This window comes from Leuciscus leuciscus (genome assembly GCF_965113295.1).
Source record: "Leuciscus leuciscus genome assembly, chromosome: 1".
In the NCBI taxonomy this organism is placed as follows: domain Eukaryota; kingdom Metazoa; phylum Chordata; class Actinopteri; order Cypriniformes; family Leuciscidae; genus Leuciscus; species Leuciscus leuciscus.
The window spans coordinates 61,529,912-61,651,807 of record NC_138725.1 but is presented as its reverse complement, the minus strand read 5'-3'; the positions used below and the strand labels follow the sequence as shown (position 1 = coordinate 61,651,807).

Below are 121,896 nucleotides of genomic sequence, written 5' to 3'. Positions count from 1 at the left end.
TGATCACCTTCACCTGTCATCGCCACCTGTCTGCAATCTGCATTCTCATCACCAGCACCATAAAGACACCACAGTTCCCTCAGTTCCCTTTCTGGTCTCATTGCGATTACCTAGACAACCTGACTCTCCTTCGGGAACTCTCCAGCCTGTTATTCAGACTTACCTGCATCGTGTTTACTCACCTGGCGTCCATGAGACATCCGTCAGCAACTCTAATCCTTCAGTCTTCTGTCTGTCGTCCGTCTTCTTCTTAGCTCAACATCACCAAACCTGTACCAGATGAGAGACTCAGTCAATTCAAACGTCTTCATCCATTATCTAAATCGTTCTTCAATTCATCTACTCACCTGCCGTGTCTGTTCCTGAGTGCTTTAAATAAACCATTGTATACTTTACCTGTGTGTGTCGTTCTGTTTTATGACAGAAGACCAGACCAACATGCACGAACCAACAGATCACGGCGAAGAGGACGATTCATCCTTGGTCACAGTCGCTGAAGTGTTGCAAGAAATTCAGCGCACTATTCATTCACCCATCATCAGTTCTTCCTCGTCTGCCTCTGTCAGTCCCATGGCCCGACCAATGACCTACTCTGGTGAGGAGGGGGAGTGCAGTGGTTTTCTTCTTCAGTGCAAACTCTTTATGGAAATGCAAGCTTCACAGTTTGCCTCTGAAAGAGCGAAAATAGCATTTATCATATCCCTTCTCACCGGACGAGCACTTCTCTGGGCTCGGGCGCTTTGGGATGCGAATGGAGTCGTTACTCAATCCCTGGATAACTTCATTGGCCACTTCCGTGAAGTTTTTTCACAAGCATCTAACTCCCTTTCAGTCCATGCTCAATTATATCGTTTACGGCAAGGAAAAACCTCAGTGCAGATTATGCAGTGCTGATTGCAAATTATGCTCTGCAATTCCGCACTCTAGCAGCAACCAGTGAATGGAATGAGACGGCTTTAATCACTTCATCATGGTCTTAACCAAGATATTCGCTTACAATTGGCTATCTACGATGATATCATTGGCCTGGAAAGCCTCATCCAACGCTCTATTCGAGTGTCTCAATGACGCACTGCCTGCCAGCTAGATAACCCTGTACTGCCTCCTCCGAGCCCTTTGACCACTGCCAGCCCTCCAGCATCAGAATTCATGCAAATTGACTCTGCCCATCTAACATCAACCGAACGTCAATGCGTAAATGCCGCATCCTCAACAATCTCTGTGGGACAGCAGGTCATCTTCTTGTCACCTGTCCAGTCCGTCCCCCACACCATGGAAGACGGCGTTCATCACCCCTGCTGGCCATTATGAGTATAGAGTCATGCCCTATGGGCTTTCCAATGCTCCCGCCATCTTCCAAGGGTTCATGAATGAGATCTTCAGAGATTTTCTTCAACGGTTCGTCATTGTGTATATTGATGACATTCTCATCTATTCTGCCAGTCTATCTGAGCACCACCACCACGTGAAACAAGTACTTCAACGTCTACGCGAGCATCAGCTATTTCTTGAAATGGAAAAATGTGAGTTCCACCAAGAGACGGCCCAGTTCCTGGGTTACGTGATTAACCAACACGGAATTTCTATGGACCAGAGGAAGGTGGAGGCTGTTTCCAACTGGCCGTTACCGTCAACCATCAAAGAGCTTCAATGTTTCTTAGGATTTGCCAACTTCTATCGGCGATTCATTCTAGGCTTCAGTAAAATCAGCGCACCCATCACTTCTCTGCTTAGAAAAGGGGCCCAGTCTCTGTCCTGGACCACCGAAGCCACCAATGCCTTCGAGAAGCTCAAAGCCTCCTTCAGTTCCGCTCCTACCCTCGTTCATCCGAACCCTAATCTTCAATTCCTCGTCGAAGTTGACGCTTCAACCACTGGGGTAGGAGCGGTCCTTTCCCAGCGGCAGGGGAAACCTCCCAGACTCCATCCATGTGCCTTCTCTTAAAAAAAAAACTGTCCCCGGCGGAGCAGAATTACGACATCGGCAACCGGGAACTGTTGGCTATAAAACTGGCTTTGGAAGAATGGAGACACTGGCTGGAGGGAGCGAAATACCCCTTTGAAGTCATCACAGATCACCGTAACCTAGAATACCTTCGAGATGCAAAAAGACTCAACACCCGTCAAGCCCGCTGGTCACTCTTCTTCACCCGGCTTAACTTCAAAGTAACCTATCGACCTGGAGAAAGAATGTAAAAGCTGATTCCCTCTCTCGTCTGTACCAACCTGAATCCATCTCCACAAATCCTGAACCTATCCTCCCTCAAGCCATGACTGTCAGCCCAATCCAGTGGAGTCTGGATGACCATATCGCTGAAGCCACTCTATCTGAGCCTGCTCCGCCGGGAGGTCCTGAGGGACGGACCTTTGTACCATCCTGTCTATGTCTGTCCCTCATGGACTCAGTCCATACATCTCCGGGCTCTGGACACCCAGGCAGCCAACAAACCCTCTCGCTCCTCCAACAATGCTACTGGTGGCCCAATATGACCCAGGATAACTCCCGGTACGTAAAGAGTTGCTCAGTCTGTGCCATGGCTAAAGTCCCCAGACGGCTTCCTGAAGGCAAACTTGTACCTCTACCTGTACCCACAAGACATTGGTCTCATATCAGGGTGGACTTCATTACGGACCTTCCTTCATCAAATTCCTACACCTGTGTGATGGTCGTGGTAGACCGTTTCTCAAAAGCCTGCAAATTGATCCCTCTGCCTGGTTTACCCACAGCCTTCGAGACTGCAGAGACTCTCTTCAACCAAATCTTCAGACATTTTGGCATACCCGAAGACATTGTATCAGACCGTGGTCCACAATTCATATCCAGGGTATGGAAATCCTTCTTCAACCTCCTGGGAGTATCTGTAAGTTTAACTTCTGGATATCATCCGCAGTTGAATGGCCAGACTGAGAGAAAGATACAGGAGATCGGGAGGTACCTGCGGTCATATTGCCACGACCATCAGGACTGCTGGAGCCGCTACCTACCCTGGGCCGAGTATGCACAGAACTCCCTACAGCAATTCCAACGTTCCAGCAGTCCACCATTGGTTTCAAGAGAACGAGAGGGTCTGGGAATCAGGACACGTCCATCTGCAGAGGGCTGTTCGGAGATGCAAGAGCCAGGCCGACGCAAGAAGATCAGTGACCCCCTTATACCAACCAGGGCAAATGGTCACGCTCTCCACCAGGGACATCCATCTCCGACAGCCCTGCCGCAAGCTGAGTCCCAGGTACATCGGGCCGTTCGCAATTCAGAGGCAGATCAACGAGGTCACCTACCGGTTAACACTCCCTTCACACTACCGCATCTCACCTTCATTCCATGTCTCACTCCTGAAACCATACACTAACCCTCTGATTCCTTCCTCCCCAGGGTCTGGTGCTGGAGACGTACCTCCTCCTCCTCCTCCTGTGGATCCTTCTGAAGAAAACATCTACCAAGTCCAAGACATCCTCGACTCCCGGCGACGGGGCGGCCACTTAGAATATCTTGTAGACTGGGAGGGTTTTGGCCTAGAGGAAAGATGTTGGGTTCACTGTGATGACATCTTAGATCCAACACTTCTACAAGACTTTCATGCTGCTCATCCCAGTCGTCCAGCGCCGAGAGGTCGTGGTCGTCCCCGTCGCCGGTCATTTCCGCCCTCAGGAGCTGGCCGTGGAGGAGGGGGTACTGTCACGGAAACACCATCGACAGCACCAGACCTCCACACTCCGCCCACTCGTTCCATGTCTCCTGAGTACTGATCACCTTCAGCTGTCATCGCCACCTGTCTGCAATCTGCATTCTCATCACCAGCACCATAAAGACACCACAGTTCCCTCAATTCACTGTCTGGTCTCGTCGCGATTACCTCGACAACCTGACTCTCCTTCGGGAACTCTCCAGTCTGTTATTCAGACTTGCCTGCATCGTGTTTACTCACCTGGCGTCCATGAGACATCCGTCAGCAACTCTTGATCCTTCAGTCTTCTGCCTGTCGTCCGTCTTCCCAGCTCAACATCACCAAACCTGTACCAGATAAGAGACTCAGTCAATTCAAACATCTTCATCCATTATCTAAATCGTTCTTCAGTTCATCTACTCACCTGCCGTGTCTGTTCCTGAGTGCTTTAAATAAACCATTGTATACTTTACCTGTGTGTGTCGTTCTGTTTTATGACATATTTTGACAAAAGAGAATATGTTTTTGACTAAAATATATTAGGGTTTGACGTAGAAGTTTGAGGTTTGTACAAACTGGTGTGTAGTTATGAGAATGTTTAGCTGTGAGAAAATGGTGAATTGTTTTATGAATTGTGTTAGCCATCAAGAAAAACTGTCTATCTATCTATCTATCTATCTATCTATCTATCTATCTATCTATCTATCTATCTATCTATCTATCTATCTATCTATCTATCTATCTATCTATCTATCTATCTATCTATCTATGGCCTATAAACCTTAAAAGATCAAATATACTTTTTCACAACTTAAAACAAGAATTTGTCAAGCCAGCATTCAAGTTTGTCCACAAATTTTGCTCTTCTAATTAAAACAATTACTAGAAAGTTATATATGATTTAATGCACCGGTATAATGATGTACAATGACTGAATTCTTTTTTACTTTCAATATTCAAATGTAATACTTTTCAATATGTTTATTCTACTTTATAGTATTCAATTCTGCATCCTGTTTGCTACCTCAAATTATGAAATTTAACTGGAATTAAAAATCATACTCAATTAAAAAATGTTTTACTCATGCTTGACTATAAAGAAAGGTTGACCTTGCTGATTAAGCTAGTTAAAAAGCCCAGTGAGGACAAAAGCATCCGATGCGGATTGACTCATGCAATCCAAAGTCCTCATGATCTAGCTTTAAAGTGGTGTGACTTAAACCAAACATGTCCAATAATGCACTGGCACTAAAACAAATAACAGCAAGCACTCAGGCACTAAAACAAATAAAAGGAGCCCAATCAGAAAGATCAGATCCAGAGGAGAAACACACAGCGTGACAAGTAAAAATGAAATAAAAGCTGTATTTTGGAAGCAATGTTATTTATATTATAATGAGCAGGAGAGAAAGAGAGAGACTGTCTAATTGCACAATAACAGAAGCTGAAACAGTAAATCTTTGGGGACGTTACCATGACTGTCAGTCTCTTTGCCGCTTTTCAACCATAATTAATTCAAGCTTCTGTTACTAATTAATTTGGCTCAGCTAATTAAACAAAAGAGGCACCTTGGGTTCCTATCTTTCTTTCCCTCTTTCCCTTTCTCCTCTGTCCTCTGTCGTTGCTTTTTTCCTTGGATTTTCTGTGTCAGTGGGACAATTCAAGCAACAAAGCCTTAAAATTTGCTCTCTTCGTCATACTGATGTTATCATTTCTTGTATTATGCCTGTTTGCCTTTATATGTTATTTAAGGTCTAAGTATAATATAAATAAAATATAAAGTGTAAGTATAAGAAATATTTTATCATCATAAAAATAATCATAGATTGTATTTATGTATAAATGGTGAGCTATATACAGTTGTAATCTAAATTATTCAACCCCTATTGCAAAATTTGGCAAAATGTACAGACTTTCAGCTGTTTGCAATTAACAAATCAAACAAAAGTAATTAAAATAGCTCAACACAACAATTGTTTCAAGTGGTTTCTACAAATTCAACAGAAAATGCAACTTTAAATGACTTCTGCAGTCTCAAAATTACTCAACCCCTTCATGGCAAGCATTTAGTAGCCTACTTAGTAAAACACCCTTTTGCTGTTATGACCTGCTGCAAACGAGATGTATAACCAGACACCAGCTTCTGGCAGTGTTTCTGAGGAATCTTAGCCTATTCCTCATGAGCAATGGCCTCCAGTTCAGTAATATTCCTGGGTTTGCGTGCCCATACCGTGGTAAATATCCAAACCGTCTTCTTCAAATCCCACCAGAGATTTTCTATGGAGTTCAAGCTAGGTGACTCTGATAGCCACTGTAGAATCTTCCAGGACTTCTTCTGCAACCAAGCCTTGGTGGAATTTGAGGTATGCTTGGGATCATTGTCTTGTTGGAAGGTCCAATGTCGTCCGAGGTTCAGCTTCCTCACTGACTGCATTAAGTTTTCTCCTAGGACTTCCTGATACTTCAATGAATCCATCTTGCCTTCCACACGCTGCAGGTTTCCAGTGCCAGATGATGCAAAGCAGCCCCAGAGCATCACCGAACCACCACCATGCTTAACTGTAGGCAGAGTCAGTTCAGATATTTCATGTGTTCTAGCTCAAGCACACCTGGTGCAACTAATGAAGCCCTTGATTAGTTGCATTGATTAGTTGTGCTTGAGACAATACATGTTTTGGATGTTTGTGCTGTCATGAGGGATTCTAATCAGGTGGTTGAATAATTTTGAGATTGCAGAAGTCATTCAAAGTTACATTTTCAGTTAAATTTGGGGAATGTAGTGGAATATTTTAATAAGGAGTTAAATGTACCTCCAAATACATTCAGATATACGCACACACAAGAAGCACAATGGAAGGACACACCATAAAAAGATAAGTGACACAAGAGGACTTATCTGCAACTATGCAGGATGGCATGGTGCAAGCTAAGCATAAAAGTCACAAGACTGTGTTTTCCTCAGTTTCTCTGGAAAAACCCAAAGTGGCCTAAAACAGGAAATATGTATGTGGTTTAGGGTATATATACCTCAGAAAAAGAATGTTCAAGTGTGTTAATTTTTTTTATGTTCATCTCTAGAGAGAGTGAATTCTCTCTAGATTCTTATTTTTGCCTGCTACTATTTTATAACCTGAGAAGCTCAAGACTAGAACAGGTTATTTTTTATCAGATTGCTTGCGTGAACTGCTTAGAAGTAAGTTACTCTTTGTACATCCATTTTCCGGGACTGCCCCGGGAATGGATTAGCTGAAGAATCATAATCTGAAACCTTTTGATTATTTGCTAACAATTTTTTTGATTATTATGTAGCCAAGTATATTTCTCTTTTGTTTAAATAAACTTTTATTTTATAAAGACAAGTATTTTTTCGGCATATTTCAGCTGTACAAAGAAAGTTCAATAGCAATAGAGTAGGCACTTGTACATCTTCACTTGACCAGGACAAAAAAGATCCAGGAAGCTTTTACTGGAGGGTAAGCATGAAATATCTTTTGAGTCAATGATTGTTGTATATGGTGTTAAGGGACATACCTTAGATTTAACTGGTATAACAAATTATCCAGTATAGTAAACCTGACCTGACAGCAAAAGACTATATAGGGGTTAATCAGGCAATGAGGTAAATACCAGATCTCACCACAGGAAACAACTTGAGACATTTGTTGTGTTGAGCTATTTCAATTACTTTTGTTTGATTTGTTCATTGCTAACACCTGAAAGTCTGTAAATGTTGCCTGATTTGCAATGGGGGTTGAATACTTTCGATTATAACTGTATGTAAATTCAGTATCATCTTTGGTAATTACACACAAAAAAAAAAAAATGCTGTGAATGGTGCATCACGATAGAGAACACACAGAACTCAGCTTCAATTATCAGTGGATGATACAAAAGGAGGTTGGCATCCCAATAAGGTGAGTGATGACTCCGGTGACACTAACATGTCTCTCCAGTTGTAACAGGAAGCAAACGAACAGCATCGCCCAACCTCCTTCTGCTTGTTAACAGAGAAAGAAGGACTTTTCTGCTCTGAAGCACCACCTAGACAAGCACCAGATCACCCACACTTAGTATGCACATTTAGTATGCACTAAAAAAACCCTCTAGGTTTAATATTCATGTACTTTATCTGTTATATTTTTCTTGCTGCAGTAATGTAGAATGAGGTTTTGTATGTGTCACCAACATACTTTTTGCCAGAAGCATGTCACGAAATAACAACAGGTACAGGAAGGGATAGCAGGATAATGTGGAAGACTTCCTTTATACACACTGAGGTCATCGCCTGGTGCAGGGGTTTTAAAACTGGGGACCAGGGACCCTTGGGGGCAGCAAGGGAGTGCTAAATAATGTAAAAAATGTAAAGTTAATAAAATAAAATACATTTGATTAAAATAAGTAAGAAAATAAATAATTCAAAATAAAATAATATAAATTTGATTTGAAAAAAATAAGTTTTCATTAGTTAACATTAGCTAACTACGTTAAGATGAACTAAGAATGAACAATACCTCTAAAGTATTTATTAATCTTAGTTCATTTTAATTTCAACATTGATTACTACATCATTAAAATCAAAAGTTGTATTTGTTAACATTAGTTAATGCACTAGGAACTAACAAACAATGAATGACTGTATTTGTATTAACTAACATTAACAAAAGACGAATAAATACTGTAACACATGTAATGCTCATTGTTAGTTCATGTAGTTAATACATTAACTAATGTTAGCGAATGAAACCTTATTGTAAAGTCTCACCAAATAAATAAATAATAACAGTACAGTACTATTAGTGAGAAGAAAAAATATAATAATGTAAGATAATAGAAATGCACTTTATTCAAACATATTCTCCAATCCCACCTTGGTATGCAGTCAACTATAAAACATAATTTGGTTTCATTTTATTTTGATGGTCCCTTTGACACATTCTGTTGTTGACTATAAGTAACGTTGCAGCTACATGTCTACAAACTCTCATTAGAGTGTTAGTAGAGTATCAGTAGACTGGTAGGGTTAGGGTTAGAATAAGTTGACATGTACTTGCAAAGTTACTTATAGTCAGTAGAATGTCTGTTGGGGGACCAACACAATAAAGAGTTAACAGACAGTCTACTAATACTCTAATGAGAGTTAGTTGACATGTAGTTGCAAAGTTACTTATAGTCAACAGAATATTTTAAAAGGGACCATCAAAATAAAGTGTCACCGAAAAAATTCGAATAAAAAAAGAAAAATGTATACTCGCTTGCATTTTATACAATATGCTATTCTTTATTTCTTCATAAGTGTATTTTAATAAATGTTTCTTCCATAGTGCAAAAAGGCACAAATGTTTCAGGAGTACCAAGTCTATGTCAACTAATCTACTGAACATACATAGTACATAAATATTCAAAGTACACAATGACGCATCAAATAGATGTTTTTTATCAATAGTTAATGTCCATAGTATGCCAACAATAAGCATGGCAATGTCAGGTGCAAAAAATGACATTGGGATTGTAAAGGAATTGGCTTCCTGTAAGACTGGTCCGGCTTGACTGGTCTACTAGAAAGCACCAACATTTTGACAGCTACCATATTCCAAATCAAGGTTCATTTCTACTCTGGATCTCACACTGGGATACTGGCAAGGTCACTTCTCGCTCACAGTGAAGGAAAGACCTTATGGCCTATATGGGCCATCTGCCACATTCCAGAGATTTATGCATAAGTTGAAGCCTCACTAATGCTAAGCATACCTAGATGACGTCGTTGTTCACCTTGACAGCTGTGGTGCTGAACATCTACTGCGACTCTGAGGACCTGTGCAGGGCTAGAGAGAAGTGCTGGCAATAAACTGAGTCTTGGAGCTGTTTTATAACCTTCTGGGCAGCACTTTTTCCTCTTCACAAACCAATGCAGCTAGTAACTCATGGCGCTCTGACGGCGGATCATGTGGATTCTGTCCGACAGAAGCGTCGCACGCTAATCGCTCCGGATATTAACCTGTCGCTGGACAAAAGTGAAGGTTCAGTTAGATGGCTAAGGAAACTAACATCGAGTAGCCTCGTAGGCTACAATAGCTAAAATAGTTACAAAAATAAATAAAAATTCGACAATAATATTACATTTAGTCGACATTGATTACAGTTACTGTGACTTAAGTTTCTGTGCATAAATAAATATGTGTTATCTTTAGATAATACCCGGTAAGGGGACCTTAGGTCTTCACAGCGCGCGCCGGTGTTTACCGCAAGCAGCAGTTATGAAGTCAGTGCAAAACTCCAAATAGTGATTCGCGAAATAATGACTCTATGAATATGCCCTTTTTAACAGTGATTCTGTGAATAATTTTTAGATTATGTACAATTACAAAAAAAACGATCGTTTTCAGTAATTGAAATAAAGTAATATAAAATAGCCTATTACATGGAAAATTTTAACTTAAGGAAATTAAACGACAATTATAAATGCTAACGTTACCTCGGTTGAAGTAGGCTATTAAATAACTGAAACTGAAATAAAAAAAATATATGAATATTTAAAAACAATGTAGTATGTAGCATTATTGACATCATAATTTATTAATAATTTGAATGAGCTTTAGTAAAAATAAAAAAATAAAAAAATTATATATATAAATAAATAAATTATATATATATATATATATATATATATATATATATATATATATATTGTATTTTACTAAAGCTCATTCAAATTATTAATAAATTATTAATTATTAATAAATTATTATGTAAATAATGCTACAATAACACTGTGTGGGCGACATGGTGGAACTGTCAGGACAACTCTCGGAGTGTTATCCATGGAAATGGATATGACAATGTTGATTTGTTTGGTATTGGCGGAATAGATCTGACATGCTGCTGCTGCGGCAGAGCAAGTACAGGACTTGCTACTGCCAATGCATTCACAGACACACTGTTGTGAGCATGTAAGACATGCTGCTGTACATAGTGTCCATGAATTACCCGTGACAGATCTATACAGGTGGAAATGGGGAAGGTGAAGAGTTTCTGAAAGTGCACTGCAACTGCTACAGCAAATGCTGACAAGTATTTGAAGGTCGAGCAGTGATCTCATTGGCTACTGATACAGCTGGAACCAATCAACTGTGCCCTATAGAGAATGATGTGATTGCAAGCAGATTGAGTTGAGCAGCCTGCACCATCTAGAGTTTCATGACAGAACTTTGTATTTTAGCTTTTTTTTTTTTTTTTTTACAGGAGGAAATATAAACAATATAGAGTGATAATTATATGACAAAAATACAGAATGTAATGGGAACTAAACCATTACTTAACAATCATCTTTATCGAGCAATTCTGTAATTTGTCAACAACAAATTTTATTAGTCTCTTAAATGTTTAATCTCTCTGGCATACATATTCTGCTATAGTATATATTTTAGTTTGTTTTTGCATTTTTAAACTGACATTTACATTCTCAAACTAATTTTTGTAAACAGTGTGAATCACAATAGCTGACGCACTGTCCCAGAAAAATTGACAGCAGCAAACATATCCATGATCCTCACAGTTATATTACTGCTGTCACAATGACAGATGTTTAAGAGCTCTGCGATTGATTTAGCCACAAAGTGGGTTCAATGATTTCTATAGTTTGTTTAGAGATTTTGTTACTCTATGGTTGAACATCACAAAGGGGGATCAAGCAAGGTTGTTCTGGCCCCTGGGGCCTCTGGTATCTATGGTGATGTACTTAATTGATCAATTGATTGCCTTGATTAATGGGGAGCAAGAGCAAAGGCAGATGCTCAATGCTGTTGAGCAAACCGACGGCCTCGCACGCCGGTCGGAATCATGTGGGATGAGCACCTTCATGAATGTAAAGTGATGTATGCCTGCTTCATAGCACTCTTGTTGTGTCAACTTGTGTTAACTTCGCAATTCATTTTAAAGACAAATAGCTGATTGCATTTCAGGTTCTGTTTTCAATTTCTGTGCAGTCATAGTATGATTTAATAGCTGTTTCTTTCTCACTGCAAAAATGATGGTATTATTATTTTTCAACAATTGCACAGTAACACTTTACAATAAGGTCTCAGTTGTTAACATTAACTGCATAACTTAACATGAACTGACAATGAACAATACTTCTACAGCATTTATTAATCTCAGTTAATGTTAATGTTACCATTTACTAATATATTTTAAAATCAAAATGCTAATGATTAATGTTAGTATGTAATGTTAGATGATGCACTATGAAGTAACAAACAATGAACAATTTTATTTTTTATTAACTACAATAAGAGTGATTTATAAAATCCTGAAAAAATAATTGCTCATTGTTAGTTCATGTTAGCCAATGCATTAACTAAATGATAACAGATGATACATTATTGTGAAGTCTTAGTAGTTACACTTAAAAGGGTGAGTTTTTTTTTTACAATGCCACAAACCAAAATCAAATTTATATTAGTATTCGACAAGCAACAGTTTGGTTGTGGTAGTAATGGACCCTAATTTACAATTTAAGCATGGAATTAAAGGTACACTGTAACATATTTTTTTTCTAAAATTAACTCAATTGAAATAATGAGTCTGTTGTAAGTGTTTATATTTTAGACTGAGTGGAATGGTTTTCGTGGGAAATTGTGTACATACAACTACATATAACATTTGAACTCTCTCTTGTGAAACTAGCACCATCATTCGAGACGCAAGTCTCACCTAAGCAATCCTAATCTACATCTTTTTCCCTTGACCCCCATTCCCCCGTTCCCTCTTTCTATCATGCTGAGATCACCTGAAATTCACCCACAAATCTATATGGTTTAATGTGAATAATTATCATACAGTATTACACATCATTTGAAATGTCTCAGTGCGACTGGTACAAATTTCTCATTCCCAAAGAAGTCAACCATAAGGTAATAAGGTGTTTAAGAGTTTAGAGATGAATCTTCCAGGCAAATGGCCTCCTGCTCTCGAAAGGTGTTAACTCCGAATGCAAATTGTCTTTGTTAGCAAATGTTTCCATGTGAAAAGAAGCTTCTGTCTTTATAATGAAATGCAACAAGAGACTCAGCGCGATTTGTAGCTCGAATTGACCCGTGATGCTGAGAGTGACCGAGACTCTCAGCATCATGTATTTCCTAATGTAGGGTTCGCATCTTCTCTCTTTATTCCAGAGCATTTTATGTTTTGTATCTATTATCTTTGAACTGATTATGAAATTGGCATGATACATTTACTTGACATAATTAATTGTAAGCATTTGATTTTATTCTAACAGACTCTGACATTATTTTCAGTAAAGAGTTAGTCAGTAAAGAATAGTCAGACATTCGCTCACATTTAATGATGCACAGATATCATTAAAACCTTTTCATTTATGGAGTCAGATTAAAATAAAGAGGTAATGCATATTACATTTTTTATTTCATTTAATCAAATTACTTTGTCACGAGGAGAGATAGTAACACGCAAAAACCTTCACCTGCTGACCGGATGCCTCCATTGGGCCGATCGAGTCGGGCTTACAGTGCTATTCACAATGTGCATTGTTTCAGAGCAGCTTCACAGGAAAAGATTGCTGTAATATGATATCCATTTATTTTCAGTGCTTTAAAAAAATAAATAAAAAAATTATGTCAAATAATGCATATAGTTCAGCTTCCTTGTTCATTTGCATCATTGGAGGGCATTTACTCTGTGCAGCTGCGTTCCAGATGTGCATCATTATGTCTGCAGCAGCTGTTGACACCCAAATTACTGCAGAAAGAAGGTGCTACAAAATTATTCAGTTTTTTTTAAGCGTGTAAATATGACTTAATCAGTCGCCCTCCACATGTTCTCCTCCTTTCTCTCTTTCCTGCTGTCTCCCTGTTCTCCAGGTAATCTAGGCACAAAAATAGAGCTCATAATTTCAGAATAAGACAGACTTAAACAGCCTCTGACAGCCATTTTCTGCATCTTTTCCCAAGATGCTTTGCTTCACAAGTAAATGGCCTCTATCTGACATTTACTGCCATTTACTCGCCTGTATGAAATGCGAATGAGTCGATCTCTCTTTGTAAACCAGTGACAACCGCAGCAAGAAGTAAACCTTGTTTTGGAAACCAAAGACAGGAAATAGGTCTCTCTCAGATCCCGACAGACAGTCCGTATATTCAACCTAGTTTAACGAGGCTGCAAAATATATTTTCTTTGCAGATATTTTGACAAATATTACAGTGCTACATGGGAAATGTGGCGTCTTCGTACGTAAATGTGATCAAATAAATGTGTTTTTGTCTGTGTATTTGTTTGTAGGCAGTACAAAATTATTATATCTTGTAATTCAAGAGCATTGCCGTCTTTATGACCAAGCTACAGCGCCGTAAGATGTTTTTCTTCTTGTCTTCTTGTTTCTAGGTCACTGTCTCATTGGTTGCTGCTATTCCAGCTAGGAGGTAGGAATATCATAAAGGGTTTGTTACTTCCTGCTGACATGGAAATCTCTCTCTCCATGAGTTAAGTTCTCCTTTTCCCCTTCTTCTCTATCTCTTCCACCTCGGTGACGTCTGAAACGTGTGCTGTAATTTCATCCGTGAGTGTGAGCAGATCTCAAGGATGAGGAGAACCTCCTGTGGCTTTTTCTGTTTTTCTTTTTCTTTTCTTTTTTCCCCCAGTGAGTTGAATCATATACCATCCAAAGGTTTGGGGTCAGTAAGATTAATTAATTCATTGTTAATTAAAACTTTTTAAAAATACTTTTCTAAATCAATAATTTTATTTAGCAAGGATGCATTAAATTGCTCAAAAGTGACAGTAAATTATACTGTCACAAAAGATTTCTACTTCAGATAAATCAGTTCTATTCATCAAAGAGTCCTGAAATTGATCAATGTTTCCATTGAAATATTAAGCAGCTGAAATGTTTTCAACAATGATGATAATAAGAAATGTTTCTTGGACAAATCATCCTTAGAATGATTTCTGAAGGATCATGTGACACTGAAGACTGGAGAAATTAATCAGCTTTGCCATCACATGAATAAATAACTTCTTCTAAACAGAAAACATTATTATTTGAAATAATATTTTACAATATTACTGTTTTTACAGTATTTCAAATAAATGCAGCATGAGATGTTATATTTTCCCAAAAACATTGTAAAAAAAAAAATCTCACCAACCAAACACACGCACGCACGCATGCACGCACGCGCACGCACGCACGCACGCACACCAGTGATGCGCGGGTTGATCCGAAATGAGCGGGTGCCTGCGGTCACCCGCGGTTACCCGCAGTTACGAGTCATCCAAAAATATTTTTAATGATATTCGGGTCGCGGTCGGTCGGGTCGTTTGAAATAAAGATGCCAATTAAACCTTTGTAATTTATATAGTAGTATAGAGCAGGGCCGGCCCTGACCAATTTGCTGCCCTAGGCAAGATTTTACCTGGCGCCCCATGCATCACAGCCCATTTCACCCCGTCATTGTGTTCATGATTTAGCATATATATATATAGGCCTATATACACACACACACACACACACACACACACACACACACACACACACACACACACACACATTACAGCCTAAACACAAATACCAAGAGCATTACATAGCATTCAAGTCAAGTCCCCATTATCTTTTATAGCACGATTTACAATAAAGATTTAATGTGAACTTTGCTATTTTGAATAAACCTGTAAATAAATATCATTACTATGCCATAAAATGTACAGGCCAAACGTTTGGAAACATTACTATTTTTAATGTTTTTGAAAGAAATTTCTTCTGCTCATCAAGCCTGCATTTATTTGATCAAAAATACAGAAATTTTTTTTATATTGTGATATATTATTACAATTTAAAATAATTGGTTTTCAATTTATTATACTTTAAATTATAATTTATTTCTGTGATGCAAAGCTGAATTTTCAGCATCATTACTCCAGTCTTCAGTGTCACATGTGACATCCGGTCTATCACATGATCCTTTAGAAATCATTCTAATATTCTGATTTATTATCAAAGTTGGAAACAGTTCTGCTGCTTAATATTTTTTCATAACCTGTGATACTTTTTTAGGATACTTTGATAAATAAATAGTAAAATAGTTTTTTTAAATGTTTTAAAAATAGAAATCTTTTGTAACAACAATATACACTACTGGTCAGTAATTTGGGGTCTTTTTTTTTGTTTTTTTTGTTGAAATAAATCAATACTTTTATTCAGCAAGGATGTGTTAAATTGATAAAAAGTGATCGTAAAGATGATTTATATAATTAGAAAATATTTTTATTTTATTTTAAATAAATGCAGTTCTTTTTAACCTTTTATTCATCAAATATATTAGGCAGCAGAACTGTTTCCAACACTCATAATAAATCAGAATATTAGAATGATTTCTAAAGGATCATGTGATAGACTGGATGTCACATGTGACACTGAAGACTGGAGTAATGATGCTGAAAATTCAGCTTTGCATCACAGAAATAAATGATAATTTAAAGTATAATAAATTGAAAACCAATTATTTTAAATTGTAATAATATATCACAATATTTATTATTTTTTCTGTATTTTTTATCAAATAAATGCAGGCTTGATGAGCAGAAGAAACTTTTTTCAAAAACATTAAAAATAGTAATGTTTCCAAACTTTTGGCCTGTACTGTATCCCCACAACTGCACAACTGTAGAGTAAAACATTAATAAAAAAGTGATAATAAAAAATGCGTCTTAAAACTGACATGATTGTTACAAAACCACACAGTCTGGGGACTCTGGAGAACTCAGAACAACTGCTAACATTAAGTTTAAGGTAAAAATAACTGCCATGAAATTATAGTATCTTACTCCTATGCCATAAATTGTTCATTCACTACATCACTTTACCTCTGTCTTTATCCCCTTTTATCCTCTTCTCTTCTTTTTGACACTGTATCTATCGCAGACTATGCTCATTTATAATGTGTCATGTAAATTCGGCCTTCCGTCACAATCAGGAAACTTTCACCGCGTCTAGAACTGGCGCGAGCTGCCAGGCCCATTTCTACGAGCTGTGTGTTAACAAAAGCAGTGCTGTCTACATTGGATGCGGAGTCGCGCACGCTACACAACAAATTACCAACAACTGATCGCGCGCGCGCTCTGTTTCTGACGCACTTCAAGCACTCGATGGGCGGGGGACGATTGGTGAGCCGGACTTTTTTTTTTTTTTTTTTTTTGTAGTATTTCGAATTAATGGTTTTAAAATGGTATTATATATATATAAAAAAAAAAAATGTAAAAAAATAAATAAAATAAAAAATCACTCGTTCACTCATTCTGGCGCCCCTATGGATGAGTGGCGCCCCTAGCATTTGCCTATACCGCCTATGCCGCGGGCCGGCCCTGGTATAGAGAGCATAAGCGGAGTGGAGCGGTGAGAATCTTCGCTCATCGCTCACGGAACTGTCCACCCCTCCGCTCCCCCGCTCAAAGCTACATCAGGCCGCTCCGCTCATTATCGCTCGATCAGCGCTCAACGCAGTTTGATCCGCGCTCCACTCAAATCGCCCCCCGCTCGCTCCAAAAAGGGGAAAAAAAATCTACATGTAGCCTATATCACTGTAGCTTAGACCACAGCCTTACCTCCTAAAGAACTAATGAGCAACAACAACATTTTTCAAATAGAAATGTTTTATTTCAAATGACAAATTAGGCCTATGTAAGAAGGAATATAGCCTACACCAAGTCCTGTAAAATTAAACGAATGAATGGGCCTAATAATATGAATAACAATTATATAAACAAAAATATAGCCTACATAAAAATTTTAAAAGTAAATTTACTATTAGGCCAGAATTTTGATAAGTTAACTTTTGTGCAACGCGCACGATTAAAATTTAAATGCGCTTATATCCATTGTACACACAAACTGCTGTAAAATAAAACGAATAAATGGGCCTAATAATATAAATAAAATTTATATAAACAAAAATATAAAATAAATATACATAAACGTTTTAAAAGTAGGCCTAGGCTAAATTAACTATTAGGACAACATTCTTATAACTGAACTTGTGCGCAGCGCGCAGGATTAAAATTTAAATGGGCTTGTATCAATTGTTTGCATTTTACGCTGTATTTAATTTAGGCTACACTTTAAGTTACCGTATTCAATTTGCTAACCTTTTGCTTTCTTCCCAGCGTGTTCACATATCACACTGCATGTTTTCGAGAGATGTGTCTTTTTAGATTCCAAAATTAATCTTTAGGCCTACTGACTGAAACGATGTCGTTTTCTTCTACCACATAATAGTTAGTTTTACACCTGTATGACTTCTTATTTTCCTTTTTGAAGTAGCCTACTTTTTGAACTCCATTATTGAGCCGAGTTTTGACTGAAAATAGAATCCATCTTGCAGTCATCAACAGTAGACTGAGTCAGGCTTGACTGAGCATGCTTCAGAATCTTGGTGTGCGCGGAGCGGGAAATAGGGCGACGCTCCATCCTTTTAAAAATGCCGCTCTGCGTTCTGTCCAAGATCCGCCCGCTTGCTCCCGCTCCACTCCGCTCACATGCAATTTTCTATGAAATACATAGGCCTACACTTTATTGGCTGAATAACTGGCGCGAAGATGACGCACGAGCTCAGTCTGCAGGTAGAGATGGAGGCGGCAAGAGAAAAGGTGAAGACTGGGGAGTGGAAGCTCCGCAAATACACAAACAGAAAGAGCAAAGTTGCCGAAATAATGAAAGATAATGACCAAAGTGCTGGCTTTGTCATGTGTATTTCTTGCTATGCATTTACTAGCCTACTTTTAAAAAATGCGGGTCAGGAAGCGGGTCGGGTAGGCTACAATATTTTCTTTCTTTTTTTTTTCGGTCCGAGTTGCGGGCGGGTTAGTTGAAAACGTCGGTCGGGTCCGGGTTGTTTATACATTGACCCGCGCATCACTGACGCACACACACACACAGATAGATAGATAGATAGATAGATAGATAGATAGATAAATAGGTAGATGTAAACACCCTCTTTACATGCAAAATGAGTAATAGAGCCTGCTTGTGCTCATTAAAAAAGTAAATAAAGTACATTTTTAATTATAAAAATAACTTAGTAAAAAGGGGTTAGTTCAAAGTTGACTTTTAGGACAGAGCTTCAGCCATGTGATGCTGCCCTGGAAACATTCAAGAGTAAAATACCTCACAACCGTGAGCTTCCTTCTCCTTCAAAGGGCAAAAATTCAGTCTACAATCTCAGAAAATTTTACCTTTAGGGGTACAACAGCTTGTCACTAGGTCAGAACCTTTAAAAGGACAAATCTGTACCTTATCTAAAAGAGTAGAACTGTAAGACTGGAACAACTGTAAGAGAGGGCAACTCTCTGAGAAAACAAAGGTAATTAACATTTAAACTCTCTCTTGTGAAGTTAGGATCATCCTAATTTACATCTCTTCCCCTCTTCCCCCATTCAATACAAACTGAAGTTATGCTCATTGGTTCCCGTCACCAAACTTCCAAAGCTGGTTCTTCGTCTTTGACTCTTGATGGCTCTGTCTTGGGTATCCAGAGTAAAATGAGGAACCTTGGAGTTATTTTTGATGCTAATCTTTCATTTGACTGTTAAAACATCTTTCTTCCATCTTAGAAACATTGCTAGATTGCGGCGGATGTTAACTTTTCCTGTAGCCAAAAAGCTGATCAATTCCTTCGTCGTCTCTTGGATAGACTATTGTAACGCCCTTTTAGTTTGGAGTTTCTAAATCTACACTACACAAGCTTCAACATGTACAAAATTCTGCCGCCAGGATCTTAACTGGATCCAGAATATGCAACCATATCACTCCTGTTTTGGAATCTTTGCATTGGCTCCCAGTCAGGTTACGAGTTGATTTCAAGATTATGATTGCTCACGTACAAATCTTTGCACGGCCTGGCTCCAAATTATCTAGAAGAACTGTTGTACCCCTACACTCCTAATCGCAGGTTGCGCTCCTCACAATCGAGCATGTTGGTTGTTCCTAAAACTCGCTTAAAGTCTATGGGTGACAGGGCGTTCTCTTTCTATGCACCTGTCCTTTGGAATTCTCTACCTCTTGAACTCAGGGACATATGCCATTTTTAAAGGTCAACTTAAGACATCTTTTTTTAAACTTGCATTTTCCTGTTGATGTGTTTCTTGTTGCTTTTAACAATTGTTTATGTGTACAGCGCTTTGAGAAGCTGCTTCCTTCTTTCTCTCATGCTGAGATCACCAAAATTCACCCAAAAAATCTATATGGTTTAATGTGAATAATTATCATACAGTATTATACATGTTTGGTATAATTTGAAATGTCTCAGTGCGACTGGTACAAGTGTCTTATTCCCAAAGAAGTAAACCAAAAGGTAAAAAAGTTCTTAAGAGTTTAGAGATAACTTGCACACAGAGGAGGGTGTGTCTTCCAGACAAATGGCATCCTCCTCCCAAAAGGTGATAACTCCATGCAAATTCCCATTGTTAGCAAATGTTTCCATGTGAAAGAAGTTTCTGTCTATATAAAGAAATGCAACAAGAGGCTCAGCGTGATTTGTAGCTCAAATTAGCCTGTGATGCGGAGTGTGGGCAAGACACTCAGCATCATGTATTTTCTAATGTCAGGTTCGCATCTTTTCTCTTTATTCCAGAGCATTCGATGTTTATTAATTATCTTTGAATTGATTATGAAATAGGCATGATACATAATAAATTGTATACATTTGATTGACTGAAATTGTTTTCCCAAGTATATTAAACAGATTTGTATGTTACCGCAAGTTTTGCGTCAGATTAGTGACGACTAATATTTGGCACTAATTCAAGTGTACTTGGTTTGCAAAGACAAGAAGTGAATTTCCATTTAGAACAGCAAAAATGCTGCTTGACCAACCTAAATGTGGGTGTGTCTTTGATTGTGTAAGCGTGAATGCGACCATCTCAGGTAGTACATAGCCAATTACCTCTGTTTAGTGAGCGAAGGCGAGCTTGTGATTGTGAGACCCGCGTTAAACAGAAGGCATGAGGACCTCTGAGCGACATAGTTTCCTAATATGGTACGGGTAAAAAATAAGTAAAGAGTTAGAACAACCAACTGTATCGCTGAACTAATATATAATTGACCAATAACCAATTGGCAATCTAACCTAACTTCGAGGTCTTTATAAAATGGAGTCGGATAAAAGCTTAAATGGAATTAAATTACTTTGCCACGCGGAAAGACAGTAACGTGCAGAGACCTTCACCCCTTCTATCGGATGCCGGCATTGGAGTAGGCTACCTTATTACAGTACCTTAAAGTATTATATCTACCCTAAAAGTACTATGAACTTTTACAGGTAAACATTTTACAGTCAAACAGGGTGAGAATAGCTGAAAATGTATTGAGGACTGGTTTTTTTGGCTGTTGCTTCTTTACCTCAAACTTTGAAAGTTGCTTAGTAGCCTACCTCGTGGAGTTGCTGAACATTGATGAAAACAAAAACTATCAGCTTCGTGTACATCAGCAACGATAAAACACCTGAATGCATGTTTTTTGTTTTGTTTCAAAAGGTTTATCATAGCTGTCAAACTAACAGCTTCATGTCTCTCTTTAAACCCTTTATTCAGGCTACATCATCTTCTACCATGAAAACACAATACCAAAACATTCTAATTGAAGAATTACACACATTTCTAGCTGCTTTACTGGCTTTTAAAACGCTAAATTTGCTATTTTAATAATGAATAAATCTGTCTTAGATAAATATTTTAATGATCTTAATAAAATATCAGGCTGATCAAAGGGCCAAGGAATGCTCAAGTTTCCCAAAATGTCTGTTCGTCTCATGTTTCTCAGATGATGAAGGTGAGGAGAGAGAGTAGAAGTAAGTGAGAGAAAAATAGCAAGAGTACATCAAGCTAGAAAGAAAGAGTGATGATAGAGGTATAAAGTAATTGGGGAGTTGAGCTGATGGAGATGGAGGGATCAGGAGGGAGAGATGAGCTCGTTTGGCAGAGAAAGAGAGAGAGAGAGAGAGAGAGAAGGAGGAGTTTGATTACAGAGACATTTTCCACCCTCTCTCTCTCTCTCTCTCTCCATCCATCCATCTCACACACTCACTCTCTGCCAGGGGAGCTGAACAGACGTATCTGGGAAAAACAAACATGAGGGATTATATGTCACAGAAACACACACGCACAAACACAAATCAAAACAAACAAACCAAAAAGAGTTCTCCTGATGGAGAAGAAACAGGAAATGGATGGAGAAATTATGCATGATGGGGAAAGACTGAAATATAGATGCAAAGCTGCCAAGGACAACAGGTGGACAGACACATTTACAGCACCCGTGGTGCAGATTTAAAGAGTTAGAAAGTTTCAGATGATCAGTATCACACTTCATTGTGATCAGCTTTTCTCTCTCTTTGCACCATTTTCCATTTCTTCTTTTAGTCTAGTAAAACAACACCAACATCCCCTCCCCCTTTTCGCCTTCTTTCCTTCTGGACCTGGAGTCAAAAGTAATTTACACTGACTGACAGCTCCTGACAAACAGAGTGAGAGAGAGAAAAATAGAGAGAAAAACAAAAGAGGGGTGAGAGAGGAAGAGGGGAGGCTTGGTGGAGGCGAGAAGATGAAGTATCGGTGTTGTGTGGTCACAATAAGAGATAAGGAAATATATTAGAGAGAGCTGACTAAATTCTGATTGGATGAGTCATGTTTAAAGCAGTGTTGCTATTGGCAACTAAAAATGTATTGAAATAAAGCTGAAATAAAATAGATATATTAGATTATCTTTAATGAAAAACATAAATGTCGCCTTGGAAACAAAATGAAGTCTGTCATTTACTTAATCTGCCCTTATTTTGTTATAAACATGGAATACATTTTCCTGCTGAAAACTAAAAGAGAAGTTTTGAATAACTTCTTTAGCATAATAATACAATTTTTGTAAGTGATATGACTTCAGAAGGTTTAATGAGGTAAATGAGTAAAGTAAATGAGGACTATTTCTATGATAATAATAATAATAATAATAATAATTGCTTGTTTGGATTATCATGTTTCAAAAAGAAAAGAAAAAAAGAATTGCTTTATAAAAGTTGTGCATTACAGTGATTTTCATCACAGTTAACCTCCACATCATGCCTAATAACACTTCTAAATTGTGGTAAAATCACTATAGAGAATGTGAAGCTGTGTCACACTAAGTTGCATGCTGGGAAGGCGCCAGGGCCGGCCCGCGGCATAGGCGGTATAGGCAAATGCTAGGGGCGCCACTCATCCATAGGGGCGCCAGAATGAGTGAACGAGTGATTTTTTATTTTATTTATTTTTTTACATTTTTTTTTTTTATATATATATAATACCATTTTAAAACCATTAATTCGAAATACTACAAAAAAAAAAAAAAAAAAAAAGTCCGGCTCACCAATCGTCCCCCGCCCATCGAGTGCTTGAAGTGCGTCAGAAACAGAGCGCGCGCGCGATCAGTTGTTGGTAATTTGTTGTGTAGCGTGCGCGACTCCGCATCCAATGTAGACAGCACTGCTTTTGTTAACACACAGCTCGTAGAAATGGGCCTGGCAGCTCGCGCCAGTTCTAGACGCGGTGAAAGTTTCCTGATTGTGACGGAAGGCCGAATTTACATGACACATTATAAATGAGCATAGTCTGCGATAGATACAGTGTCAAAAAGAAGAGAAGAGGATAAAAGGGGATAAAGACAGAGGTAAAGTGATGTAGTGAATGAACAATTTATGGCATAGGAGTAAGATACTATAATTTCATGGCAGTTATTTTTACCTTAAACTTAATGTTAGCAGTTGTTCTGAGTTCTCCAGAGTCCCCAGACTGTGTGGTTTTGTAACAATCATGTCAGTTTTAAGACGCATTTTTTATTATCACTTTTTTATTAATGTTTTACTCTACAGTTGTGCAGTTGTGGGGATACAGTACAGGCCAAAAGTTTGGAAACATTACTATTTTTAATGTTTTTGAAAAAAGTTTCTTCTGCTCATCAAGCCTGCATTTATTTGATAAAAAATACAGAAAAAATAATAAATATTGTGATATATTATTACAATTTAAAATAATTGGTTTTCAATTTATTATACTTTAAATTATCATTTATTTCTGTGATGCAAAGCTGAATTTTCAGCATCATTACTCCAGTCTTCAGTGTCACATGTGACATCCAGTCTATCACATGATCCTTTAGAAATCATTCTAATATTCTGATTTATTATGAGTGTTGGAAACAGTTCTGCTGCCTAATATATTTGATGAATAAAAGGTTAAAAAGAACTGCATTTATTTAAAATAAAATAAAAATATTTTCTAATTATATAAATCATCTTTACGATCACTTTTTATCAATTTAACACATCCTTGCTGAATAAAAGTATTGATTTATTTCAACAAAAAAAACAAAAAAAAAGACCCCAAATTACTGACCAGTAGTGTATATTGTTGTTACAAAAGATTTCTATTTTTAAAACATTTAAAAAAACTATTTTACTATTTATTTATCAAAGTATCCTAAAAAAGTATCACAGGTTATGAAAAAATATTAAGCAGCAGAACTGTTTCCAACTTTGATAATAAATCAGAATATTAGAATGATTTCTAAAGGATCATGTGATAGACCGGATGTCACATGTGACACTGAAGACTGGAGTAATGATGCTGAAAATTCAGCTTTGCATCACAGAAATAAATTATAATTTAAAGTATAATAAATTGAAAACCAATTATTTTAAATTGTAATAATATATCACAATATAAAAAAAATTTCTGTATTTTTGATCAAATAAATGCAGGCTTGATGAGCAGAAGAAATTTCTTTCAAAAACATTAAAAATAGTAATGTTTCCAAACGTTTGGCCTGTACATTTTATGGCATAGTAATGATATTTATTTACAGGTTTATTCAAAATAGCAAAGTTCACATTAAATCTTTATTGTAAATCGTGCTATAAAAGATAATGGGGACTTGACTTGAATGCTATGTAATGCTCTTGGTATTTGTGTTTAGGCTGTAATGTGTGTGTGTGTGTGTGTGTGTGTGTGTGTGTGTGTGTGTGTGTGTGTGTGTATATAGGCCTATATATATATATGCTAAATCATGAACACAATGACGGGGTGAAATGGGCTGTGATGCATGGGGCGCCAGGTAAAATCTTGCCTAGGGCAGCAAATTGGTCAGGGCCGGCCCTGGAAGGCGCCTCAATCTTAAAGGACTGCCCTCTGCTACAGATACTCAGAATTGGGAGTTACATGCAATGGCGTTACGTTAATTCATTACAAAATAAATGTAACTGTAATCCATTACAGTTACTGAAAAAGAAATGTGTAATTAAATAACAGTTAGCCTACTTGTGAAAATGTTACTGATTACAAACGAGGTTACATATGAATATTTTCTGTAAAAAGCTAGGACATGTTGAATAATAACATTCTCCATGAATGTTCTCAACATTGTTTGCAGGGAAGAGAAGCTATTTTAATTAATAGCATGATCATTTGATGTTTTCACCGCATAATTCATGTATCTGGTTACAGTGAAAACAGTGTCACACACTGGACGCTCTCTGCTGTTTCAGCTGACACACGGTAGAAATTTCCAAATACAAATATGTGTTCAACAAGCTGAAAGTCGTCGAGCCATTTCTTTGTTGGAAAAGATTAAATGCAACTGAATTTTTATTGTTGTCATTGTAAATATTCACTTTCCCATTTGGCCACGGAGGGGAATCAGAGATTATGGGTCACACTCAGTTGACAGACACTGTTTATTTGTACAGTGTTACTGTATAACACACGACAACCAAAATCAACAGTTTTGCATGCAAGCCGAGTGACAGCAATGGTTAAACCAAACAAAATACACATTTTAAATTATTTTATTGAGTGATAGGCAGTGGCTTTAATCAGTGACATCACTGACAGATTTGCTATCCAGTGTCTTCTCTTCACCCCCTCAAACCTGCTTCCCATAGTGTTTTTCCACGTAAAGTGGAAAAAAAACATAGATTTTGTCCAGTTTTCGAACTGAACGATGATGCGAGTTACTATGGCAGTTTTCGATGCAGCATGAATGACCTACAATAGCGAAATTTTTGACAATCACAACAGAAAATCAAATCAAATCAAATCACTGCATTAAACTCAGTAGTAGAAAGGCTAATATGGCGTCTAAACTCAAAGGCTACTCCTATGGCGTCTAAACGAGACAGTTACCCAGAACCCATGACGTCAACATCTCTCTCTCTATAATGGTACGCTGAAAAATATTAATGGTATAATGGACAAATATTTGGTTCTAGCAACAATTTTCACTTATATATTGCTAGTACATTTCACAAACAATTAGAAAGCAACAAGTAACACAAAAAACTGTAGTAAAAATAGTATTTTCTTGTAAAACGCACTCCAATAATCTATTTACAACTTCAAAAAACATTTTTGTTGTTGTTGTGTGATGCACTGCCCCTCATGGTTTAAATGCTAAATGCCAGTAAAACCTATTGCGTGGCAAATCATAGACCCGCAGAATTCAGATCTTGGAAGAGATGAACCGAGCAGACAGATAAACACAAAGCAAATGAGTACATGGGTTTATCCAAGGCTACTTGCCTCCATTTAGAAGAGAAATGGCATGATCAGGCCAGAGAGGGAGAGAAAGAGAGAGAGAGAGAGAGAGAGAGAGAGAGAGAGAGAGAGAGAGAGAGAGAGAGAGAGAGAGAGAATCTGAAATGATTAAAGATAAGTTACCCCCGGCCTGAACGCTCATTGCCCTTTATTTCTCCCACAAGACCTCTGGACTCATCGTTCCTTCCCTGTGGTGCCAAGAGCCGCTGCTGCACCACAAGCAATAATTCAAAAACACAGACCCGGAGACTGATTTTGAATACAAAGATGCTACAGGAGGAGAAAGAAACCCAAAAATTCAGGGAAACAAATTATGAAATTACCAAGGTCATGGGGTTCAGTTTGCAGAGAACATATGAAGGTAATATGATGCCATAAAGAATCGCATGCCCAGGGTAAGATTTGTGTAAGTGTACATAAGATTGCAAGCGTAAATAAAATGTGCATGTGCAAGAGAAGATTTGTAAAGGTGTAAATCGCCTTTCAAGTGTAAGAAATATTTGCAGCATTTTACTGTCATTCGTAAGTGTAATGCATGTATTGTGAAACTGCAGCTTCATCATGCTTACGCAAAATAAATCTGTATTCTTCTGACTTCCATTTTTCCACACTTACACTTTTGGCACGTTTTTTTCCCTCACAAATACAGCCAAAAGCATTGCAGGCCTGTGAACAGAAATTTCAACCCAAAACAACAGTCAGGAACAGCAAAACAGATTGATCGATTGATCAACCTTTGTGTAAAAAACTAAACTGTTGCAAATGTCTAAATGACTTGTCTGCATGAGGCAAAAAGGTTCCCGAAATATACAGATTTGTACAGTTGCGTCTTTCTTTTAGCTGCGCTTACAGTTTTGGCACGATTCTCTCACTCATTGAGTTTTGCAAGCACGAAGAGAAGGGCGGGTCCACCTTTCATCATGTAGCCAATCAAATAAGCTTCTCGCTGACTCTGGTTTTACTCTTATCTAATTGATTAAAAAAACACGGCAGTCGCCAGAACATCTTTATCTTCATTTGGCTTGGCATCGTTCTCGTTGCCGAAATTGAAGCTTTAATGATTTCTTAATAAGCTGTGCACAATTAGACTAACTATATGAGTTAATACTGAATTTCCTTTTGTTTTCGGTTGCAAATTTCTGTTCACAGGCTTGCAGTGCTTTTGGCCATATTTGTGCGAAAAAATGGAAATCAGAAGAATACAGATCATATTTATTGTGCGTAAGCATGAAGCTGCAGTTTCACAATACATGCATTACACTTACGAATAACAGTAAAATGATGCAAATATTTTTTTCTTACACTTGAAAGGCGATTTACACCTTTACAAATCTTCTCTTGCACATGCACATTTTATTTACGCTTGCAATCTTATGTACACTTACACAAATCTTACCCTGGGCATGCGATTCTTTATGGCATCATATCACCTTCATAAGAACAACCTTGAGTGCACTGTAAAAGTGATTGACTGTAAATGTGGGTAAGCGATCAAAAGCAGCAAGACAATGGATTACGTGAGACGATTCCCTGTGGCCAGAGGAAGGCTAAAATTCCCCCAGTCTCTGTTGGCCGCGGCCCGTTTTCTGAAAACACTGCTGTAGATCAGGCCGTTTAAATGAGTCAGAAATATTTAACAGCAATCAGAGCTCACAGAGCCACCGGCAACCAAAACACTCAACGAAAACATTATCATATATGCAAATTATTCTCTCCTTCTCTCTCTGTTCCTGTTGTTCTTTCCTTGACCTCATTTATTTTCTTGTCTCTGCTGCTTTTTATCCAACTCTCAGTGGGTGAATCTCACGAAAGCTGCCGGGAAAGAATTGTCAAGACCTTTACGATTTGTTGCGTTGTGACAATATTTTCATGATAGTTAAAAACCTACTTAATCGCTTGCAAATTGGGCTTTCTATAAAACTTGGCTGCCTATACAGGAGAATTATTATTATTATTAAATATGTGCTACCTGACTAGATAAAACAGAGAAAAAAGGCTGTTGTCTTCACTTTTGCCAAATAGGTAGGAAAACATCAATACCCATAATGCACTGGGCATGTTGCCATTTAAGGCCACTCCCACCAGTCTGCTACTTTAACCAGAGTCAAATACTGCCATGCATGAGTAGGAAATACTTCTTGGCAAACTTTTAGTCATATGGTGTCGACTTGTATTATTCCCGGGAAGAATTCAAAGAGTAAACGTTTTTACTTTCGGTTTCCATTGAAGAATTCGGCGTGTTATAGGCAGTGGCCAAAGGCTGCAAAGAATCATAAATACAGAGAGAAGCCTCGACAAAAAATCCGAAAACCATTTTTCTTTTGTGGTCAACATTTCAAACTAAATGACCAAGAACAGTGTTTTAGGCCAAACGGAGTGGAAAACTGAAAGAAACTGTCGTTCTGTCAGTTCCAGATGAAGCAAAACGCTGTCGCGTGCAGGTAAGAAATCTGTTGTCATATTATTTTGACCATAATGCTGTTTAAAGAGTAGACAAAGTATGATAAAATTTTCAGTGATAAACCTGCCCTTATAATAACTGTTCTGTTAATAACCCTCTGTCAATCCGACTGTCTGTGGGTGGGAATACAAAAATGCGGAAGTATAATTTTTCACGAAGGCCTTCAAGGCCATGGAGCTGTCAAACGTCCACCGGATGATACGTTTTGCATCCTCCGGTGGACTTGTGATGACAAATAAACAGGTATTTCTTGGTCCAGGTAACACGAAGAAAGAGTAAACAATGGCTATGTTTCCATCCAAAGTTGCGAATATAACTTATGCGCAAAATGGGAATATTGCATAAAAAGAAAAAAGAAAAGAAAAAAGCAACGTTTCCATCCAGTCAGTCGAAGAGAAAAAAAAAAGATCACTTCCTGATAAACTGGTGCTAATTAGCACTAAGAAAAGTTGGAGAAGCCACTGTATATAATAATATTCGTATATAATAAATTACTTGCGCAGATTTCGGAGGAAGATGCCTGCTGTTTGGGATCAAAGTCGTGTAAGACAGTTCTGGCAGGTAATTATACCGAACCACTTTGATGACTGACTTTTCTAAGACACTTTAGAATGACCAAAACATAATTTCAGATGCTCAGCAATGAGATCTGTCCACTGGTTAGTCCAGTTATGCCGTCCCATCGCGCAGTCACATTATTTTTATGATGCGCATTGAGAAATGTATTCGGTAAATGCGTTTCCATCATTGTTTCCAGGCATATTTTCTCATCGGATAAAAAATTTATCCGACTCAAATGAGTGCATACGTTTTTTCCCAAAATGCACATAAAAATAGGTGGATTAAAACATAGCTACTGTTCATTTACATATACTACCAACATTGTAACAATAATACAAAGCGGGTTGAAAATCAGCGACACAATTGTGTCAAACTCCGCCTCCCCAACTGTCAGTTCATTGGAAATACAGTTCTGCGAAACTTCAAATATGTTATATTTTGGTCTATTGTTTAGAAGACCTAAAGACCTTTAGGAGACCCTTTGGTGCATTTTTTAGGATTATTTTTCTCTTGTACTTCAAAATAAAAGTGTCTACAATTTGGAAGTAGCCTAATTCTTTCTTTGCTTTTTTAGATTCAAATATTCTACATGGGATTCACACACAAATGTTGCTTTTACAAGAGAAATAAGACCCATCGTTCCTTTTAAACCTTCAAATTTACTCTCTACTCAGTCCGTATTTCTTGTTCATCTCTTCCGTCGTTCCTTCCTCTCCATGATCCCTCTGTTCCGTTAATCTCCTGCTGCTTCCTGCCCATCATCTCAGCCAAACCCCAAAAGAGTGCTGCACACATGCAACACACACACACACACACACACACACACACACACACACACACACACACACACACACACACACACACACACACACACACACACACACACACACACACACACACACACACACACACACACACACACACACACACACACACACACACACACAATCTGTGACCTGCTGTCTCAGTAAAAACTGCTGCAGTCATCTGTTGAACCACAAGATTTTGAGAGAGAGACAGACAGAAAGTAAAAGAAGCCATGGATAATTGACACCAAGGGCAATGAATTTAGGAGGTACTCATGTTCCTAAACCAATTTCCAGTGACTACTGAATTGTCCCTAGAAATTACATATAAAATACACATATAACCACTCTTGTTGTAATTTTGGATTGCATATGCAATGATTCATACCACTGACATTATCTGAGAAGTTAAATCGGCATGAAACAGGTTGTGATAGTCTTTTCTTCCCTATTGTGATGTATATCTGAGTGAAACGGCTTCTTGAACAAGAAAAAAATTAGGGCGGGGACTTGAATTTGTCCATATGGAATTGATTGGGTGGTTGTGGTTTGCTATTACTGTGATGTCATGTGAGTGACAGGTTGCCCCGCCCTCACGCCAGTAAACACGTCATCAGAGAAGAGAAGAGATGAGCTGCAAGAGGGAGGGGAAGATATTGTGACTAAAGATTACAAGGGCACATGATTTTTGTTTAAAACAATGATGTCCACAGATAGATTTGAATAAATACTGCAATATTCATTCATCATCATTGGTCCAATTAATTTTAAATATTAAAATAAAGTGATGAACAGTGCCATTAAGAAGCCCCTAAAAGACAAGAGTGTGTCGGCATAAAGTCTCCATGAAATCAAAATGGACAATTCTTGTTTTTTATGGAATATTGCAGTATTTATTATAAATTATTTATTGGTGCACATTAATATTTCTTTAAAAATGCATGTGTCCTCATAACCTTTAATCAAAGTAACTTCCAATTCTCTTCTCTGATGATGTGTTTACTGGCACGAGGACGGGACAACCTGTCACTCACATGACATCACAGCAATAGCAAACCACACCTATCCAACCATCCAATCAATTCCCAATGGACAAAATCAAGTCCCGCCACACATATTTTATTTTTCGAGAAGCCGTTTTACTTAGAAATATTTCACAATAAGGAAGAAAAGAGGGTCGCAACTTCCATTTCATGGCGACTTTAAAGGCTATAGTTGACATGAAATTGTGGTCAAAAGTCTATTATAAATACCCAAAAATCTTGCCTTGAACTGCTTTTATGTCCCCATCCATGTCAAAATCAAACCTACGCCATTGATTGACGCACAAAAAACGGATAGCAGGTTGTGGAGACAGTGAGAGCAAGTAAACATATGGCAAACAGGAGGCAGGAACAGACATAAACAGAGGGAAATGACAGGAATATTTTTGAACAGTGAGAACAAAACATGGGACAAAGGAGGGAGAAGGTGTCAATGACAGAGAGAAAAAGGGAGAGGGGGGCGAGTCAGCAAACGAGATACGCTCATTCGCTCACGAGACAAACTGAGTGAGAGAGGGAGAGAGGGAGGGGGAGAGAGAGGGAGAGAGTGGGAGAGCAAGCCACTATCATTCGTTCCTGACTCCACACGGGAACACACCATCCCTGGAACACGGAATCTGGCAGGCTGGGAGCGGAGAAACGGGAATGCACTGGGACGAAAAAACTGAGGAGAATAAAGATATACCTGCCATCTGTTGGTCCTCCTCACTCATCTGTCATCCACTGTCACTTTTTCTTTTTCTGAGGAGAACTTCTTCAGAGCATCCAGTGAAAACACATACATATAGAGATATATCTATAACGATCCTATACATATATCAATATACAGTATGCCTGTTTTCATAAACAGCGTATGGGTAAGCCGATGGATTCAGATTCTACGCTTCAGAAGCATTTCCTCCGTTGTAGGAAGCTGATCTGTTGCATTCTGAGACGTGTGCATCTGCACCGTGCATTTTGCCTCATCCACATGGAGAAAGACAGACATAGAGAGGGAGCTTAGAGCAGGTGCTTTGGGAGCTGGATTAGGTGTGCTGTTGTGACTTTTAGCGTGTGTGTGAGCGTTTTGTGTTTTTGTGTGTGGTTTCTAAGTGAAGAAACCGAGGAGCTGTAATGCTGAGACCCTCTTTTTCATTCTCTCTCTCTGTGTGTGTGGTAGATTCAGAAGAAGATCAAAGGAAAGAGAGCAGCAAAATGATAGAAAAAAAGAGAAGAGGCCCCAAAGAAGCCACACAGACCCAGAGGAAAATGTGTTGATGTTGCTCAAAGGGTTGCTCTTTTATAGATCAGGAGACCTCTCACTTATGTTTGCTTGAGTAGCAACTTTGTCTCAGATGTTTCTGTTAAAATTTCTTCAGAGAAATTTAGTGTAGCTCAGATCATTTTGATTTTGTTTAGAAAGGAATTTGAGCTCATGTTGAAATTGTTGAAACAGACTTTGGTGTCTTGGTCGAATCAGAGCACAGTTTCAGACAATGTTGCGATTTCTCTTGAAAGTCTCCGTTTAAAGATGACTGTGGTCTATAGGAGGGAGGAAGAAAGATGTAAGATGCAAGTATGTTTGTGAGTAAGAGAGACGCTGAGAGAGTGTGTGAACGAGAGAGAATATCTGATCAAAAGTGTCCAATGTGAGATCCAGCTGCATGTTCACACACAGAATAGAGTTCAGCAGATCAGATCAGTCCTCTTAGTTTGAGATATTCAAAAAGAAGAACTGTGTTTTTGCTCCGAATGTATATAAAATGTATATCTATTTTATTATCATTTAGAAGTATATGTAATATATACATTTATATTTATATTTGTTTCTATATATTTAGACCTATGACTATATATTCTGATTAAAATGTACGTATTCAGACTTATAACTATAAGCACAAGCTAAAATATTTGGGATGGAATATATTTTTACCCAAAAGTTATGTACATTTATATATAATTACTGTATATATATATATATTTGACCATACTTTTAGAACTTGTGCAAATTATACATACCTAGTACATGAACACTGTATAAAAAAACATCTTTTTTTAATCTTTTTTTTCTTTTTCTTTACTAGAGTCTAAAAACTAAAACTAGAGTGTTTGACAATATGTTTGGTGTTTTGTCACAGGGGACAGAACTGAGCAGAAGGAAGACACCTTGATTGTGAAAACAAAAGCGTCAGGGGGACTAAAGAACAACAGATATTCCTTTGAGAGAACAGAAGAGTGGAAAACACTGAGAATGACTTGTAGATTACCTACGAACTGTAGAGTGACGCATCTCTTCCTCGCTGGCATCACACAATGTTCAGTAGGACAAAGATCACGGATAGGGCTTGAGTCCAACGATGTGATTCCTTCAGGCTTCTGAATTGGAATTTTACTAAGTGCTGTTTTTTCTCTCTCTCTCTCGGGCCACAAACAGTTTGTCTCAGGGTGAGATCCTTGAATCTGGAGTCTCTCCAAAGGGGAGGAATCTTGCTCGCTCTCGCTCTCTCCCTGCAGTGATGACAACAGCGAGCATGTTGTGTGCTGAAGTGCCGTGGAAAGCTCTCCGTCTCGTTCACTGATGAGGGCTGCTTTCTCTGTATCAGCTTGCTGGACAACAAGTCAGCAATAAACCTGCTCTAAACTCGGAGACAACTCTTTGCTCAGCAAACTTGCTTTCTTGGTTCACATTATCTAAACTCCATTGGTTTAATTGTCCCAAGTGGCGCTGTTGCATTCTGGGATACGCATTGTGGGATTACTCAAAGAAGATTATGGCTGCCTCACACCTGTTTTTGAATGTGTTAACTGCTATTTTACTGTTGAGCTACGTCTCTTTCTGTCAAAAATCCAACACTGCCAGCACAGGTGAGCAGGACACCAATCGGACGGCTGCTCCGTCTGGTGCTCCGGAGGTCACTCTTGCGACCCCGAGGTCAGAAGCAGAAGAACTCCCGTCATTCGGAAGCCGTTGTTGGGGTTACTACGACGTGATGGGCCAATGGGATCCTTCTTTTAACTGTAACGTGGGAATCTACCTGTTCTGCTGCGGCTCCTGCTACTATCGATTTTGCTGCCAGTTCAAGGTCCACAGCCTGGACCAGACGTCTTGTTCCAACTACGACACGCCAGTGTGGGCCAACACGGGCAAGCCGGCGGCTCCGGTGACGGATGTCCAGGAGGAACCGGATCGAGACCGCACTCACATGATCGTGTACATAATATGTGGAGTGGTGGCCATCATGGTGCTGGTTGGGATCTTTACCAAACTGGGCCTGGAAAAAAGTCAAGGAGGACAGACGGAAATGACAAACTCCAGGTGAGTGGGTGTAAGGATGACTTCATTTTACAGAGGTTTGCTCGTTAATTAAGTTCTCGGACAAACTGTTGACATGCATTAAAAGTACAGAGCAGAGTACAGAACATTTTGATCGTGGTACATTGAAATCTCAGACTTTCGATTGTATCTAATTGCAGACGAGCTCTGTACATAGGAGAACCATTTTGAGTTCCACAAAGAACTTTATCATCTTCATTCTTTACTTCCATCTATCGTTCCATGAAGAGCCATAGAACAGCAATTTTGTGTTGGCACGTAGGAGGTTCTTTAGATTATTAAAATGTTCTTCACACAAAGAAAGAAATGGTTATTTTTAGAACTATTCCCTGAAATGTTCTTAGGGGAGCTCAAAATGGCATCACTGTGTAAAACCCTATCTGGAACATTTATTTTTTAAAGAATTTTGTTCTTTAGAATGAGTCAAATACTCAATGCCAACACGCCTAAAGAATCTTTTTTTAACCTCAAAGAACCATAAAACCAGTTCAAGAACTATAGCTTTTAGAATTTTATATAGAACCTTATATTGTTCTTGATAAGACAAGATATCTTTCCTGAATATTAAGATTATGCAAAGAACCAATGAACAACTACAGAGAGGACCAAACTTCTGAGATCACTAGTGAAAAAGCTTCTATTTTGGAAATACAATATTCTTTGTTTCAAAATATATTGTTAGCATAACAATTTGAGGTAAAATACGAAAAAAAAAAACATCTGAGTATTTTGAAAATAATATTTTTATATTACTCTCGAGTAGCATGAACTCTGCAAGTTCTTATAAAACCTGATAACCATGTTCTCCTGGATGATTTAATATGATTCAAAGTGCATATTTGTGCTTCAGTGGAAGCAAGAACATCTGACTGTCTGTATATACAGTCACATGATCAATGTCACAAATTTGATTAGTAACCTAGAAATAGTGACGAATCTGAAATCTTACTTCCTTTTACATCATAACTATTCATTGCCTTACAAATTTAAAAATGCAAAACCATTTCCATTTTTAAAATCCCAGTTTTTCAATATGATCTCAGACATTTGCATCCCACTGTATTTCTAAGATACTGTATACGTTCATGTTTATTTCTCAGAGCTCAGCTTTTGTTTGAGTGGAACAGTACAGCACTCACACAAGCACAATGAATAATTTACATTTTTTTACTCCTCTGTTATGTGCTTTTAACATATATCTTAACTATATCACGTCAGTAAAAAAAAAGAAGAAATAACTATTTTAAAGCACTCAACACCATCACAATGTAAATAAAGTTGACACTTTGGTCTTTTCGGCGTGAGGGGAAGCGGAGCGCTGTCCTCCGGGGGTGGGAAGAGTGGGACGTCAGTCCAGCTATCTGTCTCTCATCCGTAATGTGGCATGGCAGACAGACACCACCATGGTTTAATGAGGGCTATTGATAAGGGCTGGAAGCATGCCATGCCTGAGATAGAAAGTGTGCGCGCGAGAGAACGGATGATAGATAATCCGCTGTTTGACTGTTAGGTGGTGGGGTGGGTAAAAACTAATCTTTTACGAAAGAGACATATTTCTGAGTGTATTAAAGTTTATGAGAGTTTCTCTTGGTAAGGACATACTTGGGTTCCTGTACACACAAGAATTTTGTGTGTGTGTGAGATGTGCCCAATGACACAGGCAGTGTTGGAAGGGCAAGCTAGCAAAGTGTGTAGCCAGCTTCTTGTAATTTAACACGATTTATCATAGGAAAGCTTAATGAGGCTCGATAAATGGGTGCCAAAAGTAGCATATAAAGTGTGTGTCATAACGGCACAACTATAGTGTGTGTTGGGACAAAATACAGAGGCACATCGAGGAGAGTGAGAGTGATTCTATTGACCAGCTCTGAAAATCCAATGAGGCCAACATGACTGGATTCATCCAACACAAACATCAGCCAGTGTAGAGCCCAACGTGCGCACACACACACACACACACACACACACACACACACACACACACACACACACACACACACACACAAAACCCATCCTATGCCACTGACCTTATAAAATTGCAGGGTCAGAACAGTGACTAATGACTGGTGAAATGTCTAGAAACCGAAATGATGTGCTTCATTTGGGTGTGTGAATGCACGTGCGCTCTGAGCAAACAGATCGTGCTGGCTTGAGTCCTTCAGGCTTTACGTTTTTATGCATAATCTGACCTTTAATAATTACCTTCAGTGTATTTGAAGGGCGAATCATATGCGAGTACGTTTGCAAACTGTGTGTGTGCTGCTAGTGTTATGGGTTTGTTTTTCATCTGTAAAATCTATCCAATTCAGCATGAAATGCTGAGTGATGGTTGGACTGTACAAACGCGCTGCTTTCTACTTGTATTATTTTAAAGTGCATGCTTGACAAGTCTCTTGGTCGGACATGCCAAGTTTTACCAAGACAGAGATAGATAACAGAGACAGAGAGAGTGTTTGAGAGAGTATTTGTGTGCTTACAAAGTAAACATGGTACGTCCGTGCTGAGTGCTTCCCTATTACATGATCATACCGGCAATAATGGAAGTGTCTTCTCAATGTTTTTTTAATGTCTAAAATGTATGAACATTTTGTGAACATGTGAAAAAAGAATGGCTGGGGGAAAAGAAAGAACATGAGAAGAACAAAATTAAGGGCAGAAACTTGTAACTAAGGTTTTAATAAGTGTGTCCTTAGGAAACACACATACTGTACCAAGATGCCTGCTTTCTATTTTAAAGTCGGCATCAGATTAGTACTTATTCATTGACTTAATACTTGTAGCGGTTACACTTTATTTCGATAGTCCACTTTTGACATTCCTCTAACTCTAAGTAACTTTGCAACTACATGCCAACTAACTACTGTACACTGTTAGGTTCAGGTTAGTAGAATAAGTTGACATGTACTTGCAAAGTTACTTATTAGAATGTCTGTTGGAGGACCATCAAAACAAAGTGTTTACAGATTTTAAACAGACAGTCTACTAATACTCTAATGACTGGTAGTTGACATATAGTTGCAAAGTTACTTATATGTTTAAGAATCAAATGTCTGACCATCAAAATAAAGTGTAACCCAAGTAGCTATCAAGTTGCCAGGAGTTAGCCATAATAGCAAATATTGGTAAACTTGAAAAATAGTTACCACTGGCTATGTTGGGATGCTCTCGAGGATGAACTTCACCTTCATCCTCCATATCCTGGTCAAGATGTCTTCTTTCAGCAGGCAGAGGTGAATGGGTCAATGTTTGTCTGGTTAGCATGATCCAGTTATCCCCTAGTGGTTGATGTCGTAACTACATCATCTGGTTCAAAAGGGCATTTTTCATTATTGATGTCCATTCAAAAGTATAGCTGTGTATTCTGACAAAATTAAAATGTTGCAAGCAACATATCACAAATATTAATATTACTGTAGATGTTTTTTTCCCCCAAGTGGTCAGTTTTTTGGAGGGCTCCTAAAAGTTTGAAATGGCTTGTCATGATCCAATCAATTCCTGACTGTTGCAAATGGCGAATGTCATTGTAAGCTCTTAAAACTGGCACATTTTAGCAGCGTAATGTTGTATGAACAACACATTAAAGATCTTCCAGATGGAAATACACACTGAATGTCTTATGTACGTGTACATTGGAGGACCTTGTGGTTCATTTTACGGATAAATCTCACCATAGATTTCTCTTTCTCCGATTTCATAGTGGGGTTTTTAAAAAAAAATTCTATAGTCTATATTTAGCTTTACTGACCAACACACTTGGGCCACAGAATACAGTCGTGTCCCATTAAAAATGCATTACGACTTCTAATAGATATGATTCCCAAAGCTGGCCCTGGAACTATTAATGCGCTAGACAAACAAACTGAACTCCACAGTGAGGCAGAAACCAGCGGGAGGCGTCTCACAGGCCCTTCCATACAAACCTCATGAATACACTGAAACCTGCTGCACTTCACTTACCCACAGGTCAAAGACTCCCGGGTGTTTTTCACAGCTTTTCAGAAGGGAAGAAAGGAAAAAGATGATGAGAACTGATGCAGAATGACTCTTGACACATTTGGTAGTGTAATGAGGAAGAAATGAATCTTGATTTGCAAAAAAGCCTAGAAAGAAAAAGGAATTTCAACTATAAAATTGTTACATATTTACTTCCTCACAGAAGCGAAAATAGTCCAAATGGTACAATTATCGGAATATGTATAAATACAATTCTGAAGCTGGAATAAAACTAAATTCCTTGATTCTTTCAGTATCTGCAACAGTAAGTATATTTCCACCTCCTGAGGAGTAAGCTAATTACCAATAACAAATCATGCAAATGCTACTACGTCTTGTTTACCCTTTTTATGAACATTCAATTGTGTTTGTAGGCCTACGATAAACCTTCAAGGCTGTAAGGGTGGATTTCCTGCAGGGGTTCAGTCTGCAAGACTGCCGAATGACTAAAGACTAAAGAAATGTTATTAGCAAGATGGTAGAAAATTCACCCAATTGTGAGACATTCAAACTGACCAATCAGATAATTACAACTTCCTCCACCGAACTAATGGTGTGACAATTTATCAACCCCCAAAGTGCACACATCTTGGCCTACAGGCCTTGATCACTATCAGCCCATCTGTTTTTTATTAACTCCAAATGGTCCTTGTGGTAAAAAGGGGGTGGAAAACAGTAAATCAAATGTCTTGGTTCATTTCAAATATCTTGGATTATTTTCAATCCTCCTTAACATGCTAATGCATGTTGCTTTAACTGTGTTAATTGTTGGTATAAATTAAAACTTAGTAGCCAGGTTAATTGTTAGCATAAAATGTTAAGTTGTGTAAAACCCTAAGATGAACTTCATTGTTAGCAATTAACGCTAACAAGTGGACTATTGTAATGATGTGTTTGGCTTTGAAATCTTGCTCACTGAAAACATTTCATTGCGAACAATATTGTCCTTACCTGTAATTAGCTTCCCAATTAACCGGCGTAGCCTCATCAGTGTCATTGTGATATTGTTTCCTGGCTCAGGCCATGAGAATACAGTCTGATTAGTCATTGTATTTGAAAGCATCTCAAAAAAAAAAAAAAAAAAAAGGTATGTAGAGGAGATTGGGGGCTAGTTGTCACACAGGGAAGGCTGTCAAATACTCTCTCATGGAGGATTTCAGTCAAAAGCCCAATTACACAAATACATGTTTTCTTCAGCTGTGGCTTTGTTTTCTGGATTCAAATATCTACTGTAAAACCATCTTAAATTACATTTCAATATCAAGTTTTTTTTTCTATAGCTGTTGGTTATAATTAAAATGAATAAAACCACACTGACATACACACACTGTAAAAACAATTGTTGTTTTAACTTAAAAGTAAGTGTTTGTTCTGCCTTAAAATTTTAAGTTTAATTTTTACACTGCAGGTTTATTATCATTAAATAAAACCAACATTTTTGTTAGCTGAAGTAAAGCTGAAATAAAATTAAACTAATCTAGAAATTAGAACGTTGCATTTCCTTGGCAACTACCTGCAATAATTTGAAGCAGTGAAGTTACTTAACTGGAAAGAATAAATAAATAAATAAAACTGAATTGAAAATAAACTCAACATAAAAATTTATATTTAAAAACTAACAAAAAAACAATAAACTAGTAAAAGTTACTACAAGTTAAACAAAATTTTTAAATATTAATAAAAACTATAATAATATATAAATAATACTATATACTAAAATACTACATTTTCCTCTCATCCTCTAGGTTACTTATTTTTGAGTAAATGTAAGGTCGAAGCAGGTTGTCGTGTTTATTGCATTTTGTAATTTTATCAATTACAATATCTGCTAAAACTATATTTGCATGGTTTGATATTTTTTTGTTTGATAATGTTTACATTTCGCTCAGTAACGTGCGGTGAAATCTTGTCATGGGTAGGCTGTCAATGTGGGATATATGTTCATATATTCATTCAGTTAATGTAGCAACCCAAGTTCATATCAGGCATCATCACATCACTGCCTGCATACAGCAAAGTCAGTCATATGTGAGGCTAATGCACAATCAAATCAATGGACAAATTAAAGGTAGGGTAGGTAATCATTTTTCTAAAAAAAAAACATTCCAAATTTGTTTAAACTGTCTTTATATACCAATACATAATTAAAATGTAAGTACCCTGAAAAAGAAAATTTTAAAATCGAGTGACTGTAGACCTTTTAATCTGCAATAAACACAGCTCATTATTTCCATTCACTCCACCCCCTCCCTTCTGAGCTCCTTCCAAAGCCACGCCCCCAAAACACATGAACGCGCGACGCCAAACGCTCAGGCTGGAACAAGACGCATTTATTACCTGAGACGAGTGGAGAGGAAGGAGCGCAGTACATACAGTGACATCATGTCAGAATCACATGTAATAAAATACCTAACTTTATCACTATGAATATAAACAAATAAGATTTCTTTTAGTACTCACTATCAAGCTAGCATATCGATAATGGTAAAGTTTCATTCGGTAACGAGCTATATTTATAAGGCAAAACTAAAAACAGGTTGCATTGATACACGTTTTTCCATTACCATCAGTTACACTGTGATGAAGATGAATTTCGTGTAAGATTCATAACATATACGGTGTTTTGCATGTAAGAGTTTCCATGATGAAAACATTGTTGACTCTAATGAAGACTAACGTACACTCCGAGTCCGGAGAAAAGTACCGCATCGTCGGCTCGAGGACAGGTCCGGGGTTGAGGGCGAAGCAGAGGAGGTCGTTCAAGAGTGCGGGCAGGGTCCGAGGAAGTAGTTTTTGCCTTGTTTGCCTTCGCTGACTGCATATGCAGGTGCTTTGAGCTGAATATTTCCGGGAACGGTGACATGTGATGAGTGCACGCAGGGCAGCGCGCGCAGTGGGGCTCGGGGCGGGCACGAGACATGAAGGCATCTGATTGGTTCTTTACATTCGCACCGAATGGCAGTGATTGGTCAGAGTTTTTACTGTCCTGCAGCTGCTACAGAGGTCTGATTTTTTTCATTCCTTTTTCTAAACACATAATGTATTGACTACTATCAGGATGGAAGGACCATTTCACCCAGTATAAAAAAAAGTGTTTCTGAACAGGATTACCTACCCTACCTTTAATGGACACATCTATCTTATGACTTATACAACAAACTAATGTTTTGTGCGGGACACAGTAAGAGAGGGAGGCGGCGCGATTTCACGCAATTCTGACTTTATATCTCGCAATTCTGAGAAATAATGACAGAATTGCGAGATGTAAACTCGCAATTGTGAGATAAAAAGTCGCAATTATCTTTTTAAAATGTTTTATTCTGTGGCGGAAACAAGCTTCCATACCTCCTGGCCTCTTCCTCCCATCCATCCTCCCTGACTCGTACCGTCACGGTAGAACACCGGCCCAGCTATCGGTAGGCGCCGGCGGTGCCGCGTAACCTACCTGAGAAAACGTTTTGGAAAAGACGGGCTATGGACCCAACCAACTCTATAGGAGGGGAGGGGAGAACTCCCTCACATGGTACAACCCATGCAGAGGCTGCGCAATGCGGTGTCAGAATGCGGAACGTGTGTAATGTAATGTAACTAACGTGACAAATGTAAAAAAAAAAAAAAAAAATCCTCGACCGGCCCAAAAGTGAAGCGGCCCACCGGGAACTCTCCCGATTCTCCCGATTACCCACCCCGGGCCTGTTGGCAGCCAACGCTAGGCGCCGCTAGATGCTAAGTATCGGGAAGCGCGGATTGAGTGAGAGCGAGTGGATCACGTGACATGAAGCAAGCTCGGTCTCTGCCCAAGCGGGAAGGAAGTCGACCGGAAGTTGAAGCCGGCCGCGTGCCACCATCTTGTAGCAGAACTTCACCTGCTGTTAGCATCCCATTGACTCCCATTCATTTTGGCGTCACTTTGACAGCGAATAACTTTACATCTGAGGCGTTTAAAGACTCCATTTGTCCATTATTTATTTCTAAAGAAACACGACAATGTATAAAATGCCCCATTACCTTGTAGCTTATGTTATGGCCCCGTAAAAACAGTTTTTGTAAAAGTAGGCTAACGATTGCGTCATAACCACGCGACTCTCTGTCGCACAGTAGAGAGATTACCGTATTGACGGGAGGAGAAGCTCGCGGGCAATCGGGGAGATGTGGAGGCAAAATGACAAAATAATTAATCAGAATACCTAGCAAAAGTTTCTCCTGCTCCTAGCTCATGGATACCTCCTACTCACGCTCTCCGTCTCTGCAAGATTCGGAAGGGAATGATTCAGATTTCTCATGCCACAGCCACTAGAAGACAGACGGGTTGCTCACGTCACATCTACGTCGTGAAGCTCAGTTTGAGTCTGCGCGTCAGGAACGGAAGTCCTAAAAAATCGCTGAAAATGGGCTTCACTTGCCTCAATTGAGTTCCAATGAGATGACTCTGTCCATTTCTTATACTGTCTATGTCTCTGCCTCAATGTTGATAATTCAAGACAGCATGAGAACTGATTGCGCATGCGCAAATCTACGTAAACTACGTTCTATGGACCAAAGAGGCACTGCTAACCTCTGCCTCAATGGCCATGGCCTTGAATTTCATGCATGAAACAATGGTTTTAGGAGCAAACAATGGCAAAATGAGTATATTATATGTGTATTCCTGACATTTTTTGTTACAAAAATTAATATTTGGAATAAAATAAATGCAATTAATAATGCGGTGAATTAATAAAGCTCTTGGAATTAATAAATGTAATGTCAACATTTCCTTTGGTGAGGCACTGCCTACCCTGCCTACCCTGACCGCACGTCCCTGCTTTCGCTAAGAAAATATTAAATAGCCTATTAGCAGTTCCCCAAAAGATTCCCCATATAGTGTGACAATTGCTAGTGTGTTCATTGATCTGGATCTTTTTTTCCTGGACAATAATAGTGGAAATGTTTAATAGCTTTCTTGTAGCCAAGACTTTAAAGTCAATGTCTGTATAGAAACTGTTTGTCTAATATAAAACTATCTTCTGAAATATTCAGTGAAGTGTGGCAACTATCCCTGGTCGCCTTTACTGTTCCTCTACAGAATGTCCTGCTGGTTGAAGACGTGACCTGTCAGTTTCTATGCATGCTTGGACACATTAAGTTGTGGTGCCCATGCGGGTGACAGAAAATGGTAAAATCTCATCTCCTCGTAATATCCTGTCAATTTTATTGACTCTATCTATCATTAACCACTGCACCCTAAAACCCCACTTCAGCACCTCTGACACAACAATAGGCCTACTCTATCACGCGCACATTTTCACACACACATGTCCTGTTCTGCTTCACTGAAGATCGAGAGGGTATAGAGGGCTCTTTGGCAGCCCCAGGCTCGAGCTATCAGAGCCCTTTGAGATTTGCAGTTTCACTGCATGTTACCTGTCTATCAATGCCTCGGTGAGGAAGCTGAACTGCACGTTACACACGGACGGACATCACTACGGCTATAAAGGTGACCGTCTTGTAAAGCTACTAAATGGACCATTGCGCCCATGATTATTGCAATTCCTTTAGGAAACTGCCACCTTGAGCTCAAGAGCAAAGATGTCATTGACAGATGCTGCCACTACGGATGGATTAGACACCGATTACAGAGCTTCACCGCAGGATACTGCTCTGCCCCAGATTTCATTTTGACTCAAATACCACGAGGAGTAAAAGGCTAAAAGCAAAGAAATGATGTATTTTGCTGGGGAGACATAAAAAATAAAGTCAGAAGGCAAACTAGTCTAACGGCAGAAAGACATTACTAAAAGGGACACAAATTATGTAATGTCATACTGTCATGACTTTGATTTTCAAAAAAAAAAAAAAAACTGAGAAAAAAAGACAACATCAACATCCTGGCACTCTCTTTGATGTAAAGAAAGTGAATGAAGACTGGGCAACCCAGGCTCACTGAGAAAAACATACCAGCAATTACATTTCTGCAAACTTATATTATTACCTTGCGGCATTTTTAAAGTAAAATGTCCAGTGAGTGGTGCTAAAAGCGTGTTAAATTTTCTCTTAAAGGGTTAGTTCACCCAAAAATGAAAATTCTGTCAGTAATTACTCACCCTCATGTTGTTCCAACCCCGTAAGACCTTCAGTTCATCTTCGGAACACAAAATTAAGATATTTTTGATTAAATCTGAGAGCTGTCTCACTCCTCCATAGGCTTCTAAGACATTATAACTTGCTGGCCCAGAAAATGCATTAAAGACATCGTTAATATAGTCCAAGTGACTACAGTGGCTCAATCTTAAGTTTATAAAGCGACGAGAATACTTTTTGTGCGCAAAAAAACACAAAAATTACGACTTTATTCCACTATTCATTTCCTTCTCTCTGGGCCTCGAGATTTTTTCACGTAAAATAACTGCGTAGCGCGTCTGTGTTATACGTCACACGTAGGCTCACTATTGGCCGACGCTGGTCATGTGTGTGATGAACGAAGGTCTTACGGGGTTGGAACAACATGAGGGTGAGTAATTACTGACAGAATTTTCATTTTTGGGTGAACTAACCCTTTAAACAGCTAGTGTGTTCTATGAATGAATGAACATGAATATGGCAGCAATTTTACATTGTTTTTTGTGAGTATCGTGGCAGTTCGGAAATTAAATATCCAGAGAGTTGCAAAAAAAGGTTAATGCTCTATTGCGCTTGAAAATAACGAACCACCTACATTAAACACTACCCTAAACCAAACTGATAGTTTTAAGAAAAGCAAACATGAGATAAAAACGCATTTTCGGAAGCAACCATATATACAAGTCTTTGAGCTCTTTTATCGTGACTCGTGCTTCACTGGACTTGTTCTCGAGCGCTCCGAGTCTCAAGTGCAACGCTGTACCAGATGAGCTACCAAGCAAGTTTACTAAGTCAGAAAAGCAGTACATATGGAGCTGGTTATATGATGCATTATTGTCAAATTGTATTAGTTTATAATTCATGCAACAAACAACAAGAAAACAAGTCTGTTTGATAATTGATAATCTACCACTGTAATCATAATTTGTGTGAAAAATAATAAAAGTTGTTGGTGACTTACATCCAGTATTCATTTCAGCTGGAAACTGCAGTGAATTGTGTATAGGTATGTTTTTAGAGTTTTGCAAGCACATTTTTTCAAAGGAGCCTACAGTATGTTGGGACTGGGGATATCAGACTCCAAAAATGAGTATCATGAAAGTTGTCTTTTTAAATCATGCACAACATGCAGAGTCTTCTAAAGCCACAGTAGATCTGTGTGTGGACTAGACCACAAATCATTATTTACTAATAATATTAGCCTCCAAAGCTTTTAAAATGGTCTCTATTTTTTTTTTAAATGCCTTTGGATGCCACTGCAGGACGACTGGTTCCTGTCTTATGACCATGGAAAATTGTCCATAAGTCATATGGATCACTTTTATGATGGTTTATTCTGCTTTAATATTAAAGCTTTACAGCCCTAGTCCCTTTAACTTTCATTATGGTAAAGAGTGGCCAGGATATTTTTAACAAAACAAACAAAAACAAACACATTTTCTGAAGAAAGAAAGTCATTGTGGTTTGTAATGACAGGGTGAGTAACTGACGAAGAATTTTCATTCCTACAATACATATTAATTTTCACTCAATCACGTTATCTGGGTAATAATAATAATAATAATAATAATAATAAAATATATACAGTATGCTGATTCAGGAGGCTTTTTGGCTTCTAAATCTAAAACTATTTGGCTTCAAAATTGAAATCTCCTTTTTATGCATAACCATAAAATGGACACACTGAACCGTGTCGACTTCAGTTTAAAAAGCCGTAGCTGCCTGTGGTGCGTGTGTTCTGTTTTCGGCTTCCACTGCACGCAGAGTATATTTGTGGTCCCCAACTGTTTAACAGTAATACACACACAACACATACAGACATTTTGCAGCATTACATAACGTGGGGTGATATTGAATACACCCCGGGCACAGTGTGTGACATCATTTAAACGCATCTCATTTCCCACCCTTGTAATATAGCTAATGAACAGCAAACCTAACACACACACACACAGTATTCATACAAGCTCTGTTCCAAAACATAGTCAACTGCCTTGCTGTCTACACAATGAGCACTAAAATGGAACTTAACAACAGTGCTCTGGCTAGGCTAGCATTCATGTGCCACACTAATCAAAGTGCATAGGAGATCCAAACATTAGTATAAGATAAACATTAGCATTCTAGCTAACAGGGAACATTCTCAGAACTTCGGCTAACATTCTGGAAAAGGTTCTCTTAAAGTTATAAACAAACGTTCTTCAAAGAACATTAATAGAATGTTTCGTTCGAAGTTATCTGGTCTTTAATAATGTTCTCAAAATGTTAGCACAAATATGTTATTTATACATTGTTCATGACACGTTTTTTTTCTGAAATGTTTTAGCTGGACGTTCATCTAAATGTTTTTATGTTACTAATTTGTTGTTTAAATCATTTAAAAAACATGCCATTTGGAATGTTCAGAGAACTTTCAGAAATAACATTTTCATAACGTAATGGGAACGTTAGCAAAACGGTCATATTTTTGTTTGCTGGGTTGTAGCTTATGCTAATGCTAATGCTGCTTCAGTATAATCAAATAGGTAAAAAAATAAATAAAAATAGGTAAATGTTTTTGCTGTGCATTCTGGGATTGCCTTCTGTGTGAAGAAAACATGCATTTTGAAATGAGGTATCTTAAAAGGTATCTTTGAACAGCATTCATGTCAGGAGCACGCTATGAATCTTGGAAATGCTTGAAAAAGTAGGGAGAGAAAGTTTTGAGAGATTATAGCTACACATATGTGGTTTCAAGTTTGTATTTAAGTGGATGTATAGAAAAACATATTGAACCGCTAGTGTGTGAGGGAGGTATTCATCTGTGTGTATGATACATTACCTCATAAATATTTATGTTTGGTGGTCACGTAACTTCCTCTGGCCACTCTTGAACTTCATACCTCAACCGTCTGCAGACAGAGACACAACACAGAAGGATCAAAAGCTGAAGCGGTGCTTGATTTGCTATACATCATGTTTTTAATGAGATAACAATTTTTCTTTAGAGTAAAACTAGCTGTATTTGTGAATATATAGAGCCAAGATACACGTCATAATCAGGTGCGACAAGCTATTTTCTGTGTTTATCTGAGTTGATCTCCAAACCAGCCATGACTGGAACATGACATTTTGCTTTCTATGCCTGTAGCGTTGGGCCACACAGTAAAAAATGTTTTGTCTGGTTTTGTCTTGCATAATTCTGATTTACGTAACTGGATAAAAGTTTTTTTTAAGTTTTTTTTGTGTACCTAAAACCAGATTATTGGAGTTTTTTTTTAAAAACTGGTATAGAAAAACAAGTTTAAAAAAAATCTGTGCATTACCAGCTTAGAAAAGATTCATGAATATTAATAATCACAAAAGGAAGAATATATTGATCAAAACTATACTTTTTTCTACTTATATGTTAGTGAATAAAGTCTATGCTCTAATTATTTTTAACCATTTAATTTGCACAAATTTTTTTTGGTTAATGACGAAAGAATAAAACTGATCAAAATTCAGTTCTAATACTTTGAAGTTAGCTTCCAATACTTTCAATGTTAGCTCAACATGCAACTGGTTATAAGTAAAAATATTAGGCCATTTGATATGGCTGAATCAACCAGGATCAGATCCAGTAAAATTAGTTCATTATAATAAAAATGCATGTTTTTGTTGTTTGTTGTTACCCAGCACGGGTAACTCCGCCCCCAGTGAAATTGGCCTAAAATTGGTCCAAAATTTGTCTCCATATAACTGTATTTTGAACATCAAATATGTTGATTTGTTGTGTCGTGCTGTAATTTTGATTTCAATTTGATTGAAAACTACTTGATTGAAAATTTTCCCCGTCACACCTAATTGGATAAAAGACAACATATGTGGTGCTCACGAGAAATTCTTGATTTGCAGGTGAAAAATCCAAACAAAGGTAGCCTACTTTTTAGAATGTAAAACAGTACAGGTGTTTGGCCTTCACAGTGAGTTGTGTGTTTGCACATGTGCTTTGTGCCTTAATCACATTGAAGGAAAGTCGATGGCTAATTTGCAATTTGTTACAACAATTGAGTACTTTACCTTCTTCTCTCTCTCTCTCTCACTCACCTTGATCCTGAATTACTGCTGCACAGTTTCCTGTTAATTCCCCATAAAAAAAGAATGTGAAAACACAAAGCAGCGCAGCGATAAGTATCACCAATGAGCTGCTCAGAGCTTTAGCCCTGCGGGAGGACCGATTCTTTCCCTCTCGGCGTCTCATCCCTCATTTTAGAAGCTCAGCGCTGCTCAGTCATCCTGAACAGACTTGTTCCAGGAAGGGATGGCAGGAGGGGATGGATGGGGGCTTTGTCAAGGCCGAGTGTAGAAAGAGAGGACCTGATTGGGACCAGGGGGTGTGAGGTGGGGATTATACAGATATTTATCTTGATCTCTGTCCTGTCAATCAAGCTAGACACACTGGAGACAGTCGACGGGAAAATGAGGGAGATCGAGTAAGCGAGTGGAGGAAGGACAGAGTGTGAGAAGTGGAAGAAGGAGGGAAATGTGTTAGTTCATTTGACTGGTGAATCAAGTAGAATCAAAGAATGAAGGCTCATTCTGACAAACAAAATGGGGTATAGAGAGCATCTATTTTAACTTGATACATTACCTCAAAAACTAAACGTTTATGGTGCGAGATGCTGAAAATAAAAATCCTTCTAATGCATACAGTATTTAGAAATACCATCAGATAATAATAATAATAATAATAATAATAACCCACTCCATTTTCCATCTTTTTCACACTGACTGCTTGGCGGAGTTATGTGTAGCTTACTTTTTTTAGCTGACAAAATTTCCAAATTGCTCATCCCTAACAGTGTTGTTATTATTAACTATAACTAAAATTATTAGAATTTAAATAAAGCTGAAATAAAATAAAATACAAAAATTTGATGAAAAACTTTTAAGTCGAAGTAGTAGAATGACAAACTAAAACTGAAATAAAAATAAAGCTACAGTATAGAGAAATGTAAAACAACAACAACAACAACAACAAAAAAGACAAACGCACATAACAAAATTACTAAAACATGACCTAAAAAAAAAAAAATGAAAATATTATAATAAAAGCCAATTCAAAATATTAATAAATACATTTAGTATATAATTAACTCACTGTATCACTCAAGAATATTAACAAATGTTAATTGCAACTATAAAATATAGCTTTTTGTTTTGAACAGCAATAACCCCTGCAGACGGGCTTCATATCTGCTCTATAAAGCATGCAGGTGCAGTCTGACCTTTACAGAAGGAGGTGCAGGTCCACATGGAGGTTCAGGTCATTCATCTTGGAGGTGGAGAGCGGTTTTCTCTCATTCCAGAGAGGAGGGTGGTTGGTGCGCCAGTCGGTGTAGTGGTGCAGGATTGATGTTTTTATAAACCTTCACTCAGCAAAGGTCCTGGTGGTTCATCATTTCTCTCTAATTGCACCGTCTTGGACTGTGGTGTGTGCACCAGTTCAGTCAGTCGATGTTTGTGTGTGAAAGAGAGGGACTGTTTTTTTCTCTCAAGTGGATTAAATACCTACGTGAAGTATTCATCCTCATAAGGGAGTGATAAATGTGTGGATTTATTTTCTCACTTTAAACCCCTCATCACATTCAGCCACTCAGTTCACTGAACCTGGTCTAACAACATTCTGGCCCCTCAGTACCCAAAGCAAAAACCCTTCGGTGTTTCTTCCACAAGCACATTAGCTCGAGAACAGCTGACCCAAATTGAAGTGCTTGGCTCAAACCACATGTCCATTGTGGATGTGTTTGGAATTCTCTGTGCGGCCGTACACCAAATGGCTGTTGGTTTTCAGACAGTATATCCGATTAACTTGATTTGGGATTAAATTGCTTGCACAAAATTTAATTTACTGGGTACCTCTGGCCCACATCACAATCAAACACACACAGATTCAATGTTCTGTTTAATGTGCAATGTTATCTATGTTTAATTTTCAACATTGATAATAATCAAAAATGTTTCTTGAGCAGCAAATCATCATATTAGAATGATTTCTGAAGGATCATGTGAGTAATGATGCTGAAAATACAGCTTTGGTAACATGCATTAATAATGCCTGAATAATTGTAGTTATAATACATTATAACATTTATATATTAAACACACATATGCATTAAATACATGACAAACATTCCATTTTATATGTAACAAGGAATTTGCTAATATTATAATGCATTTTAACTTGGTTACAATTATTTACGAAAAATATATAATGATTATAATGTACATTATGAATACATAAAGGCTTTAAGTAAAGCGTTAACAAATATTTTTGTGGCATATTTTTATACATATACACATATTGTGTATAATACAAACTAAAATGCCCCCCACGCCACAGCAGTAAAATCTCAGTCGTATAAAATATCAAACATGAATATTATATATTATGTACATAAAACATCAGATACATCCTGATTGGCTGTGACTGTGTAGCGTTGCACTACATTTTCTCTTCTCTTTTGGTGTGGACAGTCAAATTACCTGTCGCTCACCAGATACTTGTTACATGGAGAATTCGCATACAATACTGTGATAAAGTAAGTACACCCCATAAAAAGTGACATATAAAGACACACATATAATGGATTATCATTTCATTAACTTTAAAAGATAAAATGTAATATAATTTAACAAATGACACTTGGATTTTGTATTTGTAATTATTTAAACAGGTTAAATAAACAGAAATGACAATTTTACTGAACATCAAGTGGTTAAAATTAGAATGAAGTGCACCAATTATATGAATCAAGTGCAAATTAGTAGAACATTCTTTTTTTTAAAAAGGTCTGGTTTGGTCATAAGCTTTGAAATGTATCGAAAGAAAGAGTCCTTTAAAAGGAAGTTTGTTGAGACGTGAATTTGGAAAGGAATTTAAAGATTTCTTAAATTTTCCATAAATATGTCCAGAATGAGTTCCAGTATCAGTATGACCACATGTTGCAAAAGGACAAACCTTTTCACATTGGGTACTTACTTTTTCACAGCACTAAATTGAATCGAATTGAATTCTTTCTTGAAACTGCTCACAGTCTATCGGTTCTCACTTTTTTAAAAATGTATTCCTCTTCTGGCTCTCTCTTTCAAAAATATCCCAAAATTCTCTCTCTACCCCTTTACCTAACACTTTAATTTCAATTCACACACACACATTCTCAAATCTCTTGTGCGTTAAGACTAAAAGCTCTGTCTCCCCTCAGTAAATACTCTCAAATCGCTCACGGATTTTATCTGAATCTAGCATTTTATTTCTCACCTCCCTCTGACATCTCGTAGGAATGTGTGTGTGTGTGTGTGTGTTAGACATCACAGGCATATAATGCAGTGCTCGGTTTAGCCCAGTCAGCTCTACAGATAATAACACAATTTACAGTTATAGCAATGCAACCACTAGGATCAAAGTGACGCAACCATAGAAGGACACAAAGTCACACACACATTCATAAAAAGCGAGAGCATGTGCCCTTGAGTGAAGTGCAGTATATAAACCCAGTATTCCCATTGGCCCAGTTTAAAAACAGGCAATCAATGAAAACTGACCTGTTCATTTGAAAGTGAGGAGGTATGACCCAGCATTTCGCCCTCTGAGTGTGTTAATCTCTCTCTCCATCTCCTTCTTGATAAGGCCATAATGAAAAGTGCCGTTATAAAACAAAACGAGTTGGTCCAGAGGAGAGAGAATGAGTTCTTTGATGGAGTTCCACAGGGGACGAGATCACAGGACGTCTATATGAGAAAGATCAGAAAACAACCTCAGCAAAAGCACAGAAAGAGACATGAGAAGGAGAAATGAAGCTCTTTAATGTGTTGTCTCTTGACCCAAAAATGAACACCCTTCATGTCATTCCAAGAACGAGTTTCGCAGAATCGTACTGGTTGCACTTTTCCACAACAACTGAAACTTATAAGCAGGATAACTGAGGAAAGAAAACAAGAGACAGGTGGTGCTAATCAATCAAACAATGAGTAACTATGACAACAAATGCAAACATACTTAGAAATCTGCGTCTGCGTCTGAAATCGAATACTTCCCTACTATATAGTATGCGAAAAACAGTACGCCATAGTAAGTCTACAGTAATTGCATAGTATTCGAAAAACGGCTCCGGTTACTATCGTAACCTCGGTTCCCTGAACGCTTGCACAGCGGATCAAACAGGGAACACGCCGGCTAACGCAATGTCTCGTCGAGGTTACGATAGTAACCGGAGACGTTCCCTTTCGAGAGTGGTAACTACATTGCATAGCAACACTGCGGGAACTGTATTAAATCCCGCCGTGAGAGTAGTGAAGATAAGCCTGGAGAAACAGGGTCAACACCAACCAGAAGAGACAGACAGTCAGCCAATAGCCGCGCCGCTAGGATTGCTTGCATCTGATAGGCGGAACTAGACCAATGAGACATCAGCTCCGACCCTATCAAAATGTGCATATACAAACGCAATGAAAGCGCAGGCTGCACTGATCCAGGGTTAAGCATGAGGGTTAAACACAGTGTCAATGGCAGTAGCGGTAATCACTGCATAGTTGGTTACAATAGTTCACAATACTGTGACGCCACAGACGGTACATCGAGCTTGTAAAATCTGGCAAAGGTGTTCTGAGATGACCAGCCAGCAGCAAGACAGAATGAACTCGTCGAATGTCTGATGTTAAGGGGACAATCTTTCCCCTCGCATTCGTAAGCCAATGCGATAACATCCACAATCCAGTGAGAAAGTCTCTGTTTTGAGACAGCACGTCCCTTAGTACATACACCAAAGCACACAAAAAGCGGGTCTGACTGACGAAAGGCGGCAGAGCGATTCACATACATCCGCAAAACCCTGACAGGGCAAACAGCGCTCTGAGCATCAGTGTCACGCGAGGATGACGGCTCAGCATATAATGCGGGCAGGGAAACAACCTGTGCTTTGAACGGTGTAGACTCTGACTTAGGCACGTAGCCCCGTCTTGGCCGGAGAGTAACGCTGCAGTCGCCGGGTCCGAAACAGATATAATCGTCATTCACCGAGAATGCGTGTAAGTCTCCAACACGCTTTGCAGAGGCGAGAGCAAGGGGCAAAGGCGTTTTCAGGGAGAGCTCCTTAACAGCAATCGAAGCTAAGTCTCGAATGGCAGTAGAGAGAGAGCCCTCAAAGCTAGAGCTAGATCCCACGGCGGCACCAATGGCGGCCGTGAAGGACACAATCTCCTCGCTCCCCTGAGAAATCTGGTCACCAGAGTGGGAACAAAACGAAGCAATAGCGGCCATATACACCTTCAAGCATGGATGGCAAACTCCCGCTATCCAGTCTGTGCTGTAGGAAGCGCAAAACATCCGACATGGAACAGATCACCGGGTCATATCGTGCCGTTCACCTGAGACAGCAGGTCCTTCCTGAGGGGGATTTGCCATGGGGGAGCCACCATTATCTCTCTCAGGTCCGCAAACCAGGACTGGTTTGGCCAGTTCGGGGCCACAAGGATTACTGACGCTCTCTCCTCCCTGATTTTGCATAAAACCATAGGCAGAATCTTCACCGGAGGGAATACATAAAGCCTGGCTTTCGACCAACGTGATGTCAGAGCATCTCCCATCAGCAGGGAGTGAGATAGCGATAGTCTGACAGTGCGAGTTCTCGCTCGTGGCAAACAGATCCACGTCTGCCCTCCCGAATAGATCCCAAAATCACACTGATCCGGGGTGAAGCCTCCACTCTCCTTGAGGAATCCCGTTCCTCGAAAGCATGTCCGCTCCGCGGTTTAGGCAACCAGGGATATGCGCCGCTCTGATGGAGAGAAAGTGTTTATCCACCAACAACAGGAGACTCACTGCTTTTTTGAAAAGAGCTCTGGATCGCAGGCCACCCTGGTGATTTATGTACGTAACCACAGACGTGTTGGTTCATCAGTACATCAGTACATGCTGCTGCTCCAACCTCGACCGAAAAACTTCCAGGGCTAAGGACATTGCCTTTAATTCCAAACGGTTTATGTGCCACTCTCTCTGTGACTCCGACCACAGACCTGAGGCAGGCACGCCCAAGCACACTGCTCCCCAGCCTGAGGTCGACACATCCGTCGAGACTACGGTGCGTTGTGTCACTATTCCCAAAGGCACTCCTTGGCTGAACATATCCGGGTTGCGCCACAGTCTCAGAGGGCTGACACAACTGTGAGTGACCGGAATGCACGTGTGACCTGAAGACCACGCCCTCGGCGGGACTCGTGTTTTCAGCCAAAACTGCAGTGGCCGCATATGCAGCAGGCCCAGATGGCACACTGAAGAACCCACCGCCATCAGCCCCAGAAGCCTCTGAAATTCCCTCAGTGAAACAGACCTGTCCAGTCTGAAATGGTGCAGAGTCGATGAAATTGTCTCTTCTGAAACACGCTCTTCTGCACATTCACATGCAGTCCCAGCGTATCCAGATGGCGAAGCTGCGTTTCCACGTGACTGATTAGCACATCTCTTGAGTGAGCTAAAACCAGCTAATCGTCCAGATAATGCGCATTCCGCTCGTTCTGAGGTGAGAAAGCACTGCGTCCACACACTTGGAAAAAGTGCGGGGTGCAGCTCGGCACTTTTGCAGCTTGGCGCAGTGGGCGCACGTGGAGTCTGTGAAGGCCGCCTCGGCGTGGGCGAGGCCCAGGCAGGCGACGCAGAACTCATGTTCGTCGGGCGGGTCGATGGGGCCCGCACAAATCTGGCAAGTTGAAGCCATCGGATGTTTAGAGAAAAATATTCCTAGTCCTCCTGGTTCAGCTTCCACGATGGCAGCGTGAAGAAAGAGATTCTGACACAATTGGCGTGCCCATGCATTTTATACTGCCCGCAATCCTGTCAGTATTTGCATACTTCATGACAATTGACCAGCTGTTCCAAGCTGGCGTTAGCCTATAAGATTTTAACAAAAGTGGAGAAGGGAGGAGTTCCCCCAGCATTGCTACGCAATGTAGAGTTACCGCTCTTGAAAGGGAACAGTAGGTGAAAAGTACCCGGGTGACCTACTACTTCCGGCGAGATTCTGAAGTGTGCATTCGATGGACACTTTACTGTTTTATTTGTATAAGGTCCATCCGTGCCATGAGATATTTCAAAAAGTGGTGGGGACATGTCCCACACCCACAAATTACGCCTATGAGTACATCCGAATTTCATTCATACTACTTTTCATATACTATATAGAGCTTACTTTTTTTTAACGGTTGCAAAGTAAATTCCAATTCAAATGTAGTACCTACCCAGTACGTGACTTTGGATGCACTGCGCTGCAACAACTTGAGGCTGTCTACGAACGTGACAAAGCAACCGTCGAAAATTCATTTGTTTTTCGTGTTCAGAAGTAGCACGAGCGCTTGGAGTACATCAGGAATAAAACGGGGCATCACTTTACTGTCTGGAAGTTGTTGTGTCATGTCGCATTCAGTGCAGACAGCATCACTGACTTTTTACGTGGCGCCTCGCCCGCTTGCTTACAGTGCAGACTCTAAGGAGCCAGAAAAGAAGAGAAAACTTTTTATGCATTTTAATATGCATTAAAAGTTTTATGCTTTTAATGGGCTGATCATTTACGCAACAACAGTGTTTTGGGGGTCTGAAAAAGCAAACTTTTAAAAATAGGTTTCAAAGTGCACGTTTTTAAAAATTATACCTTTATCATCCCTGTGAAAACTACAAAAACGTGAATCTGTAAAAATGCTGATGTCAAATGCATGCGTATTACGTGTTTAGTCTATTGGCGGGTAGTGTTTCTTTATAAAGTGACATCGCTAACTACAGGCCTGGCATGAATAATACAGCGTTTTTAATTGTTTTCACAGATCAGTGTGAATGGGGATCATTTTGAAAATGTTGTCTACGGGAAAACCTTTCTGATTTTTAGTACATTGTTGTTAAACATATCCTAAAACAATAACTGAACGTGACATTGATATTGTGAAATATTACAATTTAAAATAACTGTTTTCAATTTGAATATATTTTAAAATGTAATTCATTCGTGCGATGATAGAAAAGCTGAATTTTCACATGATCCTTCAGAAATCATTCTAATATGCTGATTTGCTGCTCAAGAATCATTTCTTATTATTATCAGTGTTGAAAACAGAGAAAATAGACCAAAAAAGAATGCACTCTTTGTTTGACCCAGTCCCCTTTAGGTGGACTCAACCCTTAAATCCAGTAGGAAACAACTCAAAGAACTAACATCAAAATATGACTTCCATCAATTTGTAAATGGACCCACTCGCTTGACAAAAACATCACAGACAGCAATAGATTTAGCTTTCTCAAATAAGCCGGAAAGAGTCTTAAAAACATACAATCTGGTGTGTGGCTTATCAGATCATAACATGATATTAATCTCCAGAAAACTCTAAAAAAAACGTCTAAATGAATATAAATATGATCGAAAAGCAACCAAGTTAATAATCCCCCGTAAGGATCTTATTACATTTGAGAATGAGTTAGCAAACACTAATTGGGATGAAGTCTCACAACATAGTCATGCGAACGAGTGTTGTGATATATTTACTTCTACAATGAGTAACATTTTAAATAAGTCCTTAAAACAATGTAAAAGGCCACAAAAAAAAGTACAGCTTCCATGGGTAAGTGATGCAGTACGACAGTTAATAAAAAAAAGAGATTTTGCTTTAAAAACCTATCTTAAAACCAGATATGACACAGATCTGATGTTATTTAAAGGTTTACGAAATCAAGTAGTGAAAGAATTGCGCAACTTAAAAGCAAACTATTATATGAAAATTCTAACTGAAGCTAAAGGAAATTGTAAAGCAATGTGGAAACAAATTAACAGTCTAATTAAACCTAATGCAAATACGAATAATTCATATGAACTAAAATGTGAAGAAAAAAACATATCAGACCCTGTCCAAGTTGCTAATGCTTTTAATCAATTTTTTATTAAATCAGTACAAGATCTTGCTTCTAATTTTTTAGATGACGAGCCCAATAGTGGCAACTTAAACATATTGTCATCAGCAAATGAGAATTCCTTTAAAATTAGAGAAGTGGATCAGGCTGTGGTACTGAAAGCTATTTCAGACCTGAATACTAATTTATCCAAAGACAACTATAACATAGATGTAACTCTCATCAAAAAATATTCTCAAATTATTATTCAACCTTTGACCCACATTATAAATGTCTCTATTAAAACTGGAATATTTCCAGATGCGTGGAAAAAGGCACTGGTTAAACCCATCTTTAAGTCCGGGGATACCACAGACGTTAGTAACTATCGACCAATAAGTCTAGTTCCGGTAATGTCAAAAATACTAGAAAAAATAGTTTCAGAACAGCTAACACAATATTTAGAAACACATCAGTATATACACCCTCAACAGTATGGTTTCAGACAGAACCATTCTACTGAATCAGCCATCTGCGCATTATTGGAAAATATTGTGCAGCCGCTTGATAGAGGAAACATCGTGGGTGCAGTATTCCTGGACTTAAAGAGGGCATTCGACACAGTAAACCATAGCCATCTTATTTTAAAACTGTCATCTTATAATATTTCACACCAGGCATTATCATGGTTCGAGTCATACTTACAGGGCCGAGAACAATGTGTAGTCATTGATCATGTAAAATCTGCCCCATGTAAAATTAAGACCGGAATCCCTCAGGGAACCATCCTGGGGCCTGTTCTCTTTAGCCTGTATGTGAATGAGCTGCCTGAAGTGTGTCCTGAAGTTGGCCTTCAGATGTATGCCGATGACACTGTGGTTTATGTGTCCGGCAAAAGCCCTGTTGTTATCGGTAGTACACTGACCAAAAGTCTTGAGAAAGTGTCTAATTGGCTAAATAAATCATGTTTAACACTTAATCTGAGGAAAACTAAATCAATGTGTTTTTCTATAAAAAGAACGAGGATAATAAATGACCTTAACATTAAAATGAATGGTGAACTCATCGATCAGGTAGAACAAGAAAAATATTTAGGAGTGATTTTGGATTCTCAGCTAAATTTTAAAAGTCATATTAAAAATATCTCACGAAAAATGAAGGCCAGTATGAACTGTTTCAGAATGATCAGGAGCAGTCTAACATTTGAATGTGCTCATGTCTTTCTGAACACTATGATCATGTCCCACTTGTCGTACTGCACCACTGTTTGGTCCCAGACTAGCCAAACTACTCTAAAGCCTATTGAGAGGCTTTATAACCGTGCCTTAAAAATTTTAGATAAAAAGCCCATTCGATTCCATCATTGTTACATTTTAAGTAAACATAAAATCTTAAATTTGGTTAATTTTGTTAATTTTAGACACATAAAGTTGTTTTTTAAATGTCTGACTGGACTTGCACCTGAGCCACTTTGTAAATTTGTGAACAGGTTGGAAACCTCCAGATCAACAAGAGCGGCTGCATGTGGAGACTGTAGGGTTCCATTTTGTAAAACGTCTTTTGCCCAGAGTGTTTTTTCTGTGAAAGGAGCCAATCTGTGGAACTGGCTTCCTACAGATATAAAGACTTTGACTAAACTGTCCACCTTTACAAAACTAACAAAGGCCTGGTTCATAGAGCAGCAGCAGTGTGATCATGCCATATGAGATGTGTAGCTGGGTGTATGGGAGGTGTGCATCTGTGTGAGTTCGAGTGAATGTGTTTGTTTATTATACTTATATTTATTGGTGCTAACTGGTGTCTGGACATTTCATTGTATTTGCTGTAAATTCGTTGTAACCTTATTTTTATTACTTCATTAACTTGACTGTTAAAAGCTCTTCTAGGGACAGGTGTTGCGAATTAGCCATGGCTATAAACACTGTGATACATGCATTGGATTGTTTTGTAATAATCTATGTTTATTTTGTATCTGTCCCTATTCAAATAAACAACAAATAAAATAAAATTTTCAAGAGAGGATTTAGCAAATAGCATTTAAGGATGGCAATAATTAGGAAACCTTTGCTTTGCACTACTTAATAAAGTGTGTGTGCATGTGTTAAAACCACATGACTCATATTACTGAGCCCAAAATATTTCTCATGGTGTATTTGTTTAATTTAAATGGTCCCATTTTCTAAATTTCATGAAGGGTGCCAATACGTCTTGAATTGCCTTTAGACTTCATTAATCTGCATTAATCTGATGGCAGACTGTTAAAAAGAGAGAGTGAGAGAGCAAGAGAGAGAGAATTGCCTTAGGGATTGACGTCTTGCTAGTACAGCTTCAATCTGTTCTTTATTCTGATTGCTACATGAGTTTGCTTGTGCGTGTAGGTGTAATAGATGAGGCGTTACAGGGTGAGATACAGGAGGTTTATCCTCTTTATTGTCTCGGCCGATTCATAAAGTCTCTTACAGCTTTTCAAAGTGCTTTTATACATGTGGTTTACAGGTGTCTTAGATCTAAAACATTCTCAGTGCAAGTATTTGTACACAAACAGATACAAGCTTGATTTCACTAATATAAACATGTCACTGCAAGAGGGAGGGGAAGCTTTTTTGCTTAAAGATTGAGAGGGTACATGAATAAAAAAAATGATGTGCATGGATAAATAATTTATAATAAATACTGCAATATTCCATACAAAACAAGAATTGTCCATTTTGATATCATGGTGACTAAGTAAATGTGTTGCGAACTGATACCATCATGATGCTCTGGTCAAGCATTTGTGTCTACATTTGCATAATGACGTAGTATCTTTTTGGTCCTAGTTTGTTTGTGCGTGTGTAATTTTGTGCAAGATTTTGAAGGCTTAAAGCGTCAGTCAGAGAATGTAAATTCGCAGCCAAAAAGCATCTATATCTGTGCATGTGTGTGTATGTGTGAATCACAGGGCATTTTGGGATATTACAGCTTAACAGACCTGATATGTGCTGACAGGTGTAGCTAAGTGCAGCTAAATGGCCCGCTATAACACAGGGAGAGAGAAAGAGAATCGCATAAACACGCACACAATTTTATGCAGTGCGCATGGTCCTTTGATTTATGTAGGATATGTGCGTGAGTCATTATTCAGTCATGTGACCACAGGAGGTCATTACGATACTGGGATGTAGATTTAGATATTCTTAATTCAACAGCAGAGATCCAATCAATAGCCATGAACTTAGTACTGTAGGTCGCCACCAATCTGCTTAGCATTCAGTACAGATGCAGCTGAGACAGGGTGCATCTCACAGCAGCTGTCAAAAACATGTCCTGGTCCTATTCTATCTCTAAACAAATAAATAAATAAAAGTTATTTTGACAACACAATGTAATTTCCATTGGCCCATTAAAAACATGACATTTGCCTCCTAAATTCTTATTACAGCAATGCACCCAGATGTTTTATTCCTCCATGGGCTTTCACACACACAATCCACCAAACTTGGCACAGTCCTTGACACAACAGTATTTTCAAGTTCACTTATTCAATGTATTGTTTACATAATTACAAATATATACAGTACCTGTATATAAATAACTTTTTACATTACAGCCTTTGCAAATAAGCCATAATTATATCAACAGTCCTAGATACATAAATGTGTGACCTTTTAGATTGCAAAAGAAAAATATAAAAGGCTTATATTATTAATAATAGTAATACTTCATTTAAATATTTAGCATTTAAATTTTTATAAAGCACATTGTATTATTATTATTGCTGTAGTGTAGTGACTATTTATTAATAATGGAGTCTGTATTAAAGGTAGGGTAGGCAATTAGGCACTTTTTGTTATTCTGGTTGAAACTCTCTTCACACCCTGATAGCAATCAATAATAAAAGTGGTCTAAATATAAAATAAAAAAATTCTCAGGGCCAAACATTTTTCGTCCAACCATTGCATTCGATTCGAATGCAATGATATGATGTCCTACCTGCCTGTCAACATATTGTATGTATTTCCATACCACCGCGCACCCTGCTAGTGCTAGCCGCCTTTTACAGTTCATATATATACATATACACACACACACACATATATATATATATATATACATATACACATATATATATATACACACACACACTTTATATAAAATGTATATGTAAATATGTAAAGTAAATTCACTAAATTCTTTTAAATATTGATTTTAAAAATTCCAAATATTAGAAAATCTACATCTATGCTTTAAATTTTCATGCCATGAAACCATTTTAAACTTTCAGGCAAAGCTTCATTACACCAACATCAAAGTTTGTCTAGTTCCATCATCATACTACACCAGAGAACATTAAAACGACAACATGTCTTGCGCATACATCAAATACAGTTATATTTATAGTACGCCACATCTGCTGAAAACTCTACTGTATTTGGCTGAAAGCACTTCATCTCTGACCACATGTGCCTGCCTTCCAGCAGTGTGTGATGGGGTGTCTGGAGTGTAATCACATCAAAAAACAAACACACTCGATCTGTTCCCTGGGGTCTGGGTGTTTTGATATTACACTCTGTGTTCTATGGTGTGAATCGTCCTATTTTGGTTTTGTGTTTCTGTGTGTGATAATTTAGCATCCATGTTTACTTGTTTAAGTGTGAATATATGCACACAAGCTCTACTTCACAGCATATGTTTGCTTGCTGTGTGTGTGTGTTTGATGAATCACAGTGACGTCAGTCATTTAGTTTTGTCCTGAAGCCTTATCTGTTCTGGAAAGTGCTGTGTTTGTGTGTGTTTGCAACCCCAGTGACATTTGCAATGTGTGTGGCAGAATGGGGGAAGCCTTTTGTGATGTTTTCATTCAGATAATGATGAGAGGCGAAATACAGGAATCTGATATACGGGATAGATTTACAAATCTGACCGCACTGAAGGCAGCACTCTTAATAAGAAACTAGCATGTAAGAAGCACTATACTTGAATATAAAAGTCATATTAATAAGCATAACTGAATTTAAAGGGCTAGTTTACCCCAAAATTACAATTTTGTCATCATTTACTCTCCCTCATGTCGTCCCAAGACTTTTGTTCATCTTCAGAATACAAACTAAGATCTTTTTGATGAAATCTGAGAGCTTTTTGTCCCTCCATTGCCAGCTACCGTTAAAGAACGCAACACACACGTAGAAATCCTGTAGAATTCAACCAATCAAATGACGACTTCGAAACTCCTGAAGTGTTTCCAATTTTGTGTGCCATATGCATCAGACAGTCAGCCAGCGGTCTGTGGGTGTGACGTCTGAGGTTGAGACTAACATGTTTATAACCAGCTAGCAAGAAAGCCTGCCAAACGTATAGTAGACTTAACAGCAGTACTACTGGCTTACAATATTTGCGTTTTCTTCTACGTATTAATGTGGAGTATGTTCAGTCTTTTGCATCACAAACAGCAAACTGCATGATGATTACAATTAAAATAATAACAAAAACTATTGTTCCCCCGAGAAACTTTGTTTGTGCTCGAAAAAGCACTGAAATATAGTTTTCCCTCCCACCTCATATTATTTCCATCACATAAGTTTTCTGAGCGAACACAAAAGCATTGATTTTTTTCTCCCATGTCCGTACATTTCATATCATGCAAATATGAATATAAATGGAATAGAGCTTTAACCTGTGTAAACAGCTAAGAAGGAATATTGTTTTATTTATAATAAGATTAATAGTGTTTGCAGTGCTTATAATCCCAGGTTGCTGACACACACACACACACACACACACACACACACACACACACACACACACACACACACACACACACACACACACACACACACACACACACACACACACACACACACACACACACACACACACACACACACACACACACACACACACACACACACACACCTTCTGCGTTCCGGGATTGAACTTGGCAGCTGTCAGGTTCATTAGAATTCAAGAGAGGTATCATGAATATAAAGGGAACCATTTTTTAGAAGAAGAATGACGAGATTACAATTGACTGCATTCATGTGTAGATAACAGTAGAAAGACAGACAGAGAGACGAGGACGGCTGCTGGAAAACAGACCTATGATCATGACATTTGGGTGACTTTTGCTGTCTGCTGAACTGTGAGTGTTTGCATGCGTGTTTGATTTGTCTGTGTCAATTTCAATAGGTGATCAATATCAGTTCATGCATCAAAATATCCACAAAAACATCCCCAGGGACAAAACGTTGTGTGTGCAAGTTTTATTACCTCTGGGTTTGGAGTGGCGCTCATGAATAGTCTGACCATGTGTTTTTAAGGTGTTTCTCAGCTGGGCAACTTGAAAAGACAGAAAAGTCAAATTGCGATTGTGTCTCCATGTAAAGAATATCAAGGACAAAATCAGTTGGTTGCGTTTAGTCAAGCCAACAATTAATGTATGGTCAGGTGGTTTTCAAAATCCTTTGTATTCAACTTCAACATGTAACTCGGCCCGAGTTTAAGCTAAAGATTTAAGTGATACCTCAGCTTGTTGAGGAGAGGTGTATTAGATCTTTAATAAGCAATCAGACAAAACGATTGGGTGAAAACATCTTGTACACTTACATTAAAGAAGTCATATCAGACTTGATTTTCCTACACAGTATATATATATATACAGTATATATATAAAACAATATAAAATTTCCCCACAATGCTCTTGTCTCAGGTTAAGTTAATAAGCAGATAATCTATAAATTCCAGGAGTCAGCAGAGAGAATCTGCTGCTCTCAGGTGTTATTGACCACAGAAAATCCGTCAGAAGGGGAAGAATGTCAAACTTCATTGCTTTTCCGTTACCCAGCCAATCTTCCCTTCCCGCCCATAGATTACTAAAACAGATAGGCCTACATGCACTGACATCTGAATGATTTTATACCCCAGCAGACAAATTTCTCATGTAAACGACAAGGGTGGGGGGAGGAACTAAAAGATCTCTATTACGCAGATTAGCACGCAAAGACACACACACACACACACACACACACACAATCTTTGTGTTTCAATCAAATATTTCCCCTACTGTGATATCGTTAATGGCTAATGCACCAGAAACACACACAGGCACACATATTTCCACTCATAGAAACATACACATACAGTCTTTCCCACTGGAGCAGCATTAGCCCTGCGGCTAACCGGGCCACTAAGAACCATCTGCCTCACCAGCTCAAAGTTTGAGCTAACTGATTCACAATGCATGACGAGTTTTTCTTTATTTAATTTTTTAAACCTCTCTGCTGAATGTTTTGATTTTATTTGGTGCTCCAAACTTAAGTGAAACAGTGGCTGAATGTCAGGCTAACCAAGTTAAACCTTGCTGAGAAAAAAAAAAAGAAAAGAAAAAGAAAAATAGCAGACCAAATAAGCTGGTTTAATCAAGCTTAAATAACCAAGTTAAATGACCAGCTGCAACCATATTATTGCATAATAATGTAAAAAGAATGTTTTGGCCACTTTCAAGCCTCGTTTTTGCATGGCTGCACTAGTCAAGCTGGTACAATAAGCTTCTTAAGCTGCCAGTAACAGGTCTACTACTGAATCAAGTGCATTACTGGCAAAAATGCTTATTGGCGGTATGTTTTGCCAAAAGACTTTTGCAAAAAGATGCATCATGATGATAACTTATCAATGAAAACAATCTAATCAAAGAACATTGTTGGGGATTGAGGCGGTTGAGCTAAAAGAGCTAAACGCTGCCTGAATTTCTTTGTTAGCTGGTTAATTCGCTGAAATGAAAGCAAATGCACAGGTGAAGTCGAACCCTAACATGCTAGTCAGAATGCATAATTCTGTTGTATATGCTTAAATGTTTAACCCTCTGGTGGAGAAGTCACACTCATACTCCTTCCAGTTAAAAGAGGCCGAACACCTCTTTTGTAAAATCAGAAGTCGGTCTGTTACATTTTGACATTATCATACATTTTTTATTTTTGTCTAATAAAAGTGCATCCCATTCAAAGTAGAGTGAGTTGGGCTAAATAAAATTATTTGGCAATTTATATTTATCATAATAATATTATTTATTAACTTTTTTTTTGCCAAACTGTGACTCAAAAAGAAAAGTGCAACAAATGTAAGATGGTCCAAAATGGTCTGAATGTTTTTTTTCCCTCCATTATGGCAGTGACTATATTGATCAAGAGGGAATCTAGTTTAGGCCTATACGAGTTGTTCTCCAAAAGCCCCCAAACGAGTCTTTAAGTGAGTTTAGAAGCCAGTTGGGGGCACTTAAGACTGATTTGGGACGCCTGCAGTTAGTCTTTCCACCTGTGATTACCACCGCAGCGCTTTATAAGAATCTTGCTGAAAAGTAACAGTTTAATTAAAGACCCCATGTTTCTGTAATGAAAAGGGAACATGCTGAGAGAACAACAAACAGCAAGACTGGAAATGGCTCACATAATTTCACCTAATACACACTCACGCAATCCTATCCAATCCAGCATATGTACGGCCAATCAGAAATTCATTCATCACACACAGTAACGACCCTGAAAGTTAAGACCATCAGCGTGATTAACGATCATTTTCTATCAATAAACGACTGAATGATGGTTGATTGCTGCTGTGTTCTGAAGAACGGCCGTAGGTGATACAGATTGAGCCATTTAAAATATTGAATTGCTGAACCGAAAAGCAGGGGTAAACGGAGATATTCTTGGTGAACACAGCTGGGAGCAGATGAATGGAGATGTGTGTAGATGTTTCTCAGATTCCATGTTTACATGCTCTGTGCATGAGAACATGACATAGGAAACATTGTCCTGAGAGCGAAGGTGAAAGTGAGACCTGAACACGAGCTCTGAGGTGCATTTAAAGATCATGTCGCCACATTCCTACATCCTTGATCCACCAGAGATCAATCCAAGTGTTTAGTTTCGGTTTAGCACAGTGCAGATTTAAGATCAATATAATTGGCTTGTCAGTTCAATTATCATGTCAGGTTTTGTTTTAAATACATTCTATTTACATATTTATACCTAAATCTCCCAATGGAAATCTGCATTAAATTTTACAACAAGAACAAACTGTGCCCACTGATAACTGTGAAAAATGACTGGACTGCCTCTGTTCGGGCTCACAGCCCAATTTTCATAATTAAAAATCAGTTAAATAGAAAATACATTTGAGTTGACCACTTTGGTAGTTGAAAGAGAATTTTTTAAACTGACATTAAAGTTTAATTACTCTGCAGATTGTGAAATATCTCATAAATATGTGGAACTGATTAAATAAAACCACTGTAGGTCTAGGTCTTAAAGTATCTGTCTGCAAATTTGAGTTGGGGAATAAGTTTAAATTTGATGATTTTAATTTGGCTTCAGCCAATCAGAACATATCTGATGTGTAAACTGCAAAACGTATTCTAAAGAAGTATTTTTGTCTTATTTTCCTGTTAAAATATCTCAAAATTATAAATTTACTTGAGAAGCAACACTAAATAAAATATTAAGATTTTTCTTGTCAGAGATTTTTTCAAATCTTAAGTAAGTATTTTGTCTTACAGCACTGGCAGATTTCATGTTTTAATCATAAATAAGTTCAAACAAGTGGAAAAAAAAGTCTGCCAGTGCAGTAAGACAAAATACACTTATATTTAAGATACAATCTATGAAAGCAAGTCTTCTATCAAAGTTTCACTTCGAAAAGTAAGCATATCTTATTTTAAGGATTTCTATGTATATTTACCAGGAAAATAAATGTATAAAAATGTATAAATAAAATACATTTAAAAAGCTAAAAACCCATGAAGTGTAATATACAGATATTAGGAGTAATATTTTGTTGTGGTGTTGCTACCAAGCAAAAAATATAAAAAAAACAATAATTATTATAATAGTATAGATTTTGTTTAATTACACTACTGTAAAAAGTTTAGGGTCGGTAAGATTTGTTAATATTTCTGAAACAAGGCAGCATTTATTACATAGCCTAATAAATACAGTAAAAAGAGTAATATTGTGAAATATTATTATAATTTAAAATAATTGTTCAATTTGAATATATTTTAAAATGTAATTTATTCCTGTGATGTCAAAGCTGAATTTTCAGCATCATTACTCCAGTCTTCAGTGTCACATGATCCTTCAGAAATTATGATGATTTGCTGCTCAAGAAACATTTCTATTCTAATTATCAATGTTGAAAATAGTTGTGCCTCTTAATATTTTTGTGGAAACCATGATACATTTTTCAGGCTTCTTTTATGATTTCCTAGAATAAAAAAAAAAAGTTTTGTAAAAGTTTTTACTGTCACTTTTGATAAATTCAATGCTTCATTGTTGAATTAAATGATTATATATTTTTTTTAAATCTTACTGACCCCAATCTTTTAGTATCCCTAACCGTTTTCCTATACCCTTCACAATCTGTCTGAGTGTAAAATAAGCCATCAGGACTGAATATTACACGGCTCACCAGAGGGGCATGAAGTTTGTAGAAATTTGCGGACAGCCGTCTTCCTGTGTGGCCTATACTGGCTTTGAGGAGACGGTAGCAGTGATTCACAGGGCAGCACATCAGTCGAGCATACACCGGAGTGGAGTGCCTCATTCTCCTGCTCCTTATCATGAAACACACAGACCCTTCTCGTATTCCTCAGCCCAGCGTTCCTGGCAACTGTTGCTCTGGACATGTCCCACGGTTCCATCCTGCCCTGAATGTTGAGACAATGATGTCACAAGGGAAATAACGGAACCTTGAAGAGCAGCCGTCCAGAAGTATTTTCAATTGCACTGGAATCAGGTCACGCTCGCACTTCCTGCGCACCTACACAATTTGAATGCAACCACTGAAGCACTTGCCAGTAGGGACGGGTGAATTGAGAGGGTTGGTTGTTAGTTAAGTGTTAGTGAGCTGTTATGGCAGCACTGAGAGTTCAAAGATGACGATCGGTGAAGGTTACGGTCACTGATGCTCCAAGTGAGGGATTTGGCTGGATTCTGAAAGTGCAAACAGGAGTTAGTGAACAAAGGGACGGGTGAGATTCAAGGACAGGCAGTGATTGAAACATTCGATGAAAGCATGAAGGCAGAATGACTGAAGTGGTATAGGAATAAAAGAAAGAATTGAATTGAAATATAGAATAACTACTGAGCGAGACTACATGCGAATAAATGGAAATGCACAAAAAGAGGGTAGATTCATAAGAAGCAGTACATCAAATATTAAAGTCTAATATAAAAATAAACCAGTAGATGGTGTGAGGTGACACTCATTCTGTTTTTCATTTTAGAGTTCTTATACGATTGGAATGATTCCGGTTTAACAATGGAATATAATATGCAGGGATAATGGACATCCAGCTGTTTGTTATCGCAAAGTAAACCCCAACAGGGTGATAAGTAAATAATAAGACACAACATTTTGATTTGAGTTTAAATATTTTACTAGCTAATTAAATGTTTCATCAAACAGTTCTTAGCAAGCAGCTTGGAGCCTACGAACGAACAAGTTCAAACAAGACATTTAAGGGATAATGAACAGTCCTATCACTTATTACAAGGCTTTTTACCACATAAATGAAAGACAGGGAAATGAAACCATTTTAAAATCCTACCTGTTTATTATTTTGTAAAACATTACAGTGTACATAACAATGGTTCTAGCAACATGACGAACACTTCAACAATATTATGGTAAAGGCCTAGTATTAATATTATTAAGTGAAGGTTAAGTCATGGTTTCAATATTACCATACTTTTCATGGTTTCATTTTGACAGTAAATACAGTTGATAGCAGTTGAAAGACATGAAAGAAGCGCCAACCTCAAATGCCCCAATGAGCAGACATTATACATTTTTTGCCATTTGATGACCATCATCATAACTGACCACATAATGTCGTGACTGACCAATCAGAACAAACATGTGCTTGATGATGTGGCAGCCGAGATATGCAGCCTTACTAGGAAGCAGCCTTCCATTTTATAAGACAACCCACGATCTCTTTGCTAAGTCCTTTTTAAAGCGGCTATATGTAGAGTTCAGAAACCCTTGTAATTAGCGACACCGGTGGCTGCTAAGTGAACTGCAGCCAGCAACTTACTACTCGTGCTTGCACTCATGGACATGTAACGTACAAGAGATTCATTTTCACTCGTTGTGAAATTCTTTTTAGCTCTTAGCTTAGAAGTAAAAAGTTTAAAATACCTTTAAAGCGATATACCGTTAACGAACATCCAGGCACCGTCCGCGCTCCTGAGAGTGACATTTAGATGAAAATGTGTTGCATGCTTTTCTCTCAATAACAAAATAAACACACAAAAGAAAAATGACAGTGGTGAATAAACAGCAGTTAAGAAAGCATCTGATCATAGCGATATATGAAGATATGTTTGCATTAGCTCTGCAATTCACAAGCATCATGTCGACAGATGAGGTCATTTAAATTACACTGTTATGATAGTTGGCAATGTGAGACTATAGTTTGAATGACTCCCTTTTCTTTGCATGAAAAATAGACATTACAGAACAGAATAGCTCTTTCGGCATTATCCTGAACATAGTTTAAGCATTTGTGTCTTGTGTCACTGAACTGAAGAGAAGCTCTCGGAGGGGCGCACATAAATGTCCCATCCTTTTGATTTTCCCGGTAAAAACATCCAGAGTCCTTAACATAAAAATCAGTCTACCTAGCAGACAACCTAGGAAGTTGAGAAAAGTCTTGTCTCTTAAGTTTACAAGGTGTTCACACATTGTCAATAAAAAAGCGATTCGTTCATGAACATCAGAGCCGATCCTGACCTCCCTGGGGCCCTAAGCAAAATTCTGTTAAGGGGCCCTTCTACCTGACCCATGACCCGTGTAAACCATTTGCCATTGCCACACAGTCACACCTGACACCCAAGTGCTCCCACTACAATCCTTCCTCCTTTAACTAGTACTAATGAAAATGTAAATTCCTGATATCCGAAACAGACATTGTTACTAGAAAAAGTACATTCTTAATATCAATAAATGACATTTTAAATTATTGATATAAAAAATGCACCCTGTGAATGAATAAAAGCTAACTGTGTTTTAAATGATAAAAGCAATACGTGATACTTGATGGTTATTATTTACTGAGGGATGTGCATCCATATTGACCAGTATGTCCAGCCAATCAAAAATTAAATGCAGTATAGTCTATAAATCAATAGTCAATGTCAATACATTGCTTTCCATCTTGCTTCATTGCAGAGTTGTAACTAAACTGACTTGGAGACTAGATAATCATTGTCTTGTTTTAAAAGGATATGTGCCTTTAATGAGGAGTGCCATCATGCCCATATTGTACTGGTCCCCACAGATGTTTTGCTGGAAAGTGCGCGTTTCATTTCGTGCACGCGCATATGAACGCATGATTAACACATGTTAACGCGCGACGCCGTTATCTTCACTTTGCAGTTTTTAATCACACAAATAATTGCCATAATTTCAACATTTATTTACAGAAAACGGATAAAAATACTTCGCAATGTCATAATTCTTTCCTAAAATTAATCTTCAGCACTTTATTAGCACGGTTTACAAATCACACCGCTCTCGGAAATCTCATGTTCATTCCTCACATCAAGACACGTCTTCCAGGTTTCTAAGACTTGAAGACAAATGACTTGAATAAGTGAGACGTGACTTGGATCGAATGCAAAACTCTGGTGTGGGATCATGTCTGGTTTGTATCACCCTTGTTTGCCAAGTGCCCTGCTGAGGAACTGATGGTGTACAAACCTGTCTCTTTTTAGGGCCCTGACAGAACTGCTGAAACAGCCAGGCGAGGCCGGGGGCGTGGACAGAGGAGGAGGTCACCACCCCATCGGATCTAATGGCATCTCTGGCAGGTCAATGCGCACCAACAACGGTAAGTCAGATCTCCAGACGTACAGCTACTGTAGAGTTTCTGCTGAGCTCAATCACAGGGACTCACAGACATGATGAACGTTAAATGAAATATAATCAAACATTCAATGCTAGGGTAAAAAGGGACCTTGACAGGTTGCCTGCATTTCTGCTTCCGTTGCCAATTCTCAAGATTTTGAGCCTTGCAGATTTTGCCACATGAATGTGAATTATTGATCATGTAACCATTTAAATGTGTATTAAAATACTTTCTTGATCCCTATATAACTAAAAACAAATAACAAAAGCATGTAACAAAATTACTAAAACAAACTAAAATTTAAATGAAAATTCTAAATATTAATAAATACTATGATATTATATCAATAATACTAAAATAACAGTGCCGCAAACTGTGTAAGTGTACACTGTGGTATGCAACTCATTGCATAAACGTGCCAAATGTGAGGCACAATTCATGTCCATAGCACATTTCAGAATCAGACTTATGTTTTTCATAAAGACTAAAGAAAAAACGAGAGAACGGAGCCATACTCAAAGACCAGAATATCATAGAACCTGAAGTTGGGCTCTTTTGACTTATACCAAAGTCCCTTTAAGGAAAGTCATTTCACTCGGCGGCCATCTTTGAAATGGACGATTTTTTCAGTCATGCAAGTGCAGCTCATTTCTCTTTGAATGGGTAAACATCAAATTATCCAAAGATTTTCACGAAGCTTACGATTAAATTTCATAATTGAAATCACAAATAAAATCAGACAAAAACTGTCTCATAAATTTAGTTTCTAAACGCTCAAATCATGAAAAAAAAAATGAAAAAAAAGAGGAATTCAGGCTGGACCAGCCAATGTGTTTGTACAGTCATAAGCACGCGTCTCAGAACACTGACTTTTTCTGTAGCAGCTGGAGCTTCTGCAGTGACGCAATGACTTTACCAATTGGCGATTGGCTCTTTTATTTAGAAGGCGGGACTTATTCTGCAATATTGTGTGTTGCAATTTCTCCCACTCATAGTAATACGAGTGCACCGTCTTTGTATATCTTAAGTCTTTGCGTATACTAGTAAGAAACAACCTAGCATTTCCCCCAGAACTCCTGTGGTAATGATTTTTATTTTTGTAATTCCGTTTAGTGCCACTAGAGGTAGAGGACACACTACAGCTTGAATAAATCCCAAATTTGTTGCAAAAAAAATTTAAACAATTGTTGAAAATGTAGCTGTGTCATCATTTCACATCATTCTTGCACGATCACAATCCATTAAATTATTATCAGATACACATTGGCCGACAACATTATTGATGAAACCTCAGCAAATACACTGAGGCTTTAAAGGCTATCACTTTTTGACCTAGTGAGGGTAATGAACTTGAAAGAGGGAGTAATTAAATTTGCGGATATGAGAGATCCCACTGCTGCTCCCTCTCAGCCTTGGAAGAGGAAGTGGCTTAACGAAGCAACTGTGCTAATTAAGGCATAATTAAGAAACTTCAGCCAAGGCCTGCTGATCAAGAACACACTGTCCTTCTGTCTGAGAATTAGGGACCCATTTATCTCTCTATCTCACACACGCACTTCATCACAGGTGTGATTATTTCTTGGGAGTGTGAGAATTTCCACTGTGTCAGTGTTTCTACTCGTACTTCTTTTATCTTCTTCCTTTTCTAAATCCATCTCTTCATTGAGTGTTTAATTAAGTGCTCATTAAGCCAGCCTTGATCACACAAAGGGTCACAAGCCAAGGGTCTAAGAACGATCCATCTGCACACACACACACACACACACACACACACACACACACACACACACACACACACACACACACACACACACACACACACACACACACACACACACACACACGTGACAGGTAAACTCAAGTCGACACAGGGAGTCAGGAAGGATGGATGGATGGATGGATGGAAATTAGAGAAGGAGAAATGCAGTGATGAAGATGGAGTGGGATGAGGAGCTCCTAGAAAAGTAGTTCTCAAATAGATCCGTGAAGGTATCCAAGATTGTCTGCTTAAAAATAGATCTAAATAAACAGAATCAAATCATTCTAATTGACAAAGAGCACCAGCATAGAATTAATATCTTGATTGATATAATCATAACAATGCATTGAATAATTATGTTGACATTATTGTGTGATAAAGTCTCATTTAGGTTAATTAGCTTAAAATAGAAATGAGTTAATTTCAACAAAACAGCAGTCTGGAAATATTCTGCATAGAAAAACATATAATAAAAAAGTATAAATAAAACAAGAAATTATTTATATACTACGGGGCTGTACTGATTGGTTGACGAATGTTAGTGTGCAATTATTTTCAGGGAAACGCACGGCTAAAGTAGTTCCAGGCAGGTCTAATGCATTACAGTTCCATACTGTATCACTTCGCCACATGATTTCAGTTATTTCAAAGGTCTTTACAGACTACAACTGCAAAATAACCAAAACCCACAACGACACTGACCAAGCAAATAATTATAGCAAACAATAGGATAAAAAAAAAACTACAAATTGTTCCCATGTTTTTTGGCACAAAATTACATTTTACTGCGTACGGAAAGCACATACTCTCTTTCTCAAAGAGCGTTTTAAGGACAAAAAACTTGAATTATTGAAAAAATAATGCACACCCAAGGTGTAATGGCCACCTGCATTACCACCACGTGGCATAAAACAGTAATTTTTACAAAATTAACTGTACTTTTTAGACCAAACTGCAGGTAATTCTTCAGGTAGTTGGTGGTTTCCCCCAGTTTTTGAGTTTAAAGTGGTCCGCAATCTCTGTGGAACGAGTCCACCACCTGAAAAAGTTTGAGAACCACTTTCCTTGAGGGAGGAAAATGAGATTTGAAGAATAAAAAAAAAAACAATAGGTGAGGGAACCTGGCAGAGAGAAATAGAAGGAAAATGAGACAGTTTGAATGAATAAATAGTGAGAGAGAGAGAGATGGGAGGGGAAGGAAAAAGACCTGAGGGGAGGAATAAAGAAAGAGAGAATGAGACAAGAGGAAAGATGAATGAGTATGGGAGAGGAATGGTGTGGGTGTGATAGGCTGTCGAATGAAACGAGAATTAGAGTGATGTTTAGAAAGGAGAATGAGAACTGAATGAAAGAACGGTCTCTCCCTCTTTCATCATCCTTCCATCCCAGCTCATCAACTCGTTGAAATCCTGGGGTCATGACCTTCTGCAAAAGCGTATGCTTTCAATAAGTATCATTATGATTATGTTAGTTCCGATTATGATTGTTGTTAGTGAGGTTTGCGATGGCTAGAATCACAATTTATTAATATCTAAGGTTTGTATAAACACAATGCATTAAACTGTAGCTCAACCCACAGTGTTCGTTCTCGTGCAGTGGACATGAATAATATCATGCAGCTTGTTGAGGAGAGGTGTATTACATTTTCAATGAAAATGTGGGGGGAAAACATCCCATAGAATTACATTAAAGGAGTGCTTGATCCATATCTAGAGATTTAGGTCGGATCTTTTGACAAGGCCCAGTAAGCAAGCACCCAGAACACCCTAGCAATCACATAGCAACACCCTAGTAATCACCCAGAAATTCCCTAGCTTCAAGTTTTGCACGGGCAAGAACATTTTCATGAGAAAAATGCATCCAAGCATCCAAACAATCTGGCAACATTACGTTAAACCAGCAAAATCATTTAAGGGTAGTAAAATGAAACTTAATTATAAGCTGCACATAACAATTCTTACAGTGTAATACACATCTTTATTATTATTTTTAAGTAGCTTGCATACTAAATAAATGAGTATCTTATTTTTCTTCTAGTCAGCTTTGAAGACAAATACAAGACCACTGAAAAACTACTTTAATTTGAACTACTCATCACAAAAAAATGAGTATGTGTGATTGTCAGCTTGGCTGTGACAGGTGGAGAGATGTTCCAGTTTACAGGAAGTTCACACTTGCTGTCTGACCGAGCAGTCAAACGCCTGTAGGCAAAAACACTTCCGTTTTTTTTTTTTTTTTTTCACCTGCTCTGGAGAGATGCATCTCTTAAGCAGACGATTTTACTGCTGATACAAGCATGTTTTTACTGCATTTCTAAAGATGGAGATCTTACGGGTCTGGCTGAGTGCAAAATGCTTCATATGTGCAGCTAATGAGTGCAACAGCATGAGTTGTCACACTGTTTGCATTTGATGATGAGACATTGCGTTGTTTGTGTGCGTGTAAGAGAGAAAGACTCTGTGCCATATGTGCCAATCATGTTCTTGGCAGACAGCATGTGTGTGTGTGTGTGTGTGTGTGTGTGTGTGTGTGTGTGTGGGCTGAGGCTGGTTGTACTACAGACCACCCATGAAAAACCCATCCATCAAATCAAAAATGTAAGTGTGTTGAGGGCGACGTGCCTGGGGGTAAATTTTTATTTTGTTACTGAAAAAGCAGTCTAGCACTGCTTGTATGAATAACGTTTCATAAATATGATACCATCTGAACAAGAATAGCAACAGATTGAAGAGAGAAAAAAAAAAAGACAAAATGTAAATTTATGTAAAAATTACTATAATACTATATAGCAATTACTTTACAAAAAAAATGGTTTTAAGCCAGTTATTTATATCTTTTGCTGCAGTTTGTCTCTAGGAAATATCAGTTTACATTTCACTTTTTTTTTTCTTTTGCCATTAATTGTAATAATTTTTGTTTGCACAAGGAGTCTGACAACAGCCGATATGATCTGATCTCACCATCATCGACTCTGTGATGAATACATGAAGAAACAGAAAAAATTGAGACAGACTAAATCCAGAAGAAGTCTCACTTTTGCCCTTGAGAATCTACACCAGTGTGACTGGCTGGACATTTACTGTGCCTCCATCGTGTGTGTGTGTGTATATGTTAAGTGTAATGAAGTGGAAGTTCACACCCTATCTTACCAACCGAATCCAGCGGCCTTCTGCTGACCCCGCACACACACTCTTGTACATCTATCTTTATGAGGACATTCATTGACACAATGCAATCTCTAGCCGCTTACCCTAACCTTACCCATCACAACTAAGTGCCTAACCCGAACCCCTACCCTAAACCTACCCATAACCTAATTAGTCTTGACCCTCAAACAGGCCTTTAAAGGGGTCTCAGAAAGAGAGGACCGGCCAAAATGTCCTCACTTCACTCTCTTTGTCCTCACTCCAATGATCTAAAGCTCAAACTAGTCCTCACAAAGATAGTTACACACACACACACACACACACACACACACACACACACACACACACACACACACACACACACACACACACACACACACACACACACACACACACACACACACACACACACACACACACACACACACACACACACACACACACACACACACACACACACACACACACACACACACACACACACACACACAGAGAGAGATCACAGTGGACAAACAGCTGGACATTATCCCAATCTTCCGAAGCCGCAGCATGGACACAGCATTCATTTCATCGCTGCACGTCTTCATAACAGGGTTAAACAGATCTGAGGCCAGTTCTAATGCTCACTGATCTGAGCTCTTTTGATGTTTCCACAGAGCAGAGGTGATTTCTGCAGTGAGCCTCAAGCTAAACTGGCTGCAGAACCAGTAATCAGGATCCGGTAGCAGACATGATGCTCTCTTATGGAGAATCACTGCACAAGCACTATTCGTAACAGTTATTTTTGTCTAATTTTTTTGTAAAAATATCAAAAAATATTTGAAGAAAAATTGTTTACATAAATGTACTTGAGAAAGTATCTTTAAAGTTAAAACAATTTAAATAAATCTGCCACTGCCAGTGCAGTAAGACATAATACACGTATTTTCAAGATACAAACAATAAAAACAAGTCTTAATATTCCAGGTAGTGTTGCTTCTCCAGTACATTTATCTTGTTACAAATATTTTTTGATATTTTGACTAAAATATAAGACAAAAATAACCACAATTATATGATATTTTTACTGGAAACTAAGACAAAAAGACTCATATGAACATCAACATCAAATCGTGTGACTTGTTGAGGAGAAGCACTAATACTTTTCTAAGCAATCTAATTATATATATATATATATATATATATATATATATATATATATATATATATATAAAAATTGATTTTTGTTGCTAGTAAACAATTACCCAGAACACCATAAAAACTAGATAGCAATGTTTTAAAAAACACTCCAAACACTTAGCATCATCCTTACAACATGGCGACTTTTTCGCAGACAAACACCACTCACATTTTCTTCAAAACATGTAAACTTCTACTGTAACCATGGTAGGATGTTAATTCTTTCCTGTGATGTTCTGCTCTGGCAGGATCTCAAAGCCCTTTGTATTTCTCAATTAAGAAGATTATTACAGCGTGACCTTCTGCATACAGTCTGTTACCGCTGAAAGGTCATCTTAGAAAAGGTGGAATCTCAAGAGGGACGAAAATCACAAGTGCTTCAGAAAGAAAAAGATCAGATGAAATATTTGAAGATCTCTTTAAGGTCAGAAAGGAAGGGAAATATTTGGAATTGTGTCTTGTAACAGGACAATATTTGAAATCAATGCTTTAAATAAAGGCCATTGCACACCAGAAATAGTTAGGGTTAGTCGTGGAAGTTCCCTCTTCTTGATACATTCACACAAGATACAAGCCGACCACCAAATGGATTAAAAAAAATGGGCTTTGCCGAATAAATAAAACAATAAAACGAATAAAAGTTGTCCAATAGGCCGTATATAATACATCATTTAAATACATAATTTAAAGGGATATTTAAAAAAGAAAAAGAAAAAAAGTGCTCTTTGCCTGTGCAAAAGTTTGTAGTGTTTTGCAACATGTTGCTATGTGGTTCCTATGGTGTTCTGAGTGAACTGTTTACAGGAAAAATCTAAGTTAATTTATATATTTATATAATTACAATTTTTAATTTTTTTATTTATGTACACACAATTTATTTTAAAGGGGTGGTATAATGCCCTTTTCACAAGATGTAAAATAAGTCTTTGATGTCCCCAGAGTGTGTATGTGAAGTTTTAGCTCAAAATACCCCACAGATATTTTTATATAGCATGTAAAAATTGTCACTTTTTGAGGGTGAGCAAAAACGCACCGTTTTTGTGTCTGTCCCTTTAAATGTAAATGAGCTGCTGCTCCCGGCACAGAGGGCGGAGCTTCAAGAGCTCGTGTTCTTTTACCTCACACAGACATGCACTGAAAATTTCAAAAACGTTTAGCTTTTTATGTTCAAACCGGAGTCAGACAAAGATGGAGAGACTCAAGAAGTAGTAGAATGCAACAGGACATTTCTGAATGGTTATTGATGAATATTACAATTAATTTAAAATAATTAAAAATTAAGTTATATTTCTTAAGTATAATGATACAATTTGTAAATAATAATTAAAAAGTACAATTGAAAAACAAAAATGTGTAAAAAAACAAAACAAACTTATTCTCTCCATTCTTTTTCCAAAGCTAACAAAATAATGTAGAGTACCATACTGTGGTCAGACCCATGATCATCTGGTGTAAACTGTGCAAGTTACTTCACTGCACTTTGGAGGGATCGAAGTCAGCATGTCAATTTAACAACAGGAAGCTTTTTTTTCCTGCAAATGCACCAATCAAAAAGCGGTAGTAGAATATGTCAATCAAACATGCATTGATGTCTGTGTGAAAGGAGTCTGATTAAAGGGGAAAGAGAAAAAGTACAATGGTGAGAGAGAGTGAGAGGGAGAAAGAGTGAGACATCAAGTTGAGATATGCTTTTTAGGAAATGGAGTGGAAAGGCTGAAAATACGAAAAAACCCAGAACAGTGGAAAACATTGCCCTTTCAACCATTCTCCTTCCATCTGAAAGAGGTTTAAATGTCACAAGGCAGATAGTACATGTGGTCTGAGCAGAGACACCGAAATGTCAAGTATAGCAGGATGACGTATTTATGCATGCTTCTGTTAATACATGACTTTAACCTTAGAATGCACTTGTGGCCAGTTCTTTTTTTGCTGTATTTTTCACATGAAGTGGTCTTTTCATCCAAAATTTGGTTAGGATTAGTTTCACTCAGAAATTGAAATTCTGTTGTTATTTAACTCACACTCATGCCCTTCCAAACCGTCTGTGGAACACAAAAGGCTGTCACTCTTTTCCGTGCAATCACTATGAATGAGGAACTGAGACTTTAAAGCATCAAAAAGAACACAAAAGCATCATAAAAGTCTTCTTGAAATCATACAATATCCCTTAGAGTGTTCAAACAGAGAAATAGTGATGCCTGACTTGACTTACAAATGAACGAATCATGGAATGAAAAGTTGGTTTCAATTCACATATCTGGAGTCTAATTAATTTAAATCACAATGGCTGGAAGGGAAGATTTGCAGCAAATAACTTAACACTTTATGGTACGGCGTTGCCATATGGCAACAATTAATTTCTACTCACTTCCTTGTTACTCACTTCCGAGTCCAAAACTCTCTTTCCCACTATCACCCTCACACAGAAAATACCCGTTGAAGTGCTCCAGAAATTGCTCTTCTCAAGGGGCATCTTTGATAAGTAAATTAGATATTTTTATTCACAAATCAACTTCGTCTAACATAGTTTTACTGTAAATTGAGAAAATATCATTGTTTCCATATGACAAAGCTGTACCACTATGGAAAAATAGGTATGTTGCCGTTGGCAATGCTGTACCACAGTGGAATTGCAGTAATGTATTTTCCCATTGGGATTTCTTTTTATAGATAGTAGCATCAACAATATGATTGCAGTTATTTATTTATTTGAAGTGTTTATTGTAGTATAGTTGTATTTATGTATAAATAACAAATTGATTTCTTTACAGAAAATGAATACAGCAATATTTTACGGAAAGGTCAATAGGAAGAGTGCAGAGTTAGCTCTTCCATGTGATGAGAGTGAGGATGACTTAGCCAAATGATTGGGAATGATAGGGATTAAATGATAGGGATCTACTTATTCTTGGTTTGCATGAGTTCCAAGTATATAAATCTATACATTTCTAAAAGAAATGTGCAATTACATAGAATAGAAAATCATAATTTTATAGAACAACTACTTTTTCAAAAATATTTTGATTTGTATGATTGAAGCTATTTAATGTAATAAAAACTTATTTGAAAAAATATTTAATGGTTAGAACATAATGCATACCATAGAGGGTTAAATGTTAGTTGGTTTCTTGCACAAAATTATTGTATCACTTTAGGAGACTTAAAATATATTGCACGAGTCGTGGATTTCCTTTGTTATGCTTTATGACGGCATTTTGACGATATGTGGTTGAGTAAATGATGACAACATCTTGGGGTGAACTATCCCTTTAAGATGTCCTTGATCATTTATTTTCATATTTAGTTTGCTATTTTACATTTAAGGAAGTTTGTATACCCCTAGTTTCTATATGTGCTCCCTATGGAATTCAATGCAATGGATTGAAAAGTGTGTGCATGAGTGAGTTTGAGTTAGAATCTAATCTGGGATGTGACTTTCCAAGAATTTTATGAATTGACATAGACAAGCTGTAGGCGGGATGTGTGTGTGTGTGAGACTCATCTAGTTTGACCTTCGTATTAGTGACAGATGTTTTCAGATGTCCTCAAATCCAGCTGTTATTCATCGCTCTGTGGAAAACGGATGGTCAAATCCTGCAAAAGCTGTGTCAGAAGAAATGCTCTGCTTTAGATTTATGTGCAGAAATTAAGTATTTCTAAACCTTTCTAAATTTCAAAGATACATTTTTTTAAATGTATAATTTACAAAGCCTCACGGTATGTCAGGTTCGTCATGTTTGTTAGTTTAGTTTTCATGGACTTTTAGTTTGTTTTCATTCAATACGTGTTCCTTTGTTTGAGTTTTCCTGCCATTCATCAGTTTCCATGGACACTAATCATCACAGCTGTTCGTCATCTGGGTTATCACCATGTGTATATAAGTTTCTCACTTTCACTCAGTGTTTGTCCTGTCTCATTTGTGTTAGCATCTTTATCTGTAGTAACTGTTAGATTTATTATTAAACTCTGCAATTGAACTTTATCCTAATCTTCGTGCCTTCTTTATCTGTCTGACGGAACCTGGCTAACAGAAGACCGGACCAACAATGAAATACACTGCTAAATTTGATGCGGTGGCTCGGATGAGCCACGATTTCTTTAGTTACATGGAATAATTCTGTTGTCTTGCCGTCACCTGCCCCTAAGATGACCCTGTTCTGCTGGATACCGGCAGCTCTTAGTCTTCCTCGGAAACGCCTTGCTGTGATGTCGAACCGCAGGTTGTGCAACCACCAGCCTCGCCCAAACGAGAGGATCCTGTGGCTCCGCCTCCGGCCTCTGATCCCTTCGCTCCACCTCGGCCTATCTGCCTCGCCTTGGATACTCCCACCTTCGGCTCCAGCAGAGACCCTCAACCTAGCGGCTGCACCGGGTTCCCTCGTCCCACCTGCTCCCCCCTTGGTCAGTCATTACTCTGACTACACCACGGACTTGCAAGCCTTAAGGCCATTGCACACTGAGTCCGAAATTTTCGTATGCGTTTTTTCGTGTTCGTCAGCCTTAAAATTCGTCACGCACAGAAACCTTGCACACTCGAGTCCGATGCGTATTTATTAAACCTTTGCTGAAAAAACGCAAAAAATACAAAATGGATTCGTCAAGCAGTGAGGATGATTTTGTTGCCCTCTTTCTTCTTAAAAAGAGAAAAAGAAAGAGGAAATATTGGGTCCATCCAATCCTGAGATTGTGCCGAGAGGAAGGAGAGTTTCACTTCCTTATCAAGGAGTTGCGAAATTATCTCGAGCGATTCAAAATTTACCTCAGAATGTCAGTGGAACAGTTTGATGCTTTGCTAGCGATACTGGAGCCACATATTAAAAAGACCACCAATTTCCGTGAACCAATCGATCCTGAACAGAGACTGGCAGTTTGTCTAAGGTATGGACACACACACACACGTTTTTGTTTTTCATACAGTACTTTGTGCTGCGAGACGAAGCACATCAACTTGTCAGACGCCATTCTAGATTTTGTCGTTCGCTTGTACGGTGGCTCTGAATTGTCAAAAAAACTCTCAAAATACTGGCTGTGGATGCGAAAAACGCAGAAAATCGAACCCGATCCGAATTTTTTTATTACGGACGAAAGTTTCGTAGACAGTGTGCAAGCGTGATTGACATAAAGTGAGGTCGAATTTTTTTTTTACGTGCGGAAATTTCGGATGCGAATTTCGGACTCAGTGTGTAATGGCCTTTACGCTACGCTCAGTTCCTCCACCCCTACGGTAACAGCGGGTTCCTCCTTCCCTCCGGCTCCGCCTCAGTCCTCGGGCACTCTTGCTCCACCTCAGACGCTCGTCGCCACAACTCCACCTCCACCAGCGCTGTTGCACAAGTCCATTGTCTCTCTGTCTGCGCTCTGGGATCCATCGGCTCGGCCTCCATCGACCGTCACCAGGATATCGTCAGCCACCTTGGCACCTCCCTCTCTCAACTCCACCGTGGGCTGTCGTCATCGAGTTCTGGGTCCGTTGCACCGGCCATTCTCCATCGCCCCGGGGTCTCGTCGTCTTGCTGTCATCATCCCTTCGCCATCTCCTGTCACCGTCCCTTCGTCTGCCTCTTAAGCCTCCTCCTCTTAAACTTTATCCTCATCTTCGTGCCTTCTTTATCTGTCTTTCTAAACCTGGCTAACACATGTTATTCTAAACAATAAAACTGGATCATTAAAGTGGTCCGTATGTGGTCCCTAAGGGGACATGTAAAAGAAATATGAGATGGAAGGTAAAATTATATTTCCATACTTATATGTTCTCTCTAATTGGTTCCCACGAGAAAGTTTGCGTTCATTTGCAAAACATTTGCGTTCTCTCGCAAAACTAGCTCTAGCAAACTCAAAGACTCTCAAGGGAACTCAAATGTTTTGCAAGAAAACACAAATGCATTAAATACAAATTTTCTTCCTATCTCTTTTCCGTCACCATGTCCCCTTATGGGTCTGTAGAATATAGAGCTACATGTACTACCTTCATTATCTAGTTGTGTCCTTTTTGAAGCTTGAAAGCTACATTACTTACTCTTACTTCATTGCAATTGCATGGAAAAATACATTGTCCTGCAGAAGAAAGAAAGTCACAAAGTTTGGCATGACATGAGGGTGAGCAAACGATGACAGAATTGTCATTTTGGCTGAACAATCCCTTTAACTTGTATCTTTTATCTCTTGTTGCTTATGCATTACTAACCACCTACATCCTTGTAACTAAATGCATATTCACCAGTTTATCTCTAAATAACCACAACAAACAACACTTTGACATACACACACTTCTTTTGAAATATGCATTCGCAGTGACAGCATCAGCACATCAAAAGAGAGAGGCATAAGAAAAAGAGTGAGTTTTTTTTATGTGTGACAGTAGAGCAGCTGGTCTCTGTGTTAGACATCATACATGCCTTATTCTCTCCCTCTGTCCTGTCTTTCCTCATCCCTGTCATTTTCCCCCTTTTATTTTTCGCCCTTCTCCCCAAACACAAGTAACTGCATGAATAACTCAAATGTGACTCAATAGGCCTTAAAATCTTCTCTTTGTCTTCTGCCATTTTCAACAATATTTGCTGCTCTTTTTTTCTCCTTCATTCTGGTTCTTTTATGCAGTCCAATTAGAGAGCTGCATGAGCGTTGGTGAACACCCCTTCTCTACAGGTACAATGACCCATTCCTACTGTGCTCTGATAGGGACATAACAGGGTCGTACCATCTGAAGAGCAGGGAGAGGGGGGAAATGGATTGGAGGTGGTTTGAAGGTCAGAAAGCTGCCGGTGTGTGTAAGAGCATCAATCAGGTTTAACTGAGCGCGTTCAGCCAAACACACACATACACACACAATTGCTTCGCAAGCACTTTGTAGAGATTGGGTCAGGCTGTGCTGCTGAGTGAATGAATTGCATTGTACTGCATGCACACCGATCTCTTTAACACACACACACACACACACACACACACACACACACACACACACACACACACACACACACACACAGACTGTACGTATGAATCGTGTTGGTCCATCAACGTTATAAATGGCTGGGCTGTACTTCCCACTGATTGCTGTATCTCCTATATGGGATCTGATGACACATAAAAATGAAGTCTGGGGAGACTTGCTAACTTCCTGTCCTGGTGTGTGTGTGTGTGTGTGTGTGTGTGTGTGTGTGTGTGTGTGTGTGTGTGTTAGAATTCTGTATGTGGCTTGTGGATCTAGTGGAATGTGTCATTAAAGTAGTTCCAGTCCATTGAGAAGCGGAAAAATAAAACCTTAGTGGACAGATAAAAATAATCCCCACAAAGATAGTGAACCAGACGTGTGTGTGTGTGGGTGAGTTTGACAATCTACAAAATTTAACCTTGGGGATCAATAAAGTGACTATATATTTATCAACACTAATAAAAAAGTATCATGGTTTTAGACATTAGACAGTTGGCAATACCCTGTTTTTTTAGGTATTACATACTTTACGTCTTTCCCCGCCATTGACGTAATTTTCCGTCATTTATAACACAATGCTTCCCTGCCAGTGACGTAAATTTACAACAATCCATGATTTCACTGTTACAAGGTAGGGGGCGCTATTACACATTTTCTGAAAGAGTACTGGATCTCCTGATCAAAACACATGCGAGGAAGAAGTAGAAACAAGCTATAGAAGCATTGCTTGCGCACATGTAAAATAACGCGATCATCAGACATTAAACCGCATATAAATCAAAACTGCCTAATGTTACTGAATGAAATGTTGACCCAGGACGAGCTATAGGACTGTGAAGCTTTGGGGGTGTTGATGTACACTTATGGACTGTGTTTTGTTCATCGTTTTGAATCCCATCCGGACGTAGTCTTTAAATAAAACGTGATGTACTATGGTACATACTTTTTGCTTTATGGATGCTTATTGGTTTAAACATGATACCATGGAAATATTTTTGGGACATGTACTATAGTAATCTTTAAAGTACCTTAAAATAAATAAATAAAATACTATACACATATAATATAAATATTATACGTAAATACCTGTCAAAAGTTTGAGGTCAGTAAGATTTTTATTTTTTTTTAATAAGTGAATACTTTTATTCAGTAAGGACACATTCAATTGATCAAAAGTTAAAGACTTTAAAGGCTAAATGCTCTTCTTTTGAACTATTTATCAAATAATTCTGAAAAAAGTATCGTGGTTTCCACAAAAATATTAAACAGCCAAAGCTTGCACCAAACCAGCATATTACAATGATTTCTGAAGGATCATGTGACACTAAAGACAGGAGTAATGATGCTGAAAATCAGCTTTGCAACACAGAGATAAATTACATTTTAAAACATATTAAAATATAAAACTGTTATTTTAAATTGTAAAAATATTTCACTGTTTTTACTGTATAGTTAATGAAATAAATGCAGCCTTGGTGAGCATAAGATACTTCTTTCAAAAACTTCACTTAAAAAAAAAAATCGTACTAACCCTAAACTTTTGAACAGTAGTCTATATTAATCCAAACAATTCTTTGAGCAACTTAGATCAAGAGACCACACACTGATACACACACATATAGTGCCTATTGCGCTGTCATTTACGTACTTCAGTCTGTGTTGTAAATCCCCAGATGTGAATTACAGCATCTCACTGAAGCCCTGATGCTCAAGAATATGGAAATTATCCGCTAGAAATATGCTAATAAATGCAAACATCTGCATACAACCTTGTCCCAATCGATCTGTCCTGCATGATTTTGTTCCAAATTGTTCAAGCTCTCTAAGTCGGTGTGCCTTAACGCACATGTTCCTCTTACTCTCCCACACTAACAAAGAAACTGTTCATGATTAACTATAACTACTAATGATAAGACAAGAGAAATTAAACACAGACCTAGATGTTTAGATTTTACGAAGAAAATGTGAGTGGTGTCCATGCAAAACTCACAACCAAGGTGCTTGAGTGTTCTGGCAGGTTTCCAGGGTGTTGCTATGCAGATGCTAAAGTGTTCTGGCTGGTTTCCAGGGTGTTGCTATTAGGGATGGGCATTCGATTAAATTTTCTTAGTCGATCGTCGGGAGAATTTACGATCGACTATCGATTAATCATTAATATTTTTATATTGAAATTCATTATTTCTTTAACTTTTTATAAATTAAAAATGCAATGAAAATACAAAAATACAGTTTGTTTGTCCTCGATGAGATCTTTATTACAAGATGATCAACTTGTGGCAGTGAAACTGGACGTTCGGTAGACTTGAAGATTCCTGCGGTGCTCTAAACCAGCGGAACCTGCAGCTGCGAGCCGGCGTTCTTAAACAGAGACCCATGGCCACTTCATCCGTTTTCTGTGATCGGATAGCTATCCGCTCGTGAAAAGACCAAATCTAAATGCCCTCCGAAACGCATTCGAGACGGATTTAAATCCGATCGTTCAAACCACTTCAGGAGGAGATCTGAGACGCATTCCAGACGAAACTGGACAAGAGTAAATGCATCTGGTTGTTGAAACCACATATGTAAATTTGACTTATCCCAAAAATGATAAGAAATAAACGTGTGAGAGCGTGTTATAGGCTATATGTCATGTTATATCCAGATATGACGACGCTACTTCAACACGCATCACCACAGACGAGCATCTATTCATCAAGCCAACGTGCAAACTATCGCAAATCAAAGTGAAAGTCATTCATCAACACACAATCATCTTCATTAAAAGTAAAGAACCGAAATGATCTTACCAGGGCTGTTGCCGCAATATCTTGTTGCGGTCTTTGATTTAGAAATTTTCGCTGATGATCAATAAAATGCAGCTCATATCAGTTGCTTTCGATTCGATGATGTGCAACAATTTAAATATGCATATAGCGCGGGAATTCAAGATCGGATTTGTATCCGTTTTGCAAAAACACATTTATGTGACCAGGTGTAAATGGAATCGTTTTGATAAATCAGATAGCTAGCTATCCGATCTGAGAAAACGCATGAAGTTCCCATAGAACTTCTGCACCAGTCTACTGATTTCTGTTGAGAAAGATAAGCATGTTGACATGATCTGGGATCAGACGCGACCGCAACCTGGTGACAGCCAGTCCAGCCGCCGAAAACACCCGCTCTGAGGGGACTGACGTTGCCGGGATGCGCAGGTACCTCCGCGCTAAAATTAATTCCATTGCTTCAAGACTCACACTACGCAACGCAACCTGCATTAGTTTAATCGATAACAAATAAACGTGATCGACGAAATTCTTAACGATCAATTATCGATCGTCGATTAATCATGCCCATCCCTAGTTGCTATGTAGATGCTATGGTGGCCACGTGGTTTGCAGGGTATTGCTTTGCTAGGGTGTTACCAGGGTGGTATCCATGGTGTTGCTATCCGGTTGCTATAGGGTGTTTCTAGGTGGTTTCTAGGGTGTTGCTATGCAGCTGCTGGGGTGATGGGTGGTTGCTTAATGGGCCAAATTCAAAAGACCCCACCCTCAAGTCTACATGCAGGACAAGTGACACACAAAAGTTTAACACTTAGGGAAAGGGATTTGAACAAAGTATGAGCAACAGTAACAAGGAGCACTATTTAGGAAAAGATATCAATTTAAAGTAAAGGCACAAATAATTACAAAGAAACGGCAAGTAACACATTGAACTGAACATGAAATTTACATTTGAAAAGTACCAGTAGTCTGAAATAGTATTTTCTTGTGAAACCTATTCAAATAATCTTTGTTTTATTTACAAATTCAAATTCAAAAAAAAAATTTACAGTGTAGGCCTACCTTATAAAAAATAATTGCATACTCTCAACATTCTTTGAGCCACTTTTTCTTAGCTTCCTTTCTCTCATAATGATTTGATGCTATACTCTCTTGTTTGATGGTGTTCAGTACTCTATAAGGATTTTAAAAATCTTAAAATTAGCACATTGTGTGCTTGGCAGTATGCAAGATACGCAACACACAAAAGTCTCACATAAAGGGGGCGACAAATTCAGATTTTTTTAAACGCATGTTCTATAAACCCTTCATGATTTACGCATTATAATACACACTCACACATACGAATATGTGGTTTACGGGGACTCTCCATAGGTGTAATGTTTTTAAACTGTACAAACTGTATATTCTATCTCCTAACCCTAAACCTATCCATCACAGAAAACGTTTGCCATTTTTTAAATAAAAAAACAAACATTGTTTAATACGTTTTTTAAACCATTTGGTTTACCAAGACACAGGATGTGTCGTCATAAACCATACACACACACACACACACACACACACACACACACACACACACACACACACACACACACACACACACACACACACACACACACACACACACACACACACACACACACACACACACACACACACACTAGATTTATGCTTAGTTTTAGCTTACTCAGCTTAATATGACACTGATATACTTTATTTATACTGGGCTAACTTTAAGATATGAGCACCAGGCAAATACAGCATTTGCTAAACTCTTTAATTATGCCAAAATGTCATGTTCAAAATGTTCCAAACAAAAAAACTTTTTATACAAACAATATAATTTTGTAATGTTCAAAAGCCATGTAACCTGCCTATGCATTTTTGGCTATGTGATTGCATTGTGTCTGCCATGGGTTGGGGAGGCACTAAAGTTCATGTTGCATACACCCTTTAACAAATGGAAAGTTATGTCTGTGTGTGTGTGTGTGTGTGTGTGTGTGTGTGTGTGTGTGTGTGTGTGTGTACATGTGTGAGGTAACTAAATGAATGTTGACAGCAGTAAACTGTGTCAGGTTGTGTGTTGTGGCTCAGATCTGGGGCCAAATGTAGTTTGACAGAAAAAGGTTTGTATGTGTGTGTGTGAGCCAGTACAGTCCCACAAGCCATCACTGTCACTACTGATTATTCGTCAAATTATATCAGAGCCAATTCAAATAAATTCTAAGTGTGTATGTGGAGAGGTGTGACAAAAAAAGCTGATCTTACACACACAACCGCACAAACTCAATTCCACTTCTAAAGCGATAAAGCAAGGTAATGTGGCCCTGTCTTACTCTCTCTTTCCCTCGTGGCAGTCAATATTTCTTTTGTATATTAGGTTATTTTACCCTTTCTTTATCTCTTTTTTCCCTGTCTTGTTCTCGCTTTCTCTCTCATCCTTGCTGTAAAATGCTCTTCAAAGCCTTAAAGGGCTGGACAGTAATATTTAAAAAGCTAAATGAATATGCATGTTGATTGCTCTTTCTTCCTGAGCGGGATGATGCATTATTAATGAGAAGTACTGCGTTTTCTGTGGCGAGCCATGTGTCTTTGATTGAATTTGATCCCGAGGGACTGCCTGCCCTCAGAGTACAGAAATCTCCAACTCCAATGGAGCGGATCCATGGATGGATATCAAACACTTTTTCTGCCGCACACATTGTTCTTCAGTGAGAAATCGACTCTACAAAGTTTTGTGAAGTCTGACTCAAAAAGTTAAGCTGTACCTCCTGTGGATGCTCAACAGCTGGAAACCTCCTTCTATTTACAGTAAAATGGAGATGATTTAATTGCAAGGTTCAACATACGTCTCTCTGTCTCTTCAGTGTGATTCTCCATTGATACCTGACCTTTACTTTGAGAAAACACTACAGGTTTTAGCTCCCACACGCTCAACTGTGATTTCTTTTGCGTTTCTAATGTGACGGCATATCCACGATTACTCCTTACTTTGTCAAAACAGAAGCACAGGGTGAATGGTATCCAGAGGTGAAGTTAAACTTAAATAATTTGCATAATGCAGTTATTTGATATATTGTGTGGATCATAGCTCAACTTTTTAAAAATCAGACAGCGGCATATCAGTTATTGGACACTTAAACAAAATAATCAATCACAAAAAAGCAATATCATATGTTCGCAAGAAAATAAAACAGGTTTTACCCTCTGACAAGCTCCAATGTGGCTCTTTATGTGACTATATTGCGATATCAATCTATTGTAAATCCACTGGAATTCTATTGGAATATCATTGTTTCCATTTTTACTTCCATTGAACTCATTCATTGTCCAAGCATAATGAGATTCCCTCATGTAGCAATGAAAAAATAAGTGAAATGAATGAGATGAGCTTAGTCATTGAAGAACAATTCGTGAACTTATTTACCAATCAACCCTGACTGATATCGATCACTAGCTCTCAAATAAACCCAAAACCAACCTTACCATTTCAACAATCCCTGAGCAGCAAAATCTGATTAATAATCTAAAACACACAAGTTATTCTCCCCCGTTTGTCCTCACTAGGTCAGTGCCCGCACTTCACCAGGGTACCAGATTGCTGCAGTTATCGTCATGCAGTTATTATTAATTATGACGCAAACGTCAGACTCCCATTGGGAAAAGGGGCCGTGACAGGGAGCGACAGTTCGATAGCCATTTAGCAGTTCATTAAGTTACGCAACTCCAGACTGAGAGGAGCGCAGGTTGCCCATCCATCACTCTATCAACAATGAGGAACGAGCAATGGAAAAAAATAATGGAGTGCAGAGAATAGGGGCAAGCAATATGTTTAACCTTTAACATGTCACATGACGTCATTCATAAAAAAGTGCCCCCATCCCCCAAAAGTTTCTAGTATCAGATGGGTTGAGTTGTGTACTTTGATTCCTGTGAAATGAATTCATCTGCAAGAAATTAAGAACTAGTGGAGATAATGAAAAAATAATATGCAAACGTTTCAAGACAAATAAGAGAGCGAGAGGTTGGGGTGAGGGGCAGATACAGTGTGAGACACTATACTGCATGTCTGATTTCATCAGAGTCTGATGCGTGTAATGGAGTTTAGATTATTAGATTACAACTTCAGCCTGACCGCAGAAATATCGCTCAGAGCCTCGTGCACGAAATGTCAATCCACCAGTGCAAGAACTTGGAACAGCATGGACTTCCAGGCATTGTGCACAGGCAGACCAAGAGATCTCTCTTCAGGCAGAAAATTCACCCTCACAGCCGATTTCAGACCAGCCTATCAACAAACGTCATCAACAGCTACTGTAAAATATATGCTGCGTGAAGTTCAAAGTTTAATAACAGCTTTCAGATGAAGTTTTAACAGATATATGTATTTAAAACAATCTTTTTTTTTTTTTTTTTTTTTGAAAAAAAGGACCAAAAATATTGATGACTCATCCTGCACTACTCATTTTTGTCCAATCAAATGATCTAGAATGAAAATGTCTCTTCATCTGCAACTGACTAGCATGAAGCTAATCATAGTTCATGGTTCTGATGTAACTAAAGCCTAATATCAATACAATTATTATGCTTTAAACAACAAAACATTCCAACAATACAGCATTATACTGTATTAATGCCCGGGGAGCAAGGAACACACACACACACACACACACACACACACACACACACACACACACACACACACACACACACACACACACACACACACACACACACACACACACACACACACACACACACACACACACACACACACACACACACACACACACACACACACACACACACACACACACACACACACACACACGTCAATTTAGACACATCTTTCCAATGCTGTTTCATTTAGAAATGTGCCAACACAGACAGAAAACTGCCTGTTTTTAAGTTCCAAAATTCAATACTTTGATAAGCAAATTGTTTATGAACAGAATAACAAAGTTGAACCTTCAACATTCTGGAACTAGCCATTACAGCAGAGATGAAGGCCAACCTTCAGAGTTTAGCTCCAACCCTTATTATACACATCTGGACAAAGTCTTCATGATCATTAGAACTTTACAGGCAGATGTTTCGGAGCAGGATTGGACACTCCTGCACTGGAGCATCACTTCACATGCAAGAGGGAGGAGGACTCTTTGACCAATCTCAATTACAAACTGACATTCTTCATTAATCCATTGAACGGAAGAGTGGCAAATCTGTGCTGTTAATTAAAGAATCTCTCTGCTTGGTTGACATATCCATTTTCCCAAACAATACCGCAGTCTGTTTTTACCCATTCTCTTTCACAACATAGCCTAGCGAACAGAGAAAATAGAAAGAAGCAGAAGAAACAGAAAAAGGATGCAGTTGTAATTATTTGGAGTCTCACACTTCTACTCTACAACAAGCCTCTAGAGAAAAACACTAGATCGGTGTGAAGCGTTAGAGATCTCTTATTATACAGTATATGTCCTTAAATAACATGGTCTGTCCAGAGAAGAATGATGCAAGAATGCGTCTGGTTACAGCAAATATTACGATCCAGAAAGAGACAGAGAGAAATGCATGTCTATTAAATTTATATGAATTTAAATATAGTGCGTTATTAGTTAAAGGGGCCAAATTCTACCTTTTATAGCAGTTAAAGAAAAAAAAAAAAGAAAAAAAAATCTAAAAATCACCAAAACATAATTCATACCTTAGTTTTACATGCTTATGGCTGTGATGATAAATGGTGTTTTTGTGTTAAGGCTACAGAGTATGAGGTTTGTTAAAGTAATTTGAGGTGCGTAAGCATGACCGAATTACATCTGAGAATTTAGTTTGAAACTTTTGCTTGTGAGTGAATGAAGGAATGAGAGAGAGAGATGAAAGAGAGAGAGAGAGAGAGAGAGAGAGAGAGAGAGAGAGAGAGAGAGAGAGAGAGAGAGATGAAAGAGAAATAAAGTAGAGGCATAGACAGAGATCTCCTGTTGTGAATGAGATTGGGTTGGCCTGGAGTTTGACAGAACATGGGTCTAAATCAGGAAAAATTTACTGCAAAGACTGGAACTGTTTAAAGAGCCAAGAAGAAATGTGTCTTTTAGTTGCATAAAACATGATGTATATAAAATACATAAAGTATTTTACATATTTAAAACACATAGCTCCAGTGCTGAATGCTTTTTGGTCAATACAATGCTGCAGCATACAAAATAAAGAAACAGCTCTTTAGCTGTGACTATATTCACAACAAATAAAAGCATTAGTCAGGTGTATAGAGAATTTGATCAAAATATTGAATCAATGGTATATGCTTCTCCTGAAGTCAGACAACAACACGTTGTCTGTAAAAATGATTAAAATCACTGTATTATTCATGCCAGGCCAGTAGTTGGCGATGTCACTTCATGATGTTTTCATGGAGACGATAAAGGTATAATTTTCAAAAACATGCACTTTGAAACCCGTTTTCAAAAGTTTGCATTTCTGTCCCCCAAAACGCTGTTGTCGTGTAAATGAACGGCCAAAACACAAAACGTTTTCTGTTTTTAGTTGAAAATGCTTGTAAACGGCCCCATAGAATAACTGTTTTCTATTTTAATATATTTTAAAATGTAATTTATTTTGATGGCAAAGCCAAGGTAGTGTTCATATACACACGCATAAATATATAGCAATACATTTTAAAATATACTGCCTATACATTGACATTTTTATATTGTACCATTATTTTTTTGATTCCATCATTCATAATGCTTCATGGTATTGTCGTTTAATCAATACAAAATACTTATTTTTTTCCTGATTTTAATATACTCTTTAGCTTCAAATCAAAGTTCGTAATGTTATGATTTATCTTTGTTGGTTTGATCCCTTGCTGTGAACTTCTTATTGATGAATTGTTTGTAATCCTCGAGGAGAAAATGAATGGGAAAAGCACTTCCAGAATCAAAACAAGTTGGAAGTCAGTGTTGTACTCTACATATCACCAGCCTTTAGTGCTGCAATATTTAATTGTCATTCTCAAAATGATCAGAATTCAGCAAGCTGTGGAAAGCAAACAAACAAACAAACAAACAAACAAACAAACAAACAAACAAACAAACACACAAATATATGCAGAAATCACATTTGACAGTAATTTGAAAGCATATCTGGACTGCAAAGTAGAAACATACTTTTTACAACACTGTGTGTGATTGCGTGCGCACAATTACCCCTTTTAAAATGTGTCAGACAGTGTCGATAAACAACGCCTATGAGTCATGTGCACATAAACCATCGTCCGTGACCTGAGTCCATTTGCTGTGCTATAACCTGGTTTAATTGTAACTGGACTGCATGTATGTGAGCGTTAGTGTATGTGGAGTAACGATCCGTCCTGCCACACTTAAAGCGCACATATGCACTTACACTAACATGCACACGTTAACTCGTGCATCCTTATGGACATTTTAGTCTTTTTCAGGTTTTTTTGATAACTTTGCCTGTGTTTATGCTAACTGCATAACATTTGGCTCAGGTGTGTATTTTGATTGGAATTTTACTATTTCGCCCCCATTTCTTAAAAACATTTTTTTTTTTTTTATTAGGTACACAAAATAGTTCCTCTCAGCGCCTTTTGGACAAAAATGTCCGAATTAAAACCCATTAAAACGGCCATTTTTAATCCCAGGGCCATTTAACTATAACATGATGCAATCTTTGTTAATTCTGTTGGCAAGGCTTCAAAATTTAAATTTTTACTTTTTTTTACCAGATGGTGCCATTTTTTCAGGTTTGGCCTATAAAGCAAATCCTCGTTTTATTCCTGTTTTCTGCTTCGGCATATTATAGAGCTAATTGGATAAATTGTGCAACGATAATTGTGTGGGTGTGTTGGTATGGATGTCAGAATGTGGTTTGTATGCGTGTAATAAAAAAAACATGTGTATGTGTGCGTGTTTGTAATATTTGAGAGAGAAAAACTCTACTGCAAATAACAAATCAAACCTCTGTGTGACCAGTGGAGTTTTGCTGGCGTCCAATGAGGAAAATGCGGTACTGCGCCCAAACAAAATATTACTAAAAGCAAATTTTTTGAGATATCAACCTCAAATTTGGAACACAACTTGTTTTGATTTATGGCTTTGATTTTCTAGCTATTTTAGAGTTCAACATGTTTCATAAAATATAAATTTAATATAAAATAATGTTCATAAATCATTTTCATAAACTTAAACCCATATACTTTTTTTTTTTTGGTTTTACTTTGTAAAATGTGTTTACTTAGCAATAATCTGCCATGGGTCTTCTTTAAAATGAGACCGAACTTAAGTCTGTGCTCCTAAGCTTCAAATTTCTATGACAGTTTTTTGGCACAGACATTTTTGTCCACTATGGACCTATGTGTAACTTTTTTTAATTGATGCACAAGGGTTAAGTGCATCTACACACACAAGCACGTAGTGGTCTGACAGAATCGGGTCAGTATCCACACACCCCATCCCAAAGGGGAGGACACTGGATGTGTGTCCCATATAACCTTTAGTGACCTCAGCACAGCATATAGACCGCAGATAATCGTGTATATTGCAGTCAAACAAACATCCGCAACAGAAATGGACATAAATTGCACGCACGCACAAACATGCCCAAAGGAAAGTGAAAATGTGATCTCTTTCTCTAAATTGTTTCTACTAGATATAACCTTACATTTTCTCATAAGAAAAAGATGCCAGTAATCTCACGTCTCCTTCAGTTTCAGAAGAGATCCAAACAATGCCTTAAAACTGTACTCAGATTTGCACTACCCACAATCTGATGAAAGAAATCAATTTTACTATGGAAGCAGAAATCAACAGAGCTCAACAGTGACTGCTCGCTCACATGAAGCATTGCAAATGACTTCAGCAAAATTGTCTCTCTACACTCTCAATAAACATTTATCCCCCCGGTGGGTGCGTCAGACAGAGTTACGGAGATGAAAAAGGTATGTATGGACTTGTCTAACTCTGGGGGATACGGTAAATAAGCTAAAGTCCCAAAAAGTCGGCGTGTTCCTTACGTTGTACGGGCGGACAACGTACAACATAGGCGGGCATTATGCAAATGTGTTTTCTAGTGACGTAGAACCGGAAAGCAGTGGGATTCGAATAACGTGAGTTAGCAGGTTGGCCAGAAACCTACACAATATAAAACACAAAACTATTTTGAACTCCGGTAGAATTATTATTCCTTCTTACAGGTTGTGATTCTGAGGAGCAAGCTGGTCCAAATAAACTGGGTACTGACCCGTCTTTCAAGAGCAAGCATTTAACGAATCCCGTGTTGAACTCCAGCGAGATTTGAGAAGCAGTCGTCAGTAAAATGACGTGTTTGTGGGCTGGTTAAGTTGTTCGCGGGCGGACAACGTACAACATAGGTGGGCATTATGCAAATGTGTTTTCTAGTGACGTAGAACCGGAAAGCAGTGGGATTCGAATGAAAAAGGACTCGTTTAGGCGGTTCAGAGTTTATTCTTTCTTTTAGGAGACAAGAACTTTATTTATCGTGCACTTTTGACTTTACAACTTTGCAGAACGTTTACATTCACAAACAGCTATATTACACACTGAAGAGAATATTCGAAAAAACATAATAGGGGAACTTTAAGTACATAGTCACGTAGGAACGTTTTTCAAAATGCTTAAGAAGAAAATAAATGGGGGAAAAACATCCGGAACCAAAATAAAAAAAAAAAATAAATAAAAAAAAATGTGGGTGGATGTTCACTGTTGTCCTTTATATGAACTCAAGCACTTCTCATCAAATTCCTCCAAGACTAACTGATCTGAGCTTTGCTGTCCATATTTATTTCACAGTTCTACACTTGTATTATGTTTCACCAATTGTCCATTTTATTTCTTTAAAGGAATTTTTAAATAAACATCAAAGACAGTGTTTAATACACCGGACAAGACTAAATGCTTTTTTTGTGCAGTTTAAAATATCTAGAAGAACCTTTATGGAAGGTTTATTTACTTTGAGAACTGACATTGCATAAGATAGACTTGTTTTGAATATATGTGCATTTTGTTTTTTTTGTACTGGTAGATGTTTTTCACTTATTTTTAACTTGTTTATATTAAAAACAGGAGTAAATGCCATTAAGCCAAAATACACTTTAACTAACTCTGTAAAATCTGACATTTGAAAAACTTTTTGAAATGGAACAGTTGATTGAATTTAGACAAAATCTAAAAAAGTTTGCATGCCATCATATTTGATACATCAGGCTTTTATCTGGCTCATTTATCATGCTATATATAAGATATGTAGCATTATAAAGGAGAATATGGAGTTTTTACTTTGAGCAAAAGTATGCAATTTGGTGCAGTTGCTGATATTTATATGTCAGACATTCTGATAGCTTTATGAAATTATAATAAATTCAAAAAATTCAGCAAAGCTTTGATCATGTTGATAACTAGGCCTTAGAAATTTGCGTATCAAATATGATAAGTAGGCTTTATAGGGTAAAAGACACTGTATTTTCTCTTGATATCTTATGCTTTGCCACTTCTTAATTAAATTGGTCTTGTTTTAAGGATTATTAGATATTTTAATTGTGAAACAATTTTTTTTTTTTTTTTTTTGCAGTATACTTGCATAAAACAAATTAAGATTGTGTTATGCAAGAGCAGCCTACATTTACATTTATACTACAGACACTTTATTTAAAGTGACTTAAAGTGCATCAATTAGTTCACATGTTCCCAGAGAACTGAAACCCATGACTTTGGCGTTGCTAGCTCTGTGCTCTACAGGAACCTCTGAGCTAAAATATCTTCCTCTGGCTATGCATGCATGTCCTTCGTTCCCCTTTACTTGCTTAAATGAATGGCAGTTTATCCTAATCACATGCACTTGTCGCTATAAATGTGCTGACTTCCCATATACTAACACACCCCTCCTTCTTGTGTCCCCTTCTCTCCTCTTTGCTCCCTTTCCTCCTTCTCCATGCTCCTTTGTGCTTTCTCTCTTCCTTCAGAGCATAACCACCTGAATAACGTCACGCTTCCTCCTTTGAGTTCCGCAATGACTCTGTCCCAGCCACACAACAACCTGGGCTTCAACAAATACTCCTCTCTCAAGACTATGGGTAAGACACACACACACGCACACACACACACACAATATATATACACACAAACAGCTGTCACATCTTGTAATGTACACCATAAACGCCACGCATGTTCATCAAGGTCACTTTACCCACAACCACTGATTACCATTGCAAATCATTCTCGGTGTCATTGACTGCAGGGAGAACAAACAACCGTGCATATATTAGGATGGTAATCACATAAGCAAATATCACCTCTCAGATCAAGAGGAAAAAACCCTCTGACATGTTATTAATATAACAGCGCTATTAATGTCTTGTGGATGATCTCGGGAGCACGTACAGTAATCATACGGATATGCTAATGGACACACACACAAACACACACTAAGTGGTGTGACCTTATGAATCAAAGAAGAGGCGAATTCACTAAAACAGTGAATATTAAACATAGAGCTAACATTCGTTTTTAGCACATTCCCCCCGAAATACATTTAAATACACACTTGCTGAGGCTGATGGCAAATCTGTTTAAATGTACTAATGTGTTTTATACATGGTTTTAAGGAAAAATATACATCACATGCTGCAGGAACAACACAAAAACAGACTCAAGGACAAGCTTGTTAACAGCTTGGATCTTCACACAAGCGTGTATACACACATACACTTTAATAACCTGGTTGTACCAAATAAAATTATATATATACTCTGTTAAAATGTGTTTTGAAAGAAGGAAACAAACTCTATTAATAAAAATTAAGTCTCTAATACTCACCAAGGCTGCATTCATTTGATGAAAAATACAGTAAAAACAGCAACATTGTGAAATATTATTACAATTTAAAATAACGGTTTTCTATTTAAATATATTTTAAATGTTATTTTCCTGTGATGTCAAAGCTGAATTTTTAGCATCATTACTCTAGTCTTCAGTGTCACATGATCCATGCTAATATGATTTGATGCTCAAGAAACATTTCTTATAAGTATACATTTTTAAAACAGTTAATATTTTTTGAAACCATGATACATTTAAAAAAATACATATATTAAGTTTGACCTTTTTTCGAATATTAAGTTTAAAAGATTTTAAAAGTGCTATTTATAGCACCTTAAAACAACAAGAATGCTGACCAAGGTGCTGCAAAGCAGACATAACAAAATATCATAATACAATAAAATGTAAGTACTAATAAAATATATCAGAAAAAAGCATCACAAAATAAAAATAAATAAATAACATCATCAAGAAAATAAAACAATTAAAACTAAAAGCGCAATTGGATCAATAAGAAGCCTGAGAAAAAGAATATGTTTTATGTTTGAATATGTTTTTTTAAGAGATGATTTAAATATGGATAGAGTAGGGAATGATCTAATGGAAAAAGGTAAGGTACGAAATTTTTTACTTTATCACGAATGTTATCTTGAAGGATGCCCAGGGTATGACTTAAATTATTTAAAAGTTGTGAAGGGCCAAACAACATAACTTTAGTCTTTTTCTGATTTAGCTGAAGGAAATTGCTGTCCTCTAAACAAGCAAAGAGGACACTGAATCAGTATCTGATTTTAGAGGAAAATAAAGCGGAGTATCATCGGCACTCTCGGAATAGTTTTAACATGTTATTGAATACTTTGGTCTTGGAGGACTAGATCTGCTACACTGCTGCTGCTGAAGTGTGGACTTACTACTGCTAATAGACACACAGACTCGGTGCTGTGAGCATGTAAGATATGCTGCTGCTGCTGCATAAATAGACATACATAAATCCTGTAGCAGATCTATACAGGTGGAGGATTTCAGAGGAACTCTAGCGCACTGCAGGACTAGCCTACGATCGGATCACAAGTGTATGACGCTAAATACAGGTGTAAACGGGGTCTTAAATGTTTTGAGCTTGTCCACTTTCACAGGTAGTCGAAAACGCATTCGACCGGATTGCTTTCGTAGTGTAAACGCTCATGTGGTCGAATGTGTTTGAACAGTCACAAAATACCGCTTTCTCTCCGCCTACTGACCTAATGCGTAAACATTAAACTTTGTCAGCTGGAGACCCAAATTTAGTTTGAAGACATAAAACTTAACAAGCACAATGTTCTCACACATTCCTGATTTCTTGTAGCTATCAGAGGAGAAACAAAAGCTGCTGCTTTCTGGATGTTTTTCCGTTGTCTTCGGACGCGTTCATATGTAAATTGCGTATTTGTCCATTAGATTGAAAGATCTGAAAAGCCTATTAATTTACCCGTCCATAGAAATTAGGACATAAATGGTTGAAAGTGGACAAAAGAGATGGATTAAAAGACCAGGTGTAAATGGGAACTAAAGGACCTAACAGCCTGTGCCCTCTATAGTTTCATGACTGAACTAGATATTTATTTGAAATATACATTTTTGTAACAATATAAATGTCTTTACGGTCACTGGCGGTAGGAAGAATACGGTCACTGGCTGACCAATTTAATGCATCCTTGCTGAATAAAAGAATAAAAAAAAATAAAAAAAGAATCTTACTGACCCCAAACTTTTGAAAGTTATATGTAGCAAACCTGTGATCACACACAGTCTTAAAACACTCACAACCCACAAAGCTGCTTTGAAACTATGGCTACAACATATACATCATTTAAAGTGTTTAACAATCAAATAATTGTACACCCAAAAATGTATCATTTGCTCACCCTCATGTTCTTCCACACCTTTCTGTCTTCTGTGGAACACAAAAAGGAGTAATTTTAAAAGTGATTCTGAAATTAAGTTTATAAGTGTATTTAATTTGCTAACTATGCAAGATTATATATGGATGCAAAAAAAAAAAGAAAGTGAAATTGCTTTTCAGCTTGTCACTGTGCCAGTCCCCTCAAGCAATGTTCCCTCTAATTTTTTTTCTTGCTGAGCAAAACTTCTCTATTGGGCGGACATTTTTCGCCACTTGAGCAAAAATATTCTTTATACCTGACCTGTACAGCATACGTACAAACACAATGGTTTCAACATGCAGTTGTAACTTTTAACTTGAATGTGACATTGCTATTTTATTTGACCCTTGATGTAACTTATTGATATTAAATATATTTTTGAAAAACAAGCAGTTAATTAAAAAGTCACTAAATGAAGCACATTTTAGGATACATTTTTACAGTGCTGTTAACTGGATCAGTCTTTACCAAGAAATCCTCTAAAAAATGTTTCAATAATATAATATAGTATAAAGTAAGCTGTTACACAAAGTGTTTTTGTACAGTCAATTAATTTAGTAAAGCCAGCATTAAACCAAAGTTAAATGATTGTTTATTGCTTCTGAATTTCCAGTATTTTCTTTATCAGGGGGTTTCCAACTTTGTAATGGGAAAGGAGCCCTAAACATGTGAACTCTTTTACAGTAATCTAACCATCCCTGAAAGCCACACACACACACACACACACAAAAACATCTATTTAAACTAATGTAATTATGTACTTTGAGTTTGCCCGCGGTTGGATGTGTAATTTTTACCGTTCTGTGTCTATCATCCGTTATTTCCACCACTTAATCAAACCACTCTTCTTTAAAACATGATGATGTCATTTTATTTCATGTCTTTGCGTTTCTCGTTGCCTCTCGTATTAAGCTATTTATCTGCACACACATGACAGTATTCACCAATCACACGCGCTCACATCATTCTCTTTCTATGAAACCTGTAAACTGCATTCACCAGTTTTCACTCTATAGCGGTTGACCAGAGCACTGATAATTTGCACTACAAACAAATGGATTTCTCCACACATTTCGCGTCTGTCCTCTGCGTGGCATTTTATTCTTTCTGCGCGGCCGCAGCATCAGAAGCGCGCAGCTTAGAGGGAACATTACCCTTAAGGGGACTACTTTGTTCCTTATTTACCCTGAAAATCTTCACAGTTGTACCTTATTACCAGTCAAATCAAGTCACCTTTATTTATATAGCGCTTTATAAAATACAGCTTGTTTCAAAGCACAATCAAAGGAAAATGATGATTTTCAGCTACAGTCAGTTCAGTGTTGATTCAGTTCCATTGTAAAGATCATAAATTATTAAATTAGTTCATTTTATCCATAAAGCAGTTCTGTAAATGATGCCATTGTCCAGCTCAGTTCAGTTCTCATACAACAGGGTCAGTACAGTCAGATCAATAATATTGTTGAATATTAAGTATCCCCAACTAAGCAAGCCATGAGACAGTGGCAAGGAACCCAAACTCCATCAGGTGACAGAAAGGAGAAGAAAAACCTTGGGAGAAACCAGCCTCAGTCGGGGGGGCTACTAAGTTGAGAACCAAAAATGCTGGGTTGTTTCAACCCGACTTTGGGTCAAATATGGACAAACCCAGCCGTTGGGTTACATTTTTAAATTACATTTTTAACCCAACATTTGGCTTTGTCCATATTTGACCCAAAATTGGGTTAAAACAACCAAGCATTTTTTAGAGTGTACTATATACATCAAATTCTACTGCAAAACTATTAACATATATGTATGAGTATGATCCCCTTGTGATCTGCTCAACATCTCAGCTAATTTGGCCCTTCTGACAGTCAAATGATGGTCTTTTCAGCTCACAACAATTATAGTATATTCATTCAATACACAACACAGGTTGAGAGAGCGGTTTCTTAAAGCACCTGCTGCTAGGACTGTGTTGATAAGGACACATTTACAATTCAATGCATTTCAAACTACATACGTGACGCATACACACAAGCACACACACACTGGATGTCAGTGTTTGTGTCAGAATGCAAGTCACTTGGCACAGCAGGCTGGCACACATGACCAGCAATGGCATGACAAGGGTGATGATGCCACACACACACACACACACACACACACACACACACACACACACACACACACACACACACACACACACACACACACACACACACACACACACACACACACACACACACACACACACACACACACACACACACACACACAGTTATATAAAAGCAGAGTTTGTGACTTAAAATATTTTCTCCAATCCCAGTAAAATGACAGGAGCCAAGGATGAGTAAGACACTTGTAGACTGACAAGCAAAATGAATATTTGCTTTCTCCCCACCAAGTTCTGAATGTTCTCTCATGCAAGAAAGAAAGGGGAAAAAAAGACAAAAATAAAACCAGAAAAGCATTCCAGAATTATCTAATATTTCACCCAAAAAAAACAACAACAAAAAACAATAATAATAATAACAAAAAAAATTTAATAAACTTAAAGGTGCTCTAAGCAATGTTGTGTGACGTTTGAATATTGTCAAACAAAACGGAAGCTAGCTGACCACGTTTTTTTTACAGTGTGTTCAGGGGACAGGCAGCTAGCGGATAGTGAGGAGATGTTTGCTGTATGTGACAAAAAATGTTTCAGCCTAAAAAACGTGTGACATCGCTTAGAGCACCTTTAATAAAAAAAATATTTAAAAAAAAACAAAAAACATAATGGTTAAAAAGGCTTAATTTTTTTTTTTAAATATAACACACACGGGGGACTCTCCATAGACTTAATGGTTTTTATACTGTACAAACAGTATATTCTATCTCCTTACACTAACCCTACCCCTAAACCTACCCATCACAGAACACTTTCTGCATTTTTACATTTCCAAAAAAACCTCATTCTGTATGATTTATAAGCTTGTTTACCCATGGGGACCTCTATTTAGGTCCCCACTGTGACACGAGTCCCCATGAGTCTGTGTGCATTCAGGTTGAAGTCCCCACCGGGATAGAAAAACAGGTACACACACACACACACACACACACACACACACACACACACACACACACACACACACACACACACACACACACACACACACACACACACACACACAATTCTATTGTATTCTATATACACACACATATACACACAATAATAATTTTTTCTTTCAATATAAGAAATAATTTTTTCATAAAAAAACGTAACCTATTATTTTTGAAATTATAATACTTTTAGAGGTCCTAAAAATAATGATGCATTACTACTATTACTAATAATAATAGTAATAAAAAAAAACTTATAATAAATGCACACACATACATATGTTAAATAAAATGTCATGAATTAATAAGAAATCATATTTTATTTATTTAATAATTGTAGAATGAAGTTCTTATTTGAGATTCTGTACAGTTTTCTCATAATTTGCACATTTGATTTTATTTCTGTAAAGCTATTGTGGGATCTTACTAATGTAAACAATATTGCGGGCTAAATATGTGAAACAAGAACATCAAAGAGATACGAGATGATAAAACACAAAGATGGAGAGGGATTTATTTTTCCTCCTTCAAACGCGGTGTAGTCATACAGTTCATCCGCACGCATGCGCATGCAGTCCCTGGCACAGAGTCTTCTGTTGGATTATTGCATTTGGAAAGCTTGCGGTGGATCAGCCCTGACTGCGCTGGCAAAGAGAGCGGATGGGGAGAGTTCAGCAGGGCAAGTGGAGGGAAAGATGAGAGGATGACGGGAGAAAAGGAGGAGGAACATGCGCATGGGGAGGGGGTGTAATGAATGAATCAACTTGTGGCAGGTGCCTAAGAAAGCTTCCCTGCACCATCTTAATTAAAGAATAACGATTGGAAAGAGACAGAGAGATGCAGAGAAAGGGATATAAGAGAGATGGTAGCCTATACCTGGTAAAGGACAGCAAAAAAAGAGAGAATAAATGGACAGAGAGGCTGTCGGTACATTTACCGTCTGTTCATTAGTTTGATGCATATGCTCACTCTCTGAGCACTTCCTGCGTCTGACATCATCAGGCCGTTATGTCACATTCTCTCCTGTTGCAGTGCCTGATTGCCCCTGAGGACCACACACACACACACACACACACACACACACACACAATGTTTTCTATCATGGTGTGGAATTTCCATTAACTGCGGCAGCATTTATACTAATGATGTGTTCAATATCTTAAAACAAACCCTCCCATAAACCTTTTAGAATTTTTACATTTTATTGCAACATTATTTAGTAGGCTATGTCTAGTATGAAGTAGAGCTGCATGATGATTAATTGTTAAAAGATCTCGATTCAAACACCCACGTGAACTTATTCCTAAATGACAACGAGTCGGCTATCGCCCTATTCGGACAGTAATTGTTTCTCAGGGGGTCGTATGGCATTTTCACCATTTACACGAGTTAGTCTGAGATTTTATTGCCGTCCAAATCCAGAATGTCAGTGTTTTTCTCCCACCACCCGCTTAAAAATCCCTGGCCGAATTACCCACTGTTTTGACAAACACCAAGGTCGTGTGGTGATTTAATTGCTGTCTGAGTTTACAAGAAGAGATCACTTAAAAATTCACTGTTTAAATCCTTTTTTATACAGTGGCCGAGAGAGCTCAACGCGCTGCAACTGAAGAAAACACATGCAAATAGAAAAACACATGCAAATCAAGAAAAAAATCTTCATCAGTTTTACAACACATGTGTGCTCCAAATACTCACAACCAAATACAGAAACGCGCTGCAAATAGAACAGACCACAACGGAAATGTTTCCAGGGGACCCCAATAAGTGACAAACCCGGCTGGGACGTGCTTATTGCTCGTGAGCATCCCTATGCCCTGCTCCCTTCGAAGGGCAGAGCCTTGAAGTGGGACTTTGGAGTGAGCAGGGCACTTGTGTGCCATTATGTAGCCGTTTGGAACGCAATTGGTGAAGGGGGCAACAGAGACAACGCAATTTCCTAATTATCTTCACCTGGGATATTCCCATTACAACGCAGCACAGTGTCCATCAGCTGAATAGCTGTTCTTACAATAGAAATTTCTTACTGCTGTTAACAACTGTTGCAAATAAATATACATTTTATACAAAGAAGTTTTAAAAATATGCGTTATATAGGCTATCTGTGTGTGAGTGTCTCAACTTTAAAGTTTGCCATCTCATCTTTGGACCCTGCATTACCTAACATTTCTTATGAAACTTATTTAAACATAACATGCCCTTACCCTCACATTCTTTTTTCTCTTTTGTAGTTTCTTTTTGTAGTTTTCAGCTCATTGTTAACTCTTCTTTTCTCATTTGTATTCTGATGACATTGAACATATTGTATACAAAGTTGTTACAAATTTTGAGATAAATTGAAAGACAGAAAACCATTTCAACTATATAGCGCATATTTCTTCCTATTTTTAAACAGAATATTTAAATAATCAAGCAATAAATAGGATATTATTATTACATTAAATATGAATTTATTCTCATTATTCCAAGCATGGGACATTTTATTCACAGCAGACAATCATGCAACCGACCGCGTGAGCAGCACGCACTCCCACAAAACTCGCTCCTCCACCGTGAATAAATCGCCATCCGAATGCATGAGTTTTATCACTGAGGTGAGGTGCCATGCAAATTTATTTTTACAGACGTCCACATGAGAAACAATTACTGTCCGAATAGGGCATAGTCTATTAAACCTTTGACAAGAATGATCACATTCAAATCTGTGTTGGCCCTGCTGCTGACCCAGAGAAAGCAGTTGTCATGTAGGTTTGAAACAGCTTCACAATAGCCTTTTCAACCACAAAGTATCATCATTTATGTTCTTGATTCAAATAATCACAGAAGTCCTGAGTAAATAGAGTAAATCACCTTTTGAAAGTAACATGAAGCTTCAAATAACGTTGTACCGAATTGATTACATCATTACACCAGTAGGTGGCGACAAGTGATTGTTAAAAATGTATTTGTCATTGAATCATTCATTCAAGAGATTTGTTAAAAAAACGCTGATTCATGCAGTATTGAAACTAGTAAAGTCTTTAATATATACTTTAGCAAATAACGCTTGGTCCGAACCTTTAGTAAATTACTGTACATGTTATTTTGTTTAATTGTCTATACAGAATCGTGGAAGAATTGTGACCTCTATTTAAACAAAAAACAAACAAAAAAAACACACATAAATAACAACATACCATAGACTTCTATTGTTTAAAGGTATTTTAAGGTAATTACTACAGACTAACCATAACCCTAACCTTAGGACTAAAATACCACTTATTGCAGTGATAAAGTTATTACTCTTTTTTCCAATTCAGGACGTCCCCAGAGGTCCACAAAAGGAAGTGGTCAGATTTATCAAACCTTACAATTATGCAAAAGCTGCAAAGATAAAATAAAATGTATTAAATGAATGAAATGTACTGCATATGCATATTAAAAATTCTGTATTTTTCCAGTTCAGCCTATAATTTAAAGCGAGTGTGCAGTTGTGTAGCTGTGCAGTTCTCTTTTTCAGGCTAGTTGTGTATATGGCATAAGTGTGTGTTTGTGAGTGTTAAATCTGTTCTTCTTTTGCTCATTATCAGTGTAATACATCTCAGTGTCCTTCTCTTTAAAAGCACTTCCTAAATAATTCATGCCTACTCAACGCACACTGCCCACATAACCTATTCACTGGTCCTTTGCTGTAAGACGACTGAATTGTGATTCTTTAGCTCCCCTCTTCTCCTTCAAGTATAAATCAAAACAGTCCTGAATTAAAAAGCACATGAATATGCTAATGTATGTGCACAAAATAATATGAGCTAATCTGCATGTCTAACCGCAATAGCAAATTACTGCTTGATTTACTATCCACAGGAACAAATTAACATCCTCATTTGGGTAATTTTTGTCATTTTTCTTAACAGATTTTGTCACTTCTTTAAACACTTTAGATGTGCAGTGCTGAGACAGGGCTTTGGCCCTCAGCATGAAGCAATTTCTCTAAAACCCCTTCAGGTTTTATTTTGACCTTCTAAGCTGATTGTAATACTAACCTACATTCACTCATGCACAACTACAAACATTGAGCTCGTCCATACTGATGTAGTCAAAACTAATCATAACAGTAGCGGCTAATGCCAAGTTACCAGTTTTACTTTAGTGACTACAGTATTTTGGCAGAAACAATGATTACCATCGGGCCAGGATATAGGTTTGAGAGCACACGTACACAAACATTGAAATTAAGCTCCATGCTTGTGTGCCTTGCCACTAGCTATTTGCCTCATGCATTAGCCGTGACTTAATCGATAGCGAGAAGGGACAGTATAGGAAGTCAGGCTGGAAAACGAGAAAAAGGAGAGAAAAATGACAAAACAGTGAAGCAAGGTTGTTTATGTCTGAGGGCTGTGAAGCGAGAGGCCCTGTCTATAGCTTGCAGGCTCAACGGAGATGGGCTAATTTGACGAGACAGGCTAAAAGGCTAACTTCTCTGCTGTCAACTGTTGCTAACATGCTAACCCACTTCAACCTGAAAAAGAATAAAATAACCAGCGATTACAATACTGTTCCTAACCCTATGAGTCCATTTCATAGGCAGCTATTTTTTTACCAAGCCAAACCAATGTCTTTGTGGCACAAAATGTCAATATAACACATTTTTACCATACAAACAAAACCAGACCAAACTGTCTGTTTCAAACTATATGCATCAGTACCTCTTCGCTTGAAATTTCTTGTATTGATTCTTTCAAACAGTGGCCTTGGGACACATACATTAATTTTTCATCATGACCATAATGTGTACAGCCATAGCTTCCTCAAATCAACGCATGTATGTGCGTGCCTGCATGTGTGTGGCGTGATGCAAAAGTGTTGAGGGCATCCTCATGTCACACTTGATGACCCTCTGCTCCAGGTGTTTTACTCATTAAATCCTCTGAACTCTAAATATAGCAACTATATTCTGTGACAAATACATTAGGTTTGTACACGGCATACTGTAGGGTATGTGAGTGTAGAAGCAACAGTATTAATATGTATTTGTCACAATGCTGTGTTGTATTTTAGCCTCTATCTCTCTAACTGTTCGTTTTTCCCGGCCCTTTTTCCCTGCAGATACTACAGCAAGGGATTACTACCCCAAGAGCTACCCTATGATGGATTACGCACACCGCCAATCCTCGCCTGCAACCTTCCAGCCCATTGCTTTCCACCCAAAAGATAAACCCTTCCTTCCGCCTCCAGACATCCATACTCCTTTGGCCATCACCATTACATCGGCCCAAATCCCCAAGCACAAAATCTCCAAGACCAACACCCACCCACTCACCTCGAGCTCGGCCTTCAAAGTCTGGGACCCCAACAAGAGCCATGTCCAACATCAGGTCCCTCTCATGGCCCAGCCACCACTGTCCCAACCAAACAGTCGTCGCCAGGCCTTCACCAACAAGCGGCAGTTTAGCATTGAGACTCTTCCAGAGTTGTTCACCCAGCCTCTGGGGTACGGACAGTCTCCACACCTTCACCCGAAACACAAGGGACTGCCCACGAACAGCAAAACGGAAGTGACAGTCTGAGGTGAAAGCCTAGAAAAGACGCAAACACAAGAAAGCATGATTTTGATTAGACATTGCAACTGGATGGACGTGAAAGCTTCTGCACATGTACTTCAGTTATATTTATAGTATATTCCCTCCTTGTACATATTTTGGACTAGATTTATATGCACTGTACTATAATACAGAGAACCGAAGGGGAAAACGTTGCATGGTCTTGATTCTGATTCTCGGTGGGCCATGAATCCCTGGTGATCCTACTTCCCCCTAAAATTCTGGATTTGTACTGCTGGCCTTCAGATGTCTCTTGTGGCCCAGACCCATGTGTCCAATAGCAAAGGGCAGGAGCCTTTCAGACAAGGCCATTGTGCTGTCAACTTCAGTCAACCAAGAGCTGCCACACAGTGAGTTATTATTCAGACAATTCTAGACCACTGAGGACAAAGAACAGCGAGGAAGCATAAGGAAGAGGACAGTGAAGAAACCAAGGTGTCCTGTGAGAGAGAATGAGAGAGAGAGAGTTTCAACTGTTATGATGTCCAAGGGTTTGTTATTTCAGTCAATGGAAAAGGGTCTAGGTGAAATTGACAAAGTCCAATGTCCCTAGGACTTTTTATCTCAACACCTTCATCGAAGGATGCATTCCAGCACTTGTCTAGGGAGCGGAACGCCAACATCACTTCAAGTCATAGCTATTCTGGCTACTTCTATTTCAATCTATTTTTCGAGACAAGGTCAATGAGCAAGTCTCTATTACCGAAAGACCTCAAGAGAGACATTTCAGGGGACAAAAGTCGCCCGCAGAGATAAGGTGCCATAATGACGGAGGAGCACACACCTAGGTAAACAAGTCCAGCAATGTCATAAGTAGCACTGCCAACTTTGCTAAAATGACCAATGTGTATTCTTTGCAATATCTGTCAAACAGCCTGTTTCCTCAGAATACTTCTGAATATAAATAATTACACTTTTGGTTAAAGCAAGAGCCTATTTCACAGATCTTTTGGTGGCCAAATCTAGCATGTAGCGGCAATACCTACACCCTATTGTAGCATCCTAATGCACATGGCATGGAAAACCACTAAATCTGGAGGTGGGCATCGGTTTCAGAGTTTTAGGTGTCTCTGGAATTGTTCGAGAGACCAGGGAAAATGGTAGCAATTCTAGGCCTATCCGTCCTCTCCTGCCTGGGGCCAAATGACTGATGGACACAGCTGTCAAACTCACTCACTCTCTGCTGTTCCAAGCTGTTCTCAGCCAGGCGTTTGGCTGCCACACTGCCACAGAACAGCAGGGGGCGCTGTAATTGATGATGGCCTGCTTCTAATACAGCAGATCCAAAAATATGTTCTCCAATACTGTCTGTAGACTCGTTTTTTCTTGTCTGTCCTGTCTTTTTCATCCACACTGGATCCGAATGGAGATTTAGCACTCTTGCTCGAAGACAAGCACGAGGCGACAATGACAGTTAATGTACAACGCCAATTAGGGACTATTTAAGTGTGTGAAATGTTCAGAGTTCAACGAAACTGCTGCTTGCAAATAAAATGGCAGTACTGCGAGAAGCAGAGATGGATTATTGAACTTGGAACGAGAACACTAGATTGCATTATACTTATTGCAGTATACTTTACAGCAATTGGGCCTGTAATGAACTATAAAAAAGGACAAAAAAGAAAGAAATTCTCTCTCTATCTCTCTCTATTCTCACCAGATTCATTTTGGAGATAATTTCTACTTCTGGACAAACTCCAGGGACAGCAGCTCCATAAATATGAACGCAAGTACAGTTTGAGCATGTTCCTGGATGGCTATTTTCAACCGTTAAATTGATGCGAGGATGTATCAACATGCTCTCATGGGTCAGCATCGAGTCAAACTATCCTAAGCTACAGTGATGCTCTATTTTGTCTCTGTAGCAATGGCTCCAGAGTGGCATTGGGTTTCAGGGGCAAACCCTGGAGGACAGACACAGCTGTCAGACTCTCCTGGCACAGAGATGTCAAGCGATGCCAAGGTGAGCCAGCTACACAACCCTCTGCCTGAAATGGAGCCACTTTGTTGGCCAGGAGGTCATGAAGTCTGTCTTTGAGGAATGCAGCTGTCAATAAAACCACAGCGACAATGTCTCTAGATCAGCTTAAAACCTGAATCAAATGAGAAATAACTTCCAGGAATAATCTTCATACAAAACAATAAAGCACTGGATTGGTCAGGTTACTTCTTAATTCTGCAGGTTAAGGACTAAAAGTGAAATCATGTCTTACAAAGAAACACAAGGTGTAAATATCGGCTTCCGAATACCTTCGGTGTGAAGACTTGTTTCCGGTGGGTTTTTAAACCACACAAATAAGCTGAATGACTGTTGTTTCTGATTTCTTCTCAACATAAAAGTGTTCTACCTGTGATGTGAATGCCACCAGGTAGCATTTTATCTTTAGCAATACATGATGTACTTTTTACTGTTTATGTACTATTTGCAATGTCGTTTTTTTGTACCGTAAGCGTAAATGGAATCAGAGTCGAGTCTGCCACAGTTGACAACCATTTGACGGAGATGAAGTGCTTCCGAATTTTAACACCCTTCTCACTTTCCTTACTAACTTAAATGATGTCTTGCCATATTTGAAGCTTGCGCTATATGTATAAAGCATATGCTTTATTTAATCATTTTTAAAAGATGTATTATAACCAATGCTTGAATGACATCTTAGTTGCCCGTCCAGAGACATGTAATATGTATATTAGAGAATCATTGTTCCCATTTGTTTGATGGCTCTATTCGTTTGGTGGTATGTTTGACCAATCTAATCTTATGCACTATTCTAATTTGTACCTTTTGTCTATGTATAATTAGGATGAATTTTACAAAGGGCTTTTAAAGAGGTATGTGCTCATAACAGGAGTTGCCCATGTTGAAAATGAAAAGGGTTTGTTTTTCCCAATGCAATGAGAGGGAGTACAGTTGCTTGTGTCGGAGTGGACAGCGTTTACTATGGTAAATTCTAGCAGATTTAAGACGCAAGGCTTTGCGAAAGTTATGCTCTGTTCAGCGATCAAAAGTTGAGGAAGTTTCTAGCTTTAACACACTCATGGGTTGTGTAATACCATCCATCGCAAAGCAAAAAATGTTCTCTCCTTAAGAAAACAGATATTTTCTTGTTTGAACCCAGAAAAAATATATGCAAAAACGTGTTAAGGACATATGAGAGCTTATTACAGGCATACAAAAAATAAATAAAAAAAACTTACCAGCATTAAAGGAAATCCAAAGCCAGCTACAGCACTGCAGGTTGATCCTAATTAAAAGTCACTGGTTACATCATCGATAAAAAGAACGACATGAAGACTAATTAGGCTTGTCTGTTGACTTAAACAAGGTCCATTTTTTTTACCGCAACACTAGCTTTGAGAAATATCTCCTGTCACATTTGTTTTACATGTTTACTGACTATATACGCCTGTTTATTCATACATCAGGGTTAAAAGAGCAAAAAGTTTAATGTATAAATATTATGTAAAAATGTATGTATTTGATGTGAATATAATGCAGCATTAGTTTACAGCCTTTCACAAATACACACACACTCTAAAGCTGAGGATTTGACTTTGTAAACAGTGTTATGTGCGCGTAAACTTTTCAAATGCTTTTCTGGGTGCAGCCAGGTGGCGTTACAACGTGTCCTAACTAGGTGTGAAGCGACACGTTTCCAAGTAATTTATTCGTCCAAAATGCAATGCAAACCCTGCAACAGGGACAACCTGGTTTCTGGAAGTATTATTTTCAAATGATATTTCAAAAAAGCATTGAACCAAACAAACGGCTCTGAGATAAATCATTCGAACAACATTTAAGCAAAAAAGTTTATGAATTTAAAAATGGGAGAGACAAAAGTATAAGACTATACCTCACATTTTTTGAAGCGATTAAGTTCTCAAACCAAGAAGCACTGCAAATGACGTAACAACATCAGCAATAATGGTACAATGTAAAATGATTCATTATCAAAGTCATTGATTATCAAAAATAGTATTGAGTATTAAGTTAGAATATTCAAACATAAAACTTTAATTATGCCATTGGCAGTGCTTTATGGGACCAATGGGGATTTTAATTACTCTAGCAAGCAGTATTTTGGACCAATACGATTTTACCGTGGGCGGGGCTACCCAACATAATGCTATAACAGAAGTCATGCCTGGTTAGGGCACAGGTTCCCTAGCTGAGATAAATAGCTTTTCCTTCCATTAGCTCTATGTCATCAGCATTCACTCTCTCTGTTCCACTCATCCTAGCGTCCTCTTCTGACTCATCAAGGCTTAATGGACGTTCACACCGACTGTGATTAAATTGTTGGAGGTCAGAGTCTATCCTGCCTGTATTCTTAATGGTTGTCACCATATTACATGGTAGTTTATTTGCATAAAATTGCATACCTTAACTTTGTTGCATTAGGGGTTGTTGTCGCTCGTGTCACTCAGAAATTGTCAGCCCTCAATAAAAATGGCAAATCACTGACTGAACGTCCAGTCACCATTCATCTTCAAAATGATGTAAATGTAGAGTACACACAGGACCTGTAGACAGGGGTGTAAGAAGTACTGAGAAAATATACTTTTGTATGGGTACTAAGACAACATTTTACATTAGCCTAAAATATACTTGAGTGAAAGAGAAATATTCTACATTCACATTACCGTTCAAAAGTTTGGTCAGTAAGATTTTTTTCCCACTGCTTTCAACATTGAATATAATGTTTTACTATATTACGATTTTCAATCAAATAAATGCGGCTCGGTGAGCATAAGAGACTTATTTTAAAAATAATTAGAAAACGTACCGAAATTATACCTTTGAATAGCGTAATTGTACAAAAGGGTTGTTTCTTAGCTTTTGAAATCAATTAAATCATTTGGACATTTCAGACATTGCAACCTATTTAACCCAGTTGTCTTCAATGTCACGAATATATAAGAATCTATAGGACACTGAACTGCATTTAGTGCTAAACTGAAATCAATATGTTGAAACGTTAACTCTGCATTGTGCAGATCGAACATGTTTGAGTCAAATTCATCTTCAACAATGGTTACAATATATAGGCACATGTTGTGGTGATTGATGAGATGTCTTTTAACAAGGATGAATTACCATAGTTTGACCAATTACATTACATTTTACATTGATTTTACTGTTTGTTTCTTGGGATTCCGAGACCTTGATATGCCTTTTTGGCTAAATAAGGCAGACAAAATTATATTTTCTCATTAAAAGAAAAGAATTTGCACCTTAGTGATGAAGCACACAACATTTTTAAGTACCTTATACCCTTGCCTACAGGAACCTGTGCAAAAACTGATCTTCAAACTTCAACTACTGCACCATCTCACATTTGGACAGTTTCATTGATTATTATCTAGTTTTGTCGCATCACTCACTTGCAGTGCAGACCTGACATTACAGTAGTCTCTCTCTCCTTCCTGTTCTCTCTGTCACTGTCTCATTTGTGTTTGTTCCCCCGTCTCTCATCAGAACAGTGGGAGGCGTAAGTCTCAGCTGTCGGTGATATCTAAGTTAATATGGGTCTCCTGATGATGGAGAGAGAGAGAAATGGAGGATAATACAGTACATGATGATGAAGAACTGTGGGTGGAGAGAGGAGATCTGTCATCCTCTCCTCTCGTTTCCATGTACTCCATCTCTTTTGCTCGTCTAATGCCCCATTTCCATATCTGCCATGCCTTTTTTTTTCTTAAGTCTGGTTGCACTTTGAGGAGATGTTGAATAATTCAGAGAAATAAAATTTACAGGATGGTGAAAGAGAGAGAGAGACAGTCAGAGAAACACTGCTGTAGAAAGCACATGAAAAACTGTGGCAATTCAAAAGTGAAGCTGAAATGCACCTATTTGAGTAGAACACAATTTATAGTCGTATAAGTGTGCAAGTTGTACGTTTTAGAAGACATTTATGGACTGTTATAATGTCTGGGAAGGTTTGGCTTGACTATTAAGGAATATCCAAGGTTCAAAACAAGCTTAAGACCCCATGAATTCACTTGTTGTGCCCTGTGTTGACATTTTCTATTGAAACAGGAAGTTTAAGTGGGACACATTCAAATCTCACCTTTTTTTAAAAGTAACCAACAGGAATGAAGGTATTAGAGGGCGGGACATTCTCATCCTACAGTTCTGATTGGACAAAAAACTGTTTAGTGTAGAATGAGTCAGCAACATTTCTGTCAGTCTAAGAAACTCTTAGATTTTAGGAAACACTTCTTTTTTTCAATTGAAAGTTTGAATGTGCAACATGTGCTAGATATTTTTATAAACTTTTAGGAATATATTAGCCTATAGACTAAAATGAAGAAAGCTAAATGACATGGGCTAAAAGCAACAAAAACTTTTTTCATGGGGTCTTGAAGATATCATCAAAAGCATCAACAGCTACTGTCGATAACCTAATTACAACCTAAAACAATTGAATGCACTTACAATGGAAGTCTATGGCATAAACATCACAATACACACCATCTCAAAAGTATACATGCTAAACATAAAGATTATGTGTGTTAAAATGTTTGATAATATTGCTTACTAACCTTATAAAGTTATATCCAAATGAGCTGCCGACAGACTTTAAACTTGTTTTGAGCTGGTATATTCCTTTAAAGATTTACAGAACATTGACTACTGAAATTGTCTAGTGATAAAAACTACAAATCCCATGATTCAATGCAACAATTACCAGGTAGAAAGATGTCTGTAAATGCTTTCTCTTAGGTCAGCATGAGAGCAACCTTATTCAATAAATAATGATTATTATTATGAAACCAATTTTTACTAAGCAATGAAATAACTGAACATATGGTAGAGAAGCAATTTGATGTTCATGATACCAAGAGCAATGATGATGATGATGATAATGGCAACAGTAACCATGCTGACTCAACAGCAAAGAAAACGGCAATTGTTTCTACAACATTAGATGCAATTTATAAGGTGCATACGGACATGGTCCAACTGATTTAATGGCTTTTTAAACATCTCTTTATAACAGAAACATTGTTAAGTGTTCTTTGTATAAACTTGTTTAAAAAATAAAAGGCAGAGTGAAACACTCCTCTGGGCTGAGTCTGGTTAATGATCACCGGGGGATCTATCTGCAATTTCTGGGAAGATCTACTAAAAAAATAAAATAAAATCATGCAACATTTACTGAATAACAGAGAGTTTATACTGTTAGAGAATTATCTAAGCACTGAGGTTTTATGCAACAGTGGGATGTAAACCACATGCTGCAAAGGAACCTGTAGCATTTTAATAGTCTCATTTAGCCTGACTTTCAGTTATGGACATAAAATCTGGTTCAAAATGCAGCATGTTTGGTCAAACACTTCCCACTTAGACAGGAAAAGGGTGTATGCTTGACGTAATTTTTTCCATTAAGTTGAAGGAAACGTTCAATCGGAAATGGTAACACTTTACAATGAGGTTAAATTCTTTAACATTAGTTAATACATTCAGTGTCATGACATTTACATTTACATTTATTCATTTAGCTGACGCTTTTTATCCAAGCGACTTACAATTGCTATATATGTCAGAGGTCGCACGCCTCTGGAGCAACTAGGGGTTAAGTGTCTTGCTCAGGGACACATTGGTGTCTCACAGTGGATTCGAACCCGGGTCTCTCACACCAAAGGCATGTGTCTTATCCACTGCGCCACTACCATCATGAACTAACAAAGTTAATAAATAGTATTGTTAATGTTAAAAGGTACAGTATATGTAACTTTTGGCCCTAGAGGTTAAAAAAACTGAATGTAATTTGCAGAAGAACATAGTTTGGTTGTGCTTCAGCTCTATGTGACTGTGCTCAAAAATAAGTTTTTTTTTTCTCATTACTAAAAGAAAAGGAGAGAAAGAGATTATCCTGCTGCATAAAACATTAGCTGAAGACATTACTGTAGCAATATCCATAAATAGACACGGTACTTCCTTGAAAATAAATTCCAGCACAGCGCTACAACAACCATAATAAAATGACCCTTAGCCTTACAATAAACTCTGTTAGAGAGCTACATAAAACAAAACATCTTCGCGTCGCTTTTACAACATTTCAAATCCTTCCGCTCTCACCATCTCTGAAAAAAGTCAAGTCAATAGCCCCTTTCACACATACAGGCTAAATCCAAAAACGCCCCCTAAACCATCATTCACTATTCCCTACGTTAGTCCCCTAATACTGTTCACTTGAAAGAGTGAATAAAAAGGAGTGAGCAAATCCAGACAGCCGTTGAGCGTACACTCGTTATTGCAGTGCAATGTGGGATTGAATAAGTGCACTCAATAATGCCCACTATGGTTTCGGAGAAATTCGGACACTACTAAAATGGCTGGCCCCTCAAATAACGCCCTATTTGACGGAATAGGGGGGCGATATCGGACATTTAAAGATCACCTCCGATGACTGACATACAGAATTTACCGGAATTTGGAGCTGATGTGTGAATGGTCTCTTACCGGTAAAAAGCCAGAATGCCGTTGCTTGTGTGAACAGCATTTTTGTGTATTTACCGGTAAAGTAATTCTGGCAATTTTACGGTAATTTACCGGGATTGCTGTGTAAAAGGGGCTAATGTTGATTCTGGTTTTATTACAAGCACAGTCACGTTTGATTTTGCCAGCAGACTCTCCTCTGTTCAGCGTTTTTTTTTTTTTAAATGGGTGATTCACCGTTTCGAGAGTTAGTGGCAATAGCCAACAATACACTGTATTGGTCAAAATGATCGATTTTTCCTTTATGCTAAAAATCATTAGGATATGAATTAAAGATCATGTTCCATGAAGATATTTTGTAAATTGTGAGTGAATGCAGCACAATCGCGAACATAAATTGACAACTTTAAAGGTGATTTTCTCAATGTTTCGATTTTTTTGCACCCTCAGATTCCAGATTTTCAAATAGTGGTATCTCGGCCAAATAATGTCCTATCCTAACAAACCATACATCTATACATACCTTTATAAATCTCAATTTCAAAAAATTGACCCAAGTGACTGGTTTTGTGGTCCAGAGTCACATATATGCTTCAAAGTAGCTGGAGCAACATTTCTCTATTTACAGATATGACAAGACACAAACGGCCTGGTGAAGTACGTAATTTCCTACGCAACCCATCCTGCATGGTCAAAAATATAAACATTAATGCTGCGTTCCAGACAGTTCGGTATTTGGATTTTTCTCACCTCATCCTTGGAAATAATATCCGGAACTCGACTCAAAGTCAAACATTCGACCTGCGATTTCGGGGTATATCAATCGATCAACCCCAACTGCAGCGAGACACGTCATTTGACGTCACTTCCAAGATGTTGGCAAGTCCTGCTTCCAATGAGCATAAATGTAAAAACAAACTTTAACATTAGACATCAAGTTTAAGCAATCATACTTTCGTTTTTTTCTTTTTATGTTGTTTTCATCACGGTACGTTTTTGCCATAATTGACACAAAAACACGATTATTTAATTTGGGATATTCCAACATTCAACTTCGTCTGGAATTCAGCATTATAATAGACTTAACACAGTGTATCAGGGTGAGACAAAAACACGTTACATAGTGTACCTTTAATTTGTAAATATAGCCTACCATTAATAACCGTTTATTCATGTTTGTACATAACATACTGATACCTGGAATGTTAAAAATGCATTATTTCACAATATTAGCCTACTGTTTTTACTGTCTTTTTGATCAAATAAATGCAGCCTTGTAAAGCATACAGTAAGAGACCCCAAACTTTTGAACATTAGTGTATTTTTAGCTCCTGTTATAAATAATGTTCTCAAATAGAGCCTTATTTTAAAGTGTTGCCTCAGACATAAGCAGAACATGCAGCTTTCAAACATTTGACAGCAAATACCTCATAAACTGAGCTGTAGAAATGGTGTAAATAAGGAACTGGTGAATTTAGCCAGCTCTCAGCAGTTAAATATGCAATACACTGAAGATACACTGGCATGCCTACTGTTTTTAGTAGACTGAGAAATAAATCATTTGGAAAGAGGTAACCACAAAGCCGTCTATCACAGCAGTTTAATTGGAAAGAAACTCAAGGAACAAAGACATCTGGGGTGCTTCTCAATTCTTATTTGTGCATCCTCGTTTCCTTTCCTCGCGTCTCAGCTCCACCCAAGTAGGATGCGAGGGAAGGCTGCGAGGAAAGAAAATGAGGACGGAGGAATCGAATGAAAGCTTTTTTTTTTACATTGGAATACTTTATCACTCGAGCGTCACTTCACCGCGTCATCAGCAGCGCTCAAAGGATCTGCCCTTATGTTGTTGAATATTCATAATAAATAATAATGAAGCAAGATACCCTGCTGATTAATTGTTTTATATAAACTGCAAATGTAAAGTATAAATTAAAATGATTGAGACCGATGTGAAGGGGGAGGAGAATTTATACGTGCATCACGTTTAGTCGATAAAACTCTTCAGCATAGGATACACATGTGTATCCTCGCTCATGACTCCTCTGGAAGCTTCCTCCCTCCTCGATCCTCGACTCCTCGCGGTGCAATTCGAGAATTGAGATGTCCTTCAAGATGGCTGAGCTTGATCGGTTTCCGGGTCATAGGATGGAGGACCGAGGAGCAAGGAGACGAAGAGGGATATTGAGAAGCACCCCTTGACTCATTCATTCACATTAGAGGTGCTGGGACCAGAGGGGGCAATGACCTCCTGCAATTTTTGCTCACATTCAGCTGGCTGATTGTAAAATACATCTTCAGTTGGAAGTGCACTCCTGAAATAAACTATTTACAGTTGTTTCAGAAACCTGATATTATTTCAAACAGACAAAAGTGACCAATTTGTCAAGATATAAAACCATATGTGGTCTATAAAACCACATAACTCAAGCGCATGCATGAATTTACCAATTCAACAATTTAATTCAGATCTACTAACAATAAAGAGTGCTGCAGTAATGATGTATTTTTGTAGGCCAGCCTAGATTTTAGATTCACCCTGGTTCACACGACAAAAACCCAATAGGATTTTTCCATAGCATTTGGAATATTGCAGAAAATAAGCTCTGACACCAACAAAAGTTTATGATTCTAACACATTTTGTTCATTATGATAATCTTCACAAATGAACACAACTTTTAGGAAGTTTGAGGCCTAAATACAACTGCCAAGTCAAAAGCAAAACATAGGCTATAAGCGAACCACACCCCGGTCACATGACTTCAAAGTCAGCACCATCAAGCTTTCTTCCGACTGTTTCAGTCTTTATTTAAAAACATGTTCCCTGAAGGTTCGAGTTAGAATATTTTGCAAGAGCACGACTATAAACACAACGATGCTGTGAAAGACTGAAATTGGACTAGTGAGTAGAGATGAGATTTACCTGTTCGGCGGATGACGTTTAATGTCCCAGATAACCTCTGTCCATTTAGACACTTGTTAGTTTCAATTCACAAAATAAAACATGACAAAATCTTGAGTTTGTGTTAACCACAGACCTTATTTCAGGCATTTGTAATGGTCACTTTGTGCTTTTATGTTAATCTGAGGTAAAATGAGAACTGCGCATGTGCGTAGAGTGTCAGTAATAGATTTGACCATAGACAGTAAAATAAATGAACACAGCGACCCCATAGGCTTCAACGGAGAAAAGTGAAGCAAATTGGAAGCACTCACTTCCTGATGGCTGAGCATACTGCGCAGACTCAAACTGAGCTTGATGACGTAGATGTGACGTGAGCAACCTGTCTGACAGTTCTAAGTCTTCTAGTAGCTGTGCCAAGAGAAATCTGAATCATTCCCTTCCGAATCTTGCAGAGCGTGAGTAGGAGCTGTCCATGAGCTAGGAGCAACTTTATGACTCTCTATGGGCTTCTCCCTTGACTTTATGCCTCCACGTCCCCCCGATTGACTGCGAGCTTCTCCTCCTGTCTATACGGTAATTTCCAGAGAGTCGCGTGGTTATGACGCAATCGTTATAGCCTATTTTTACAAAAACTGCTTCTACGGGGCCATAACGTAAGATACAAGGTAATGGAGCCTTTTATACATTGTCGTGTTTCTTTAGAAATAAACAATGGACAAATAGAGTCTTTAAACGCCTCAGATGTAAAGTTATTCGCTGTCAAAGTGACGCCAAAATGAATGGGAGTCAATGGAATGCTAACAGCAGGTGATGGCTTGTTAGCCAATGGCGGCCCCCGAGGATGGTACGCTTTCCGGGTGCTGGATTACCCCCCTGGATTTGACAGGTGAGGAGAAGAGATAACCGCTCTACCGACCTTTGTACTCTTTCTTTTATTTCCTTTTATATTTGTGACCAGGGTTGGATGTTTGTATACTTTTTCTCACTCGATCCCCATG

At 38.1% G+C, this 121,896-nt stretch overlaps 1 protein-coding gene and 1 long non-coding RNA gene across 6 annotated transcripts; one reads left to right on the top strand and one right to left on the bottom strand.

Moving 5' to 3' along the window:
* Window positions 1-6,607: 6,607 nt before the first annotated feature.
* LOC309493155 (protein shisa-9) lies at window positions 6,608-109,516 on the top strand (the record flags this gene model as incomplete). 4 transcript variants are annotated; one of them, XM_082162264.1, is made up of 7 exons in its annotated part: window positions 6,608-6,858; window positions 7,047-7,138; window positions 14,061-14,098; window positions 33,274-34,451; window positions 71,196-71,311; window positions 98,109-98,219; window positions 109,056-109,516. In XM_082162264.1, exons 4-7 carry the CDS (start codon window positions 33,907-33,909, stop codon window positions 109,514-109,516), a joined length of 1,233 nt encoding a protein of 410 aa, XP_082018390.1. In that variant the 5' UTR covers window positions 6,608-6,858; window positions 7,047-7,138; window positions 14,061-14,098; window positions 33,274-33,906. The 4 variants fall into 4 exon arrangements, with proteins under 4 accessions (XP_082018390.1, XP_082018393.1, XP_082018391.1 ...); XM_082162267.1 differs by lacking the exon at window positions 98,109-98,219 and having other exon boundaries at window positions 6,608-7,138; XM_082162265.1 differs by lacking the exons at window positions 6,608-6,858; window positions 7,047-7,138; window positions 14,061-14,098 and adding an exon at window positions 27,468-32,013.
* Window positions 51,495-109,394, bottom strand: LOC309493229. Of its 2 annotated transcripts, none has more exons than XR_014203832.1 (5): window positions 109,270-109,394; window positions 104,908-105,015; window positions 67,885-68,408; window positions 63,694-63,762; window positions 51,495-52,313 (listed from the first exon to the last, which is right to left on the bottom strand). It is a non-coding gene; the product is annotated as an uncharacterized lncRNA (long non-coding RNA). The 2 variants fall into 2 exon arrangements; XR_014203833.1 differs by lacking the exon at window positions 51,495-52,313 and adding an exon at window positions 59,461-61,204 and having other exon boundaries at window positions 61,571-63,762.
* Window positions 109,517-121,896: the final 12,380 nt, after the last annotated feature.